The sequence below is a fragment of the Tympanuchus pallidicinctus genome, unplaced genomic scaffold (genome assembly GCF_026119805.1).
Source record: "Tympanuchus pallidicinctus isolate F22 unplaced genomic scaffold, pur_lepc_1.0 scaffold3, whole genome shotgun sequence".
In the NCBI taxonomy this organism is placed as follows: domain Eukaryota; kingdom Metazoa; phylum Chordata; class Aves; order Galliformes; family Phasianidae; genus Tympanuchus; species Tympanuchus pallidicinctus.
In genome coordinates, this window is record NW_026294747.1 from 9,974,404 (window position 1) to 10,118,582 (window position 144,179).

The 144,179-nt window shown below is 37.3% G+C and overlaps 1 protein-coding gene across 7 annotated transcripts; it reads left to right on the forward strand.

The window, feature by feature from the left end:
- Window positions 1-482: 482 nt before the first annotated feature.
- INSC (INSC spindle orientation adaptor protein) lies at window positions 483-120,894 on the forward strand. 7 transcript variants are annotated; one of them, XM_052694949.1, is made up of 15 exons: window positions 5,288-5,424; window positions 22,496-22,645; window positions 36,273-36,363; window positions 62,502-62,847; window positions 63,297-63,349; window positions 64,923-65,046; window positions 67,559-67,672; window positions 73,842-73,967; window positions 98,098-98,269; window positions 99,523-99,701; window positions 110,482-110,548; window positions 114,293-114,448; window positions 115,117-115,193; window positions 116,932-117,062; window positions 118,389-120,894. In XM_052694949.1, exons 1-14 carry the CDS (start codon window positions 5,421-5,423, stop codon window positions 117,058-117,060), a joined length of 1,788 nt encoding a protein of 595 aa, XP_052550909.1. In that variant the 5' UTR covers window positions 5,288-5,420; the 3' UTR covers window positions 117,061-117,062; window positions 118,389-120,894. The 7 variants fall into 7 exon arrangements, with proteins under 7 accessions (XP_052550913.1, XP_052550910.1, XP_052550909.1 ...); XM_052694948.1 differs by having other exon boundaries at window positions 116,932-120,894; XM_052694954.1 differs by lacking the exon at window positions 5,288-5,424 and adding an exon at window positions 25,118-25,220 and having other exon boundaries at window positions 22,556-22,645; window positions 116,932-120,894.
- Window positions 120,895-144,179: the final 23,285 nt, after the last annotated feature.

Here is a 144,179-nt window from a genome sequence, read left to right on the forward strand (position 1 = left end):
AGAGGGAAACATCATTTCCAAGGTCCTTCCATACTTTAGAGAATCAGAGGCTTATAGGGTTTGTTTTGTCAGCAACGGGCAAGATGCAAAGTACATCTAAGGAAACACCTGTGTTGAATAAAAAGAGTAACACGTCAGGCATAGCACGGATGGTAAAACAAATGTTTAGCTTCCTATGTAAAATCATTAACTTTTTAAAACTCAAACTGTTTCATTAAAAAAAGGCAAGCCTGTGTGTTTAACCACAAATCTGTTGTTATTTCACTGCTCCTGACAACAGTGCTAATGAAAGCAGTTTTTCACAGCTTTCTTCCAGTAAACCACATCTGGATTTTTAACCTCACTGGAAGTTTTTATTGTGCTTCTGTACCAGACTGTAATGTAATGCAATTGTTATTTATCTCCAAATTTTCCAGTTCCTCTCTCGTGGACAGTTTTCTGCTTAACAGAGTCTTTAATTAAATTCCTCTTGCAGCTTACCACTACAAAAATTGAAATCCTTACCACAGATCTGTAGAAATGTTTCCACTTGCACTGGGAGACAGAAATAGAAGAATTCCATGTCTTTTTGGACAGATGCCTAGCTGAAACTATGCAGGGTTTGACTGACAAGAGGATGTAGTCTTTGCTGAGAGCGCTTTCTTTAAGGTCCCTTTTAGTCTTTGGGAACACTTAAGTAGATGAATGAAGAGAGCATTTATGTGAGTTTCCCTTCATTCTTGTTCACTTTGCCTGTTTGGTTTTTTTGGGTTTTTTTTTTTTGATAACTTTTGTCTCCTGCAACAAAATCTCTTCAGCTCTTTGGGCTTACTGCATACGTAATCACAAACTGGTAAGTAGTAACTTCAGGAGTTTTGTTTTGAAATGGCACTCTGTTCTTCTGTGTACAGCTGTGGTAGAGAAATAAAACCCCTTTGTGTGGCTGAGTATAAGAATTATTTAAATGCACAGTATTTGCCAGGGTTATAACTGCAAAGTATGGTCTTTCGGTGGTGAATAAACGCGTTTAACACACAGCTCAGCCTGTGAATGCAGCGGGGAGACTTTACATGAGTAAGTTCTGAATTATTTTGCATCCGAGCGAGCTCTCCCCACTGTGCTGCACAGCACATTATCCGTTTCCTGGGGAGTGCGGACGGGAGCTTGCAAAGCACAGAAGGTAATTGGCTGCTTCAGCTGAAAAAGCAGAAAAAGCATATTTGTTGGTACATGCAGAAGGAAAATGAGAACAATACTAATTACTGTCAGGTGACAATATGTGTTTGTAGCCTCCAAGCTGTCTGTGAGATTAGATCTGTACTGACACTCTGCGCTGGCACTGAGAGTGTTAATGCAGTTTGGGCAGCTGAGAAACTTTTTTTCCTGACAATGCATTTTGAAACTAGAATTTTTGTGTGTTCTGAATGTAAAAAAGGAGGTGAGTGTGTAAATAGCAACATGCTTTTTCAGAATGCTTCTTTCAGCTGTTTGAGGCTTGTGTTTCTGTGTATCTCTATTTTATTTGGAAGCCTATCTTCACCATATGTAAGCTGTCCTGTCTCTGAAGTTCGGTGGGAAGCGAACGTAACTCAAGCATAGGCACTTATTTCTGTATTTCTGAAATTTGCTTATACTGATGCAAATATTTCCTCTTGGAAAGGAAAAGCTGTTACTGGGATGGATGCTTTTTCCCTGTTGTACATGTGGCAGTTTCTACACACTGCCTGAAGAAAGCTGTAACTTTATATCTGTGCTTTTTGTTTAAAGTGGTTGACATCCAGGTGAGGTGTGGAAGCGTGCTGGGGCTGTAAGGCAGTTGTACCAGGCTCCTCCTAAAATAGGTCCGTTTTCATGAAGATATTTTTGTGCTGCTTTTTCTTTCCTCTGGCTCTTTAACTAAATGAAGCATGTGGTTTCAAGCCAAATCTGACACGTGCTTGAGTAAGATAGACTTTATTTTTCATGATATAAATACAGTGGGTATCAATAGCCATATCTGGGGTAATATATTCTGAAGATGCGTCGTATGGTTAAATTGTAAGATGAGTCCCACTGGAAATGTTTGACATAGCAGTACAATATTCACAGGAAACATCCTTGCAGTTCATGTTGCAATATTCCAGTCCTTTTTGACTTTGTTTTTAAGTTTTTTTCTGAAATTCTACCAAGAAACCTATGCAAGTGTTGGAGTTGAAATTGTGCTGCACGTGTAGGGGGCGACAAAAATGGCATATTTTATGGATTTGGAAGGCCAGTGTGATTGTATCTAGGGAGAATATTTAACGGGATGAAGAACATTATAAATTTTGAATGCTTTAATATTCTCACTAGCTTTTTTTTCTCTTCTTTGGCAAAAGTGAAATAATTTTTATTTTTTTTCTTTTATACACTCGTGTTGTCTTTGAGGTCACTTTAAATCTCTGTTCACGTATACAAGGTAAAATGCATAATAAAACACTGAAGGAAATGGGGTTAAGACATGCAATGTCTAATGAAGAATATTAGTATTTATTAGCAATCAACTTTTGGGCTACAATTTTTTTCCCCAGAAGCTAGTGAGAGCTCTCTGCTCTCGTTGCAACTGTCACTTCACGTGCTGATTTATTTTTTTTTCCCCATTCACATGGTTAATTTTTTGTGTGCTGAATACATAACGTCATTTCTGACTGAAAGGTATGGTGATGAAAGGGAAAATACAATGGGCTTGAACAAAATTGCTGGGGAGGCCCTTAAAGGATTGTACTGCCACAGAAAAGTCATTTCTGGTTCTGCATACAAGTCTTCATACTGACCTAACGAACTCAGGAGAAAACACATATTTTTCTTGAGCTCAGGAAGCAAATGTGTTCTAGAAAGTCAAGGTTTAGTACAAGTGTAATCAGCTAGAGTAGTGTGAGCAGCTGTGTGCCAACTTTCTTTTGCCTCCTGTGTACCTGCCCTAATTAACTCCATTCTTCACTCTTCAGTCATCTCCACATGTGGCAATTTGGTCTTAATGGGCTATAGAACGGGTGGCACTGGTCCATTTGGAAATGCCTTGTGCTGTAGAGCAGCTTGTGTAGTCCTGCATAGGGGTCTCTGACAGCATACTAGGTGGGACTGCTATCTAAAAGGAAATGTGTCTGGTGAGTATCTGTTCTCTCTTTGTGATTTCTGAAAGGCTGTCTTTGAATTATACATAGATCATCAGATAAAAGCTAGATTGCTTTGGCACAGGAGCACCTGACTGACTGAACTGTTAGGCATTAAGGAAAACATACAGTGGAATAAGTTCAGCTGAGCTTAGATGCTGTAGTCCTTATCCCTTCAGAAAGATTTCTTCTGCACCTCTCCCTTCCTCCTTCACCTCCAAGCAGTGATTAATCATAACTTTGGTTAATTGGACTTCCAAACTGAAGCTGCAAGTCAAATGTTCAGCTGTTTCCCCGCTGTTCTACCTTGTATTTTCTGGATGCTTTGTCTAAATCTGGCAAGGCTGATGGGGTGGGAGAGGAGGATGTAGATGGGCTGCTGAAAAGTGCCACTCTACAGATGTCAGAGCCCAGAAAAACCAAAACCATAACAACAACAAAAAGCCACAGGAAGGCCTGAGCTTCTGCATGTTAAGCAGGAAGGAAAAGCACCTTGTGCTGTGTACCTGGCATAGAGAGGGAAACCTGCAGGTTTAAGGTAAGCTAATACTTGAAAATGCATTGAAAACCTTTTTGTAGGCTTGTGACCTTTAAAAGAGATTAGAGCCAGAGCCAGTTATTCATTCGTTTATATCTCTGTGTGTTTACTTGAATAGGTGCTCTGCAGTAAGTAAGAATAGCATGCAATTATCTTTTCTCTCCAGGATTTCATAAAAATTGTTCAGAGGCAAGTCATGTGTTTGATTACACCTACCTGTTCCTTGGAGTCCTACATGGAGTTGTGCTGAAGCTCGGGATGTTATCCAGAGTGTTACGATTGAAACTGAAGTAGGAAATATGAGAAGATCTGGGACTCTGCAAAACTTCATGGCTAAGCCAAACTTCTCAGATCTCATCTTTGCTATGTGCATATTTCTGAGCTTACCTTTGACCCCGGTATTCCTGTATTGGTCTTATTAGCATAGCAAAGTGGTGCTGCCAAACCAAAAAGTGATAGTTTGGCTAAAGCATCTCAGAACCGTTAGGAGTGGTTTGAAGAGCAAGCGTTCATCTCTCTTCAGTTAGTCACGTATAGGGAGAGTTAAAACTTTTGAGTGCAAGGCTGAGTTTTTCTTATTGTTTACTTTAAAAAGTAAAGGGTCATCCCTTGTTAACTCTCCTCCCCATGTAAGTAAAAAGTGATGCATGATGCCTCAACATGAATATTACATGAGTTGTCTTTGACGCTGTGTAAGTCAGGCAGATACATGGCACAAAACCATGCACCCACAGCATCCTTCCTGCAGGTGGGAGATAATGGCCAGAAGGGAGCCAGGTCTAAAACAAACTGAAATTCAGAAAGTGGCCTGGAAATATTTTTACATTTTGCAGGTGCTCTATTTCCAATCAGCAAGGGCCATGTAAGTAACAAATTTCTGTTCGCTGATTTCTGTCCTTAAGGGAAAGCTGCTTGCTTCCTCTCTTCATTTAATTCCTTTGCTTCTTTGACCTTCACCTGTGTGACTTGCTCGCTGAAATCCTCTTGGGAGGATCAGTGTCAGCTCTAATAAGCCAGCTGTCACTTTACACCAAACAGAAAGTAAATGTTTCATTTGTTAAAAGGGCCGGTGGAAAACACTGCCTTTTTCTACTGTCTTTGGTTTCCTTCTGGGGGAAAAGGTTTTACCTTTATGTGACTGAAAGTGAGTAAAATGGATTTGGTGCTGCAGATTTCAGTGTCTTGAATGAAGACTATTATGTAAGGCTTTTCTCTTTTTTATCGTACTAGAATATGATGGGAGCTACAGCATAGAGCCTGACGGCAAGGAATTTTCTTACCTTCCCAGTAAGGGGTAGCCTATATAAAAAGTACACTGGGAATTCCTTTTCTTTAGGAAGCTGCATAGGAAAGCGTAGGAAAAGTAAGATCATTGCTTAGAATTTTATTTACTGACACAGGGTGCAGCAATGCCTCTTGTTAGGAGCTTTGCAATCAACTCAACTGCAAGCAGGACAGCTTTTCTCTGCCACAGCCTGTGTTGGGTTTATTTACTGCTCCTCTTACTCTGCTCTTTGTGCTGATGAGCACAACCTGTGCTCTCTACGAGCTCACACATGTGGATTAATTCTTCACTAATAAGCTTGGAAAGCATTTAAGAGTGAGCGTTCACATAAAAACTGCTATTTTGGGGGGTTGATTTCAGCAGCACTGCTTTTTGAACGGTGTTCAAAAGGAGTGAAATCAGTACACAGCACAGACCAACTGCCTTCTGTGGAGAGCAGTCTGAAAGAGGAATATAAGACACTGGCTTTTCTTTATGAACCTGAAGGATGCGTAAGTACTACTGCTTCTGTTGTTTTGACTCTATTTCTTTTAGATTAAACCAAGTTAATATTAAGTTAGAACAGAAAAGTATCTGTGAGCCCTGTGTGCTCCAGCACCATCTGGCTGTGACATCACACCCACCTCACTTGTACAGTAAGGCCCCGTGGCAATGCCCGTGGGGGGTACTGGGCTCAAGTCTCAGGGTAGCTGAGGCATTTCTAGTTCAACATGCTTTGAAGGATTCTCTGCACTAGTATCTCATTTTTCCTCGTGCACAATCCCCTCTATTGTACTGGAGGAACCTTTTCCAGCAAAGGCTAAGGCTTTTACTGTCATTTACATGTGGTAGCTCCAGCCTTTTGCTGAGGATCAGCCTTCTCACTGGTTGCAGAGGTAGGAGGAGCAGTTTGTGTACAAAGGAAAAACAAACAAACAAACCACAAGGAACCTACCCCCCAAGCAAATATCAGCACTTGTGGCAATAGCTGAACTTCAATCCAGGCAAGTAGTCTGCGGCTGCTAAGCCATGCAACTTTGAGTAGGTGACATTCTCTACAGCTCAGGTCTGGGTCGTATCAGGTAAGCAGGCCAGTAGTCTACAGCGTACTTCATCCATTTAACCTAGTGCCCATGTAGAAAACACTGCTACGGTCATGAGTCACAGCTTCGTGTAACAGAAGAAAAATGAATGGTTAAATTGTTAGGAGATTAGGATTTATTTAAACAAATAGGATTTGTTTAAATAAATGTGTATGTTTAAGTGAAAGACTCCATTAAATATATATATATATTTACAAAATATATACAAATATATACTTGTACATACAAAAATATACATACAAAAAACAAAAACAAAGCCACTGATAATCAGCATGTACAAAAACAATAAGCATCTTTTAGCTTATACTACTCCCAAGTTAATTTAGGGAAGCTTAGGACCTTCTCTTATGGTAAGACAGTGTAGTGGTGAAGTTAAATAATTGATACATTTGCCAATAAGTAATGTAAAAGATGGTTCAAAGTCTATCTTTGATAAAGTTTATGTTACTGTCCATGGACGTGAGCACGGCCACCAGTTAAGAAATTCCTATTGGTACAAGGCATCTGATTGAGGTTTCGAGTACAGTTTATTTTGTGTGCTCTAAGGATACAGAAACTAGATAACTGAATGCTTCTTCTTTAAGTCAGTTATTGTTTGCACACTATTTTGCAGGAATTTGTCCTAAATAGAAGGATTTTGTTTTATATTCTTCCTATATAAAATATTCAATCTCTCTCCACTTTTTACTTTTTATTTCAAATAAAATCCTCTTGGTGCTTTTTGATCTAGATATGGGTTTAGGGCCTTATTTTGGATGTTATTAAAATGACTGAAGGAGCAGATGTAAAACATCAGCGTCCTTTATCCTCTAATGATCCTCTAATCATTCATAGTAGGCTTTGTATGATCAGCAGTGATAAACCTTTCCTGGCTGGAGAAGTGCTTTGCTCTGCTTTAGGGCTGAGGACTAACTTGAATATGAACTTTGACTGTGTTTCCTTCGCTTTCTGTGTTCCTTGGGAGTAAAATGCCATTAAGCACCCAGAGCAGTCTCTAAATACGGTACTGCCTGAGCTGGTGCAGTGGTATCACCTGCATGAAAAGGTAGGATTGCTGAGGGATAAGTTACTGTAAATTGAAAAAGAAAACTTGCCTGAACAGTCAACCTCAGACCATGGGGCAAGAAAAGTAAGTCAGTGCTTACTTAGCTTAAAGAATGATTTTGAAATTACTCATGTCTCTGAAACAAAAAGAAACTTCAAACACATTCTGCTTAACTTTCAAAGTTTACCTCAGTAGGTGGTTGTGATTATATTATAATTCTTTATAGTAAAGAATTATTTGTGCTGGTGCATTCCTTTCTGTACTTTGGAAGATTGGGAATTGCCATGTGAGTGGAAGTCATGTTTCCAATATTTGCTGGGGTTTATACAGCCAGTAGTGGTTAAAGCTTGCACTGTTTTCTGTTAAAAAGCAGATTCCTTGGATAAGAACCCACTAAATTCCCAGGTCTTCTTTCTCTTTCTTACCCTTTCCTGTCACAAGAATCTCACTGCCTACCAATCTAAAATGTTGTGCATCTTTCCATTGAGGTCTTTAGAATAAATGCCTGCAGGGAAAATGATTGCATATTTAATCTGAAGAGCCATTTCATGCTGGATCTGTTTACTTCTAGCAAAAGTAAGGATTTTTACAGTTATCTTTGTAATCACATAATAGAATCATAGCATCAATTAGATCTGAAGAGACCTTCAAATCCAATCCTCAACCTGGACTATTGAGTCCCATCACTGAACTTAATGTCATGTCCACCAGGGATGCAGACTCAAACACTTCCCTGGGCAGCCTGTTCCAATGCTTGATGACTCTGTTCATGAAGAAGCTCTTCCTGATAGCCCATTTAAACTGTTACTGGCACAAATTGAGACTGATAATCTGTGGTACCCAATTCATCTTGCAGAAACGATGACAGTGAAACAGGCCTGTGTACTAAGAATGGGTCAAAAATGATGTAACAGTAAATTGTAGTGCTGATAAGTGTGTTGATGGTATTGAGAAGTGTCAATGTTATCCCCCCCCCCCCCCAAAATTGTTGTAGTTGGAGTGTTGTGGTGGTTTTATACTGATGTGTAAGCAAAGAGGATATATGCTATGAATTGCCTGGACAATTAATTAGCTCTTTGCAAATGTATGAGTTATCCTGCTGAAATGAGCAGGGTAAGGATCCTGATTTGGTTCAGTGAAATAGAACAGAAAGAAGCATGGTAGTTGTTGTATTGGAGACATGAATTACAGTCCAAAATAATGCCAAAGTTGAAAGGATATTCCCTCTATGTGAAGGATTTGGGGCTTTTCTATGTTACAAGTGGACAGAAGAGAGGAGTTTGCATTCTTTGTAGAACATAGTTTAATTGTTTTTCAGTAATTTTTTTTAAAAGTAAACAAATAAGCCTTGTTTTAAGATGGAAAATAATACTGTGATTTCAGACTCGTAAGTCCAGTTATAAAAATGATCCTACTCATAAACTTCATAAGGTACATATTATTTTGTCTTTTCTCCTATTGGTGCTTTTATGGGAATAGCAGACACCCACCCTGAAGTGCTGAAGTGTGGAGCCAGATCTCATGGACAAGTGCTCTGCTGTTCTTCCATTGATTGCAAAGATGTGCTGAGAAATGGCCTCGTAACAGGACACGATCTAGATAATATTGTTCAACTTAAGAACGTTCTTTTTCCTCTTGGCTTCTTGAGGGTTTCCGTGGATAAACACACTGCCTTGACCAAGTACTTATAAAATGTGCGTTTTCTTAGGCTAAAGTTATTTCACAAATACCTGTAAATTATTTCTGCAGGGCAGTTGGCATGTCTGCCTAAAAGAGGGATATGGTAACAGTTTCTGATTATTCAAACTCTATACCTCGTGTTCTCATAGCTTTTGCCTTTTGCTCTTGGTTGGCAGACCTTGCACCAGCTGGTTATATGAAATAATTTCAGTTTTGCTCTCAAATCTTGCAGTTGTTTTTCGTTTGTTTCTTTCTTCCTTTCTTTAGATGCTTAGAGATGAAATTATTCATTTCAGGCTAGTTGTTTGTTTCTATTTTCAACAGAATTTCATTTACGGTTGTCAAAAGCTGAACACAAAAACTACGTCACAAAATAATAGTAAATAAATGTATGATAAACAAAACAAAAACATTGTTTAGCATTGTGAATCTCAGTACGGTTTGCCAAAGGCAGACGCGCTTTAATGGGCTTTGAAAATAGAAACATTAATCAGATCTATTTCCATGGAAAATAAATGAGGCGGCGCTTATCGCATGAATAAATTGTTCGCTTAAAGTATCTTTTCTGTACCATGATTACTTCAAGTACCACTTATGTAATCTCCTAATGAAAGGCCTTTGTAACAGCCTGCACACAGGTATGGAATGCCTCAAAATTCCCATTTCCTTTCGAAATCAAATGCAGTACCTCAGAACAGAGAGGAAAAAGGAGGGGAACAGAAAGGAGCTAGAATTCATTTCTTTGAATAATAGGAACAGTGAGCTAGCCAGGTGAGAGAAGCCTTTTATAAGGGTAATATGTAAAGAGTTTATCACATTGCCTCAAGTTTTCTTTCTTGAAAGTATATTAAGCAATTTAGAAGATATTTTTCCAATTTAAAATGCTTTCTCTTGTTCTGTCTCCTTTCTAGCAGCCCTGACACCTCAGAACTGAATTTGCAGGAATAGGTGCAGGGCAATAGTCTTGATGAAAGTGAGATATGCGTGCTAAGGAGGGAATAAAGCAGCTCAAAGGGTGGAACTGACACATCGCGCTGCTATGGAGGTATTCTTGTAGCTTTCAGATGTTGTTTAATTGGGCCCAGGTCTGGGGCCCCCAACTCAGAAGAGATCTGGAGAAGGGACAGGGAGATGACCAGAGGGCTGGAGCACATCTCCTGTGAAGACAGGCTGAGGGAGCTGGGCTTGTTCAGCCTGGGGAGACCACACTGTGGCCTTCTGGTACTTAAAGGGAGGTTATGAACACGGAGGTAATCAACTTTTTACACACGTAGATAATGACTGGGAAATAGGAATGGTTTTAAACTTAAGAAGGGAAGATTTTGATTACATGTTGGGGGGGAAGTTTTTTACAGTGGAGATGGTGAGGCACTGGCACAGGCTGCCTGGAAAAGCTGAGGATGCCCCATCCACAGAGGTGTTCAAGGCCAGGTTGGATGGGCCACGGGCAGCCTGAGCTGATGTTTGATATGGCAGTTGGCAACCCTGCCTGCAGCAGAGGGTTGGAAGTAGGTGATCTAAGCCAATCTGTGTTTCTATGAACTAGCATTTAGAATAGTTGGAGGTCACTGCAAACTATCACTTCACCAAGTTTAACATTGCTGTTTCTCAGGGCTCGCTGTTATCTGAGACACCAGAACCGTGTCTGTACTCAGAAAGAGGAAATACCTGTGGTGTGAGGAATGACATCTGAATTTGCAAAGCCAAATAATCATAAGTGACTAAGGGCAGAATTTCTTTCACTGCACACTTCATATCAACTGTTAATTTTTAAATGTCTTACACGCATGAGAATGTCAGGTGAATTTCAGCAAAAATAAGTCCTGGAATATCTAGGTTCTCATTAGTCATAGGCACAGATGAAGACGGTCCAGATGTCAAAAAGTGTGAATAACTTATTTTAAGTAGGCCACAGTCTCAAACATTGAAGTTAAAGCAGATGTGCCATGAGAGCGCTTCCCATAGGAAGCAGCAGATTGCCAGTGCCAGACTAGGAGAAGCTGAGCTCTGTTGATATTTGTTTGTTCTAGTTTGCCCTTCAGCCTTCTGGAATTTGTGGAGTTCAAACTCAAATATGTGGTGCCTAAAAGCAAAGCAAAAGTAAATCCCTGCTTTACCTTTTTGTCAGGGACTTGCTATTTATTCTCCCAGGCAATACGCAATCTGCATATGACGCACTGCAAGTGGGAAGACAGATTTTGTCATTGCCTGATGTCCGATACGCTCGGTTCTTGATGGCTTCAGCCTTGTGGAAACTGAGAGATATTTACCGATGGACTTGGATGTGTAAGATCTGTGGTAAATATAGATGCAGTTTTAACATGACATTACGCAAGAGGTTTATAAATTCTTTGACCTTGTAACAGTGAATAAGTAGGGGTGCTGAAAAGTCAATCTCCATTGCCAGAAGCTATGGAGGAAAACTATGGCACAGCCTCTTAAGTCTCACTGTTCTCTTCTTTTGCAGAGCTAATCAGTCGAGCTCATTTCTTTAGTAAGAGATGACCTTTGCATAAGGATGTTGATTAATAGGTTGTTATGCAAACATAGTTTTGCAAATCTCTGATAGTTTGATGCACTTGAATGGCCAAAGACTTCTGCTTTTTTTCTTGTTTTATCACGGGAGGCCTTTCATGGCTTTGGGGCAGCTAATAAAAACTTGCTCTGTTCTCAGTAAAGTGTGGAATCAGTCTTAAATGAAGTAGTATTGATTTGGGGAAAGAAATATCTAAGGAAATCAAACTCTGAAGCCCTTCTGTGAACATTATTTGACAGCCAGTCTAATGCAGGGAGTCTCATCTCATCCTTGAAGTCTTTTGCAGTTCAGATGTCTGTCTTAGGTTCAGTATGCTTGCCTGTGTCTGCAATGTTTTCTTGATCTATTCACATTTTTCCAGGTCTGTTCAGTGGCTTTGCTGGCTGTTGCATCTCTCTGGGTGACAGAGAGGCTGTGGGTCCTTCTTGCAGCAGCGCCACTGCTGAGACTTCCTTTCCCAAGGACCACACACAGGGTTTTACATTGCTTCTGATGTCGTAAATCAAATAAAGCAGCCAACCCTGCTGAACTTGTAAGAGCTGACAAGGGAATTTGTCTCGGTGGCTATGTTAGCAGTGTGCTCTTACTGTGTGCCTGTCTAATATTAATGAGAGTAAAACGGGGCTTGGTTTAAAACTTGTATTTTATAATAATGCATTGCTCCTTTGGAAGATGGGGAAGATTTGAATGAGTCGCTGTGCTAATTCATTTGCACAGTTAATCATGTTTATATGAAAAATAGTTCAGTTTTAAGCAGTTCCTTCATACGCTGATGAAAAAATCAGTGAGTGACCTGCTAATAGGAACATTATTCTATCAATAATCTGAAGGTTGAATAGTAGGAATCTGTTACTTCTAAGTGAAGGAATATTTGGTTGTGTAAAAATGTCTGTGATTTCTTTAATTCTCATGGATGCCTAAAGCCTTTGTTAGAGCTATTGGAAATCTTCCATGGACTGTCAACTTCAAGGGGATAGGAGGTCCCCCTCCTAGTCTATCTGTTATACAGTAAGTCTGCTGGTTTTGGAAGGAGATTGCACTATCACAAACCTATGAGGTGTTGCTAATTTAGTTACTACCTCTTAGCACAAGTATGCAGTGTTCAAGAAACAAGTAAAGCCCCCTCTGTCTCCACTCTCTTTGTGAAGTTTGCTGAGCAAGGCAGGGTGCTACCTGTGTTCAGCCAAAAAAGTAGCTTAGCCCATTCTCATACCACTTTCCCAAATCAGTTAAGTGCTATTCTGGAGTAATGAAAGTCAAAAGTGATGGAGAAGGCTGTGAGGCTGTTCAAAGGTTGAGTAGTTGACAAAACTTAAGTGTGTCAGCTCTTTGTAATTTTCTTCAGTTAGTGCTAATCAAAATTTATATTATGCTTCGGTCTTTGCTTACAGCATGGAAATAAAAGGTAACATCAAAAGGAAACTGAAGATATTGCTATAAATGCTGCTAGGCCTTGCTGAATATAGCTGTACACTATTTAGCTCTAGTGCAGAAGAGTAAAGCCTAGAGTCCAAATTGCTGCTAGAAACTGTAGGCAATAATAAAAGTAAATGTAAGGTATGGTTTTCTTATATTGCAGTATCAAAATAATATCTTTGGTCCTATGAACCTTTGGCATTGGAAAACAAGTGATTATGCTGGCTGGAATTCAATAGGTCACTTGATTAAATAAGGCTCATGTTGCATTTATTCTGGAGAGCCCTTATCACACCTTTGGGATGAGAGCGTGGGATGAAGTTCTCTTTGAGCACTGTTGTGCTGGTTGCTGCAGTGGAAATGCTACCCTTCGTTCAAAGCCTCTGTGCTTTCTAGTGACATGAAAGACGTTTCTTTTTAGGTGGATAAATGAATCATAGAATATCCTCAGCTGGAAGTGTCCCACAAAGATCTCTGAGTCTCACTCTGAATGAGATTAATATATGCCAGTTTAGGACTTCATGATCATCTGTACTTATCCATGCTGTCCTGTATGCATTCAGGAAACTTGAAGCTCACAGAGAGTAAAGTCTGCAGCATTTAACTGTCGTGACAGTCTCTGCAGCAAGTCCACTTTTCTTATGAAGTGCTAGAGTTATTGTATGTATGATAGGATTGTGCTTAGACTGTTTCCCTATGTGGCGCATGAGCAACAATGTTTGATTGGCTCATATTAATAGACTCGCTATGTTTTGTGATTTAATTGTATCTCCGGATTAATGAAAGGAATCCTCAAAAGTTCTGTGCATGAGAGCTTTGAAATGATAAAGAGGTATTCCTTCTTTATTCACAGGACATTTACTACATCGATTTTTCTTTTCTGCTGCAAGGTGATGAAGAATAGGTGTGATAGTTTTGATTCTAGAACCAGAAGTTTCTGATGGTGAACTTCAGTAAGCCAGTGTCCCAGCTACACTGCATGCAGGCAAGGCGTATGCCAAACTGTGGTTATTTCAATTATATGAATGGTTGGGGACAGTCTTAGACACTCCCCCCTCCTTTTTTTTTTTTCTTTTTTTTTTTTTTCCTTATCACGTTGCTTTCTGCTTATAGTAGGAGTTATTTTTATGTTTGGTGGTAGCCATGTTTGTGCAAATAATTCCCAATATTTCTGGGGATTGGAAGGCTGAATATTGAGAAGGCAGATGCTTGTCAGCCCCTGTGCTTTGTCGCCTTGCTATGCTGAGAACCTGTATCCTATGTTAGAATGTTATCCCCATGACAGCCCTATCATTGTTACTGCTCCTCCCTACCAAAGATGGCAGACTACATAAAGGCACTGGGGTATTTGTGAAGAAGCTTTAATTTGCTACCTCCTTTTTCCTTTTTTTCCTAAGTGGTTAATTAGTTTTCATTTGAGATTGAGTTGTAACATTACTGCCCTGTACTCAGCTTTTCATTCACAAGGTCATCACCACAGAATCAGAGAATTGTAGAGGTTGGAAGGGACTTCCAAAGATCATAGCGTCCAACTCCCCTGCCAAAGCAGGTTCCCTACAGCAGGTTGCACAGGTAGGCAACCAGGCAGGTCTTGAACATCTCCAGCGAAGGAGACTCCACAACCCCCCTGGGCAGCCTGTTCCAGTGCTCCATCACCTCACTGTAAAGAAGTTCTTGTGCATATTTGTGTGTAACTTCCTATGCTGCAGAACTTGCTTCGTTTTGTTTTTTTTTTTTTTTTTTTTACTTGTGTGGATTCATTGTTCTAGTTGTCAGACCATTGTTTGCCTGAAACCATGTATTTTGGGTATTATTCCTAACTCAATACCCATCTAAAGACTTGGTTGTTACGTGCTGTGATCTTAGCATGAAAGCAGGGTAAGTCTGTACAGCACGTTGAAGTCTTGTATTTTATCATTTGCAACAGATTGCCGGCTGCATTCTGCATACTTAATTTGTTTAAAAAATTGCTTTGGCCAAATTTTCACATCCTAGAGTTATTCAATTTACTCTAATGGTCTTTATCTGAGAGTTATGTTCACGCAATGGCAGATAAAATGGACAGTTTTTCATTTCTGTGTAGTTTATTGACTAAATAAGCAAGACAAAGGCAGTGGAAAGGGAAGAATAGCCCTTTGCTATTTAATATTTTTTCCTTTTGTAGAAGGTAAACGATTTAGCCTAGCAAAACAGTCATTCTTCCTCAAAGAGCATGCACAAGTCTCAATGAAATAAACTGGCCTGAAGCACGTTCTCCATAAATTCCAGACTGGGCATGCATTTTGCTGAGTCAAGAAGGACATAAGTGACTCACTGGGCTGTGTGGGAACCAGGACCAGAATCCAACTGGTGCACTAACCAGACAACCACATCAGCCCAGAGAAACGCCTCAGTTTCAAATGAGCCACCAGGAGCAGCTGCTGCCTAATGGCACTTCAGGTAGGCATGCTGTGCAGCTATTCCTATGAGGTGGTACAAGGGGGACGTGTTCTTTTCCTTATTGTCTTCCTAAAAGCCTCTAAACTAGGTTTCTCTGTGGTTTCATCAAGAGCTGTGTCAAAATGCATGGTAACTACTTTTTGCTCCATGCATTGTAATGAAAAAACAGCAGCTGTGCCAAGTCTGGTGTGGAGTGGCCTATGCTCTGAGCCACAGGGTGGTTGGCGAGGTTATGAGCAGGGAGTGAAGATCAATGCAACTAATTTCAGTGAAGTGTAACAAGCAGTGCCGAGGTTGCTGGCCTTGAAGTAACAAAGCAGGTGTCAGGTTTTAAACATTCTCATTATTTTGCTTATCAACGTTCTTAAGTACTTTGCTGGGCTGGGATCCTGGTAGAACAGAAGTCCTGGGTGTTTTCGCACATTAAGTAGTGTAAGCTGCTTTGGATTTACAACTTTTCATTAGGTTATCTAAGACGGGTGTGTTGTTTGTTTTGTTTGGTTGCTTTTACTTCTTTTTTTGTGCTTGTATACTGGTTCTCTCATTTCAGATTCTGCTATTAGATTGCTCTGGATGTGTGTCTAAAGTGTGTCTAAAGGGCTTCAGAGGTGGGGGAAAGAACCAAAAACAACCATATAGAAACGCCATAAAAACCACAATATACCCTTCCAGAGCTTTGTAGTTCTTTTTATGAACAGCCTATATCTTGTTGAATAAGTCAGAATAGAGAAGGAATCATTTGTATTCTGATCTGCAAGAGAGATGAGCCTGAGGGCTGCTGTATTTGCACTTTAGACTTTATCTGTGGTTTCATGCTATCTAGAAACAACTGATATTCTTGCATTTCCTTCAAAAAAAAAAGCAAGAATAAAAAATTGTGCAGGTAAAAACTTGAAGCTAAGAACAAACCACCCTAACTGATGTATGAGTTATACTAGAAACCAAGCACTGTAGAGCTTCATTCTGCTCACATTTCATTATTGCATTACACGTTCCTCTATCTTTGGTGATGATACCTTTCCATTTTGTCAAGTTTCTTAATGCCATTTTTGTATGTTATTGAAGAAGAAATTGAGGGGCTGGATGCAGTGAATTTTTTTAAAGCTGTTGTTAGCATAAACTGGTTGAATTAAGTGCAAATGAATAGTCCTTCTGGCTGCTAAAAAGAAAGCTGAATCAAAACAGGGAGCTGTAACAAGGCAGACAGTGGGAGCTGAACTGTGCTTGTGCTGTTGTAGCTGTTCTGGAAAAAGATTTTTACAAGTTCATTGAGAGTCTGAGAATGCAGCTGTTCGTCCATAGAGAAGCAAACTTTAGGCAGGGGAGTTTTGTTCCAGCTTTAGAAACTCTGTCTTCCCCAGCTAATGGGTTTGTCTGAGTTAGATGGCCTTCAGCTTCCAGTACCAAAAACTGAGCCAAGAAAGAAACCAGAGAAGATATGATTGTAGAAAAAATTATAATTATACTTTAAATAAATAAGCAACCAAATGCTGATCTTTTGGAAATGATCATCAGACGGACCTGACTATTTGAAGATTTTCAAAGGGGATGAATTGGCCACTTCTCCTCTGGAAACTCTTTTTGGTAATGAAACAAGAGCTCAGCTTCCTTGCTTGCTCCAGCAGAAGTAAAGGGAATTGAGTCTGCTTTCGACATTATGCCAACTGCTGATTAAGACTTTGGATTAATCTCTGTCTTCCAGTGGGGCCCAAACTAGTAGGCAGGACAGTGTTAACAAAGGAATACAGTTGGCAGAGCTTTGTATGTTGTGAAATTCAAAATGGTTTCCTTGATTTATTCAAAGTCAGGTACTGAATGAACAATTGCAGACACTTAGAAAGCCAGTGTGAAGGCTGCGCAGCAGCTGCTCTTTGCCTTTGGTGTTGGGAGGAAGCCACGAGGGAGAGATGAGCTGGAAGGAAGCATGTTGCCAAAGATGCAGCAGTATTCTTGTTCTCCAGATCACTGTCTCCACACGTGGTTTAAGAAAAGTGGAAGGAAGCTGTAACAGATGTGGCTATATGCTGCCAGCACTAGGGACCAGGTAGACTACTAGCTTAAAATCATCTGAAAGAGCATAGTTGAGAATTAGGGCCAATCTGTGAATGTAAGCGTAGTCCTTTTCCACTTCAGGGCAGAAATGAGGCCTTGATGATCCTAACAGTCAACTAACACCTTTGAAAATTCTTGTTTAGTAACTTCCTGTTTCCTTCAACAACAACAAATACACCAGAAACAACCCCCCTTTCATTTGCCACCAAACAGAGCCTATTTCAATTAATTATATGTGACTGAATAATAGCAAAGTGACACAAAACTAAATCATCAACTCACTTGTCCTATGACATTACATACCAGCAGCGTGTGCATGGAACTCACACCTAATGCCTTTCCTCAGAGTTATAAAGGTGAGGGAAAAATCGGAAGTTGTTTTATGTATTTTTAAACAAGGTGTAACAGCATTCATTTCCTTCTTGATGAACCTATTAATTCAGCTGTGTTCAATGTTTCTTGGAGTAATTTGACCATAGGTCTGCTGATAGACCAGGCAGTTTACCTCTCTTTTCCTTCTCTCCACTCTGCAGTGGGCAGAAATGCACTCCGAAGTCAGAGTAGGAAATATCTCAGTTGCTGGCTGGAAATGAGCACTGCCTTCCTCTGTAGTGATAAGAATATCTATTTCATTTTCTTCAGACTATTTTAACTATTGCAGTAATTAATAGAGTATTTTACCAATAAGGATTTATTGGTTGGATGCTTTGAGTGATCAAAGTTCTGTATTGTATGCAACTTATAGTAGCTAGTTCCTAAAAGCTATAGAGTGGCAAAACTTCAGGGAGAGCAACTGAATATGCTTCTGATTTTGCAACATCCCTCCAAATTCTTTTGCTGTTTAAATTACTCTCCATACCCCCTAGCTAATTGTGAGAACCAAGTGACTTTTATTTATTGTTTTTCCTGGCTGATTGTTTCTGTAGTATTAAAAAGTAAATCCTGAATAGAACTTCAGAAATGATTTCTGTAGGATCAGAGCACAGGCTAAAGTCATCAACTAGACAAGATAAGACATGAGTGTATAGGCAGAAAGCAGCCTATAGTATTTGCAACATGGGTTGAATTTTCTGTGCACAGAAGTGGTGTTCAGAGAGGTTGTTTTCCACAGCGATGGCTCATTGTATCACATATTCCAAACTTCTGTTAGGTCAGTGCCTACTTCAGGACAGAGCAAGAGAAGATCAGAAGTGCACATTGGTAAACCTGGGTTATCGCGTGCTGTTCTTAGATTGTAGCTCTCTACGGCAAGGTGAGCCGTATTTTCAGGTGGTATAAACAAGCTCTGCTCCATGATTGCTATCTTTTGCTGGGATCCATACTGTCCTCTGGTAAAACAGAAGCTGTTATATGCTTAAAGTTATGTTCCTAATGGATTTGTATTAAAAAATGACATAATCGCAGATGTACTTTTCCATTATCCTGGAAATGTTATTTGATCCTAAAAATCAGTGTGCATTAAATTTAGCATTTCTGGTGTTTTTTTGCTTTGTTTTCTTTATTTTAAAGTCTGATCCTTGAATCTGATCTGATTCTTTGAAATGGTTCTTAAATATCTGTTTCACAAGATCTGCTTTTGTTTGGAGAAAGAACTTACATGAAAACTTGTTTGCTTGAAATGGAAGGACCTGCTGATCTTTAGCTGTGTTAAGATTGCAGCTGGAGTCCCAATGGAAAATTTAACAGGTATAAATACATATATCAGAATTTTTTTGAGTTATCAGAAAGCAACCATTAGGAAATGTAAAAATACTGTTGGGAGCAATCTTCCAAGGCTGGCTGGACTCTGTTTTCCCAGGCGCTGCAGCTGACAAAGCCAACCTATTCAGAGAGGCAAGCACAGGAGGAATTTAAACTAGGTCAACTTGTTCTCAAAGATCAGGATCTGAGTAACTTGAATATTTTTTTTACCCCCCTCCCACACTGCCAAGCTTATGGGTTTTAGACATGTCTATCCTAAATGCAACGGAGTTTAAATGCATTGATTGTGCCAATAGTGGACTGATCTTTGGGTTTTTCATTTGTTCCAAATTTTGTTTGTTACAGGCCAGGTGAGATGTGTCAGGATGGATGGCTATATTCTGTAGGTAGTATTTATTATGTGTCAAAAAAAATCACTGTTACTGTGCAATGGAGCAAGCAGCTGTAATGGTTGATGTCAGGCCATGAGGCACATCAGTGGCAGACTGAAACATCTGTGCCTGTTCCTTAGACTTCTCTTTTTCAATTTAATGTATCAATCTGCATACTATTAGGGCAGGCAAAAGCTCTGCTCCTGGGACACTGTAGCCTCAGTATCAGGGATAATTGTTACCCATTGCATGAAGTCCCACCAGGAAAGATTGGAATGGTGGAGAATCTCTATATTGAAAGAAGACAGACAGAAAGCAAGCTTGGGAAGATATCCCACTGCTTTTTGCATATTCAATTTCCTGTGTCTTAAGAAACATGCTTACCTTTGATTTATTTTGGTCTGATATCTATCCCTTGTGGTTTCTCCTCCCTCTCTCCCCACTCATACAAATACTCTGCCAAATCCAGAATAATGTGAAAAAAGAAAATATACTAGCTATGTCTATACCGAGGAAGTGGTTTCCTTAGAAATGGTAACCATATGAAAGCCATAAATGCTGATACCAAAACTACAGTTGAATACATACGGATGTATGCTATGAATACGGATGTGGGCTCTGGAAAAAAGGAAATGGAATCTGTTTGCTAGCTAAAAGGAAAATCTTGTTGTTGCCTAGGATTTTTGCCAAAGCACAACTGAAGTAAGGTTACTTTTGGTGTGTTGTGTGGCTGCTTTTTTCCTCTTGATTTCTGTACAAGATGCTCTTAGAAACCTGAGCATGGGCGAAGAAGTCTGATTTGATTTCATATTTTCAAGGATTCACTACAAGGAGAGATGGTTGTATGCTCTAGAAATACAAAAGCATGGCTATGCTGCATGGAGCTGTTAAGACACTGCTTTATAGCAAGTGAGGGGCACAGATTTACCCTCCTGTCAGGTACTACAGCAGCCATGGCTTGGATAAAACACCATGTTAATTAGTCTTGCACCTCAGCTAAGTGTTTCAGAATGGTATCTGTAGGGTTATGCTGTCTGATGTTTGGAAGATAGGTTGGTCACTGCCAGTTTGGAGCTTCTACATACATTGCTTTGTATGACAGTCCTCCACTGGTAGAAGGCTTTTGGAATAAACATCCCCTAAACTGTGCTTCAGTCAGTTTTGAACAACAATGAAATTTCCCTTTAAAAGGTCTGCTATCCTTCTACTTTGTGAGGTATAAACATTGGTGTCTTATTTATTCTGCCAGGATTCCCATTTTGATGCAAGTTACAAAGTTACAAAGGGTTAATAGATTTCTTTTAAAACAGTGAGGAGGAATGAATATACAGCAGTCACAAAAATGCACTGGAGGTTGCCAGCTAATAGGACTGACACAGAAAGCAGAACTGATTAGAACTACAGAAAATGGGGGTATTTACTTGTAAGAAATTGAGCCCCTATGCAAGGTTTTGTAACTTCTCCAAATATGTTTTTAAATATGATTTTAAGCACTTCTGGAAAAATTATTAAATGAAGAGAAAGTTATAGGTTTAAAAAAAAATTATCATGTTGATTTTCAAGAGAAAAATGGATTTTCCTTGTTTAAGGATGAGTAATGTACTGCATATTACTGTCTGAAATGTGCTCTTACCATTGATGAAACACTGCTCTGTACCAGGGACTTACAGTCTCCAACAGACTGACACTTAAATCTGGAAGCTTTTGGTGCAAGGAGACTTGTGTGTCACTTTTTTTTTTTTTTAATATATAAATAAAGTCATGGTTGTTTTCAATGCAAGTACCTCCCCAGAGCAGATTTTTCTTTCATATCTGCTTTCTTGCATCCTTTTGTTTGACTATTCCTGCTTGTCTTCTCATTCCTCTCCCCTAAGCATACGACAGAGGTGAATGTTCATAGGACTTTTGAGGAGAAGGTGACCCCTGGCTGCTGAAGAGGAAAAAAAATTATTATTATTTTTTTTAATTTAGAAAGAAGAAAAAGCTAGCTTTCTGCTTTCACAGATGTACTAAGCAGCTCCTGACATTGTGGGAGTCCTGGAAAACATCAGGGAGTTGTTCTATTTCATGCTCGGTGCTATTAAAAATGCTGTGTCTATACTTTAGATAAACATGTATGAATTATGAAATGAGGGAGAGGGAAGATTATGGGATGGCATACCCAATGCCTTATGGAAACGTTGTCTGTTCCTTTGTTTAGTTAATATTACTCTAGCTGAAAACAATGTCAAGGGGTTTGAGAAAAAACCTCTCAAAGCTTGATGTTATGGGAGCAGGCTTAGGCTCACTAAGCATCATGTCATTTTCTAGCTGATGTGTGTACCTGACCCTTAATGTCTGTTAATTGTAATATGAATGAGAATGCAGGGCACCTGCATAAGGTGGAGAGAAACTGCGTTTTGCTATGATTGTACAGCAAGGGGTGTCCGAGTGTTTTGGAAATGCTGCTTGTGAATCCAATCTATTTGGAGCCATTAATGTATTAGTTTTGGTGAAACTTCTGCTGTGTGATTGAGACAGCAAGGAATGGCAGAAAATGAGATGGGAACACAGGAGCTGCAATTCCCTGTGCCACAACATTCCTCTCTGTGCCATCTGAAAGAGTGATGTCAAGTCCTAGGCTAAGTCGTTCCTTCTGCAAGTTACACTTAGATTTTCTTGGCAACCACACCAGCTCCATTCTTGGGTTACACTCCCTCCAAATGCAGGGACCTCTGCTCCCCATGACAGCCTGCTTCTGGGGAAGGGCCTGTCTGCAAAGAACCAGGGGGAAAAACTGATTCCTCCAGCCCTCTCCACCTCATTTCTTCTGGCTGTGGTCACTCAAAGCAGTCTATGCTGAACAACTGTTCAGAAATATGTATGCTATTTTGTACACTCAATATTTCATTTTTAATCCTGCTCAGCGCAACAGTGATGGGTAGCAGCTTTATTGGCAATGTACCTTGAATGTCTCAGTTGCTCTGGGCTTGCTATGAGGCTGTCCAGGGGACTTCAGAACTATAGAAGTGTTTTAAAATTTTAATTCACGAACATAGACAACTTCCCTTCACCATAATAAAATGTGGATCCAAGTTCACATTATTTTTTGTTCTTTGTTTATCTGTTTTTGTTTGTTTGTTTGTTTTGTTTTCTTTCTGGGCAATTTCAAGGGCTATGCTATCTTTTTACTACTCTGAATTTCTTAGTAGCTGAAGAATTTGGCTTGCAATCTGGCTTAACTCAGTGACTTTCCGACAGGTAATTTTTCAGCCAGAAGTAATTGTGGAACTTTTCAGAGGATCATCACATACTTGAAGAATGCAAGCCTGGGCCACTTGTGCAAAGGAGGAATGTCAGCAGATGTAACTCTGTTTAGTCTGAGAGCAGGAGGGGGAGCAGGAAACACGTGTAAGTAAAGCAGAGTTGACCACTGAAGGGCAAGAGTACAATTTGCTGAGGCCTAGAATTTTTACTAAACTAATTTGTATTACAACATCCCTTAAAAACTCCTTCAAATAGAGAGGAATTCTCAGTTTTTGTGAGTAATGGAATAGGTGTGCTTGGTATGAACTGATACAGAATCTGTTGTTTAAAGCCACTAAAGGTTTCAACTAATAGTTGATTAAAATATATTTTGCTCTGAAGGAGCTGGGACTTAAAAAGTGATAAATACTTCATAAGAAGGGGAAAGTAGCTAATAAAATAAGTATCAAATTGCAGACAATAGTCCCTGGGGCCACTGAAAAGCAGACCTTTCTCAGGAATTCAAGAACTGTGTGTAGGAGGTCTTCTGAAAAATCTGGCCAGTGCTTTTGCATAGGTGGTACCAAACATCAGCTAAATTCCCAGTAGTCTAGTGGCAGTAAACAGTCTGTGCCTAAGCCCCTTGCCTTTGCCAGGCTGGAACCCTTTTCCCCTGGAGAAGCATGTAAATACATACGAAGAGCAGGAGGCATTACATTGTGCCAGCAGTTTCAGAGGCAGTGAAGCAAAGGAAAGCTAAGTAGTCAATTCTGTAGCCATTCAAATATGTACTTTGAATCTAAAAAGCTGGCTACAGTTGTATTTTCTATAGTGCGATGCTCACAGTCCCTGGGGCAAACTTCACTTGCTGGCATAGGCAAGTGTAACTTCCATTAAAATTAGTAGGAATGTGTCTGCTGAATTTGGCCCTCTGCCTAAGGAAAATTAAATGCATTGGCAAGTTAGCCAATGTTCTTCTATTTGGGGTGCCTGGTACTTATTCTGCAGTGGTCCAGATTCACATGAGATAAACTCCAAAAATCAGTGAGCTAGGAGGGCTCAGGTGCGATGCCAGTTCACTTCCCCCCTCTCTTTTAAATGCTAGCAATGTGGGAGCTGTGCAAACATGGTCGCTGGCAGCCTTGAGGCACAGGAGCCTTACTTATGCCTTGGACTTTGTTCTCATACCCACAATAAGGAGAATTCCTCCTTTAACAGTCATGTCCTTTATTTAATTAATTTTCTGAATCCCTTTCCTTATTTTGTGAGGGAGCTGAGCTGTACTTTCACTGTAATCCAGGGAAGAATAAATTATCCCTCTGCCCAGACATCTTAGGAGATTCAGACCTCTCTCTGAAAGTAAGGTAGACACTTAGCAGCATTAATCCCATTACAATTAATTGAGAGTCAGGACTGCAGATTCCCCAGATTATTATTATTATTACTATTTTTAAAAATAAATTTGGTTTCCTAGGTGCCAGGTGGCATGTGTTTAAAGAAAGAGAAATCTCATTGTGTGCAATTTGAAATTGCACTTGCAAAGAAAGCAGTTGTACAAGATGCTGCCTAACGACACTCCTTGTGTGGTGTGATGAGTGACTTCTGAAGTGGGCAGAATTGTATTATCTGAAGTTGCAAAATCAGTGTCTCTTAGAATGTTTACAATAACATCATGACGGTGATGAGTATTGCAGAGTGCATTTTCTTGCTGTGGATTAAACAATTGATTCTGAAAGATTAAAATGCCCCACCTGCCTTCTTGCACACTTCTGTTTTGCCATGTCAAACAATATAAAATGAATGCTGCACTTCCCTCTATCTAATTGAATAATTTACTGTAAATAGCTGTCATTTACTTTAGAGCAGTAGGGGATCATTAGCCAAATGGATGTGAGTAAGTCATGCCTTTAATGCGTTAGAGGGGCCTAAAATGGAATCATCTAAATGGGACCATCAATACAGCATGCTGAATTAAGTCAGAGGCACTTAAAGCTTTAAGTCCTCTTTCTTGTAAATTACATGCTCCCTTGGCAGAAAGGTAATCAAGGACTTGCATAAAATATGGCATCTTTGTTTCAAAGCTTTATTTTTAGTGGAGAAAATAGTACGATTTAGATGACATGATTGGTAGGTACAACTGTGTTTTGGATTTCCCTCATTTTAATTACATTCCTTTCTTACTGATTGAAGACTTCTTGCTTGCAAATAGCTACTTGTGCTGACTAACATTGTCTCTATTCTGTAAATAAGATGAAGAAGTAATAAAATAGCTTCTCTTGACTTTTATGAGTATGTGACCTGATAATTATTTGCAGAAATTTGTTTTGTACATGCAATTTTAGCAAGATCTTAACCCCTAAATATACCACCTGTTTTGGATTTATTTCACTACTGATATTACTGTTAGGGCTATTGGGTATTTCAATATGTTTGTCTTTCTTACTGATTTCTCCTGGCCTAAAGCTTACCTCTAGTTCTTCTGCTCTGTTCTCTGACATCCTGGAAGAGGTTGGTCTTCATCTAGAATCAGAACATCTAATTTCAATCCTATATGAAGAGGATGCATCCATGTAGGTAGCAACTGTCCTGAGGTACAAGACGATGATGTTTGTTTGTTTGTTTGTTTTTTTAAATTAGGGGTAACTTTAACTTCTGTTACTAAGGAGTGTGTTCCTTTGTGCAGTTTGCTGACATGGCTTCTAATGTCATCCATTCTGTGCTTACTGCTTTCTGAGTTAAGGTGAGTGCATGGGAACAAGTGGCACTTCCCTTCTGAGATTTGACTTTTCTCTCTTTTATTGTCATCTTATATGTTACCACCAAAGTTGGTGACAAGCCTTATTGTAGAAAGCAGGATGACTTCCTTATTTTCATTCCTTAGCTGTAACCACTGTCCTCTGCTTCCTGTAAATGATTTTTTTTTTCCTTTTTATTGAAATGGTTTATTTAAAGGTATATTTGTCTTGTGCTTTGAAACTTTTCAGATTCTGCTTATGAACTGCTTTCACTTATATTGGATGAGTCATGAGTCAAAAGCTCCATCCTGTAGATCCACTATGAGTAATGCTCGGCATTTTCTTGAGTTCCCTTTTAGAAGACTATAAAATTAAAAGAAGCATCTGTTTTGATATCTTAATGGACAATTAGGTGGCTGGATCTCAGAACTGATTTACATTTAACACTGCAATAATTTAAACTTTTTTTCTCCAGTTCACTGATGTCCCTTTTCTTGCTTGTATGTACATGTTGCTGGCTGTAGCTATTGAACCTTAAGAAATAATTTTCAGTATTTGGGACTGGTATGGGGGCATTGATTGAACTTCTGGGGAGGGTTTTTCACTGAGGTATGTGATGGCAGAAGCTGTCAAAGCTGGTCCATCCACGCCAGTTTCAAATTGATATGTGGCATTAAAGCCATGGTAGTGAATGTAGAGAGCACATAGTTTCAAAAATCTTCTTTCATATAGGCCCTGACTGAAACGTCACACACAGTGCCTCTGAAGCTTCTGTCTTGAGTCTTGCCCAAATAACTTGTATTTAAATGTAAACTGATATGTTCATTATCTACTGCTGATGGGGACTGAATTGCCTCCTAGACTATTCAGACAGCAGATCCTCCCTCTTCTTGGATGCCATGATATTAGCACAAGAGGAAATGCCTATTGGCAATACTCAGTGAGTTACTTCACATTCCTGGCCCTCAGATATGTACTGGCATAATGTAAGAGTAATTTGGTGCAGGCAGTTTTGAGGTCCAGATGATGTAAATGTGGATTTGTTGATAGATTCTTTAAGCTTTATGAACACTGGAAAAAACATAACAGACGTATTAGTGGATGGAATATATGCTCTATCCTCATGAAGGGTTAGGAACATATCAATTTTATTGATGAGACTGATTATTGGTATGGGTAGTGGTAGGAGATGATGGGTTTTTGGAAGTGAGTAGAGTTGTCTGGGGGGACTTATCATGAAAAATGGGGGCATAAAACTTATAAAGTCTCTATTGTAGGTGAGCAGGGTAGCGTTGGTGAAATGACGTCTCTGGAGAGATTTTGGAGTTTGCTTTGCAATGCTTGTCTTCTTCTTGTAAGTGGGAGGTAGTCTGCTCCCATATATTGCATGTAACAATAGAAATGAGACTGAAGACTGAAGTTTTAGATCAATGGATTAGTCTCGGCTAAGTTTTGTTCTGTTTCCACTGAAATGGTCAACACCAGACTTCTGGAAATGGATATTCAGGAAGAATTTTCATGCTTAAAAGTGTTCCTGGCCTTTTAACTCCCCTCTGTGGAGGGTTAGTAGTTTACAGACTCCCAATGGAAGGGAATGACCAGGCTGTTTTGAAGATGACGCTACTGTGCATCTTTTTGACTTTCAGTGAAGTATTAGTAAGGAAATTCTGCGGCATAGCCATAAGGAATAGCAAGGCTCAAGCCAAAATTGTGGATAAAAGTTCAAGGTTATGGTGATGTTTTTCTATGAGAAGGAAAAATAGTCTGAGATCTGAACACTTTTAAGCTTAATAATTAGGAATTTCTTGAATTTGGCTGCTTACAGCAAAAGCTTGGCTCTGAAACTTTTACTTCCTGCTAATTCTGCTGTATGTTTCTCTACTTGTTTCACCACAAGCTTTTAAAAACTCATGATGATAAGAAGACATTTACCAAAATATTAGTTATCTTTTGCAATGAGACTTGTACAGCTTGAAAGAAAAAAATAAATTTTTTAATATCACTTTTTAGAAAATGGTGAAATCATATGATACGGCCATCCTGGAACAGTGATGAAGCATTTTATCTTGTTCTCAAAACTTGCTTGCCAGTTCCTTTATGTAATAAGCCAGTGATCACCAACTGAGCAGCAGTGTCAATTTCTGTAGTTGTGCTGATATGTAAGTTGCTGGAGTCTAGCAACTTCATACGTATTTGGGAGTTACAAATGAGATAGAAGATATAGGCCATAATTTGTACGCCTTCCAAATTCAAAGCAGTGCTTCTACGCAATCACCTTTAAAATCAAAACGTACAAAACTCTACTAACTTATATACTCTTCCTTGACCCTTCATTTTAGAAACTCAGGTTTTAGAATAGGAGGAGGAAAGAAAAGGAAAACAAAAAACATGAGACAACACCATCTGAACTCTGTCAGTTCCCCTAGAACTCAACAGTGTTTGAGTTTGACAGAGGCTGAATGCAGCACATTGGTTTGAAGTACGTTTTGCACTTTTCTCTCCAAGCTTTTCCCAAAACAAGGCTTGATCTCTAGCATAAGTCTAATGTGTACAGGGCAAGTCCCCCTGAGCCTTTTGATCAGATAATCAGGAAGATAGGGCCTTCCTGATGTGGTCTGAACACATTATACCTGTCCTGGAGACGCTGAATATGGGAGCAATCCTACGGAGCAATTCATTATACCTCTAGTACTTCTGGGGATTCCCCACCTGCATTGTTGTTGTAAGTTTTTGTCCCTTCACATCACTCTTTGTGAAAGATGCAGGGAGAAAATATCTAACTGGATGCTTTTGATAGTGGTTCAGAAATATAAAGGCAGCAGTTTCTAATTTAGTAAAAGAAGAAAAGAAAAATCCCACTGCTGCTTTGTTACTTGACTTCTGTGTAGAATTACAATGGATAGGCTACAGACTTCTGCTGGCATACTGTCTGGGGGAGGTAATTGGAGATATTGGAGGAAAAAACCCCAAAACAATATTTAAACCTTGCTGTGCTAAAACAGTTGTGGTTTTTGTATACAGGAACAAGCTTACTGCTTCTTTTTTCAGCTTGTAGGAAGTTTGTGTTACTCGAGTGGATTTGTCTCTTAGAGAAGAGATTCTTTAAGGCAGTTAGCATGAAGACTGGTACAGTTTCACACACTTGTCGCTAAGCTGGCTTCTCTGGTTCAGTATTCTGTTAAAGTAACTCTGATTGTTTTTCTTCCCTATTAACTTTTCTATAGATCTCTAATGTCCTTTTTTTTCTCTTACCCAATATGTAGAAGAAAACAGGATGGTAAATTTTAGTGATAGAAGTAAGGAGTTTGTTGATAATTAAAATAGAGACTGCTCAATAACTAAAGAGAGGTGGTATTAGATTTCAGCTTTTAACTTTTAAGTAAATGAGCACTTATTGGACTAAAGTTGGTCTTAAGATTTTCATAGTTGTGTCAACAAAAGCAATTAAATATTAACTCTGCAAAATGGAGAAAATTAATGTTGCTGGCAAATATTGTGGAAATACCACCATTGTTTACCATGTAATGCCTTGTAATACTTCCAATAAAGACTCTGGAAGTCTGGGCTGTGACCTGAATTAATAATATTGTTTTGCTCATCTCTGTTTAAAATGTCAGATATTATATATATATTTTTTTCTGTAGGAGAATATCAATATAAGTAAAAAAATGTCTTTCAGACTTCCTGTCTGACAGAAAATGGATTGTTACAGAAAATGGATTGTAGACAGAGATGTGCAGGTGTTATTGTCCTCTTTCCTTGCAGCAGGCAAGTCACTTTTACATGTCCTTATTCTTTTCCATTTATTGAAGCTGTTAAATACTAGGTTATCATATTCTCCTGGTAAAAAACTACAAGATTGGATTGTGTAACATTTGTCTTCAATTAAGTCACTTAATTTCTGTCTCTTCATTTCCTACCTGAAGAGAGAGATGGCTTTATTTTCTCTCTTCTCATTTCAAGCTTAATTGGGACTCTTTGTGTTCGTGGGGGGAATAGCCCTCTACCTAAAAGCCCATGTACCATGCTTACAAATAACAGTAAAACTGCTGTACTCTGTAGACATTTCTTCTGAGAAGCAAAGCCGGCACATGGAAGTGGAACTTTGCTTGAGTGAGATGAGGCCATGGAGTAAGTAGAGTCCTTGTCCAAGTCTGACACATTCACTAGGAGAATCAAAGGAACTTGATGAAAAAACATCAGTTTAAAGAAAAAAAACAGTAAGGTTTATGAACTAGAGTTTCAATTTTAAAGTAACATAACAGAAGTGTAAGAAGGGAGGGGTGAATAAATGCCCTTCCCACTTAAAGCAGCATCTAAGAACTTCCTTGCCTGAGGATCTATTGAAAAATCATGGAGGAGATGTACAAAGACATCTTTCACTGTGGTTTTCTTTAGATGTTAGTTCTTTTGCAGCTCACCTTTTGTCTTGTGCCACATACCTGCGCCACAAGCTTGCCTGAGGTTTAGTTCAGCATTCCCTGTTGCTGTCAGCTGTCCTACGAGGCGCTGAGCCCAGCTGCAGGCTGCTTGCTCATGTACAGATCCCCCTTTGAAATCTGTTTGCAGTCTGCTGCTCTAATGGCAGATTGTTCTTCTCTTGCCGCTGGTAAGGCTGTGCATATATCCCCTCTGATTGCAATCTGTGCTCTATGCAGTGGTGTTCTGACACAATAGCCCTTTTATTTCTGCCCTTTCCATGAGGATCGACTGGGGAGGAGACGAGGTCCCGTCTCCAGGAGAATGGGAGAGGTGAGATGAGAAGGCCTTTATGCTGGGATGCGTTTGCATGTGACTGCTGTCAAGGGTAAAAGCGCGGGAATTCCACTTGTTCACACTGACAATGCAAATCCCTCGGGCCTGTAACTCAGGTGTTGGGAAAAGGGTGGGAACTCCCTGGCCAGTGACCTGTGGTGATGGTGCAGACTCGGCGTCCTGTGCATCCACCAGACATGGAATTTACAGCTGGTGATTCTACAGCTTACATCTAGTCATGCAGGAGGAAAAAAAAAAAAAAAGAAAACTGAAAAAGGTTATCCTTTGTCTGATGGTAGCTGGACACCTGAGGGAACACCATCAAGTAGTGGCTGAGGGGTAGGAGGGAGAGGGGGGGGGGGGGGGTGCAGGTGTTGTCATGGTGATCCATTGGGGGAGCAATCTGGGCCACCGAACTGAGCATCTATTTTCAGAAAAATCTTGGAAGCCAAGAGACCTTTGCCAAGCAGGGATGCCTCTACTGTGAGTGCTTGGATTGAGGTTTGCTTTGATGCAGGTGATATCAAGCAGGTTTTCCCCTTGGTTAAAACAGGAAGGGAAACTCACAGTCTGCCAAAAAGCAAGGGAAACGTGAATGCAGTGGATCTGTACCTCTCAGCATTTTATGGCAGTGGATCTGTACCTCTCAGCATTTTATGGCAGTAAGCAGCATTAATGCTGCCTTTAGAACCGATAAACATTTTTATGTGGTGATTATTCTGCATTCCATAAAAGATAAATATAGCTCTGGAGTGCACCAACTTGCCACCTATTATTCAGTTTCTGAACCTCAAAAGCAGATTCTTTTCCAGCCAAACTGCCTCTAAAATGCAAATTGCTAGGAATGTGACCGCTAATCAGTTTGCTCCCATAATACTGCCATGTATATAAATTGGTGTGCCACTTACAGAATGGGAGGTTTTAAAGACTTTCACTGAGAAGATTTAAAAAAAAAAAAAAGGAAAAGCCAACTAAATGATTAGCTCAGTGGCTTTTTGTCCAAAATAACTTTTGGTGGGGAGGGGCAGGTAAGAAGGCAATTGAGAATCAGTTACACCCTTCTCTATCTCCTTATTTGAAATATTTTATAATGCAGTACACAGTGATGTAGACTCCATCTTTCTTGAGATTTTGTACCTAAGTGGGAAAATTTGTGAAAGATGTGTTGTAAGAAAAAAACATGCTTTGGTGAAAGAGCTAACAGTATTGGAGATCCCTCCCATTCCTGATCTCTGGTTATGTGAATACTTGGTCATGGATAGTGCTGAATTATCTGGGTAACATGGGACTCTGCTTTCCCTCCCAGTGCAATCATATCTTCTGGTTGTATTGCAGGTATCCCACTTAGTGGATTTCCACACAATTCACTTGCTAAAATATAGATATTGAATGAACAAGCTCATATCTCTTGCTTTGAAAGCAGATTTTTGCATTGTGGTGATTGTATGTGCAAGGAGAACATTCTGCAGGTTCAAAAACCAGGATGTGAATGAAGGAATTTCAAACGTTATGTGAAGACGAATGAAACTCAATCCTAGGAGACAAGCTTGTTTTTTTTTTTCTTTTTTTTTTTTTTCTTCTTTCTTTTGATTCTTGACAGTTAGCAGTGTTGCACTTTGGCTAACTTATGATCTCCAAAATGAGGTAACCTTTCTGTAATTTTCAGGGTTATCTTTAACATGGGTAGATTCTGTCCACCTCTCTTTTCCTGTTGTTTTGAGGTTCTAAGGTGTATCTGCCTACAGTCAGGCTAAGATGAGAAATCCAAAACAGAAAACCCACACAGATTTCAGTTTGAGTTATTATTTATATGCACAGTGGATCCTGTCAAAGATGAACATAATTGTTTGAAATGAGATCTTCTCTGTAAAACAATAGGAAGATGGGAAACATAAAACATTAACTACTCAACACTGTTTCACATTTGGTTGTTGGTTCTGCAAGAACAGTTAAAGTGAAGGAATGCTGCACGTAACACTTGCTAACCCTCCTTCTTACTCTTCTTACTCTGGTTTGAACTTTGCTCTCTGGAAGTGTGGTACGTACAATTGTATATATGGTCCCTTGCTAATAGAACCCAATTTAATGCACAGTTAGAAGGACTCTTCATTACTCCTTGCTTTTGATTTTATGGCTTCTTAGATTTGTGACACCCGGTTTAATATTGAGTTGACTTTTATAATTCATGCCAGTAAAAATCTGTTAAAATGCAAAATTACCACAGGATCCTGAGACCTCAAATGGCCAGTATGAAAAGCTTCAGATGGACCAGGCATGTTGCTGAAGGGCACGGTGTATGTGTTTACTTTCCAGCTGATCACATAAATATTGTCAAAACTATGCTCTTAATTTGATTTGTGACATTCCATTAACAGTTACTCCGTGTACCAGAATAATAATAATAACTAATGATTCCCAGACTCCCAGAATTGTAAAATAAGGACAGGCTCTGTTTGGCAGAACAGATACCGTGCTTTAATATGGACAGGAACTGTTAATATTAATCAAATGAGGTATAGTCTAAAATGACTTCTGGCTAATGACTTGTTCTCGGGCTGACCGTGCTACTTGCAGGTAACACACTGTTCTAATTGTGATGATTACTAATAATTGCCTGCTAGATACATGGTTTTCTGTCTCTCAGAAAGAGAAATGATCTTCTTCATTGTCCTTACTTTAAGACGTTACTGTTGAAACTGTGATGTTAGGCTGTTAGATGTGGGATGGCAAAAGTTCATGGATTTGCCTTCTGATTTAAGCTTTTACAAGGATGGACGTGTGAGCAGTGAATGAGTTCAAAATGTGAATTTAATTGTGTGACAGCCAGAACTTAATTATTCAGAGCATCATTCTGTGATGAAGAGCTTCCTGAAGGCCACCAGTAGTAGGAGTTTATAAGTCACACTTATTTCACCTTGAATATGTGCTGTTACTGTGATGTTTTCACACAAATTTATTTAAGAGAAACAGAATTAAGATCCTCCCTATTTCTTAATTAATTCCACAAGTTACACTGAGGGATGGAGAAATAAGTTAAATTGGAAGATATGGCAAGATTGATTCTGTTTTCCCAGAGGAAATAACGTTTTTCTTGGGGTGCTAAAAGCTGTCTTGTGCTTCAGAAGCTGCTCTCATACTAAAAGGGAGGAAGAAGAGACTCCCAGAAGGGAATTCCTGTAATGCAGAAAGAATCCGGTCTTCTGGAACCAGCAGCTTGATGCATAGCTGTGTTAGGAAGGCCTGGTTTCTGTTGGGTTGAGTCTCCTCCTTTAACGTATAGGTAGGCTAAACAGTGAGCTTTAAGTTGTAGCACCAAGGTATGATGCACATATATGAGCAAGTTACCTCTTAGTTTTTTTTTTTTTTTTTTTTTTTTTTTTTTGCCATGAATGTAGTTTTCTACTCTCACTGTTCTTTCTGTAAGCAGTCCTTATATGCTGTTGCAGGGTGAGGTTTTGTTTTCTGAAAGAAGCTTTCTATTTTTTTTTCTTGTAGTTTTCTGAAAGAAGATTTTTGGCTGTCTTCAGTGGGGATAATATGTGGTTTGTGGTCTTATCTACATCTAATTAAATGTAAGGAAATAACGTTTTAAAAACTAATTCAGTGTTGACAGGACAAAGAGAAAGATGAAGGACATGAAGAGAGTCTGCCTTGAATACACACTGCTATCTACCTGGATAATTAAACATGATCATAACTTATTTATGATGATGATGCAAGCGTATATAGAGGCATTTATGTAAAATCCTATGGAAGTTATTAAAAGTTGGCCTTATTTAAGTCCATGAATAAGTTTTTTTTATTATTTCAGCACAAGGGTGCTACTCAAACTTGTACCAAAATGACCAGTATTGCAAATCAGAGGCAGTGTTATTTTTGGTACGTTTGCCTAGGCAGCATGTCTGGCCAGCTGCAGGCCTGATCCAGCATTCAGTGAAAGCTGACGAAAAAAGACATAGCTTCTGCTAATGCTTCCCGTGAGTATCTACAAAGTAGATAATTTATTCTTATGAGTGCATGTTATACATATATGCAATGTGTGTAACATTTATGTACACTCCAGCTTGGGCTGAAAATCTTGAGCTGAATTCTAATCATAATTTTGAGATAGGTTAAGATATGGGTAAGGTATTTTGTTGTTTCTGGAACATGAATGACCTCTAAGTAGGAGTTGGTTATGTTTTTAGTCTATTAGCTGTAATATTTATACGTGTTTTGTAGACAGCCAACATTAAAAAGCAAGAAAAAGCTGCATTTTTCTCATGTTTCTGATTTACACAGAACGATGAGATGCAGTAATCTAATTCATGTCTATGGTGTCATGTTTGTAAGTAATAGAATACATCAGATGCTCTGATGTGTATGTGTGGATATCCTACGCATCCTATCCTATCCTACAGCTGGTGAAACAGCTTCAGCTTGTTGAGGAGCTGTTCATTTTGTAGAAGATGGTGAGTCTTGCACCTGGTGCTGAACAGGAGATCAGAGTCCATTAAGCCCATTTCTGCAGACTGAAAGAAACTTCTCTCTTTACATGGTAGGAAAATTCATCCCAGAGATTAAGATTTTGTACGGATATATTTATCTTTGATTGTTCTGTCCCCATGTGGAGATAGTGCCCATCAGCTATTTGCAGTAAAACTGATTCTATGGTTATTTGCATTTGATATTCTGAAGTCTATTTGACAAAGACTAAAAAAATTCATGTATATTTTATCAAATATTGTACACTTGTAATTAAAAAAATATAGAGTTTTTCATTACTGAAATTGCCCTTTAAAAAAAGCAGAGCGCATTTTTCTCATGTGCACCTATTTAAAAGACTGTACTGATGTATGTGTTAGAATTGTTTTTGTACTTCTGGGAAGATTTGAAGTGGTAGGACAGAGACAACATTGCTCAAGTAATTTGGAGCTAGTAGTGAGCTGAGCATGTAGCACATAGAACACATTATTTTGGTTCTAATAACCCTAAGTATTAGGGACATGCATTAGCAATAAGATCAAGTGGGTAGGAAGGATGCTGAGGACTTATCTCGGCATCCATTAGGAGCAATTTGGAGTGGCAAAATTCTTGAATACTGACTGACTCAGCTTGCAGGAAGTAGACAATACAAAATGGCAGAATTTCACAAGTGATTGCATCAAAAAACCATTCTCCCTTAGTTGGTGACAGATACAGCATTAACTTCTTCAAGTATTTTCTCTGAGTGAGATCTATTTATCTCAGGCTTTTCTTCAAATCTAAGAAAGCATTGTTTTGTCCACTCTTCCTGCCTCCTCCAAATTTTTAATCTCCTCATTCTTCTTGAGTCATGGATTAATCTCTTCCTTAAAATGTTTTACATTAGCTGTTCCTTCATCCATGTGGATAAGTGGGAATTACTGCATTATTTCTGTAGACCAAAGCATCTGGTTCCTGTTCAAAATATTCATTGTTTTATAATGGATAATGCCCTAATGTAAGGTGTATGTGTGTGTTTTTTCTTCTCTCTTAGAAGAGGATTGTGGGAGGGAGATGGTTTCCACTTCCTTGGTACTTTCTTACTTTGTCCTGTACAATGCTATTTGGAGGATTCTTCTCAGGCAAAACATTGAGAAAGATGTGTATAGCATTTTGAGCTACTAGGAAAACAAAATTACTTAATGTAGAAGGTTCTTTTTTTAACTGTTGGACTTCATGATTTTGAAGGTCTTTTCCAACCTGAGCAATTCTGTGATTCTATGATCTAATACTTGTATTACTTGGACAACAGTAATTTTTCTGTAAATACAATATTATAAGATTTCAAAATCATGTGACAGCGCACTTGCTTTAACTTATAAGCTCTCTTTCTCATGATAGCCTGAAGAATTAATCTTGCACTGAGAAGAAATTTGTTTAGTTAATGCAACATGGCTTAAAAACGAGGCTAAGTAATAGCTGTACTGACTCAGCAAATCGTTCAGCCCAGATGCCTCTGACCTGCATAGTAGTCCAAGAGGTTTCTTAATGTACAGAACCCTGTATTTTTTATGCAGTGAAATCATTGAATGGCTTGGGTTAGAAAGGTCATCTAATTCCAATGCCCTGCTGCAGGCAGGATTGCCATCCACTAGATCAGCCACTAGATTGGGAAGCCCAGTGCCTAATGTACTTACTGGCTCTGGTTATTTGCTGGAGTTGTGCGGTATCCTGAGGAAAAAAGTCTTTTGAATTTTTTCTAATGCGTTAACTCCACAAATTAGTAGAGAATACCATCCATGTTGGGCTGAAGAGGCCTGAGTTTTCTGAGGTTTACTAAACAACTTTTTTCTTTCTAGATTGTGACCTATGGAGAAGAATACATAAGGGGATAAATATGGCTTTTAAGGGTGAGGACCACTTAGATTCCCTTCCTTTACCTGTTCAGCGGTAAGTGGTACTCTTCTCATGCAGACTTAAGTGACTAAATGCACCCAAAGCTACTTTGTTATTTAGGATCCAAAGGTGAATAAAAAAGTCATTTTTAAACACCTTTCTTGAATTTGCTTACATTCTCAGTGGTAAATCATGACAGTAAATGCGTAGTGACTGTTTTAAATGGGTGAGCTGGCTTGTGGTACAGCAATGATAGTTTAATGGATTGGTTGTCATGATGGAAATCTCTAGCACTCCCTCTACTCTGAAGACTATTGGAAATTATAAATATAAATTTACTGAACCTCATTCACTGCCTCTACTTGTAGCTGTGGTACTAATATTAAAGTTTCAGTAGAATCTTGCCTGTCCCCACGGGGAGCTGGAAGTACTGGTTGCTCTATTAATCAGTTGAGGTTTTAGAATCTGGCTCCAGATTGGCAGCTAGTATCTGTAGCGTAGTTTCACATCTGTGATAATGGAGGCTTCATGGAAAGGGAAAAATGGATAATGAATACAATCATTCTATGTTTTCATTGAGCTACGGTCTTGATATGTAGCATAATTGATTTTATGGGCTGCTGAATGCAGGGGTAAAATCAGAAGCAGGAAGGATTTAAATTTCATTATTTTTCTTAGTTGTCGTTAGGCAAAATCTTCTTTCCTGCAGTCAACTGGCTGCTGACATGCATTCTCAGAATATGGGGCTTTTCTTCTCAACGAGTTTTGGTATTTCTCAGTTTTTCACTATCTGAATCTTTTAGCAGATATTTTGATAACACCACTGGGCTTTCAGTTGCAGAAAGACAATTTGGGCACACTGTCTTCTGTAAGGAATGTTAGGTGGAGGAAAGTAGTTTGGGGATCCCAGATGCGAAGTAAATGAGGACCATATATTGGATTCTGTGTATTGGAAACCAGCAAGTCCTAGAAATCCTAGGTAACCAGGTGTGAACTGGACTGGAATAAACAGGGATGAGGTATACTGTCACTCATTAGTTTTAATTTTTATTCCATGGGATGAAGCTGTGGAATATTGCATCAGTGGTGCACAGCAGTGCCATCAGATTAATGACTTGCACTTGAAAATGCTCTGATCAGATAAGGTGCTAGATATCTGCATTAATTTCTTAGTAATAACTAATTACTTCTGGAAACTGAATTGTAGTTTAATAGTAGACCAACTACTGTGCAAAAACTTCCATTGCAAAATGGGTCAGTGAAGCCTCTTGCAGAAAAATAGATACAAGTGGGACCAAAGGCAGTAAGACCCATGGATGGCAAGGGCTGATCCAAGTTGATGGTGGCAAACTTTTCTTGCAAGCAAATGAGGATGTCAGCTGCAGACTGCCCATGTTAGTGATTGGAAATGTGGAGAAATAACAATGCATACGATGCTCACATGCAACAGCACAGAACTGAAAAGTTCTGAAAGTTCTGAATCTGTAGGCTAGAAACTGCTAAAAAGGGAACCTGCCTGCAAGTCAGTTCTGCTGTGTGCAGGGAGGCAGGAGGACTCCACTACACTATGTTTAAGAAAATATGCACCTTGCATTGACTCTTCACTGTATCTTATTGCAAGTTATGTGAGAAAAGTTTTGTACAGTGGCAAGTGCTATGCTCTGGGGAAGTGCGTGGCCCAGCAGGACAACTGTATGTAATGAGATCATAAAATAAGTAAATACTCTTTCTTGCCCCCAGCTGTTTCAGTATAGCTTCTGAAAATAGACTCTTTACAAATGTCTTTCCTGTTGGAATTGCTTTTCTCATATTTCTGGTGAGTTTTCCAGGTGGGAAAGCTAATGTAAAAGAAATGGTCTTTCTCTTAGGTCCCTGTCCTCCATTTCTTTGTAATAAAAGTTCATCAGCATTTTCGTTTGCTTTCAATTAAAACAATGTACCCATTTTTTTTCATGGTAGTCATGGTTTCTTGCACTTTCCATATTGCATAGTAAACAAAAATTAGCAGTTAGAGTACTCAGTCAGAAGCCATTCAGCTAAACAAAGATGCTCATAATAAAGAGCGAAATAGGATGCTGCTTTTGTTTTCCTGGATTATATGTTCAGCTCACTCTCATAACTGAGAGAAATTCAGTACAATTAGTACTTAAACTACAAAAACAACAAAACCCATAAATACACCACTTCTTAAACACAGCAGGATTCTCCATGGAAATTAGGAATGTAAAAGTGAAGCAAAGATAATCAGCAATTATCTTGCTGAAAAATGTTGAAATTTGCACTATGAATCTGGGAGGCACTCTTGAAAGTGAAGTGATAGCAGTGGTAGAGCTAGTCTTTCTTCCTGAGCCTCAGAAATGTAATACTGCTAAACTGTTCAATACATACTCTGAACATCCTTACAGTTTTAAAAATGAAAGATAATCCTCTGGGTTATAACTTCAGCTTGCATAGGAGCAAAGGCAATGTTAAATATTTAAAAGCTTGTTTTTTTTTTTTTTTTTCTTTTAAAGTGAATGCTCTGAGGACCAAAAAGATGAGCCTTACTAGGTGATAAATTTAGAAATTTTTTAATACTATTATTTTTTCTTACAGAATTTTATGCCACTGATATATATGAGAGCGTTTTTTTCTTAATCACTGTGCTTCAGATGAAGGTGAGGCAGAGAAATCAGACAAGTCTTTGAACTCTAGGTACATGTAGTTAAGATCTCTGAAAATCACTTCCTTGTCTTGATCCACCTGAAATCAGAATGGTTTGCCATAAAGGGCTTCTAATTTTGGCTCTGCCACAGAATCCAGGTTTCCTGTCTCCCAGTTCTTAACCAAAAGTCAGTTCTTCCTCCTTTTGTTACGTTCTTCCTTTTTCTGTTCTCTAAGGACCTGAGATCTATGAAAGAACAATATGAATGAGGTCACTCCATGCATATTTATAGCCTTGCTCTGCTCTTTAAACTGTGCCATGTATCTGCAGGTGTCCTGATAACTTCTCTAAAGTATCTACTTAGGTGTCCCGTTACATAAATTAAGACTTTCGTGCTCCTTTTATGCCCTCACCTATTAAGCAATTGCTAAGGTGGCAATCAATTCTGGAGAGGTCTGGATTTCTTTCAGTATGCATTCTGGTGGTAGTGGTGGTTGTTTTTTTTTTTTACCCTAAATATTTTTTTTTCCTTTAACTTTAATTTCTCGCAATGTTATTTTCTATTTCTGTATGGTAGGTAATGGCAGCTGGAGAATTGCTCACTGCATGTGTCCCATCCCTAGAGGCATTCAAGGCCAGGCTGGATGTGGCTCTGGGCAGCCTGGTCTGGTGGTTGGTAACCCTGCACATAGCAGGGGGGGTTGAAACTACAGATGATCATTGTGGTCCTTTTCAATGCACCCCCTTTCTGTGACTCTATGAATACCATCTTGTTACAGGCTTCAGGATATTCTAGATTAATTCTTCACAGGCTTGCAGTAACCAAGTGGAAAAGAAACACTTCTGAGGCTATCTTCAAAATTCTAGGACCAAAGCATACCATCTATGAAGTGGTGGGAACCATGTCTTTCACGACTCTAAGTACTCTGCTGCTTGCCCAGTAAGCAAAGAGGTGTTGATCGAAATGATGCTAAAAAATTCTGGGAACTGGAAGAAAAAAAAATTGGACTGAATTGCTAATTTAACAGAATATTTGTCAAAAGTTGAAAATTGAAACTTGCAGCAAGAGAGGTGTGTGGCTTTTTTTCTTTGTTTGTTTTACTCCAGAAACTGCAGTGATTCCACTTGGTTTTTCTCCTCAATCAAGATAAAAAACATGCAGGCTTTCATAGAATATAGAGGCATATTATGATGAAAAATATGGAAATTTATAGTGGATTTTTTTAATGGAAGGTACAACTTCAAATGAAAAAAAAAAAAAAAAGCACTTGGCAAAAAATTTCTAGTAAGAAAGAATTTCTACTATAGTAAGGAAGATAGTGTAATGATCTTTATAAAGCCAGATGCATTTTTACCTGCTCAGGGACTATATTTAAAGATCTATGTATTGGATTTTGCTTCTCGAACTTCATGTTACTTCTATACAACTGAAAAGAGTTGTTTTGATAACACTGCATTTGAGGTGCAAGACGCAATGATGAGTCTTTCAGCACGTGTCTAATATTGCATTCATATGTTGTGTTTTTAATAAATACAACCTCAAACATGACTTTGAGGAGCAGATTATATCAGCTTGTTAGACTTCTACCCTAAGTATCTAGAATTACCCCAGTACTGTGTGATTTAGTTCTTGGAGTTGAAGGCAGGGAAATAGTTCTATCTGGTCATATAAACAAATAATAATAATAATAATAATAGAACAGTTGGGCAAAATTGCACAGGTGTATTCCTTCTCATTCAGTTACCAAGGACCTCTTTCCACTTGTATTCTCTATGCAATGAGGATCTGTTTACTTTGTTGTGATCTGTTGATGTGACTTTAAGCTCTAGATGTCTTTTCTAGTGAATTTGGGACAGCAACTAGATTTGGTTGCATGGCAGTTTATTGAAATATTTCCTGTTTCATCTTTCTTCTTTCTTAAACATGAAACACCGGAGTGAGTGAGTCCTAGGGATGGGATTTCTGTGAATTAGCCTGTGTAAAACTATTCCTTTTTTACCTCCCTCATTCTAGTCTATTTTTCTAGCGCTACCAATTCTTATTAGCTGTTACATGACGCCTTTCTACTTGCTCTGTATCTGCATGCCTTCTATACTTTGTAGCCATTTCTATCATCAGTGCTGATCCTCATGAAACTTATCTGTCCATTTTTAATAGTATGTTGACTCTTCAAGAACCAACAACCCATTTGTAAGCATGCACAACTTGTAAGATTGTGCTCAAGTTCATCATCACAAAATCTTGCTTAACTACGAATGCTTTAAATGCTTTGTCTGATCAGTGATTTACATGTCCTTGTGCTTCTTAGACATCCTCTGTAAGTGCTCAGTTCTTTTTGTTCGATGGCTTCCTGTAGTATCTGCTGCTAATAATAAAGGGCTTGTTCTGCATTTTTGGCTTTTCCCACCTTCATCATGCAAAGTGAACTTCCTGCCTGATAAACACTCGTAGTGAAGTGAAAAATTTCTGTATTTTACAGGCTACTTTGTGTTGCAGACCCTGTCCTACTTAAATCCTACGTTCTCTACAATCAGTTTTTATTGGGATGACATCAGGAACTTGCATGTCAAGGCTCTCTACATTCAGACAAACACCTAAGAAAATCTGTAGAACGAATTCACGTTATCTATGATACAGATTGAGAGTTGAATATTCTTTATTGTTGTGCTTCTGAATTTCTGTTTTATGAATTTTGAAAATCCATTCAAGAATATAATGCTTTCGATGGAGTTGAAAACAGTTTTGGAAAACTTTTTTGTAGTAAGCTCCGTGAACAGCATGCTACAGAAGAGAGAAGAGTGCTCTGCCAATAAAGCTATAAATAATAAATTTAGCTGTAGCATAGTTCATGGCATTAATGATAACCTCATGCAGTGACCTTGTGTTCTTTTCATTTCACTTGGTTAACCCTATAGCAATTCAGTAAAGAATCATAGCTTAAGGAAGGGAGGTCTATCTTATCACAATGTAAGTATTTTTTGTTTTAGTGATTTATATTCCACCTGTAATAAAACTGAGAGTAAATTAGTTTGCTTTGTTGGTACAATTAGTTTGATTTGTTGGTAGAAGCTAAATCACAGCTGCTTTTGTGTACTCGTATGCTATTTCAGGGGAGGATTTTCAAATGTTGCTAGTTGACTGGATCCAAAGGATGATGTTAGCAAAGTAGTGCCTATTGATTTGCCATCATTTTGTAGCACTCAGGAGGAATATGAACTCAACAGGTTTTTTCTTTGAATACATGGGTAAAATATCTTTGTTCCTATATTCAGGATGTTAAAGTGTAGGTCAGCAGTTTAGCTCAGAGGCAATAAAAATAATTGCGTTTCACTTGTACTTTATGTATTTTGGGGGTGTGCGAGTCTGCCAGAATTCAAGATTTTCCCTAGGCTTTTCATTCTGATAGTTTTATCGCTATAGCTTTACATTAATTGTATATTATGCTGCAGAAACATGTTATATTACTTCCCAGAGATACGCTGCATAATATTTTATGTTGAACTCTAGAAGTCACAAAAGAATTCTGGCTTTTAACCTAAAGTAAGTTTGAGTTTATCCATTATAGTAATTGAGAAGTTGGAGTGACTTTAAACTGTGAACAAATAGACAAATCTAAACAATCTATTCAACTTGACTCACTAGACCTTTCTTCATTAAATGTTGGTATTTCATATTTGTGGATGGGTGTTAGTTGGGAACAGGTTTTTATTAAATGATGAAGCGTCATCTTTCATCTTTAATGATTAAGAATTCACCCTGAATCTTGTCAGGGTCAGGGACACATTTCAGAGTATGTGATGCATAGTACGCAGAGATCAAACTGCTAGTGTAGCCTTTATTGTATGGGAAGCTTAATTATTTTCAGAATGCATATTTTGAAATGTGGAATTCTGTAGAAAATACTTTTTTTAATATTAAGAAAAAAGACTCTATCTGCCTGATGAATATCTGAAGATAAAGAAAACAAAACAGCAACAACCAAAACAAAACAAGACAAAAATGAAGACATTAAAATGTTTAGTTTTGGGACCATCTTAAAGTATATAGGCATCTTACTCGTTTGACATATCTTGCTCATTTGCTGTAAAGGCTTGGGAAGAGCCTTCCTCATTAAATACCATAAACAAATAGCTCCTTTGAGATGTTGTTAAGCAGTAATGTTATGTTATACTATACTTACAGCCATGAATAGCTGAAGAGCCTCACTCTTGGCTTTGTGTTGTCTCTGAGCTTTCTGGCACCAAAAAATGCAAAGCCTGAACTGTGTCTGAACCTAGTACATTAGCAGTGGGGAAGGAACCTATCCCAGCAATTGTATGGCTAAGGAAGAGAAAGAAACACTGGTCTGCAGGTTCCAGACTGGTGTGATAACTTGATGCCTTGTGACATACAAGGTGAGGAAGAATGGAGGAACAGAGAGAGCCATGTATGTCCCAAAGCATGCAGTCCTGCAGCTCGCAGTCAGCCTGGTGCAGTCACTGAGCAGTGCTATGTGCCTGGCAGCGGTGCTGTGCTTGAGGGCTAAGGCTGATCTCAAGTTTGTTTTCCTGAGTGTAAGAAGGAGTGAGCCAGACGTGGTAATGCTGGCACTGGCCTCATTCTGAAGCACCTGGAGGGTGCTTGTCCCTATCCTGCTTCACAGGAGCACAGGAATGCTTTCCACCCTGCTTGCAAACTGCACCAGGGGATTCTCCTGACTATAGTTCTTGGTGTGTATCTTTAAAAAATTTGCTTTGCATTTGTTAGTCAGCAAGTCTTATCACATTTGGAAGAGCTTGCCAGTTATAATAGTCTTCAGGGAAGCAAAGTTATGTAGCATTAACTATAAACAATACAGTTTAAAAGGAAAATGGACCCTATAGTGTCTACTCTTTGATTACTTCTCAGGTTATTCTAACATTGACAGATTATAGTTAAGACTGTGTGTTCGTTTTCCCATTTACAGAACGGTATTGGAAGTCAGCTATTTTGAAAAACAGTTGTAAGGCTTGGACTTTCTAGGCAATTTTATGCACATAATGTGATCTGAAGTTACTATTCTGCTGGCAAGAAGAAAGATCCATGCTCTTGCCTCTCGTTTTAACAGTCAAGCTATATTGGTTTTATCAATTATGATTTAGCTGGGATTTTTCTTGCTAGTGCTGGATGGCATTTAAAGATGGACACTGACATCAGACTGAGACATCTTTCTCCTTTAAAATGCAAGCTTTGAAGCATTCTAGAGGCAGTCACTGAGCTTAACAAATGGGAGAAAAATGACTGAAAAAGAATGTAGTAGTTTTCTTTATAGGAATACATATTTTCATGCAACTCCAAAACAGATCAAAATAATGAAGACTTCCTAAAGCTCAAAAAACTCACTGAATTTGCTATTGTTTTATTTTAAGAAAGTGTTGCCATTGGTCTCTGGAAGGGCAGGAAGGTTTGTTGGAACTTTAGTTTTGGATTGAGCCTTATACGTTATTTGTCTTGGTTATACCTCTGATTAATTCCTTGACATAAGGCAAGCAACCTTCCTGCACCTTTCCTTCCTCCATCTCAGCTAGTGAAATGCAGTGGAAGTCCTTATTAACAGATCCCTGCCAGCTGCTGTTTTAATGATCCTTATGTGGAGCTCTGTGTGGTATGACCTCATGCACCTTGTGCTTGATACTGTGCATCATCCTATTGCAGGTTTGATAATGTTGGGTGCTATCTAGCAGCTGCATCTACTAAACATTAATACGTTTCTATTCACAAAAACTGGCTTGTTCTTTCTCTGTGCCATATCTTGCTGTCATTTTTATAGAGTTGTTGCCTGGCATGTAAGTTCACTCAACTCTCTTTTCATCAGTGGCTATAAAAGAGGACAATGATTAATCACCTGTTCCATGACATTTCTGAGGTGTTTTCTTCCAGTATGATTTTTAATAACTCCATTAAGGATATTTTAATGATCTTGCTATGACAAGCTGAGACATGACTTCTGAGTTATTTGCTGGAAATGCTAGTACCAGATTGTGTTAAATACAATATTTGTTGCTTCAGTCCATGTTTCCTGGGAATTTCTTCCTCGCTTAATTGCCTGGTCTCTCTCAATCTGGTTCACTGCTGCCTAGGGATGGTGGGAGGATCTTGTAATCACTTGTTCTCTAACCTGTAACGAGCAAATTTAGGAAGGGTAGCAGAACAATGCTACAACTTTGTAAATGGTATCTTGCCTTTTTCCCTTTCTGACAAACAGTGTAGTGATCTTAAGAAATACGCCAGCCTGACCCCATTTCTAGTCTCATTAAATTTGCTACTATCTGTGAATGGCTTGATTTCTGAGTTCACATTAACCCTGAGGGACTTGGAGTGATGGAGTGAGATGCATACAGGAGTTTAATATTGAGCTGAAAGGTGATTGTTAGCAGTGCTGGTTGATTCTTTTTGCCCCTTACAGTATTTCAATAGGTGTGATGAGGTGTATATATATGTTATTTTATTTAAGGCAATAAGCCTAAAGGAGTATAGGCATGCAATTTTTTCTTTGCTTTTTTTTTTTTTTTTTTTTTTTTTAAAGAAAATCTTTTTATTAAGTTGCTTGTGTAGAGACTATGCTTCAGGTATATGATTTCTATATCATTCTTTTTCTGGATACTTTATTGTAGAAGCTATTCCAGGAGTGCAATAGAAACAGAAAATATTCGTGTCAGGGAAATATATTCTGCCCAATTAAAGATGATGGAAATATCTTTCTACTATCATGAACGAATGTGAGATTTGAGCTCAGAATAAAAACTAAGTAGGGGTAAAACAAGGGAAAGCTGAGAACATAAAAATATAGAAGGAAAAAAGAGGAAAACCAGAAATGGTATCGGGGTAGACTGAGGTTATTCAGTGTATCACAAGATGGTTGAAAGCACCATTTTGGGAAGTACTGGAGAGCAAAAGTACCCTTGTCCAGTAACAACTGTAATGTCAAATTATTGTGAATGTTAACAGCTTTGCATTTTGAAATGAACTTTGTAGGTGAAATCTGAAATGCATGTGAGGGAAATAAGAGAATTTGTTTCTGTAGCAGTGATCATATTTTTGATCTTCTGTATTCAGACAGAAGTTCACTTGTCTTATCTGTAGTTTAAGAGATAAACAGATTAAAAGGTAGTGGATATTACATAGTTATGAATACATGATTTCTAGCTAGTCAGGAAGCAGATGTTTCCAGTAGAAAATTATCATCCCTTCTTCCATTTATTGAAAGAACACTCTGAGTTCAGAACACAAATTACATAGCTAACCAGGAGGACTAACTGGTAATTTAACTACATCTGTTTTCTCCCAGCCCTGCTGGCAGAAGTTACTGCTTGAGTGACTTGTTTGCTAATTCACCTTAGATCTCACATTCGAATAAATCTTAGAATTGAGGAATAATTCACCTGGAAATATAATTCTGTCTCCTGCTCTTTTTTTTCAGGCTCTTTTTTTTTTTTTCTTTTTTCCTTATGCTGCTCTCTCTCATGTATTTGTAGATTGCTTTTTCCCAACTTTGGTAAATCTAATTTTTGATGTAGCACAAGTTATCCAATTCATTTGAAGGATAAATGTGGAAAGAAAAAAGAAAAGACTGGGGAAGCAGTAAATTCAGCTAATTTCAGTAAATTTCAGTAAATTCAGCGATTACCTGTTCAGATGGCTTTTTCTATATTTCAAGACCTGAAGTATAGCAACTGTTGTTCTCTGCACTGGCTTATGCACAGGGTTTGGATTCTGGCACAGTGACTTCAGTGAGAGATGATTAGATCAGAGATTTGTTTTTTGCTATAGATGAAAAATGAAGCTTCCTTTTAAAAAAACAAAACAAAACAAACTTTTTAAAAAAGCCACTTTTGAAACTAATTTACTTAAAACCAATTACTAAGGATAACATTTTCAGTAAAAGGTGAAGGTGGTTGTGCTGACCTCTCTTCTAGGCTTAGAGGATGAGACTATGACAGAGTGAATAGTATCCTACCTGCAATAACCAGGAGTTCTCCACTCACAAATGTTGGGTTCACAATCCTGAGCATTTCACTGAAGTTTTCAGTCTTCCACATTTCTAAAGTCAATGCTGGTATGCTACTATTCTTTATCATTTCATTTTAGTCCAGTGTACATATCAGGATGGAAAAATATGTCTAGGCAATACCTTTTCACATCCATTTTTCTAATGTTCCCTTAATAGAAACTTCCAACACTAATAGTTGAGGCCAGTCTCGCCTTCTATACCCCCTCTATCATTTAAAAACAAATTTGTCTTAAGTCTGCCAGAAATTCCTGTAGCACAGTCCTGATGTGGAAGGAGAAGGGATTGTGCTTATGTTGTGAGTGGATAGAGAACCTGATGCTGTATTGCTCTTGGCTAAATTACCAGGAACACCCTGGCCAAAAGTCAGTGCACAGCTGCCAGGGAAAACAAGTTTTGTTTTCCCCCCCCCCCAAAGCATGGTGATCTGTTCAAAACTGGAGTTGCACTGAATGTTCTCTGTGGCTCAGCTGATTGGTGAGTGGCTGACCTCAGTCATTCTGAAAAATTATCTTATGGGCAAGTATGAAGACAGTCTGAGTGAGCTGCTATGCAGTATCCCTGCTGTAAAAAGGGGGTGGTGGTGGTGATGAGAAAAGATTATACTTCATCATGTGCATTGGATTCAACTTTGCTTCAATGTAGGTCAGGCTGTTCCAAAAGCATGTCCCTTAGCAAATGCCCAAATTAAACATTTTTTCAATGTCAATTTGCATACCTCATCAGTTAATCCTGCAACCCAAAAATTTGAATTTGGATCCTTAATTTAAATAAGTGCAGCTCTGTAGTTTGGTTGGCATGGGTCAATCCTTCCTGGTACACAACAGGCCTTTAAGCCAGTCAAGCAGCAGCCTTGAAAGACTATAAAGAGCAGGGTGACATCTGAGAGGAGATGTGCCAGAAGACCACATGTGGAGGAAACTTGCAAGAGCACAGCATCACCAGTACTTTTTGTGTGCTACAAGGACCTGTGGTAGCAGGGGTAAAAACTAAGGCTGGCTGACAGCTGCTTTAGGGTCTCAGCCTTTACTTGTGCCAAGTAGGATGCATCAGGCCCTGTGCTTCTCTGAGGTGAGAAATGGGAACATAAAGCTTTGTTACTTTCATTGTAATGGTAGACATGTGTTCAAGATGTTTCTCCTATTAACTTTGTGAACTTTCCAGCAGCTGAAATACTACTCAGCTTACAAATGAAATTGGAATGTGTGTGTGCACGTAGGGCAAACAACAAACGTCTTTAGAAAGTTCTGATGTTTTTGGTTTTTTTTCAGTTGAGATTTAGGAGAGGATTTAGCTCTCTGTGCTTCTTAATTCAACACCGTGTAGGGGTATGTATGAATTATATGTATAGTGCTGTAGCACAGGAAACTTGATTTCAGCTTATTCTAGCAAATCCTTGCAGGATCTTGTTTCCATAAAGTTGCTTGAACCTGCATGTGGAAGAAATAAAAGGGATCCTTATATTCCAATACTTTATTGCTACTCTGTTTATCCTCCTTTATCTTTAGTGGGCATTTGAGCAATTAATTCCCCTTTATGGTTATGACTTTTTATAGATATCTATCTCTCCTGCTGTCCCTGTGTTTCAAGGCAAGGCTTTACCTTGCAGCTATTTTCATTTTGTGCACCTGATGCTTTTGCCACAAATACCTGAGCTGAGAATTTTCTGAGAATTTCTTACTGAGGTTACACAGCAAAACCAGAACTGTGAGGGGAGGTTGCTCATCTGATTGTATTAGCTTGGTATAAACCTGCTGAATTGAGACCTCTTCTCCTACTCTGTTTCAGCCAGACTCATCTCACTGTATGTCTGCAAACGAACCCTTGCCCATGTTACTGTACAGGAAAGGTGCTGAGGAGAACTTCATGTGGTTACCAGTTTCACACTTCAAAGAAATGCATTTGAAAACATGTCACTTGGGCATTAGATAATTCAGGAAAGATTGAAGTGATAGATTAGAGCAGACATAACATTCCACAAACATAATGCAGGAATCATACATGCTTTCTACAGGTATAGTAAGATTAGGGTTTTTTTTTGTACCTATATATAGTTTTCAGTCATTCTTGTGCTGGAGTATAGCAGCACTGCTGCTCAAATTAGCTCCTTAAGTCATTTGTAACCAGAAGGGAGCTTAGTTATATTTTATGTCTCAAAGAGCTTTAACTGTGAAAACATCCTATTATCATCAGAGGTCTGTGTATATTTCTGCAGCTTGTTAGGACAAGTTTTCCTACTTCGATAAATTTGGTGCGGATTATCTAATTTACTGTGGTTACATAAGAACCGTTAGGATTTTAGGCACTCTTTTATGTCAGAAATAGTGTAACTTTTTGCTAATAGGCGGCAAAGTCCTGCTGATATTTGTCATCTTGTCATCATGCTGTTCTGCAGACCTTTTATTTTCCTGGGTGCCTGTGAAGCTGGGGGAACCAAAAATGCTGTCCCTCTTGGGCACCTGTGCCAGCAATAGGCAGGGGCTTTGTGTGCTTAAAGAGTATTCTAGCTGCTAATGGAGTAAACCAGAGATTATAACTTTTTTTTTTTTTTTTTTTTTTACCATTATCTTTGTGGATAAATTGAAGTGAAATGAGGCGCTGTAAGACTTCATCAGATCTCCATTTGTTTTTCTGAAAGCTCAGACTTTGTGTTGAATTAACAAGAATTCTGAGTGTGGTTGGGTGAAAACTGTATCTTCTACTTGAGTATTTAAGATTTCAAATGTATTTGTTTTACTTGGGTTTATTTCACTCACTCAAGCTGCAGAAGCTATCCTTTCTCCTAGATACTTTTTTTTAATTGGAAAATATAAGCTACTGACATGGAAACTTCATGCTAAGTTCATAAATACCTTAGTATCTCTCTGGATAAATATATATATACACACACACATAAATAGACAAATGATTATTGCAGAGTCTATTGCATAGGCTTGTTTTAAAAAACAAAAAGCTAAAAGACAGAGTGATGCAGTTGAAATATATTCAAGGATCCATTTCCTTGTTTGCCTTGGGAGATATTTGATGTGTTATTAACTCTACCTGTGATGTACCTAGTGAGCCCTTCATTAGCATAGGTTATATGTGTCTATGCTTATAATTATGAGCACAAATTCTGTTTGGTATGTGAACAATGATCTAGCTAAATAAAACTCCAACAACCCTAAAACAATAAAAACAAAATGGAAAACCCATACAAAATTACTAGAAACCCCAAAGAAGCTCCCCCCAAATGGCAACCAAATTAAGAAAATCCAGGAAAAAAAAATAGAGCACCTTCAAAAGCAAAACTTGAACCTAGCTAACCAATAAACCAGACCTTCAGAAAATGACCAGGGATGATGAAAAATCTAGCCACATTTAGTAGATAGGAGTGAGACAAAGATTTCATTCCCTGAAATCAGGAAGATGATGATGTTCTATCCTTCCCCAGTCTCTGGACGATCAATGACACTTGTATCAGTATTGTTCTTCAAAGACTTGTTCTGTTGCATTTTTGGGTTGAGTAGTGCAGCCTGGATTATTTGAAGTCTTCAAAACTTGTGAGATCTTGTCAGATGTCAAGGAGGGTTTAGGTGATGGGAAAAGGTGGGGAGGGAAGAGAGAAAAGCCAAGATACAAGCCAGCTATGTTTGTTGTCAGTACATATCTGGAAAAATACAGATAGAAGATATTTAATGCTGTTTTTGCTGATTCAGTTATAGAATAAAATTGCAGTATGTAATATTGATTTTTTTCAATTTTTTTTTTTTTTTTTTTTTTTTTTTTTTTTACTCCTCCTGCAACAGGAATAGAATACAATTTAAAATAAATCTTGATCAACAATTACTGTTTTGCATGGGATTTCTATTACACTGCTACTTATCCGTGGGGTATTTTATTGGCTTTTAGTGTGTTCATTGATGCCTGGTTTCTGTTGTCCAGTAGAACTAGATTTCTTTACTTATTTTATGTAGCAGTGAGAAGGAGGGAAGTCTTGTCTCCTTCTTGGTTGTTTAGCTTTTTTAATGTCTGATTTATTGGTAACAGAACACAAGTATCTGTCTTTGCCTTTTAAAGAATGTCTGTTTAAATAATTCCTGGAATATTTCTAAGTAAAATATAATCTTTTCCAAAATGAGAATTGTGTAATTTCTTCTCTGCTTGTACTTAGAGGATAAAGGTTCAATCTTTTCAGGTTTTCTTGAAATGGGTAATTTTTCATTATAGCCCAGCTTAGTAATGAGTTTAGAGAAATGGAACTTATTTGGGAAGGGGATGCTGGAGAGAGGAAAAATCTCTCTTAAAGTTGTGCCCCAAGTGCACAGTTCTGATCAAATTGTTTCAAATCTAGGATCTGGATTTGCGGGCTTTGAGTCCTTCCAGGAACAGCAGTCAGAGAGAAAGCTGGAACCTGAATTCCACATCCTTTTCCTTGCACTTAGTGATGAGCCAAGTTATCTCAGCAATTCCAGTCCGATTTGTCTCAACAGTAGTTACAGAATCAAAGCATACCCAACTTGACAACTGATAGGCTTTGAGAAACCATTTAGCAGATGCTGTGAAAATTTTATGGAGTGTCAAAAGTCATTTAATGAATCAATATAGATTTATTCTTGCACGCTGGAAAACAGCAATACAAAGATAACTCACAGAACTCTGGATCTATTTACATTTACTTCTCTCTACAGTGAAGTTACCTTATTTTCTGCATGTGTTCTAGCATCATGGAGGATTGTTAATCAGACATTTGACAAATATGCAATTTTTTCCTTCCTCTGAAAACCCTGCTCTTATAATAGGAATGGCAAAGGGAAAGTGAGAGAATATTAAGTGAATAAGACCTTTATTTTTTTGGTGTGAATCAGTCATGAAGTGCTGTCAACTCAGTAAATTTATGTGAAGAAAATTTTAGCTAAGACTGACATCTGTAAGGAACATCATAATATGGGATATTTCCTTGCTTGCAGTTCTGGTATGTTTCACTTTAAATCTTCTTGCTCCACTACGAGGAAATGTACGATATATTATAAAGCATATATAAAGAAATACATTATAAAGCATTAAAGCAGACAGTAACTTGGTTATACTTACCCTTTATTTGTTTTCAATACAAAATAGTGTACTTGCATAAAATATCAATTTATATTTGATGTGACGGAATAATTCACTGAACCAGGGATGTATTACTGCAAAACACTAACATCAAACCTATGCTCACATTTGCTACACTTTTACCTCTTGTTAGCTTTTTCCTATGTTCCTTTTGTTGCTGATTAGAGTTTATTAAGGCTAAATAAATAATTAAGGAGGGATAATTGACTTATTTTTGCGCAGTAATACTGTAATGATGCTTTTTTTTTCTAGAAAATATCATTGTTTTGTCTTAATGCACTGCAGAACATAGAGCCTGTATACCCATATGAATCATGGCTACCTCATTTGTGCCAGAGATTCACTGCCAGTGACCCAAAGTCCGCTGTCACTAAATGAAGAACAAATGGATCGGTTGTTTCATCCTACTCACTTAGAGAGAGGGAGAAGACACTTTTTCAACCTTCCTTTTGTCAATATTTGTAACATTTTTCTCCCAGCTTGTAAAAGCCACCTGGCTCTGTCCTCCATGCTACGTAATTTCTTTCATCTGCTCCCTTCTGAAGAAGAAGATTGACACCAGTGCGGTGGTGCTCTTGTTCAGCACACTTTGCTCTCTCCCTTCCTCCCCTTCAGCATCTGAGATTACCAGAGCTGCTGTGAACAGCAGCAAGGTGAAAAGTCCTCACTAATGAATTACTTCCAAGGAATGAACAATCTATAGGATTCTTACCCTTCTAATCTATACTTTTATGAGGAAATCAGCCTGTAGCTTCTTCCTCACCTCATTCAGCATTTTGAAGAACCCTGTGGAACTCTTGTCTTTTTCATGTGTTGGAATCCAGTTGCTATGGATTTTAGAATTTAATGAGACTGTTCCAGCTCAGGCATTCTTCTCTTTAGCTATTGTCCTTCATTCAAAGGTCCCTTTCTGGTGGTAAAATAAATAAATAAATAAATAAATAAAAAATAACCACCAATTTCCTTTCTCCTTTTGCCACATAGCCTTCAGGAACTCCTCTCGGGATTGCTTTGAAAATCGTAGTTTTTGCCTGCTTCTCTTACATGTTGTGGTAGCACCTGTACACTGCAGCCAAGATCAAAATGCTAGGCACAACTTTCAAGTGCTAAAGCAAGGAAGTGTCTCATCCTCTATAAGCTACGCAGGGGAGAGCCAGTCTGGCAGAAGGCAAACTGGCAGAAGGCTGGGATATTAGTAGAAAAGCAAAGAGTGGAGCCCAAATTTTGCAATTGCTATTCAAGCAGTTTATCCACTAGATCACTTTGTTCTTCTGAGTAAATTTATTGTGGCTGGAGAGTAACACAAGCTTTAAGTAAATCAAAAAATACAAATCTGGCCTTGTACAGAAAATGGAGTGCAGATATTTCATTCTTTTGCTTGGCTCACTGGTCTCTCTCTGGCAACTGGGCAGCAAGAAAGAGGTAAGAGATCTGGGTAAGCAGAAAGAGGATGATAGTAGAGGAAGGGCGAAGTAGAGTAGGCAAGGGGGAAAGAAGTCAGAACTTGAAACACGTTTGAAAAAAAAAAGTGAAGCAGGGTGTTTTAGCTTTATGCCAGAAATTAAACAATCTATTTTTTGGGGGAAAGAGGCAATATGTACAGAAGGAAAGTATGCCATGCAAACTCCTGAGCTTACACATGCACAGTTAATTGGTTTTATTGTGGCCTGGACTTGAGCAGTAGGCTGCGTCCTTGTGGGAAGGCTAAGCAGAAGGTTTAGGTTTGCTAAATAACCTTTTAAGAGGAGATTTGACAGACTAGGACTCCTGTATATTCTGTCTGTGTTTTGCAATGAGATTTTTGAGAAAAGCCATTTAATATATATGAATTATATGAATTCAATAAACACAGATTAAAAGAGAAGAAGGTAAGGAATGTGTGCTTCATACACGTAACTAGTAAGGAGTAGATACTAAAAATGGGGGAAAAGTACCCTGACTAAATGAAGACCCATCTATCAGCGGCAATAGGAACATTAACCATCTAGCTTCAACTGCCAAAGGCATAGAAAATAAATAAATGTATCTGGGAAAAGGAAAGCACAATTCAATCCATGGAAAGCAAGAGCTATATAGGTGCTGAAGTAGCTAGCAAAATTTTGTATCGACTCCAAGTGGAAAGCAGATAAAAATGGTGCTTATATCTAGGGAACAAGGAAGGGTAGGACAAAAGGCAACTGGAAGGGAAAAGAGGAGAAATTTAGGAAAGAAGCTCTAAGAGAGTAGCTAAAAATTTGAGATTAAAAAGGAAATAGGGGAATGTGAACCTGCTGAAAATGGAATGCACTGAATAACCTTTTATTCTGTTATGACGTAATCTTGTTTTCCTATTTTCCTTCAAAAAAAAGGTAAATCAGTGGAGACTGCACAAGGTAATTTACTGGTAAATACAGAAAGACATAACTATCAGGCAAAGAGTAAAATGGGAAAGGACAACCACAAGAGTTGCTTTTGAAAGAAGATAATTAATAGTAGACTTCAGCTATTTCTCTCCATACTTGTTTTTATTAAAATGTTTCATTTCATAAGTGGTACAACTTGCTGTGACTTAAATTTTGGAGCACTGCTAGCAAAATAATCTTGAGGCAATGAGTAATAGGAAAGAAAAGAGTAGTTGAAATCTCAAGGGTCTCAACAAGAAGATTTGCAACAATTTGTAGCTCATTCAATGGAAAGGGAAAAGTGGCCTGTGTAGACTAGTTCATAATGAGATGGTGTGTAATGGTAAGATCAGCCCAAGGTGTGAGAAGAATATATTTCTAGTGGAGATGTGGGTGTACTAATGCCACTATGCAAGTTAGTTTGAGACTTGATTTGATATTAAACATGTAAGAAACAGATTTTGCAGCAGCCACCAGAATATTTGGTGCAAGGGGAGTAAAGAGGAGAAGAGCTGTTAAAGGCATCCCAAAGAGTTTTGCTTGTTAATTTTTTATGAATCAGAAGCTGAGAAGGCTGTGTTCTCTTTCTAAAAATGTATTAAAAGATAAGTTCTTCTGTGACGTGGAACTTGAAACCAAATGGGAATGAAATAATTACTAAGAAATTTAGATGAGAAATAAGATGTTACCGACAGAGCACTGAGGTTCTAGTCTAGCTGCTTAAAAGAGCACTTATGAACCCACAATGAACTATTTTCAGTTCATTTTTAAGCCATTTTTGAACATATTGTCTGATGCTATCAAATGAGTGCATTTCGTGGCTTCAGGTTTGATTTTCAGTTCTCTGTTTCCACAGAAGCATATAAACATGCTTAAATGTTGGGTTCCTTCGGTAAGAAAATGTTTTCTTTGAATGAGAAGGTTTAATTAAGGTATTTCTAACAACTTATTCCCATTATTTATGACGTTGTTGCTAGTTTTCATCTTTTTAAGTTGTCTGTTGAAGGGTTAGTAATCTAATGCGATTCTAGGATAGCATGCTGTTGGCTTTTTTTAGCTAGAGTTGCTGTGAAAAGATGTGACTGAGTCCCCAAGTTTCTGTACTGTCCTGAGTAATACTGATCTCATAACTCTCTGTAAAATGATTGTTGCTTTCTTCATTAAGTAAAACAGGCTTTATTTAATCAGTAGGGTTAGGACCTTATGTGAGTAAATAGCAAGAGGTGAAAAGCTAATGGTGCTGCTCATAATGCATGTCATAATTCCTTTGAAAAAGGCACAGAAATCTGTACTGTTTGTTATTAAGCTACAAATTAAGGCACATTTGGAAAAAAATATATGTTCAACAAGAGGCTGGCTCTACCTTCCTGAACTCTCCTATTAGTCTTCAAACTAGCCCTTTCTTGCAATTGTTTCTGAGCATTTCCGTGATCTGTGACCCTAGATTATTTCCTGTGTTGTTTCCCTCCTTCGTATTTCTATTTCTCTATCCCTGCTAGGTGTTTACAAGGATTCCTTTTAGACTATGTTGTTCTTAAAAAGTAGTGAGGAACACTGCCCTCTGTGATTACAAGCTTAGCTTGAGCATCAGGGAACAATGAACAGGGATGAACAACCTGAGCACACTTTCTCCTGCTGTTGGCCTTGTTGGCATTTCTCCCATTACATGTTTCAGGAACCTCAGAGCTATTTATGAGAGCTAGAACTCTGGTATTTGGGCAATAAGTAGAAATTTAAATGTATGGTGGCAACAATGTCCCTTTGAGATTATCAGAGTGCTTTCAGGACTTAATGTCCTGAAACCAGATGTACGAATGTTCTGAGTAGGGTCATCTTGTGATATTCCATCAGGATATGCTGTTCTGTGTTTATTGAGCTACATACAGTCCAACTCAGGTAGGACTCAGGTACTTCATACAAAGCAAAGACCTCTCAGCTCTACTATTACCTTTATTCTGAAAAAAATGTAACGTGTGTTTTTTTCAAGGCACAGAATGTCATATGTACAAGAAAGAAAGTGGCAGAATCTTGCCACGTCAGTACTGCTTTTGTCTCTGCAGTAAGACAATAGCTCCTTATTTCAGAACCTCACCTCAAGATATAAGGGATGACTACTTCATCCAGCTCATCAAAGAACAATTTGCTTGTGAATGAAGGGAATCCATTTAAGGCAGGACAAGTGATCGAGTAGCATGCTGAACAAAAGACACAAATGTTGGCCAGATGGCCAGAATTGTACATATTCTGTAAATACTAAAAATTGAGGCAGGCTGATCCAGGAGTGACATTGCAAATATCAGTGTTATAGCAAATGGAAAATCATCAGTTATCTCTCTAGTTGGAGATCATTGTGACAACACTGGCATACTGTTTGTTCAGCTTTGCCTGCAAGCAAGCCAAGCAGAGCTTTACACTATCGTTAATTTGCTGCTGGCAGAGTTTACTTTGCATTTCTATCCATATTCTGCTAGGAAATGCTTTTCTCTTTTATGGCTGTCTTAAGTCACTGAGTTCACAGCTAGAATGTGCTTGTAGATAGCTGTTGTCTTAACAATGAAATGTACTAGGCACAAAGTGAGAATCCACAAAACTAGGCTGAACTAGTTCTTCTGTCTTCTGTCTATCTCTTCAGATGACAGAGGCTGGAAAGGACCTGGCCCTACTTAAGAAAATTAATATCTGTGAAGCTTACCTAAATTTTACACAAGCTAATTGCCAAACTGAATTGGTCTGTGATTCTATATTATGTCTTATGTTCTACAATATGCCAGTAATTCTAGGACAGTATAATATTTTCAGACATTTTTAGGGGGACAACTTACAGTGAGGATTTCTCAGAAAAGCATAAAGATCTGAGAAGAACACTGGTGTAGCATTTAATGCTAAATGATTTATGTGGCCTTTTAATTAGGTTCAATGAAGTTATAGTTAATTTACATACTGTATCTTATCTATTAAAAATGTTTACTGTTGTTCAGTGTTTTTACTTTCCTTATAATTCAGGCTTTAATGTAACCTGTTACCTTTTTTTTGAAGGCATGGAAATACTTTTCTTTCCATTAATGTTTTCTGAAGTCTTAATTCATAACAATGGCTTGGGTTGGAATGGACCCCAAGTTACATCATCAAGTTCCAACCTCTCTGCCACATGCAGGGCCATCAATCTCCAGATCTCATACTAGAACGGGTTGCCCAGGGCCCCATCCAACCTGGTCTTGAATACCTCATTGGACAGAGCATCCACAGCCTCTCTGGGCAGCCTGTCAAACACTAAACTCTTCTTTTGTCTTTGAGGTTGGGTTACTGATATACTAGAAAAGAAAGTCAAATCGAGGAGAAGGGTGAACACTGCAAATCGTTCAACTAATGCTTTAGTTTGCCACATCAATTAAAATGCTAAATATTCATAGACCCGATTACTCTGAGTGGTCTTCAAAGTAAGTGTGTACAGTTAAAAATCAGCTACCCTACAGGTACTCTATATCATTTAAGCTACTTCCCTAGATATGCTAAATTTTTGCTAAAATTAGTGCAAGTATATCACAGATCCGCAAGGCTTTTACAAGCAATTAATAGTGTTAAATGACTTGAGTATAAATAAGAGCCTTCTCTAAGGCTCTTCACTAAATTCTTCTGCTGATAGTTGAGTTCTGCTGTCTATTATATTAATGTAGAAACTGGCCCTGGGAATATTGGGTACCTATGAATAATTTGGAATAGATGTATTAGAAAAAAATTAGAGATGAGTTATGTTCAGAGAGGGGGCTAAATCCATTTGAGAAGTTGTTTGTTGCCAATTAATTACCTGCTGCTAATTAGAATAATAAATTTGAGCATAGTTGTAAGTCTTGGCAACAACTTTCACTGTAGGCTTATCTGGAAGCCTCACTAAATGTTATCATTAGGATTGTGATAAATCTGTCATAACAGGTGAAAATGAGTAAAAAGACTAAGAAGCCTCAAAAAACCCATAATTCTACTCAGCAGAAGTCTTTACACTTTATAAATGTGATGGCCCCTGGGAGTATTCATGTGAATTGATTAGCTCAGTCTTTCACATGCTGTTATAAAACACAAAACTTCTGTACTTATTGAAATTCAGTATAAAAAACGGAGGCATAATTCTTTTTTATGATAACACTTGCAATTTAAAAAAGTATGTATTTCTGCCAGTAAAACTGTAGTAGAGAGGTCCAAGCTGGAAGCTGTAAATATGATCTAGTTATTATTTCTTCACTTTTGTACTTCTGTATTCATATTGCACCAATGTGAGAGACGGAGGATTGCTATCTAAAAGGTTGCTTGGTCTGTCCTAAGGATCACGTGATTCATTAGCCTACTACTTATTAAAAAAAGAAGAAAAGAGCTGGTAACTCACAAAATGATGTACGTATTAGAAACATAAGATGATCATGTTTTTCCCATGAGTCCTTTTCCATGATGAAATTGGCGTCAAAGCGTTATGTAGTGTGGAAATGCTCGTATGGAACAAGGTCTTAGCATCTGTTGAAGAAACGTACTCCCAACATGTTGTTGCCCTAAGTTGGTTTCAGCCAGATGATTATGTCAGAATACAATCTTTAAACAGACATTTGGCAGCACACTAGAATTCAGTGTATTTGAATTGCTAGTTACTGAAATTCAACTGAATGATCTTAAAAACTGCAGCTGTTATACAACCTCATTTAAAATAGGATGACATTAAAGAAATGGTTTCTTTTGAATTTTTATTTTGTATTGAATTACTTCTAATTTTACATGAAATGCTGCTTTTTTTGGTGCGCAGTCTTCATAAATTGCTGTCTTGTCAGTATGCCAAGGCATACTAAATTAAAAAAAGTTAAACTAGTGGAGAGTTAACTTTATACACGAAGGTCTCTGCCAGTTAACTATCTAATGGATTTTAATGAAACAGATCTGGACAAAATCGCACCATTAAGATCTTTTATCCTTGAACCAATAATGCTCAGTGTGTTTGTTAACTGCCTGAAAAATAGTTATAACAGCAGGATAACAACACTTCCAGACGATGTGAAATTGATCAGGTTAATTCAAAGTAACTGCAACCACGCAATCACTGAAGTACCTGTCAATACTGAGTCACTGAAACAGTAAGATATCTGATTAAATTAATTGTTAATGAACATAGTTGGAAATGTGAGAAGGAGCCAGAAACTGAAGAACCACCTTACATCACTGGACAACTAACTCTAAACTATGTTATCACTTATATATCCATTTTGAAATAAAAGTAGTTAGGCTTTCTGGAAGATAAACATGGAATAGCTCTTCAAAGCACTTAAGTAAATAAAAGTAATTTAGGGTATTCTTGGAAAATGGAGATGTACAGAAAATATAATCCAAATATATATTTATATGATGCATCTGAATTTTGGATATGGTGCGCTCTTCCTGCATCTCATCTTGGAAGGCCATAGGAGAACTAGAAATGTTTTTAAGAAACGTGGGGAAGGGTAATCAGATGATCAGAGGTGAGAGATCACTTTTGTATGCTGACAGATTGGATAAGCACAGTTTTGATGTCTTGAAAATGAGCTAAATCAAAGGAAATCAGGCACAGTGAATAAGCTGGTGAATTGTACAAATGCGGCCAGAATGGAGCTCTCTTCAAAATCTCTTGCCATACAAGAACTGCAGAGCTTGTATTAATATCTCAAGGCAGTAAGTTTAAAATAAGCTATAAGAAATAGTTGTTCATACGAACCATAATCAAAGTGTAAGCCATCGTCTCTAGATGTTGTAAAGGCCAAAAGTTTAACTGAGTTCAAAAAGGGATTAATGGCAATCTTTTGTTTCATGAATTGTGAAAACATCCTTCACAGATGTGTATTTTGGCTTAGGAAGTTCATAAGCCACTAATTGACAGAAGATGGGAAGGAGGGGTTGCTCAGCTCCTACAGTGCCTCTCTCAAATGTTCCTTATGCATCTGCTAATGGCCGTGTTGGGAACAGGATAATGGGCTAGACAGGTTTTTAGTCTGTCCCATAATGGGTGTTTTTATTTTGTAGGTGTGGTAATTTTTTATTTTTTTTTTCAGTAATGGGTGACAAGATGGAAATTATCAACTTGTTTTGAGACATCATTAAATGCTGTCTGGAATATGATTTTTAAAAGTTAATTAGGGATGATTGTACTTGGCTTTCCTTATTTTAATATGCAAAAGATAATCTGCAAATTCATGCCTTGAATGTTCAGAAGATTTTGTCTATTTAGATGTGAGATGTGAGAAGTGAATGAAAGTGAACTCATATTTCTTCACTTTACTGATCATGAGTTTAGTTTAAAGCATAATGTAGCAGAAAAGTTGATGTAGTGAACAAGGGAGGTTTTCAGTGGTCCTTTGGTTCTGAGATAAGGTAAATGGTATTTCTGCCAGTGGAATTAAAGGATATTAAATTTCAGATGACAAAGATTTCTATGTTACACAACTGTTCTTTGGTCAATTACTTTAGTAGGAACTGAGACAAATGAGAATCTTTAAAGTCTTTTGTGTGCAATTTCGTAATTTTTTTTTCTTTTTGGAGTGAAGATTTCTATTTGAGAATAGAGGAAATGAGCTATTTCTTGTTTTATCCAACTAACCTTATATTTGAGTATTTCTCTCCATGTGAATGTATAATATAAGAGTTTATTTGTACTTGCTAAACAGAGATTTAATCAATTATCATAGTGCACTTTGGAAATGAAAAATACATTACTCTGTCAAATGAGTTTATCCTTTACTGCACGCAAACTGTGCATGTCATTATAAATCATGATCTCAAACTTCTGGAGTTGTTATTTTTGTCTATTAGGAAACCTTGCTTCACATCCAAAAAAGCAATAAGGAGACTACACATAGTGAGAAGAAAGTGAGTCACAATCAATCATAAAATACAATTACACAGTCCTCAATGCTGAGTAAAATAAAGACCTTAAATAGCAGCAGCTTGAGAAGTTTAAAATTGAAAGAAGTTTCACTGTATTTGCTGAAAAGGGAAAACTGATCAATGAAACTGATCCTTTGTCTCTTGTCTGCTGTTGATTTATGTAAAATTATACTTGAGGTGAGCCTCCTGCATATGTCAAAATTTGGTAATTTGTGCAGCATTATCTCTGTGGTCTGGAAGGGAATTCAAGCAGTGCTGAGCTCAAGACTTGAAAGGTCCTTCCCCATCACTGTCCACATGTTGGCTAATGCAATCACAGAGTTTGCTCTAACAGGCAGGCTTTGGTGTAACAGCTCAGGACATTGGACTGGATGATCTTAGAGCTCTTTTCCAACCTTGCTGATTCTATGTGTTAACAGCTGTGCTTCTGTCAGTGTGCAAGGGCTCAAAAGGCAGGCTCATTGCCATTGCGCCCTTGCTGGTCAAGGAGTTTCTTGCAGCCTCACTTGTTTATAGTTTGATCGCTGTAGTGCAAAAATGTGCTCTGGAAGTCAGATGTGCAAATTTTATAGAAACATGAGAGAAGGCGAAGTTATCATCAGAAAGAAGAATCCAGCTGAGGTGTATGGGGATTGTGATGTGGGAGAAATTGATATTGCTGACAGTACCGTTAGTTGTCTTGGTTTGGCTGTCCCAGAGTGGATGTAAGGGCTTTGGAGAGATGTTGCAAGGTAAAACTTGTCCTCTGCAGAGACTGACAGGCGAAGTGTAGTCCTATAAACAGCAAGCAAACACATAACTTTGTTACTTTGTCCCATCAAATGCGAAGGACTGCAGGACTGTTTTCCCCCAAAACTGCAGCTTAAAATTCTGTTCAGTCATCCCCAAACTCTACTGATTTTTCTCTGATTTTTGTAGTATGCTTTTTGTAGTAATTCTGTAGAGCAAAAGTGATCAGAAACCCAGAACTTGTCACTGGAATAGAAAGGAAAGCGTGGTTCTCGATGAATACTACAAGCAAAATGTTTGTTCAGTCTGTTACCTTTTGACAATGAGTGGCAGCTTGGTGGTTAGATATAACAGTGTTTTATTGCTGATGGTTATTCTAAGATCTCTTTGCCTCATCTTGTTTTTCCTTCTTTCCCTGCCTCTTAGCATGCATTTAATGCAGGTGGACTCTGTTCAGCGGTGGATGGAAGATTTGAAGTTGATGACAGACTGTGAATGCATGTGTATTCTCCAGTCCAAACCGATCAGTGCTGAGAAGGATGAACAAAGTGAACTCATTCTTTCCTCTCAGTATAACACAAGTGATAATTTACAGTTGCTATTAAAAAGAGCTTGGATAATAAGCACAGAGTTGACCAGGATTGCTCAGAAGTTGGAGAAGAATAGATGGCAAAGAGTCCACAGCATGACAGTAAGAGTCAATTGCCATGTACGTTCCATGATAAATGAATACAATGCATTTACCAGGAGTTCGTCGGAAGAAATGAATCAGGTAGGAATGCTTCATTTGATGTCTTTTATCTTTTGTTTTTGGTAATAATTACAATTTTATACAATCTCATTTTTTCTTATTATATAATTTCTTTTCAGTTGTAAAACCATTTTGGAGTCAATGTAGATCTTATTTTATCATAGGCCTGATTGTCAAAGCTGGTCATGTTGACCAATTAGATTGTAAAAAATTTAGTTTTTGTGAACACTGCAATGAAATATCAGTGAGTTTCTTTGCATTTAAGATCTAGATGCTATGTTTTTATTAATCTTATTTTTATCTCTACTTGTTTTATTTAGAAGAGTAGAAAAAAAAAAAAACATAAAGAAATAGTGCTTATATGACATAATAGATCTGGAGTTTTTTACCTGATTAACATGAGCAAGCATGTATTTTAAAGAGCAAACACATATGGATACTAAAAATCACCTTTTCCTTCTATCGCCCAGATGGAAAACCTTTTAATAGACAAGTGTTCAGAATTCACATCATTTACAGAAAGGTAATTTAAATTTTTGGATTGAAATATTCGTTTTGCTGTTTTATTATGTTGTAGAGTTTGTGATGAGAAGTGCAAATCCACTACCATTCTCAAATGTTTGAACTAGGCCCCTGCAGCTCTGAAAGGCTTTCCGAATGTTAGCCCCAGTGGATGAAGTGAATTGCTTTTATCTAAACTGCATCTTAATAAAAGATGGGATCCGCTGTTGCACAAAGAGCCTGGCGTAGATACGGAAGATCATTTTTCATAGCTTTTAGGTATCAAGGGAGAAAGTCGGATTCTAATGGTGTAGGTGACAAAACTTTCACAGAGTTTCCCTGTGGAAAGCCAAGATTTCAGCTTCTGTGGAAAACTTTCATATTGTTTCTTTATAGACATAGTCATAGTTGGCATTCCTCTGAGTATCCACATATTAGAGAACTAAACCCAAATAAATATGTACTCTTTTAATTTCATATGTAGGTTTAATTAGCGCCATGCACTCTAGAATGCTGAGAATACAAAATAAGAATTTCTGTGTAATCCTTCTCATGATATTTACCCTACCTTATGTACATTATCCTGTTTCTTCCATTGCAATTCAGTTGTTTTTTCTCTACTTCAAATGCCACACCAGTCATTCTTCTCAGAGAATCATGAGGGGAAAAGATGGCTTGTAATGATCAGGAAGGAATACCCCTTGAGCACTAATGCTGTTTGCCAAACTTGCACAACTCAAACTTTACTTTTTTATTCTACTATGGGGCATGCTGATTTAACAAGATCTTGTAGTGATTCTCTCTCTCTTTTTCTGTTTGACAAAAACTTGTTAAATGAAAGACAGGTACTTCTGAAAAGGGAACATGATATGTAGGTGGAAACCCTGATCAACAAAACCGTATCTTCCATTGCAGCAGCTTGATGAGGTGGAATAATTTTTGACAAATTAAAATAATGCATTTCTGTGCAGCAGTACCAGTTATTTCATTTGAATAATTCATCTGTATCTGAATGCATGAATGTATCATCTGTAGAATGTATGATGAATCTTTATCTTTGCAACCAGTTGCACCTGGTTACGGGATGGTTACACCAACTCTATAAAGCTGCTCTGTGTAATCATTCTTCACAGAGGGCTTTATTTCACTTTTGAGTATGTTGCTTAAATGATCTTTATTCATTTGGACAGATTCAGATTGTTCCCTTGTCCTGCTTTTATTAAACTATGATAAAGAAAATAAATGAAAATTATTGAGAACACTTAGTATGTCCCTCTGTGTTTCACAACCAGAGCTGCAGCTGAAATGCAGGCATCCTCGAGTGACTGTAACTATAAGCATAAGAGAAAAGTAGAGTTCTGCTGGTATAAACACAAAATTTGCAGCAAAATTAGGTCTGCAGTGTATGAAGCAGATTGTGATCCCCAAAGTATTTATTATTGTCTATTGTTGTCCTTTGGTGTTATGCTTACTATGTGCAAACAAAGCTTTGATACTCTGGTGTAGAGCTCACCTGTGGCAATCATGATGATAAACAATTGGGAGTCTATTGCATCTTGTTTTCCTTCATTGCTTCCCTCTCTCTTTTATTTTAGGTGCATACAAGTAGAAGATGAACAGACGCTGAAGTCTATGAAATCTTGTATTAATGAAACGCTCACTTCTGTTGCTCAGTATTTTGGCCAGTTGATAGAGCTGGTTTTAACACATGAGGTGCAGGTTAGTCTGTGGTATAAAAAGAAAAGTAATAATAACAATAAACATCTTTACCGATGTGAAGTCTTGAAGGAGAATGTTGATTAAGAGAAGGGTGATATTTATATCTCTTTTCAGCAAATCGGTGATCAGTAATTCAAAAATCTTGCAAAGAGATCTAAATGTGTTTTTTCACCTGATTTGTTTCCTAAGCAGAATGATCTTGTGGATTACAGTGTTAATTACCATTCCTGATACATATTTTTTCAGTACAAGGAAGTCAATCTCTGGATAATGTCGTCTTAACAAGACCTTTGTACACATTTTTTCTCTCTGTATAGGCACTGCCTTTTTTTAGAAACTTCAAAGTTTCTCCTGCTCTCAACAGCTCCTATTGAAAGCTAAAATTTCTAGAAGACATACATATAATATATATATTATTACAGCACACATTTTACCTAGAGCATATCTTAGACTCTGGGAAGTCGTGATTAAAATAACAACCTTTGTACAGGCTATGTGTGACTATCAGTATTGTGTTTGCACCAAAACAGCAAATAACCCTTTGCATGGGCTTATCATAACCACCACTGGTTTTGGAATACTTCCCTCCTCCATAGTGTGAGGACTGATGAGAGCAAAACTTTCTGTGTGTGTGCATAGAGCATTCCAGAAATACTGCTGTATCACTACAGGCATGACATGTAATTTCCAGTGGTGATTAAAAGTTGATAAAACACAGAGTAATCTGAGATTATAGATGCATTATACTTTGTCCATTAAACCATTCTTGAGGTAATAACTTGAAAGTCTAAGCAATCTATCTTATGCTAGTTTCTTTCTTGAGATCTCATTAACTGTCTCTTTGCACCCTTTAATCTTGCTCAAAAAACCCCAACAAATGTAATTAAGCTCAATTAATTTGTCCATATTTCAGAAGTGATGTTATATTGAATTTTTTTTTTATCCTATCAGGAGAATGAGAGGCTTGAAGAAGTAATTGTTAAACAGTATTTACTACTGTACTAAAACAAAATACTGAATGGTATTGGTTAAATTCTTTTGTACCTTGATGCTTTAAATTAGCAAAAGTTGAATCATCTTCTGTAGTTGCTAGAAAGCGTCAAGAATATATTTTCAGAATTATAACAAGCTACAAGGTAACAAGCTACTGACTAACGCACTTTGGCTAGAATTTATAAGAATAACATGAAAGGTGGTGTATGAACTTTAGTGCATAAATAACTGCATGTTGCAATTTCAGTGAGTAGGCAGTCATTCTTCTGATGTTTGTTCTCTTGAATTTGAAGAGAAGTCCTATATTGCTAATAGTTCTGCCTCTGGATACTTTGATATTTGCTGACACATTAAATCCTAGACCCTATATGTTTTAAGAAAGCAAGATTAATTACTCTGCACTATCCCATAAGCATTTGCATTGCTGAGTTCTTGGAGAAGAGGTTGTTAATAAAAAACATGAAAGTAATATTTCTCAGAATCATCCAGCCATGTTGTGCACCCAGTTCTGCCTTAAAGGTTCTGCCTTCTGTGGGTAGTTTGCCCTGGAGAAGACAAAGCATCTGAAAGAGAGGCCATGATGGTTGGTTACTAAAGAGATTTCTTTTCAGATCAGTGTATAAGGAATTATTGATGAAAAGGATTAATATTAAAGTGGGAACTGATTATTTAAGGGAGACACTAAGAGTGGGAGAAAGCAACTTTTAAAGGGAAGATACATGAATTTTCTGTCAGTAACAGTGTAAAATATAATAAGGGATATTTCTTTCAAAGCCGCATTAAATACATAAACACTTGCCTTCCTCCTTCTAATAAATACAGTTAGTTCTTTTTCTTGTGATTGCATGAACTTTCAAAGAATAAAATTAAGCTTTGTATTTTCTAACAGCTATGTTTACCTGTGCAACTGCAATGGCACACATGAAGATGTAAGATAACTACTTACAAATATAAAAATATTTTACCTACTTCATGTATCTGAGAAACAAATGCATGAAACATATTTCTCCTAGTAATTCCTGTTATTAGCCAGTATCACCTTTCAGTTTTATGCCTAAACTGACAATAATGATGATCCTAGAGACAGAAAGTTATATTAGAAAGGGTATAGCAATATTACATATGAATAATGCAGAATATTTACACAACCTGTGATACAGTTTCTGCATGGAGGCTGTTTCCTTCTTAAGTTTGTAGTTCAATTCTAGGTCAAATACAAGAATAATTTACTAAATAACTTGAGCTCTTTTTTTAACGTTTTCAAACACATTCCTCTTTTCTATTCATGCTTAATTTTTCCTGATGCTGTTCTTAGTTATGTCTATTCAAATGTGATATTGAATGTGTTATAATATTACTGTTTTGACTCTTGCCCTTGTTATTATTTTTGCTTGGGCTGGGTGAGAAGAAAAAATATCAAATAGAGTAAATGGGCTTGACTTCCTACTGTATTTCATCTTAAATACAATAGTGTTTATCACTGGAAGTAACTGGTTTTTAATTACCTTACGTCATACAGAACCTGCTGAGACAAATAGAATCTTCGGATAGTGTGTACATCACTGAGTCAGCAATTAACAGCTTATTCAGCCTCACCCAGGAAGGTACTCATCTGTGCCGTATCATAGCTAAGGTAAGGGGGTAAATACATGGATTAATTCAAAGTAAAATTAGTAATCTGAGTAGGTTATTTTACTGTTCACCCTAGTGGTGGTGAGTTTTCAAAAGTAGAGTAGTACAACATGAAATCCTGTGTCTTAGGAGATGTGATGTAAATTGAAGAATGCCAGAAACTTACTCTAAAGAACTTTTTCCTTTTGTTGCTTTCAAAATAAATTGAAGGTGTGAAAGAGAAAAGGAAGTAGACAAGAAGACTCATGTCAGTTGATGTCTCTTCATGATGTAGCTATTTCAAAGCATTCAGTTGGCTATTCTCTTGTTTCAATTTGTGTCATTTTTTAAAGTTCCTCGTGCCAGTTACTTCTACATAGGGCCCTGACTATGTTGTCTTGATAGCATCCTCTCAACTGGAAGGCTGCTGTTATTTTATTCTGCCTATGTTCCTCCTATCCTCTCCCAAAATTCCTGCTTTATAATGTGCTCTTATAACATAAATAGCATAATTTAATTAATTACCCCAAATGAAGTGAAATGGAAGGAAATTCTCAGTAGTTTCAAGTGCCCAATTAATGTTGATGATTCTTTACATTGCAGGCGAGCAATTCAGACAAAAGTTGTATGGGGAAGCAGAGGAATGGAAACCTGTAGATGTGTTTTCTGTCTTTCTGATACAGCTTTCTTAAGCCTTTCAGATGTTATTGCTACACTTTGCTATGCTTGAAGTCAAATTTTGCTCTGGACTGAAATTTTCAGTTGTCAATTTGAGTTCAAATGAAACATGCATCCCGAAATTAGTTTAATCTGTTGAAACTAAACTTAAAAACATAAATATTAGAGGAATACGTACTGAAAAGGTAGTACCCAAGGAGAAGTAACTTCTTAAAAGCAGCCCAATGCTTTTGCGTGAAAAACCTTTATTTTAGCATTTCAGCACCTTATCTCAATTATGGATTTGTAAATACCAAAATAGAGGAGTTATAGTGCCAAGGGCAGGGAGAAAGAAAGCCAGCTGCCCTGACTTCTATCTCACCTTCATGTTTAAGCTCTAAACAGCATCACTAGTAACAAGTATCTGTCATAGGTAGTTTGTTGGCATTTCTCTCCAAAGGTTGTTCTTCATTAAAGTTCAAGGCCTCTACAGGCAACTGGAGTAGGATAAGCTCCAGCTGGCTCCTGGGTACTGATTCAACTGCAGTTGTCTGTATCATCAGGTATACTGCTGCTCCTTTCAGCACTTTGGGTATCTTTTTAGTGTCTCAGCAGATGGTAGTTCTAAGTATCAGCCATGTAAGCAGAGAAACTTTGCAATTGATTATGTGTATAGCTACTGAGTACACAGAGAAACAGAAAAACTCTTCAGCTATTTGTACTGAGGATGATAGAGATATTATTAAAGATGTAATTTTAGAAATACTTTGCAGAAGGATATCATCACAGCATAGGTACTTCATGCAGTGTGTTCTCATTTACTGATGAACTGATGAATTTGCTGATAACACTGGATTTAAACCCATTGCTCTGCTGAGATTCATAATTCTATCAATCACTGCAAAGTCTATACCTTTGATACTTGGATTTTGAAAAAGTGAGAAAGGAAAGGCATTTTGTGAGGTCAAGCATAGAATAATCTCATCTTCAGTGTACATAGAGGGAAATATCTTTTCCCGAATTTCTCAAGCTTCTGTTTGTAGAGAGAACATGCCAACCAGTTGTCCTGCTCAGAGATGAAGTTAAATAGAACTATCTAATTAGTTTTATCTCTATCTATATTTATAGATGTTTGCATAGCAAAAGATGCCACTGAAGGCTCTGAATGAAGCAGAATCAAATGTGTAGTGGATTCTGGCAACTGCATGAGGGGTTTAATTTTTTCTGAATTGGTATTTGAGCTCCACTCAGTGGTATCCAAAACAATTTTAAAATGTTGAATATTGAGGAAGTGCAGGACTAACAAATTGAGGAAAATTGTCTTGTGCTTTTTGTCATTGTGAGAATTCCACAGACAGTTCCATTTAGCAGAAGTGAAGTCTGACCTTCAATAAAATCACTAAATTAATTTATTACTAATATTACACGGATGTGTCACAGGATGCGCTAAATGATCTCCAAGTGAGGAAATGCATGCTCTTATGCAAAGAACCCTATGTGGTGTTTGGTTGCCAAACTACAGTGGTGATTGTGTCGCTTGTCATGCACATCTGTTTCCTCTATGCACTGAAATGTAATTGTCCAGACTCACCTTCATCTTCTGTGTTGTATCAGTTACCTGCATCACTGAGCATGGGGGCAGAGGAAATGTGATGGACGAGAATTTTGTATTCCATCACTCGAATAGGTTGCTATGACAGGGAAAGTGCAAGGTGATTTAAACAAAACAAAACAATAATCTGGCACTGCACCAGCTCATTACAAGGGCAAGAATGGATTTTGCAAAGATCTCAAAACTTCTTGTGGACACAGAAGTTCCTTTGAGAACACTCTTACTGTTGAAAAAACTGGACAGAGAAGTGGAATAATTCAGAGAAATATGTGAAATGCATTTAGTGGTTTTTGTGTTAAGCTATCAATTATGGCTCTGTGATACATCAAAATTTTGAGTATAAAATCAAGAATGACATAAATTTTGGAAAGCTGCCTGAAATTGATCTATTGTTTTCATTTGGGTAAGGTTTTCAATCACTACACTCTCTTCCTTATTTTCCCTTGCTAATACTGTTATCAAAATCAAAGTCTTTGAAAGGCAAAAATCCTCTTCTACAAAGCCACCTACGATTTTATTTCACTTGGAAATTGTTTTGAGTGTTGAGGTTAAAGTTAAAATGAGTTCAATATCTTTTTTCTTTTTGGAAATGTAACTGTAATGTTCTGTGAAGCTCATGTTGCTGTATCACCCATTGCTGCTCAGTGTTCTCCACATGAAATGTAAAGACTGAGATCGCTAACATAAACGAGTAGCAGTAAGCACAGGATAAGAAATGGAGAAATCTTAAAATTAAATAATAATAGTGATCATAACAATCCTTGAATTTTGAGCTAATATAGAAATAAATGCTATGCTGAGGATTTTGAATTAGATGCCACATTCATCTACTGTCAATGCTGAAGGGGCAAGAAAGGAAACTCCACCATTGAGCTTAAAAGCAAAAAGAGAAAGTGAGGACAGGAAGAGTCAGGTGCAGAATCTGTTGCAAAAGCTCGTTTCAGTCAAGTTTTTGTCAGTGGATCAGTTTCTTACCTTTGGATCTGAATGTTGCTAATATCCTCTTCATCTGTCATATCTCATGTACATGACATGTACTTAGGCATAAAATAGCATGACTTAATTATATCATTGTCTGTGGCTGCATCCTTTACAGGAGTGTATTCACAATCTTTTTCATAATAGAGTCTATTAGATTTTGATCTTCAAATCTTTCTTATTAAAACCCACAAATTAGTATCTTTGTTGTTGAACCTCTACCATCATGTTCCAAGATCACATAGAGTTTTTAAAAAACAAAAATTAAATGCTTTGAGTGAATTTGAGCACCTGTCAAAAACTCTAGCATTGCTTAAGTAGACTGTCTCTAAATTGATTCAGGATTGTGACAAGCAGAAGAATCCATAGCAATCAGTTCCAAAATTAAAATTAATACATAGTGGGACATCAAGTAACACAGAAAATGTTTTAAAAGAAATTCACTGTGAAATTCACTCTTCACTGAACTCCTTGTGCAGTGTGGCTTTTTATTCTCATGACATCCTTCATCACATACTTGTGATTGTATTTCAGGTGATTTCTTTTTTATCTAGTGTTAGGCCTTCTGAATATCAGGGAATTCTCTAGGAAATTGAATTCCTGCTAATCCAGTATAGGAGAAAAGCAGATCATCAAGCAGTAAAGCAAGTTGCCCTATCATTGCAGAGTATGTGAAGCCTGTCCCAAATGAAACCTGAATTACAGCAAGAACAGTGCTTCTTGTGGTGTTCTTTTGGTTCCAGTTATCGACCAAAAGTCTACAGAGGATAAATAGAAAGATGAAAGCATGGTTACATATATCAGGAGCTTTAGCAAAGGTATAGAGCTGGCTGATTTCCAAACCAAGAAAAATTTTGTGCTGCTAGGATTCTTTGAGTGGTAAATAAGTATAAAGTACAAGAATAAATGTGACCAAATTATACTTAGCCCTGTGAGATGGAGTAACTCAGTTATTGTGCCATCATCAGAGAGACAGATTCAGAAAAAGGTGAACTACTTCTCGAGAATGCTGAGATACCAATAAAGCTTTGGGCACCTGAGTGCTTTTGACAAGCCATAGAATCAGGCTCACTATTTCCTACTTGCTCTATATTTCACTTACAGCTCTTGAGATTCATTACTTATGGTCAACATTTTACAACTTGGTAATGGTATACGGTGCACATAATAAACAATTTGGATCTTCTCCCAACAAACACAGTGATAAATCACTTCCTGTCCCTCAGAGACAAGAGCAAGGCACCCATTTGTCAAAGAAAGCTTGAAGCCAACGTGCAGTTGTCATTATTGTCATTCACAAAGTTCTGCTTATTATAATCAAATTAGAGAACCAGATTTCTCTGATCCCACAGAACTGTGAGTACTTTCATACTGACAATAGGACCAAAGAAATCCCAGTTACCTCAGATATGAGGACAGCACTGTACTCATTTTTATGCTTATCAATAGATACTTCAATTACTGCAAGGGGGAAATACCAATATCCTTTTATGGATGGAAGAATCACGGTAGGAATTTTTCTTGTTAGTGTTCTGCCTTTTATTTTAAAGGCTGTGAAATGTCTTTGTGCAGTAAGCTGAATATAGCCACCGTAGATATAAAATAACTCAAAGATATACATGCACTTCTTACAATTCCACAAATAAATTTTACTCTGAAGAAACCTTGTTAAGCCTTCTCTTTTCACTGATTTCATTGAAATGGCACAAATGTCTGTAAAGATACTATAAAAAATTTGAATCCTGAAATTATGTTGAGATGTTAATTTTTGTCTAATTTAATTTGAAGACAGTATCTATTTTTTGCCAGGCTGAATGGACACATTATCTTACTCTATTATTCTCTGCTAAATTCCAGCAGAACTAGCACAAAAATGTGAAAGAATTCTGAATTGTATTCTGGACATTTTTTGTTAGAATAACCTGTTGAGATTTCAAATACTGTAACTGGAGGAAGAGAAGAAGATGATAAGTAAATCTGAAAGATATTTTTTTTAGAGGCTACTTAAGTAGGCTTAGTCTGAACAATCTACACTAAACTTGGTCCATCATTCCAATTAATTTTAACTCATACCTGTAGTATCAGTACTTACTTTAGACCAAGGTTTTTCATTTGTGAATAACGTTTAAAATTCTTTCTTCACTGTGTGGCTACTTTTACATGGAAAAAAAAAATATCAATTAAAGCTTCTGTAGTTTGCCTGGCAAGCATAACGTTTAGAAACAACACAGTCCAAGAAAAACCTGAAGTGCATATATTGTTTGTATCTGTACCTTTCCATTTATTATGTAACTTTTGCTACTATTTATGTTTATGCACTTTGCAGGAAATGAAGGGCAGCTACTAGAGGGATTTTTATATACTCAATTATTTTTTGTTATGTTCCGTATCTGAAGAAAAATGCGTAGGAATGCAAATTTTATGTGCTAGAAGAGAAATATATGGATTGTATCATTGTAGAATTTGTCACCTTTGACATTTTCGACAGCTCTTCAACCTGCGACCTTCTCTTTCATATTTTATTAATGTAAAATTATGGTATGGATATCAGAAACATAGAGGAATGTGAAATATTTGCTAACAAATCTGTTTTTAATTGATAGCATGTAGTTGAACTGTCAATTAAATATCACTCCAGTTGCAGCCTATTGATAATTCTTTGTCATTTTCATATGGATGTCAAGTTTAATTTAATTTGGTCTTATTGGTAAAAGTCGACTGCTTAAGCACACCTCCTACTGAGGCTGTATTACTTTTTCATCACTTTCTGTATAAGCGTTAATCAACTTGAGTTATCTGTGCAAGTTTAACATCCTTGTTGTTTTGATGATAGCTAATTTGGATATATTAATAAAGGACTCTGCCCTTCCCTCTGTCCCAATCTCAATCATGTTGTAGAAAAAAGTTTAGTGCTATTTTTCTAATTTCTGCTTTTCATCTGCAGGAAGGAGGTGTCGTTGCTCTCTTTAAGATCTGCCGCCAGGATTATTTCAGGTGCCTTTATCCCCAGACATTGAGAACATTGGCATCCATTTGTTGTGTTGAGGAAGGGATGCACCAGCTGGAAAAGGTAGGCATTTCTGTGCTTTTTATTGACTGCATCATAAAAAGAGAAATCCCATGTTTAATCTCTTCTAGAAACCGTTAACTTTATGGCATTTGAGACTGTGTTCTGTTGAATGCTTCCTTTTTCAGTGCTGAACACATCTTCAATCTTTGCAAAATTAGTCGTAACAAAAAAGCATCCAATTAGTTATTTACACAAGTAAGCTTCCTAAGTGGGGATAATTTTCGTTAAGCAGCCAAATACATTAGTGACTACGTCAAAAAGAAAAAAAAAAAAAGATAATTTCTGGACTCTCTAAAGCACATATTTAGAAACTCTAATACTTCAAATAACCTTAGAACGTAGAAAGCTTTATACCTCTTTAAATCTTTCTCCTGACACTTATGTAGGGCATGTACTTGAGTTAGCTTGTGAGAGTTGTAATTGCAGAGAAAGAAGCGCAACAGATATAGCAGCCAACCAGTAAAAAGTGTCTGCTAATCAGTAACAAGTTTTCTAAAAGCCAATTTTAAGTAAGATAGAGAACATCAAAACAGTATGCACTATCAACTGTTTAGGCTTCATGCCTTTTTCACCCTTGCTATACACTGCTGTTTTGGAAAATGAACACTTCTCCTAGTCGCTAAATCATGATCTCATCCTTTTGTATTTCATAAAACAGCCATCTTCCAGAGCTGAATAATGGCCTCTTCAAGTTAATGATAAATGATATCACTGCCGCTTTACATTGACGTATCTTGTAATTTACTGCCACAGAATTCAAGCAAACTATGACAGAATATCTGCTGCAAAAATGAAGTCTCTGAGCTTACAGTAAATGACTTACCTTTTTTTTTTTTTTTTTTTTGACATAATGCTAGTTCAGATTGACACCAAAATCAGTCTAAAAGGATCTCTCATTATGTTGATAAGAATAGCAGAATTTATAAAGTTAGAGATGGAAAGAACTGATTAAGCTCACCTGGTCCAGTAACATTTAACAGATTTTTAATAGAACTACTTAACACTGATTTCAGTAGCTCATTTTCTTCTGACCCTTCAACTCCCAAAATCACACCTTGGTGAAAATGTAGAATTAATGTCTAGCCCTTCTTTTCTGAACAGAAGAAGGTTTATAACTGAACTGTTTGGGTAATCACTTTGTCAACTTTTTTGCCTAAAATTGTGTCACTGAGGATCTATGTGTTGTGTGGGTCCAGTACATTTTTGGAGTTCTCAGGAGGAGAATAGGATATTTCATCAAAAGAAACAAAGATCTTTTCTTTGAAAGAGGTTAATGCCTCTCTGAGTACTGGATGTTGAACGTGAAAGGCCAGTACAGTGCTATTTCATATGTAAAAATATTTCAGCTGGTGATAGCCCAGCTTTGTGATTGTAGAGATGAAGGAAGGATAACACGTGAGAAACTTTTACCACCATGTAACCACCGTTCATTTACATCTATCTGAAAGTAAAACAGTGTTGGTCACCTGGGAATTAATGGAAGGTGCACTAGATCAGAAGACCAATATTTTGATGTGAACACCACACTCATTTTTAATATTGTTGTCTTTGAGAAAGAATGAATTATTTTTCCTTTTAAAATTTGAAATGCTCTTGCAAAGACATAAAGGAGGGTTAATAATAATAACGTTCCTGAAATTATCACTGAACTTCTATCTGCCAGAAAGAGCTGTTTCTGTTACCCAGCTAAGCACTGGGGGTGGTTGTGAAGCATTTAATTTGCTCTTATGTGAATATCATTATGATTAACTGCTACAGAAATCATCTACTATTTTGCCTATTTTAAGCAGGTACACTTTCCCCAACTTTTAAAGAATAATTATTTTTCTTTCCAGCCATGCATCTTTAAAGATGTGTATCTGCACTCTGTTCTCTTAAAGCACACTTGAAAAATAATCTTGATAAACAGTTACCATGGCCACATTGTTGCAATGATTAGCTTTACTCTTGCAGGTGAATCTAGTTGGCCATACTTACAATAATAAAAAATCTGTTGCTTGGAGTGCCAATTTATTATAGTTATTTAACTTGCAAGTGCTTTCCTGATTTTTAAAAATATGCTGTTACTTTGTGGTACATGTAGGTTCTGGGTTCCAGGAACTCAACAGTATCAAATTAAGCTTTTAATGTAGAAAGAGAGTGAAGAAGTCACCTCATTTTAGCTGACGTTTGCATGTAAATAAATCGAGCTCTGTGTAACCTGTGCTTCACAAGTGGGTAGTGAGTGCTTCAAGCTGCTTATGGATTTCCACTTGTTCAGTACACTTTATCTTCATAATCCACTGTGACACCAGTGGACCCATTCAGAGGAGTAGAGAGGTCCTGAAAAAGTGTTCACAGTTTCCATCCTTTGTGTTATTCCTGTAGCTGCCTATCCCTGTACACAAGAGAGCTTTGTCATTCGTCTTGTGGCCCTTGAGCATGCAAACTTGTTAGGAGAAAGCCCTAAAAGTATGATTATTTTTAGTCTAGGCATTCTGGAATTTAAGCAAAGAGGTAGCACATAGTACAGATAGATGCTTCAGGCAGATGAACTGCAGATAATGATAATATATACTGTTGATAACCCTACATTAATAAATAATACAGAAAACTTCTAAAAACAAAATAACAGAGAGGAATTTGAGTGAGGTGAGTAAAAGCAGAAACTGAAGAACAGTTTTACTTTTATACATGCAGACCTATTTGCGTATACAGCATCAGGGATCTTTCAGACAAAAATAGAATTATTTAGTAGGAGATCTGACAAATGTCTCTAATATGAAGTAGTCTGTGTGTAAAAAGGGTTTCTATTTGAATACAAGCCTACAGCTCAGCACATCATTTGCCCACAGCAGTTCTTCAACCCTTTCACTTTCCAAGGGTGCACTGAGTTTCTGTTTTGCAGTGCTTTCTCAATAAGTCTTCTGTGTGTGTACTGACATGCAGCCTTATTAAAGCCTGATGTCTGTGGTAGTTTCTCTGCTTCACATCTGTCCACACAGTGCTTCTAGCTGACTGGTGTTAGAAGGCATGGCTTTCTAATTTTTGCCTTGTGATGGAGTTCAGTTATATGATTTTTACTAACTTTCCTGCTGCAATAAAGGAACCGCAGAGACACTTCAGCAATAAATATCAGACAGAGCAATGTACTGCCATTTTTATTCACGTGGAACATTATTTTGTTAAAAACCTGCAACTCAGCTGAGACTTAGATCAAGGCCCGACTGCCACCAAAGAAATGATTTGTGCAAACATTAAGCAGCTAAATATCAACATTGTGCAGTATGTATTTACTTGCAGAAACTAGTTCAATAACTAGTAACAATTGTTACATTAATAAAACCTTCTTTTTTAATAAATGACATGGCAGAAAGATTGTCTAAATCTAAGTTATAAATTCTTTTGAATCCTTCATTTCAAGCGCATTGAATCAAATGACTTATCTCCAGAAAAAAGAATCTAAAGAAAGGGGAAGTTTAAAATTTTTGTGTCTGGGAAACTAAACATTTCTTGAATATTTCTTAAAGAGAAATTGTCTAAAAATTGTCTGTTGTTTGATGTGGATGCAGCCTACTTTTTAAGAACCATGATCTTACAGTAAATAATTTCCGCCTGTCCATCATGACAAACAAGTTTTTTCTCAGTGAGCTCTTATTGGGAGTTAAGTGAAGTGTTTATTACAGAACTTGCAGATAAAACTTGTTCATGACTCTTGATTGAACATGGGCTAATGCAATGAGTTTGAAATGGAGTTACTCTGGTTTTGACAGAAGTTAACATCTGAAACTGAAAACTCAGGGTGGTTAAGATGAATAAAGGAGTATGTATTAATTCTCAGCTGCTAGAATCACTGAGGTTTGTGTAGCTATAGGCTGAGATAGAAGCAAGAGTCAGGGAGAGCATCTGGATTACGAAAGCATAAGTAACTTGGGTAGGACAGTACAATAACAGCTTAAAAATTAGCACTGCGTTAATTTCTTTTTTTATCTGATTAATGTGTATGTATAAAAAAAAATCTCCTATGATCTCTTTTGGTATTTTCATAGCTTGTTAGTTTCTGGACAAGGAATTTGATGGCCCCGTAAGATGATAGAGATTACATAGATACTGTATTTTCAAATAAGCTGAACTCAGGAGCTTAAAAGATCAAGGTGTCTTTTATTATTTTAGGTAAAAAAATCAAGAAAATAAAAATTTAATAATGTATTTTTAATCCACAGCAAGTCTTATTTCACATTGTCTTATCTCCTCTAGGAGACAGGACAAGGTGGGGCATGAAAAGAAAAATTAAGGACTCCTAGAAATCGTTTGAAGAGGAGAGGTTGAGGGACCCTTCTCTTGTTTCTCTCCCACAAAAACATAACACAGGAGGTTATACTCCTTTCTCACTTTTTCGAGGCTCACACTGACAAGTGCAATCTCAGCACTTCTGTGAAGAGAAGATCATTCTTGTTTGTTGTCCAGGGTGGAGATTTTTATTGCAGGAAAAATGTTGGTCTTCCTGGATGGGATGAGACTTTCTGCATGCTTAAAACCACAACACTGGCTTACATGCTAAGAGCATGTGAAATGATTTAGATGAAAAGAGTTCAAGGATGCATTCCTCTTTCATCTCTGTCTGAAAAGCCACCTCTTCTGTTTTGAAGGATGCATTTTTTTGTATCCAACAGCATTGTTTTCGCTCATTTTCCTTGGCCATTTGTAGGCTGGCTTTGGAGCTGTGCTTGTGAAATAGCAAACAAAAGCCAGGAATGGATAAAGTTCTCTTCTGATTCTTTATGGAGGAGCATAACTTTTAAAGACTAATACAAGTAACTTCTGACACATGGTGCAGAGCATGGTGACACTTCATGTTAGCAATAAAGCTGGGAACTGTCTTACTGTAGTTGCTGGGCAATTGTGCAGGTGTAGGCTGTAGGAGAATCAGGAGCTACATTGAGAAAGAAGTACGTCAGCCTTAAGGAACGGAGTAGGAAACAACATTTTCAGAAGTTGCTTTTCACATAGATATGCCTGGTTATCAAAGAGGCTATTTCAGTATCTGAGTTCGTAGCACAATTAGATAATGTGAAGTTCTAGGCTTGCAGTTCCTTAATTTACTGGACACTTCTCGGTAAAGCTGTTTAATTAATTGGCAGAGAAAAATGTGCTGGGTTTGGCAAATTACATTTCTGTCAAAGCCCCTGCAAGATTCATTAAATCATATCTGGAAGTGCAGGAACTGCCCTTTCTCACTGCTGGTTTCGTATATATTAGGTGGTGTTTAGGTTAGGTTGCAAGAGTAGCAAGTCTTAGGTCTTTACAGAATCTGACCATTCCTGAAAAAACTGACGGCAGCCTCTTGCACTTCTAGGGCAAAGCATTCTGGAAGTCGTGGAAAGGACAAGTTTCTGTATATTGAAAAAACAGTGTGAAAATATGATGATCAAGAATACTTGCAGATTTCACTGCAGTATCTTTTTATTCTGTTAAAAACCTGCCAAACATGCAGCAAATTGAAATTTGTTTACTTAATGGTAATACCCGTTTTCTCAGGAAGGGAGAAAATCAGAAAAGCAAGGTGGCTTTTTTCTTCTGACAGACTAATTCAAGAGATGTGGAATTGAATCATGACAGACATGTTAGTGCAGGATTATGGGCAATGGCAGATCTCTCTAGGAAAAAAAAAAAAAACTCACAGAATGCTTTGGCTGAGGTCACTGCCATTATTCCAATTCTGTTAAAATGGCAAATTAAATTATAGTAGTTGTATTGTTGTAGCCTCGATGGTCTAAGGGGATCTGTATCTGTTGTTCAAATAAAAGATATTACCTCTTCTTACAAACCTTGCCTCACTTTAATCATGTTATAGGTTTCAGAAGAGGGAGAAAGGAGCCAGAGAGCATACCATGGGAGATAAACATTTTGATAATACTACTAAAGTCAGGCAGCGTGAGACTTAGCTATGGAGTTGGTGAATAGATGTTGTTTAGAGGATAGATTCTGTTCATTGGTAAATCATCATTTAGATATCAGTTGTGGTGCAAGCGTTTACACGTGTGCTTAGCCTTCGCATGTAATTTCACTGAAAGGAAGAAGACCACTATCTGTTTAAAATATCAAGAGTTACACATCTGCAAGTGTGTTCAGACTTCAATAAATCTTGCAGAATAAATATTCCTTTGTTATGCTAAGGAGCATAGTAAGACTTTGAGTCAGTTCAAACAGGTGCAAGAGCATTTTGAGACACCTCTGCCTTTTCAATAGAGATGCAACTGACTGTATATATATACGTATATATATATATAGGCTTTATATACAAAGCCATTTATAAATTAAAAAAAATAAACTGGCAGGATGTCTTCTAACCCAAGAATGAATATTTTAAGGAATTATTATTGATTTTTTTTTTTTTTTTGGCTTTCATAAGAATCCTCACCCACAAAATTATGTTTTTTTTTACCTTTTTCTCCTAGTGGAATATTTTTTAAGCACAGATGTATGATAACGCATCCACATGCAAAAATTTCACTGTAGTCAAGCAGCTCTATTAGATTCTGCTTTTGTGGTGTCTTTTGTAAGAGTTGGTAGGGAGAAGGCATTTTAGTGATATTCAAGTACTAACAGTGATGGTTTCAGAACAAATGTGATGTGCCGTCTTGTCCCTGTTCCAGAGGTAGCGCTCATGCAGAGTGTGAGCTGATCAAACCAGATGTACTCTAGCCTTCAGAGGAACAATCTCTCTTCTCATCTACACCTCAATTCATCTGTTTATATACCTGTAATGTTTTAGCTCTGGTACGGAAGATTAAGTCTTCAGATTTTTTTTCTTTGTGTTCTAAAAAGATACATTTCATTGAAATGGGTTCTGAAAATTGAAAAGAAAAATCCCCAGACTATGCCAATTTACTGAGGTGTACTCTTCACCGTGCAAGATCAAATTGGAGTAGTGCCTGTAGATTGCCATTCCCAACAAATTCCTTTTGAAGATTTGAGCTGGTGCCAGGTTCCCACTCTGCACTTGTTTGGCTCCCATATAATTTAAGCATCATTTTTGCAGTCAGTTATGTTAGTATTTTATACTAACTATTGATTTTATATTTCGCTAAGTATTTTATTTAAAGCTCTCCAAATAGCTCTGGATTTATGTTTCAAAAGTCACGGTGTTAAGAGAATTTTATAAATGAAAAATAATTTGGAAATTACCAGATGATGGTTTTTCTGTAAGGATTTAAAATAATCCTTAACCAGTGACAATGACGAGAGCAGCAAATGATCCATGAGTGACGTCTGAAGTAACAGAAGCCAACACATCTAATGACAGGTGGGTTTTCCCTACCTAATAATAATAATAATAATCTATCAAGCAAATTTAATTTTAAGATGAAAGAAGCAGCTTACTCAGCTCCTAAACTGAAGGCAGAGATTAATGAGAATCAATTGAAGCATTTTAAAAAAGTGGAAGCAGAGAGCTATTTTGGACCTCAAATATTCCTTCCGTTCCTGACAGAGGCAGAAAAGAAACCAGAAAGATGCAGCCTTACAGAATGGCCTATCAAAGGAGCAGCTTTCACAATCTTTCTTTTCCCACTCAGCAGGAAATTGTTGCATTGCTTATCTGCATTTGTGATGATAACGCACCTGTAAACACATACTGAATGTGCTTAGGTCCTACATGTTAAATAGTTTAAATGGAGCCACAATAAAGTGTGAGGGAGGAGAGATAGGGGTGAGAATACTTATTTAAGAAGATAGACACACTAGCCTTCCCCTCACAAAATCTCTCCTGAAATTATATATACGAGTCAAACTGACCCATCCTGCTGCAGGCTTCATGACTCAGCATTGCTCATGATTATTGTGACTCATTAGAGAAGTCTAGAGAGAGCTTACTGCTCAGAGCCTCTGCATTTCGTTTGGCTGACTTTTGAGCTTGCCTAAAACTTCAGTGATTTCAGAAGACTCTGAAAGAAGTAACTGAAGAAACTGAAGAAAAATGTACTGATGTGGATTTGGTTGCAGAACAGGGATTTGAGTATCTCTGGAACCTGCAAATTCATTACTTTTTCTGTTTCTTCCACACTTATTTTCCTTCCTGAACTCAATAATAACTCTTGGAGTTTTCTAGTGTTCTACCTTGTTTCTTGGTCATCTATTCTTGCTTGCATAATTATGACTTTCAAATTTTTTTTCATACAATATTTGAAGCATGGAACATTCACCGATGCATATTACTAAAAAGCAAAAAGGGAAGAAAATAATTTCCTCATTCTTCTAACTACAGCTTCACTAAACTACGCAGAATTTCTCACATTTCTTTATACGCTACAGAAATCTTGAATGACTAACTCCCCACCCTCAACCAAATAAACTAAGTCTCCTGGTTCCAGCTGACTTACTTTTCTTTTGTGTGGACCATGCCAGTGGGAACATACTGAGCTATCTGTTACCATCTGCTGGAGTTTTTAACTCATTTGTAGATGAGCTGGTTATCATACGTGAGGATAACGTGATGGAAGCTGCCAAAGTGTCTGGCTTATGTTGATCTTATGTTGATCTGATAATAAATACTGATCATCTATTAGGATGAGTCAGGGAGTGAAAACTGCAGAAAGTTGTTGAACAGATTCTGAGTTCACTTCTCAGCATTGCTACCTCCTTGACTTGTTTTTTTAGCAGTAGCTGAAGCTGTAAAACATAGCAACTTCAGCTTATGCTCAGCCTAGAACTTTTTTTTTTTCTCTTTCCAAAATCACTTCTGTAATTTTTGTACTTCCATGAGCCTTTCCACACCTCCTTGGGTTCCAATGGAGTTAAGAATCCTGCTCAGTGAGGAGTCCTCCTGTGGTGTTGTGTAAACTAGGGACCTTTTGTAGCTTTTGAGCAGGATCCTTTGCAAATAATGCCTCAGTAGCTCTCCCAAAATGGAAACTTTGGATCTTCATATTTAGAAAAAAAAAGTTGGAAATTCACCTTTTCTGAAATCTCATTTTATACATGCACATTTGCTTGAGGTTTTTTTTTTCCCCTTGTTTTTACTTAATAATTCCCAAAATTAGTTTCAAAATAGGCGGTTAAAAATCTCTCTTTTTTTTTTTTTTTCCTCCTATTTCTATTATTGCAACAATGTGAGAAAGTGCTTTACAGAATAGAAAAATAGTACATAGAAGAAGCTTTTATGATAACAGCTTCAATCAGTTATGGCCAGAAGATTTTCTCAGCTTAAATAATGAGTACTTCGCATTTTATTTTTCTCACTAAAATGATAATATACAAATGCAAACTGATCTCATGGTTTATCTGTCAGTATCACTGTATTCTGACTCTGTCTTGTTAATTCTTACTGCAAGCTAAGGTTTTTCCCAGACATAGTTTGATTCCCTCCAGTACTCTTTTACAACTCAGCCTCAGCTAATTGGCTATCTGAAACTCAGCAACCGTTCTTAGTGACATACATTTGATGTCAGGGCTGGAAGCATTGAATCACTTAGGTAAAGCACCCTGCATGTGCTCCCAACAAAAACAAAATAAGTTAATTGTATAACTTGTTTCTTACCTCATATTTCCAATGAGCTAAGAGCTAGCACGTGGCTTAGCTGAAGCTCACCCATGATACCTATGAATCTCCTCATATCTGTTAAAACAGTGAAGGTTAAATAATAATTAATGGCAGGTGGTGTAGAGGCCTGTTTGTGTGTCAGTGTATTTTTTTTTTTTTTACTTAGGCTTGTTTGCAGGAAACCACTTACATCTGGCATTCTGCCTGATTTATACTAAAACTTTCATGTTTCATAAAGCATCTTCTAAAACCTAATGAGCTGTCATAAAAACAGTCTCATCTCTTTAAGATATACTCATGTTTTTGAAAAGCTAAGCATCTAACAGCATCGTTCATATATCGACTGATTCTTACCTCTCATCTGTTGTTTAAGTCCCATACAGCAGCTCTTTCACTGACTGTTCCTTCCCTTTCTAGTACTGTTTAGAGCTTTACAGAGGACTGTAGCATTTGTTCTTTTGCTGCTGTTGGTAATAGATGAGTAAGCTTTTTATTGATCAGGGCATACTGTTGTGCTAAATCACTCTTGATTTTCAGAGATGCATTGCTGCACGTTGTATAATAGCAGGTTTCCTTCTTCAACCGACATTCTGGTAGGTAGCGGCAGTCCAGAGTTTCATCAGGGCTGACGTAAACCTGAACTGGTATCTTTTGTGTTTAGCCAGTTCGATTTAACTCTATCAGCTTTTACACTTTGACCTGACAATGATCATAAGGAGGAAAGAATCTCTGTCAGACCAGCAGATCTTTTGTCCGCAGATGCCATCACTAAGAAGGTAGAAGTCTCACCATTTTTGAAGGTTCATCTTATTACTTTGTTCTCCTAGAGAAGATGTGAGAGAAGGTTGCCTCATAAAATTTTCTGTGACCTTGCTGAAGAAGAAAACAATTATGCCATAGCTAAGCTGTCCTAAAACAAGATAGCAACTACTAACAGGCAGAGAAGGGCAGCTTGTTGACTTCAGGGGCTGTAAACAGTGATATTTTTGTAAAGCAGAATCTGTTTTATTAGTCCCTATGCTATTGTTGTCTGTTAATAAGACGCAAGTCATAAGTGTTGCCTCTGTTCTTCAGAACTCTAGATCTTCTCCTACCAACCTCTGAACAGTGAATGGCAGCCTCAGTCTGAATGAGGGTGATGTAGAGTTGGATGCTTGTGGACCTGAAGCTTGTGTCCTGTGCTACTGGAGACATTGCCACATGAACAGGTGTTGTGAGAGCCATTCAAGACCTACATATGATGGATCCTTTTGGTGACATCATCACCTGGTCATTCGGTTATCTACAAATCTTCGTCTGTATGGGGTAATGCTACAGTCTGCCACGTTTTCCTTGGATCAAATTAACTTAGGCCTCATGGCCTAAATTAATGAAAATCACAGTAGTCAGAGAAAGAAAATAGGTAAAACAAGAGACAGCAATACTGAGGTTCAAGTCTAGCCACTGCTCTGAAGGCTGAATAAAACCCCTTTGGAATGTATTTTAGGTAGCTTGGTATTAGTAGTTTCTCTAGACCCTGGAAGGCAGAAAAGAACACCTACATTCTAGATCCCTGGAATTAGGACTGTCATGTTCTCCTACTGTTTTGAAGAGGCCATTTCAGATAAGCTGTTATTGGAAAGACGGGGATTTTCCAGCTTTGTTATAGCATTAATTGATTTATAAAGCTGATCTTCCTCTCTGTGACGTTTTCTTTACGTCCACACACGTATGCAGTAGCCACATATCAATATAAAGAGCAGGTAGAAATTGTTTTATCTTACTGCTGTTTTTAATGTGATTTGATAAGTAGGCATAATGGGAACAGCTATGTGGGTAATAGTTATTCCTATAGAGTTTGCCATATCTGATGAACCACAGCCTGTGCACTGACAAGGGAACGCTAGCAAGGCTAGGATTTGCAGCTACTTCTTTTTCTTACCTCGTGTGAGTGTTTTGAACAGAGTTTGCCTTTCTAAATTAACTACTGTTTCTCTGTGACCTAAGCCTGATGCTTGTGTGTTTCTCAGTGGTGCAGGAACGGCCAGTATTCAGGGCACTGGGCTTGTTCAAAACCTCCAGAACTGCATGACAGAGGTTTGCAGGAAAACCTCTCAGAATCTGGCAGAACTCTAGAAATCCTTTTGGATTTCTTCTGGAAGAAGACTGAGATCCTTTCAAATATCAATGGTTATAGAAAATTCTGTACTTGACAATATCATCAACCGTTTGTCTATCAGAAAAGGCTGCTGAGGAGTGAGAGGAAAGACCAGAAGTTTATAAAGCAGGCTTCATAAACAGAGACATTGCTTTCTTTGTCTTCAGCAACTTGAAACAGTTGTGGTTATATCTGTTCAACCTAATGGTTAGAGTGAGAAATGATTCTACTATGAAAAGACAGCATAACTTTTCCTTGTAACCTCCTTTCACCTTAAAGAATTTTTCATTTTAGTGTAAATTCTCAGTGTCTTTCATTAAGAAAGACAGAAAACTAAGTCTTACTATTTGTTTATCAGAGGTCTGGGGAAAGGAAACAGCAGAATCTGAGAGCTGGGATGCTGCCAAGCAGGCAACCTAAAGGTGACTACAGTGATACATAATAATAAACGTTTCAGTATTTTTGATTCCAGCATACCTGAAAGAAATGTGATATTTAAAAAGTGATGGGTATACACAAAACATCAAATGGAAATTGTATCTATTCCATAAAATTGATACTTAATTGTTATTAAATTTAAAGGTAGACCAGTACTGTATCTTCAGCGCTATCATCATCTCTTCATGTGCATTCACAACTGGAGAACACTCACTAAACATGTGTAGTTAGGGTCACTTACAGATTTTGGTAAAGATTTACTCTCGTGATAGTGATAAATGAAAGCACTCCAGAAGGCAGTAGGTAGCCATCAGCTAACTTTCAGAGACTAAACAAATAGTTCAGCGTAGGGCACTAAGCTGATTGTCAGCCAGCATGGAGGAGCAGCTCTGGTCACAGCACTGGGAGGCTTTTTAAAGTACAAATAAGGAAAGAATCTGAGCTACTATGCATTTGAGCATTGTACCTGCAGAGTTCTATGAGTAATGAAATCCTACCTGAATTTATTTCTAAAAGACTTATTCTGTGGGATTTTAGGGACGTAAAATGAGCGACAACTGAATATATCTTGAAAACTTCACTGAATATATCTTGAAAACGTCACTCAAGAAATGTGACTCATGCAACATAATTCACACGTTGTGTTATACAACAGTGGCACCCAGTGGAGGCTGGAATTATGGCAAAGTTTCTGTTGCTGGGTTCCCGGTAAGGGTTGTGCAGATCTATCTCGAGTTTAAGGCTGCGGGCACTGATTTGGAAAGGTAGGTGTATGCAGACCAAAGCTATCTGCAACCTGAGCATTCTACCAATTTAAGCACTCTTATCTATAAACTGGACTTCTCATTTTAATGATTTAGAATATCAGAACATTTATATATCGACTAACAGCAAACTCTAATAGCTTCACTGAGTGCAAAACTAGCATTGTTAAAAGACCCTTGACTCCCAAAAATGAAGTGTTAATGTACTCAAAATATTGCAGGTAAAATAACTTTTAAATTAAAATCAATTAAATTTAGATTTTTTGATCCCATTAAGTTACCAGAACTTACTACTGATTAGGTTACTATTCAGTGTAAGATATACCCTCCTGTATGACTAAATGACTAAATGACTGCTTGTTTTAATAATAATAGGTAGCACTGTTATAACGGTATTTATCCAAGAATTATGTAGAGGTAGATAAGTAGATTTTATCTTTATTTTATAGCGTAGGGTGCAGGAGCAAAACTAAATTGCTTAGGAATAAGTTGCCTCAAGTGTATGAAATAAACTTCATGGCAGATCCATAATGTTGCACCACCTTCTAGATTGAGGAAAGAGTTATGTAAGCTCTGTGCCTTTACTGTGCTGGCTTTGCCTTCTCGATTGAACTGCAAAAGATGCTACTGTGACTTAGAGTAGGAAATCTGTGAGTTGTTTCCCTTCAGTTCATCTTTCCTCGCAACAGGGAAGCCTCGAGCACCTTTAAATGTGAAATGATGCACTTCCATGTCATTTTTAGCACAGTTTTACTACTTCTTTGCTAGAGAGCTTTCTCATTTGTGCAAAGCAGTTAAAAGACTTTTCAAAAATGTTGTGGGGAGAAGATATAGCATTCAGATCCTAGGGCACTGAAAAGAGTATTAGGACAGAGAAATTCAAGTAAACAGATGAAGACTATTATATTGAAAAAGGGCAGGTAATTGGAACACACATAATTACAATGTATTTTTTCTCAGGAAAAGAAAAGAAAAAAAGAAACAAAGTATGGCAGTTGCTAAAAGCGGTAATGGAAAAGGAGGAGATGACACTGCTCTCTTCTTCCCATTTTTCTCTTAGTTTTCAAAGTAAACTGTGGGTGCTGACTTCTAATCTTAAATATAAGCCAGTCAGGGTAAGCTTATCCTAACAGAAGGTATTTCAGTGAACCAGAAGAGAGAAAAACATGGATAGATAGGAAAGGATGCAACAATCCTTTTCAGTAAAGTGGATTAACTTTTACAATTGAATTAAGAAAGATCAGTTGTACAAGCTCATTGAAAGATGTCTGATTAGACTGGATTTTTAAGCCGATTGGTTTATGGTCAGCTGTTCTGTACAGAAACGTGATTGCACTCAGCCTTAAAAAACCTCCCTGCTTGGCACAGGTACTGTCTTGTGTTTGCTGCGTCTGTTCACCTTCGTTTGTAATGACTTTTGTATTTTAATGCTGGTTAATGGTGTTCTTCAGTAAGACAACCAAGGATCTAAGCCATAAATGTCAATCTGTCCATTAAACTGTGGCACTTCTTGTACATTCCACCTGAACTTTTGGGATTGAATAGATTTTGCTTTCAGTTAACAAAATTCATGTTACTGTGACAAACTTATGCTCATAGTTTTTCAGAAAGAAATCTTAGGTGAGGAGAGAAATCATTTAATTAAATTCTTCATCAGCGTTGTTGCTGTCTTTGCTATTGACAATACAGAAATTATTTTGTAGTGCAACTGTATGGTAACTAACACTTTTGGTATTTGACTTAGGCTGTAGGAAAAAGAACAGTTGGATACCAAGAATCTGTGATGCTAAGTATTTCACGCACACATGCATGCACGGAGTCCTTTGCAAAAAAGTGACCATTACATAAATATTTAGAAAATAAAGCTCCAATTATTTTGTGTAATAACTGTTGGCTATGTTATTAAACAAATTCATAGCAGACATTGTGAACAGAATATCTCCAGGTGTTCATACAATCTGAGATTACTTGGAAATGTTAAGACACAGTAAAATTTTGGACTACATGACATGAGGAAAAATTTTTAGTTAATTAAGTCGTCTTCCTCTGGAAGGAGTTTTATCATTGACTTCATTAGGGTACAATCTGACTTCTGGCTGTCAGAGAGTTAACGTACTTGAAATACAAGGAATACTATTCAGTATGGAACTAAGCCTGTAGCATAATATAGTGGGTTCAACAGTGGTCCTTGGTACACCACGGATTCGACTAAGCCAAAATTTTTGAATGACTTTTAGTCATCCTTTCTTCTGAAGTGAGTTATAAGTAAAGGTCAGTAGAGAATATATAAGAAATATTGGCCTGAAATATTTGTTTGAAGGCTTCCAGTATGGGGATAAAGAATAACAAGATGTGCAAGATTTATTTTTGGAGGCTATTTATAAAAAATATTTGCACTGACATATATTTTTTTTTCCCCACCAAGACCCTTGTTGACTTTCCATGTGGTACATCGTTTATATGGAGTCTTGCTTTGCGTTGCTTTCTGTCTCCATCAGACACTGTCAAAGACTGTACACCCAAAGTATGCTAAATTCACCTCTAATAAAAACAGTGAAATTGATATAAAACAATTTTTTTGTGCTGGTGCTCCCGTAGCAGTCACTTTTACTTACAATGCTAGCTCAGCCATATTGTGATGCTTTCCCAGGAGTGAGAAAGATGTGGGGAGAATGTTGCCACATACCTTCAATTTTTAGCAGAGTTTGAACTATTTGTAGAAGTTAGGTATACTTTGATCATGTTATGCTCTTTGGACACAGTATTGATTAGCCTCAGTGTCAGAATGACATGCTTATATGCCCTTTTTTCCAGTTGTCACCCGTTTCTGGTTTCTCCTTTAGATGCCTCACAATGTTGTCAGTGCTGCAGCAGTTCTTCTTGTGCTACTTGCAAACTGCGAGATGGCAGGATGAAGCCTGTTCACATGCAGTTTTTAGCTCAGATTTGTACTTTACAGATGTGAAGGATTAGGTTAGTTTGAAATGTGGAATCAGTTTTTACTGCCTATGGGAAGTAAAGCTTGAGTGCTATTAGGGGTTGTAATACTTACTACTTGCTAAATTATAGGTTCCTATTGTCACAACACCTCTTGTGAGTATTATCCTAACACTGATCATACTGGCTCACAGCTAAGGGATTATTAAAATCAATCAAACAAACAAAAAGGCCCCAAGCAGACATTGACTGGGTGGCAGAATCAAGGCAGTGTTTTGGGCTTTCTTCAACAACATACGTTTAGCTTCTTTGATGAAATCCAAGTTGACTTTTTTCCTTTTTCTTTTTGCCTTAACAAAACATTTCCATCCAAAATAACTTAAGAATGTCCTGGCCTATTGAACCTGGACTCTGCTCACTCAATAATTCAATTTCAAGTTCTGTTGTGGTTTTCTAATAGAATAGTTCAGTTCCATAAGGAACACAGAGTTTAACTACCTGATCAATTAAGCCCAACTAAACAGTTCCGGCATGTTGAGTGCATTATCCAGATGCCTCCTGAATGCTCCTGATGCACCTCATTTGGAAGCCTGTTAGAGAGTTTGACTACCCTGAGGCAAAGAACTTCCTTGTATCCAGTCTGAGTCTTCCCTGGCACAACTATATGCCATACCCACCCTTCCTGTTGTTGGAGGGGCAGGCACTTCTCTCTTTGCACAGAGAAAGATGTGATAATGGCCTATTAAAATAAGCCTGACTTGCAAATATGATTTTGAATGCAGATTGGGACTGTCCCAATGTCCAAGTGTTCCATTGTATTTATCTTTGCTTGTTCAAAACATAATCTCCATTGGAAATCTAACAAAATTTGTGTGATTCTTTGTTCTTCAGTGCAGCACTCAGATACTAGCTTAGCTTTAATTATGTTTGCTCTCCTTGATAATATGCTCCTTTATGTTGAGACCTGATAGGAGAGAAATCAACATTCTGGTGATAAAAAGATTCAAGTTTGTCAGCCCCTCAAGATTGCCCCTGTTTCTTCTATTACAGAATCAATACAGCAGCTATATTTGACTGTGCTGGGAGATGCTAATGGAGAGAAAAATGCTGAGATCATTTCATCTAGTGGTTCATTGTAGACCTCTGACTGCTAATAAGGATCCCATTAAACAGCTGATCCTAAACCCAAATTTCTTATACTTAAAGCAATTCTTAAATTTCTTTATTGACATTGCTGCCATAGAAATAAATCAGTATTTGTAGGAGACCCAAAAGATTTTCCTGTCCAGAGAGATATCTCAGGATGACATAGTTTGAGTCTGCTGCAGCCAGGAAAGTTCCATCAATTTTTACCAGATGAAAACTGCTACTTTTTTAGATTCTTTTTCTTTAATTCTTTTTCAAATAAATATAGCAATTTCCTCTGTTGTTATTACAACACGAATGGACTCTTATTGAGTTGCTCACTAGAAGTTTTATAGCTAAAGTGCTGAGAGTGTTTTCATTATAAATGGCTATCATAAAGCTCTATAACTTGCCTGTAAAATTTCTCTGCCAATGAAAATCTTGCATATACAAGGTCAATTCTGGAGCTAATTTATTTAAATTAATTTATTAAGAAATTTGAACAGCCATCGTGAAGTAATGAATGTTGCAAACAATTTTATTAATGCTTGATACCTCTTAAAAACAGTAAGTAGTTTCAGAGATGGCAATGTGAATAAAGCACAGTCCTTTATGGAAGTTACATGTATTTAGATGTTTTTGATTTTTAACAGGCTGCTGTATATATTTAGTGCATTCTATTAGGTAAGTGTCTTATAGCTACGGTGTACTTAATCAGTGTACATGTGATTCAAAAACTGCAGAGACCTTGTATCCTGTGGAGATTAGATATTTCTTAGGCTAAATTTAGAGACATCCCTGAAGTGAGGGATACTTGCAGGGAAAATTGTTTGCATAAGGGTCTCTGTTTCTGAATGAATTTGCAGAATCTCATATTTAAATTAGCAGTAAAGAAAGAAGCACCTTGTAATTTCCCATCTACTTTCTGCCCAGTCTAATACAGGTCTCTGCTCTCTGCCATGGCTTTTCATTGTCACCCCTGAGCACAGGATAGGTTTATGTTTCTTTCTAACTTCTTGGTACTGTATTCTACTGACCTGTCTGAGAATGTTAGTCTGATGGAAGAAGTATGTGAAGTTACAGCAGTAATTATTTTATTAATGTCTAATGTCTAAGCATATCATGTTAAGATTTAAAATTTGGGCTTAGACGTCTACATTTCTAGCAGAAATACTGTCAGGACCTTTTTGCTGAGAGAAGAAAGACACAGTGGAGAGTTAGATTCGTTGATAATGACAGATTCTCTGGCTGTGACCTCCATGCTGCATTTTTTGGATAGCAGCACTTCCTCATTATTGTAATAGATGAAGAGGGTCCTCTAAAAAACATGGCTTGCGTGTGGTTTGCTTTTTTGCTCATGAAGAGGTGCGCTAACAAACACTTCTTAAAAATGAAATGCACAGTGTCGCCAAAAATAAGCAATGCAATGTAATCAAATGTGTTGAAAGAGCATTCTTGTTTTTAAATGCCAGACACCGGGTGTTTGAGAATATGTCCTCATGCCATGCAGTGTCTGTGACATTATTTATTTAAAACTAGATGGGCCGAGCATGTTTTTTTCAGTGAGCATATCTCATTTTCTGGAGTGCCTTGCTATGCAAAACCCTGGAGCCCCTGTTTGGTTATAGGAATAAGATGTTTTTTGTTTTTGTGTTTTTTTGTTTTTCCTACTCAGACTGTGATCCCCCAGGGTAAATAAAAATGAGGGCTATGTTAACACTACTTACATACGGTCCTTCCCTCATTCAGACTTCAGTTCCCAGAATCTTGTTCAGCATTATTATATAACTCATGACACTTCCTCTCATCTTCTTGCTGAGTTCTTTTTGTGCCTGTGTTGCTTCATTTTAATGAAATTCAGACCCCAAAGTATAATACATAAAGCCTTATCCATTATTTAAAAGAAGCAAACTTATGCTTTCTGGAATTTATGAAGCAGATATCAAGAAATTCCTACAAATAGGAATAGATTCTTGCAACTTTAAAACAAGCCAGCATATCCAACCCACCAAAATGCAGGGCAAGAAAATGATGAGATACTTGGCTTCTGTCACATGTCATGGAGCTTACAGAAATTCATCTCTATCTTATGTAAACAGAAATATTTCTCCCCTATTCTTGTATACTCCTGAGATTTCAGATAGGTCATTATTGTGATTCTTCCAGCTATGACAGAGGAGAAGAAATAATTTAACAAATGCTGAGTACTAAGACTATTACAAACCCCTTCCTTTTTCATGTCACTGCAGTAATTTATGCACGGTGGTTTCTCCTCTGCTTTCTCAGGATATACTAATTCAACACGTATAAACATCAATATTGAGTAGAAGGATCTGTACTGTAGATGACATCTACATAACTGAGAGAGAATTCCTTCTCAGTCTCTTCTCCTGCGCTTTGTAGCCACTCAGCAGCTATCCTACAGAACTGAAGGCATAGGAGGAAGTAGATTGGGAAAGTTGGATGTATCTTTGGGTGGCAGCTGGTAGTTTGAAGCAATGTGACCTGGGCAGATATGAACTGCTAGGCTAATAGTAGCGTAGTTTCTTTTTTAAAAAGATATCGAAATAATAATTTAAAAGTATTATTTAGTCCCTAACCATGCTTATTGATCCTCAGACTTGAGGGATTTCAAAGCCATTTGTTCCCTCATTCTTAAAACGGAGACAAAGATGTCTGGGTGTTGCCTTACTGATGTTGTCCATCCTTTCTACACAAAAAATTTGCTTTCTTTTAGCTCCAGTTTCTTATGTGCAGCAAGATTAGATCATCTCCAAATGCCATAGTACATTCACTGTGAGGTGATTGCTTTTCCTGGGCTTAAAGGAGATAAAAGTGTGTATAAGATTTATCATATTCACTCCTCTATAGCCCAGAAGAAGGAACTCATTTAATCTTCCTACAACATGGCTGCACAGTTGCTACTTAGGCATTGCTATTTTAATGCAAACCTGAGGCTGAAATGCTAAACTCTTGTTTTTTTAAATGCATCTGATAATACTTCCTGTATAGATCGGATCATCTTCACATTGACCCCTGATCGTTAAGCACCAGGAAGAGCAAATACCTTTCTGAAGGATGGAAGTTTAATACTATTAGTTGAAGTTGCCATGAACCCACTCAAAGTCACTTTAAATGCATAACTAAGACAACTGCCAGTTTTAATGCTTCTGAGTTGGTAACCATTCAGCCTTTACTCAGCTCTGTACTATTCTGTTGAGTATGAAAGAAGGGCTTATATTTGTAAGGTCCCATGGCCCCTGTACAACAATCATTACAAAAATCCTTTGTGTTTTCTTCATTGCTCAATGCTGTTGCCTTGGAATTTCTGCAGTAGCCTTGATTACTTGAAATCACATTTCTGGACATTTTAATGGCACCACTCTACTGATATATCATCACACTTTAAAAATAGGTGAATATAACTTCATCTGGTATAAATCAGCATATTTCTCAGTGGAGCAAAGGCAGTTTTTATCTGCAAAGCACTTTGCAGAACATCTGATCACTGGCTCAAGTTTGCCTCACTGTGGAAAGCAGAGAGTTAAGACTTGTCTTGAGTGTAATATTTCAAACTGGAAAGCCAATAATGCAATTCATTGCAAGTTCTGTATTGATATTTTTATGAATTGCCAGCATTTAACTCAAGACAGTTCAAGCATGTTTACAGATGTCTAGCTTTACTTAATTTTCAGGAGAAGGAACAGGTGTGCTTCCTAAGAAGGAAGAGGGCTGCCCTAGAATTCGTTCCTGTTGCAGAGAAAATAAATGATTTCCTTTCAGAAGACTTTATCTATGCAGTAAAGTGGTCAAGTATTTATTTTTGTCACTTGGATGAAGTTTATGTAACAGAGCAATGCTTATAAGGATGTAAGTTCCTGGCATTTTTCCATTTATCAATTTTGAAACTGTAGTGATCAAGCATTTACTGAACACCATTCCTCAAATGCAGGGTCTCCACAGCATCTTATTGCATTCATGGAATTCATTTGTTTGCGTTATCTGGCTAACTGGTCCTTTTGTATTGCCAGGGTGATGAACAGATTTGACATTTAGCTGATTACTCCACCAAAATTAAAAGGAAAACAGGGCAGTCATCCAAAGTTCCTTTCAGTGTGAAAGCTAATTATAAAAATGCTTTGAGCAGCAATTTCTTTTTGGATGTTAAAGTGCTTTTATTAGATTGTTCCCCTGTCATTTTAAAATTTATTGCTAGACACTTATAAATGGGGTGGCCTGCTAGGGCAGAATTATTTTATTTTAACTTCTGTAGTTAAGGTAGGAGCCAAAAGGGTACAGAATGTATTTTAGGCAGAATTTGTAAGTTTTTTTTTATCATATTTTGAATTGAAAGGAGGAAACTTAACCAGTGCTGGCTTTTATGGATTTAAGAAATAAATTCTTTATTTATTATTAAGAAAATAATAAATCCACTTATATTTACAATTAAGCAACTTCCCACTTCCAAACACAATTACTTAGTAAATATGAAAAATCAGATATGTAATTTAAAAGTTGAATACAGACCTTGTTTTCTTGGTGGCTTGTGTTTTGTAGTGTATATATAAGCAATCAGTGCTGTTGGAAAAATCCGATCCTGTGCTTGTACTTCTTTCAGAAGCCAATACCTGTTCTCAAATAGCAGGAAACTACTCCAAGGTCATTTTGCTGAAGTCATTGAAAAAAAGTTGGCCAAGTGAATTTCAACCAGTAAATTTGGGGCTAAGTAGTGCTTTATCCTGTTACCAAATCTTATAAGTAGCTTCTTCTGAAATATATATATTTTTTTATTGCCTTGGAATCTCTTTAAATTTTCATACTGACTGTTGTTGTTAGTATCCTTCAGGCCCCAGACAAGGTGTGACCTGGGGAAGTTTCAAGGTGACAAAATTGGGTGTTTTTGCATATGATATTGTCTAGCACACATTGGCTACTGAATCATCTTGTGAGGACATATATTAATTCTTGACACTGAGATCTATTAATATACTGTGAAGCCAGGAGAATGATGTGAATCTGCTGTTTCAAACTGTAGAATTCTGCCATAACTAGGAGGAAATATTTTGCTATAGGTAGATTAATGTTGAAAGCTTGTCAAGGAAAAGTTTAATGTCGAAAATTTATTCTTCCTCTTCTTGCCAGTGCTTCAGGTTCTCTACTGAAAACCATTTGTAATCTACAAGAAAAAATAGGTTTCTTTTTTATTTATCTGTTTTAGAGTTCCAATGATATAGTCAACTGCCTATTAAAAAGTGCATCCCAGTGAGATCTTCCAGAGGCTGATTTTTGCTCCCACCAACCTGAGATCTTTTCTTGTAAAATATATTAATTGATATTAATTGTTTGTGCTTAAAAAATAGTTTAATTCATGCTCATTGCAGGATATAACATTATGTATTAATATATAATAAAAACATGAGTTGGAAATTTGGTAAATATACTTTGTGGAGAAAATAAGGCTTAAGATGTATGTTTTGAGGAAGCTTTGAATAGACAGAGAATGAAGTCAGAATATGTGTAAGATGCTTTATGAGTTTTTTGTTTTGTTTGACTGTTAAAGTGTATTTCAGAGATAAGTTCTTGATAATTTCTCCTGGTATCTATGAAGTCCAAGTAGCTTATAAGGCAACTGACTCCATGCTCTTTCAGAACATCAAATAAGTAAAAAGATCAGTTTTTAAAACAGATACTCAATGAAGTTTGTAAACTGTCCCTATAGTTTATCCATATAAAGATTTTCGTTGGTGAATTTCTGCGAATTTGACATTACGTGCATCTTTTGGGATGGACTCGATGATCTCAAGAGGTCCCTTCCAACCCCTGTAATTCTGTGATTCTCTCATTCATGCTCTATTTGTTCCCTTTACACATGCTTGAATAGTATGATGTATGATTCAGGAACATGTAAAAGTGGGGTAGAAGCAAAATCCTGTTACTTTGTAAGTTCTTAGATTGTCTCCTTGTACACAGAGGACCTTCCTTTGCTGGCTTCAAATGTTAACAAGTAACACATCTGTGCAGTTTAAGCATCTTGTTGGCTCCACTCTGGTCCACCCTTTCATTGTGTCGATGAATCTCCAGTAATTCAGACCAGTGTGTGCATATGTGATGTATTCAGCTAATCTACATAAACAATGAGTTTAGAACACATCAGACATTCTAAAAGCATAAATCTGTGTAACTTTCAACCATGTTTCTGTTCCTCTTCTGAATAAACAAAGGATAAATGGACCTAGCTCTAATACAAAACCCACGCATACTCATCTGTCATGGTTTATGGATCTGTCTGTAGTGGTACTTTCTGAACCTGCAACATGTTCAGAAAGTATTTGGCAAAAAATCTGCCCATGTATGTCTTTTTGCACACTTGAGCTCAGTTCTCTCGATGGGATACATTCAAAAGATTTTAAACAAGTCTGAGAAGAGCAGCAGTTAACAAATGCTTATCAGGGCTTATTTTTGGAGGAGTGCTTTATTGAGACTTCTGTCACACAGAATCACACACAATCACCCGGGTTGGAAGGGACCTCAAGGATCATGTAGTTCCAACCCCCCTGCCTAGCAGGGCCACCAAACATCCACATTCAGATCAGGTTGCCCAGGACCCCGTCCAACCTGGCCTTGAACACGTCCAAGGACGGGGCATCCACAACCTCCCTGGGCAGCCCGTTCCAGGGCCTAACCACTCAGAGAATAATATCTTTTTTCTTTTGACAAAAATAATGTCAGCAGAATGAGGGAAAATAGCTTTAAACTGGAAGAGGGAAGATTTAGACTAGATATTAGGAAGAAATTCTTTACTGTGAAGGTGATGAGACATTGGAATGGGTTGCCCGGGGAAGCTGAGCAACCTCCTCCCTGGAGACATTCAAGGCCAGGCTGGATGGGGTTTGAGCAGATTGGTCAAGAGGGAGGTGTCCATACCTATAGCAGGGGGCTGGATTTAGATGGTCTTAAAGGTCTCTTCTGACCCAAACCATGCTGTGATTACAGGAGAAGTAAACAAAAGGCTTTTTGTTGGTCAGCAAATTTTTGTGCTGAATTCAGTTTATTTTCTGAATTGAAACTTCTTATGCCACCAAATTTAAGTCATTCAAAATAAACTGAGTAGTTAATCCACAGCCCAGAAAAGATGACTGTAAAACCCCTCTGTGTTTGCAAAAATATTTATTGGAGTATTTCCAACCTCTACCTATTGTTTTTCCATAGGTCGATGGAATACTGTGCCTGGCTGACATTCTTACTGATAACACCCATTCAGAAGCCACTCATGCAGAAGCAGCGGCAGTAATTGCACAGATCACATCTCCACATCTCACATTCACTCAACATCTCAGCAGCTTTCTGGAAAACATGGAAGAAATTGTAACAGCGCTTGTTAGTAAGTTCTTCTGAGTCTTTCCAGTTAAAATTGCAGCTTAAGGCTGGGATCTGCCATTAACCGCATTCTGTAAAGAATGTTTGCTATTCTCTGCTTTCCAGATTAAGGAACTTGGCCATTTTTTAATTCTGAAGCTGGGCGTTCTGCACTTACATAATAGTTTTAACTCCTGTCCATTTTTGAGTAAAATGTATGCGTATTTATGAAAATAATATCCATGTGCTATGCTACCATTAGAACCTCCAAATGAACTGAGCCAAGGATCTTCCTGTCTCATATTTGTCTCTAAAAGGGTCTTTTCTAATTGTTCCTTTATGACTGTTGTGTTTTCTATATTTGCTGTAAGTAGACTGCTAGAGGCATCTGAGCAGACTTTAGATGTATTTAGCAGTTATTGCAATGCACTATAGTCGAAGTACTACCTTAATAAGCCATCTAGAAGGGATTAGCAGGAGAAGAACTTCTCTGATTGTCAGTGCTCCAGTTTCACTTCAATTTTAGTAATATAAACTCTGCTCAGGAAATGTGAGCATTAAAAATAAACCATGTGTAACTTTGGGAGAGCTGTTTCAATAATCACACACCAGTATCCTTTCAATATTTATAGCTCAGTAATCGAATTACTGTAATATGTTTAATTTTTAAAACAGTCTGGAGTGTTATTGCCAGGTGATTCAGATCTTACTTAGAATATATGTGTGCAAGGAATTAAAAGATAACCATGAATTCAGCACTTCTTATCGAAAATGGAAAATACGCAGGATGACTACAAAGTAATAGGCTTAGAGATGGGCAAAATGTATGCAGTTTGTTCTAAAGAGCAGGATATATGGGTGAAATATTCTCTTATGGATCAATTGCTGTCAGCCTTCTGCCTGTAGTATTTCATCTCATTTATATCAAGGTGTTGAACAACATTCAGTGGAATATTCTTTGTAGAATGATATACTAGGTAGATATTCTCATTACTTAGATGAATGCTCAGGAAACAATTGCTTTTAGTGTTCAGAAGCACAAACGAAGATGTCTAATGTTATTAATGTTTATAAAGCACCCTCAAAATGTGACGTAGTATATAATTTCCAACTTAAGATTTTTTTTTATTTTGTTTTGTTTCTGCTTCTGTCTTGAGCATTACAAACTTGGCTAAGGATTACTAATGCAAACTGCAGACAGTTAAATACTGCTTTGAAACAAATGTGTTTTTGCAGCGAGAGGATGATTTTTATTCAATTTATTCTCTGCATTCCTAGAGCTGTGCCAAGAAGCCTCATCTGGTGAAGTTTTCCTGCTGGCTTCAGCAGCTCTTGCCAATATTACTTTCTTTGATACTATGGCTTGTGAAATGTTGCTTCAGCTAAATGCTATGAAGATTCTTCTAGCAGCATGTTCAGACAAACACATAGTGGATACTCCATATTCCAGAGATCAGGTGAGTGACTTCTCAGCAAGATACTATGAGCACATTTATGCAAAAATCAGTTGGCTTCAGCACCTTGTCTGTCTTGATGTAGGCAAAACTAATTTGATTTCCTATCTTCACTTTCGTTCATCCTAACATGTGGCTTTTTCTTATCTGTGCCCATTCTTTTGCATTCTGAAGTCTGAATGTGGTTTTATGAGGAAAAAAAGCCACTTCCCATATTTGTAAGATACGGGGATTTATTTTTTTCCACTGTGAAGCTGGTCAAGCACTGACACAGTGAACTAGAGAGGTTGTGGAATCTCTCTTTGAAGGTATTCAAGACTTGGCTGGACAAAGCTCTGACACCGTTAAACTATATAGATATATCAAGGCCTATGTAAACTATTTGAAGTTCATTGATGAATTAGCTCCAAGAGCCGAATAAGAATCTGATCCTCAGCCCATTGACATTGGTGGGCTTTGGATCAAGTCCTAATTACTGTCCTTCCTGTGCTGCTGTATTGGTGCAAACAAGACCTCAGTTGTGGTGTGGTTCTAGACATGGCTTTATACTGTTAATTCATATATATAATTCTTCTTGACTTTCTGTCTTTGTTCTTCATATATTCTCACAATTTGAATTCCTTATTTCATTATGCCTTCACCTTTGTTCTGAGTGAGATGGCAGTCTGCTCCGTGGTGAGCCCTTTCTTCAAATTAGGAAGGCAGACATCTAAAGAAATGTTTATGACTTTATTAGGTAACAGATGAGTTAGAGGCCTTCTGAAGATTTGTTGGTTACAAGACATCTTATTATCTATCTAGATTAAGAAAAAACTTTGGAATGGCTAGTGATTTCCTCTCAAGCAACACCTTCCATTCCTTCCTGGAATAAAAAAGTAGATAAAAAAGTTGTGATGGCATCTGTGGTTTGTCACAGTAAGTTCCTGAGCTGACTCCTACTTATTTCTGCAGTGATGGACCTGTGATATGGTGGGTTGCTCCATTACTGAGCACTGGCTGCTCAGGTGGAACTTGAGTGCTGCTCTGCTTGACTTTAAGAGCTGTTGGCATTACTGGTCAAGCAGATCTGATAAGGCAACAGCCTTTGGAGAATTCTTCCTTCCAAGTCCTGAACAAATATGTGTTTGAGTGGATTGTTTACCTTTCAAAAGCATAGTTGTTTTAGTGTTCTATTAAAGGGCAGATTCTGTCAATTATCTTAGCTCTAAGGAATACCTTGCATTTTAATTTTCTCTGGCTAGTTGTTGCAGTGGGGATAACAGAGACCTGGCTAGGGAGAAAAATAACAGTACATTTGTTTTCAAAGGGTATTCTAAATTGCTGTTTTGACTTTTGATAGAGATACTTTAATTCTGTTTATGTACATAGTACCTTTTTCATATACATTGTCTCATCTGCTGTACATTCACCTAAGGACATAAAGTTAATTAGGCTTGGAAATTCTTTATTCAAAAATTTACTTTGCAATGTGCTACCACTATGGATTACGCTTTTATGGGCAAATGTCCATTCTGAATGATCAGATCATCCAGTCTGCTGAAATAAATACAGCAGAATTAAACTATACTAACTGTTGAAGCAGTGAAAGAACAAAGAAAGAGCATTCATAGAAAATACAGCAAAATACAATCTAATAATGTTAAAATGTGATAAAGGAGCACATGAAACTTAGAGCCCCATTTCTCACATAGGACTTAAAATAAAACATCGTACGCAAGTAAGGAAAAGTCAGTCTTCTGTTTTCATCTGTGCCATTTTCTGTCATCAGAAAGTCACAGGATGGCTTTCCATAAGCCTTTCTAAGGACAACTAGCACTGATTAGTTGACAGCCTCCACGGTAGCATGAATAGCACTTCACTCAGGAGCTGAATGTCAAATGCATTCTTTGTTGCCTGCAGAAAGTAGTTTTCTGCTTGTGCTCCTCTAGAAATGTTTTGTCTTTTGATTTCTGAGAAGCTGTTTTATGCAAATGATAAACTTCCTGCCTTCACTGTCTGAAAACTGACTCCCTCTTTCACTTTCCAGATAGTGTTAGCTTAGATGAGGTTAGAAACCAAAAATCGCATTGTTGGACTTAATGACAACATAATAATTGACCATGTAATAGCAGCAGCAGGCATTGTTTCTGTAACCAGAAGTATTACAGTGGAATTGCTTATTTTTATAACAGAATGCTTTGCATAAGAGATGTCAGATGAAGCCTTAATTTCCAGACAGCTTAACCTCTAGTTTTCTGTCAAAATGGATGCAAGTGTGTTCTCTGTTATTTTTCTTAATGTGGATACTTTTTTTTCTTTTTTCCCCTGCATAGCAGGTTTGCACTTTAAAGGCACATCTTTCAGACAGATTCCTGCTTATGTTCATGTAACACGTATGTGTTTAATGTGTGTGTGTATATACATATAATGTCAGATGTCTTAATGGAGAGAAAGCATTGTCAGAAAAATGGTTCTAACAAAAATCCTTGTCATTTAGGGCCCCTTTCATTTTAACCACCTCTACATAGAAAAATATGAAATATGTGTGTTTGTGCAAGGCACATTTATATAAAAGATTTTTTTTTCTCTCTGCATTCCCACTTGTCTCCTCAGTGTTGCTAGTATTCTCACCTCACCTGTGAAGCTGTGGAGGTAAAGTCTAACATCTTCTGATCTTCTGTTATTCAAGCGGACAAAGAATTAACGTGCAGTGAACACACTGATTTTAAAGTGCTTACTTCTAGGTCTAAAGTCAGTGAGTTATTTTTTGAAAAAGTTTTAAGTGGAGAAAAGCTTTAAGCTAGAAGGTGAAAATCAATATAGTTACTGCTTTGTTTTTGCTCTCTTTTTCTTCCCTCTCCTAAATTCTTCCCATTTTCCTTGGCATTTGGGAGATGCTGCAGGCTCTGAAGCTGAGATCTTCTTTCTCAGTTAAGGTTGGAATCTCTTAACATTTTTTCCCTTGCATGGATGACTGCAGGGTCAAAAAGTGAGCAGAGACAGATATTATTTGAAAGTCAAGAAGTTTAGATGTTTAAATGATGCCTAGCTCTCAGTGAAAGACTTTGGAAACATTCTTTTTAAAGAGAAGAATACTGAGAGGACCTGTAGACATCTTATGAAAATTCCTGCCAGGTTGCAATACTACCTCTCAACCTGTCTTTCTTGAATGCTGAGGAACTTATAACTCCTTGTCAATTTCTTTTTGTTTTTGCTTGTCATCATGAGGACTGTTAGACTCCTGACTCCATTTTGTTAAACGGCTGTCCAGATTTTCCCTTATGTTTGGAAGTCAGTATGGTCTGAGGAGAACTTGGGGCTCAGAATGGAATTTGAGCAATGAAGTCTGTGTAAGATGCCATTTTCCCTGCACCTGACAGAAGTAGGAGATAAAATCATTGCTGGTGAGGAAGGCAGTTAGTGGAGTCTTTCTTGCTTCGGTTTTCTAAGTTCTAGGAGCAAAAGAATAATGTGGGAGGCTGCCTCTCCTGCTTAGTCAGGAGAGGAATATCCCTTCTGCTGCTGAACCATCAACTAACTATTCTTTCATAGGGAATAAATATGTGTGATACCCTGGGACTTTGTGTCCTATGGCATGTTACACAAGCAGCCAGGGACAGAGCAAAGGTTGGTGATCAGACTATTGGGTCTGGCTGCAAACTGTGTTTGATAAACTGTGCACCAAAATTGTGCAATCTATTCTAATGTTTACTGCATCATGCTGAGAAAACATGTTTTCAGCTAATGCAGTTAGAAATGGAGGTGATACGTTACATAATTAAGTTTTTAAACAATATATTTAAGAAATTAAGCAAGAAACAAGACAACCACTAAGATGCAGAAATGAAAACAAGGCCCAAAGTCACATGTCCTTATATGAACTTTATGCCATTATATCACAGATATCTCAATTAATTTCCTCTGTAAGTCTGCAATTGTTTTCCCAGTGTCCCTTATTATTATTATTATTTTTTTTAAGAAAAATAATCTCTTAAACACAAAATGTTTTTGAGACAAAATGTCTGTTTAGTTATAATTCTGCCCTGCATATTCAGTTTAGATGCAGAAAATGCAACATCCAGCAATATGCAAAACAAGAGGCACAGTTGAAAGAGTGAAATTCTCATGTCAGCTGAAGAACTCTTTGCTGTTCTTTGCTAGTGGCTAGGGTTTTATTCCTGGGATCAATTCCCAATATTGTTCCTACTCTGATTTTGAAGTAGTAATTTAACTTCTCAGCATTTCTGTTTAATCATCTGTAAAGTTGGGCAGACAGCGCGCTTACTCAGTGTAAAGCCTCTCTGGAGGAAACATGTTGTGTCAGCACAATTCATTGCAGTTTTTATTCTCAACCCTTGCCTGCCAGGTTCACAGTACAATCAGGCTGGTGCAGGAGTAGAGCTAGTTCCAGCAGAATCTAAACAGGAGACTAACAATCATAAAGCTGCAAGTCTGAGCTGGTTGTGTATGTATTTTGCTACTTTTGTCTTCTTGGCTTCATTATAAAACGTGACAGCAGACCTCTAAAAGTCTCTTTTTCCACTCATCATTTTTTTCCAAAAGAGTTATCACTACCGAGCTGAAGGCTGCAATTTCAGTCTCAGTTCTAAGCAGGTGAGCTCATATCAGCATTTCTACATACTGTGATTCCTTTTCTTCTGTTTGCTTCTCAGATAGCTAACTGATACTTTCTAGGATAAGCACCAGAATTGACTTCCCGACCACTGTGCTTGAGTTAGTAGCAGCTGAACTAGATCCTGTGCTCTTTCTCACTTCTAAAGTGGGAGTGATTAACTTTTCTCTTACAGACTCAAACCATGATTCCGAGTAGACAAAATAAAATTGTTTCCTACAACTGTGCAGAAGCTTAGGCCAAATTGTTCTCTGCTATGGGGAGACCAGGTGTCTTGCATTGACTGAATCAGTTCCACAATCTAAGAAACTTTCTAATAACACAAATAATATCTTAGGGATGATCTTTTTTCCCCAGGTTTTCATCTGAAACAAAGGAAACTGTGGCCCAGAAGCAAGAAAAGAGACAGGGTCAATCTCCACCACCAGCTCAGAGCTATATTGCCTGGTTTATGGAACATTCCTATTAACTGTGCGAGCCATGCAGGATGCATTTCCCATATGCTTCTTCAAAACAAAAAAAATGTGAGAATTCTGCCCACTCCTTGGCTACTTTAGTTAGCACTACAAAATAAAATAGATAAAAAGGTAGTAAAGACATCCTTCCTACCACGGGGAAAGATTCATCTAGTCCTAGCCTCTGATACTCTGCCTTAGCATTCCAAGACTGCGGTTCCCTGACACAGTCTCGGAGTAGACGTAGAGTTCACAGGAGATCCTGTCTCTAACTGCTATTATTTTTCCATGGGAATATTTGCCTCTCCCAATGAGATGGCAGAAAGACCCTATTTGTGTAGGTATATTTTTTTCCTCTGTTTTCAGGAAGAAAACCGAATTCCCAATCAGAGAAATGGGTAGTCGATCCACTGGGAGTTACGTTTTTCACTTCAAGTGATATCATGTGCCAGAGAAAATTTCTAGAGATTTCTTAACAAGGTTTTTCTTCCCAATAGTATCCTGAAAGGTCCTTCTACCTCAACATGATGTGATGCCTGTACCTGAACCATGCTGTGTATACTCTTTTGCTATCCCCCTATGGGCTGATCTCAAATTGTGAAGTTTAAATGTTTTTAATTTACATTCAGACACAAAGACTCTCTTCCCTCTTATTAGTTATCAGATGTCCCTTTCTTCCTAAAGATGGTATCTGGAATTTTGTAGACAAATCTGATTTATCCTCATATCATTAATTTGAATTAATTACCAAATACAATATGTAGCAAAAATTAATTTTACTTAGTGATGAATCAGCCTTAAAGGAGTAATTATCTAAGAAGATTAGCATTTCTATATTGATCTATTTTGCCACTCTATTAAATTACTCAGTAATTCTTATTTTGAGCTTGTGACTTTCTATTTATGTTGGGACTATCCATAAAAGGATGCCGGACAGTGTACCTTTGCTATCAACAACAGCATATTAGCATCACACTTTTCACCTCTATAGATCTCTCCCCACAAATGAGGTAAGTGACCCTCAAATGTGGAAGATATTGGCCCTTTAACAAGCTGAAATGTGTGCTTTCATCTTTCAAATCCTACTGCATTTTTCTTCCTGAGTAGCTGGTTTCACACTAATGAGAAACACTTTAAGATCATCTTATATCTCCCATTAAGGGTGAGTTATCTCAAGCAGTAAAGAAGCCTTCTGTTTTCTATGTGTTCTTTAGGTTTAAACCTCTTTGTCACTTAAAGCATTTGAGTTTTACACTCACAGCATATGCATCTGTATTTATAAAAACATTTTCAGCTCGTTTTCATTTTTGTTACAAATGGCCAGTACCTTTATTCACCAGTTAATGAACATTAGTCACCATTACCTGCTCAGAAAGAGAAGCGTTATGATGTTACATGGTTTTAGTAAGAAACTCTCCAGGTTGACTGATGCTCCAGAATTTTTAGACAAAACCATTTTAAAGATTCTTAACCCTAGTTTCTCAAATTTCTATTCCTCTTGACAACTGTAATTCCTAAAGCTCACTGCAAAGTAGGCCACAGAAATAAAAAGAAAGGTTCGTCGTACCAGGACGTGTGAAAGGCTGGGTGGGGGGAAGGAAACTGTGTGGAACTAAAAATGTTTTGATTGATTTTTGTTTTAGTTTATTAGAGTAAACAACAGTATAAACATTGCCAATTATAATAAGTTTCATTGTCACTAGAGAGGGATGTATCTGTGTTTACTATTCATTCCATTCATAGAAGTATACAGATATTTAGTCAGATTTTTAATTAATTTCCAGAGCAACTTTACAATAATATGATGCTGTACTGACTTCTGAAAAGCCTGAAACGTTTCTATTATTTTTAAGTGCATTTATTAAATAGGGAACATTTGCATGGATCTGAACTGGAGCCCCCTTGCTCCAGAATTTTTCTGAGCATTTAAGGGCAGAAAACAAACTCTTTAGTCTCATTTTACCTTGTAATAAGTCACATTAGTGGGACTATCTGCATGTTAATATTTTGATAAATTGCCACCTTTTCATGGGGTGCTAAAATACAAGCACATCTGACAGTTCTCCTGCTGGCATTTTGTGTTTTACTGCTTCACTACCTGGCATGTGTAGGTGGGCAGTGCATAGCACATATTAGCAGCTGGGTGGTGAATGCAGAGATAAACCCCAGAGGCCTATTCCACTGGTTACTAGTAGTGCAGTTCATGCAACACTGACTGGAATTATTCAGCTTTCATCTGGATGCACACAAATGTCTTAGACAGTTTTATATTTGTACACTGTGTCCATTTTGCACGATGTTCATTACTTCAGCATTTGAGAATTATAATTCTTCAGAGTTCCCTCATGAGTTACCCCTGGTATTGCAAATTCTTTTGGACAAATGATTTTTCAAAATAGATATAAGCTAACTGAGAAACTAGCAATAAAGAGTCTCAGAAATAATTGTGTTGAAATGCTTGAATTTTATAGAACTAAAGAGCTTAGGCAGCTTAAATTTCTTAAAAGATTGAGAAGTAATTCTCTAAGCCCCAAACTGGTGCATAAGCCAAGTTCTTGACTGGACAGAGAAGGAATGAAAAAGAGCTATAAAACCAAGACCAAAAAAGCCCACAAAACACTGCTTATTCTGCTCTAACCACTTTTGCGATTGGGATCCACATCCAGGAATTCTGTCAACATGCAGTTACATTTTTACTTTTCAGCTGGTCCAAAACTGTCATAAATGTTTCTTTACCTTGAAATATAGCACATTATTGTCTTCTGAGAGAGAGAATGAATCAGAAATGCATGGTTTCAACCACAGTATGACTAGCATGGCTTTAGACTAATGACTGAACACGGAAAGATCTGAACTGTATGGACAGTCAGCTTAGCTTCTCTGAACAGGACCCAAAAAATATGTCTGTCCTTCCATATAAGACTACTAAACAGTTCAGTGACAAGCACACTTTTCAAAAAGTATGTCCTTCTCTTCCTGTACTTCATGTTGCCCTGTTGACAGCTAATCTAATAGAGTTTATGGATTTTTATTTCTTTTGTACTTATAATTATTTTGTACAAAGCTGCAGCCACCAGATTTATGTAAGTACTCCTGTCAGAGATGAGCACTTGAAAGTTTTGGCTGGTCTCTATAACTGAGCCCACAGTGAACTTAGCTTGGGTTAGTCTATTGGAGAGATCTGCTAGAGATACAAAGATGGAAGGGTCAGGATCTAGCTCCAGAGCAGATCTGCTCACTACACATAGAGACACTGAGGTGGTGAACTGCTGCTGGATGGGATTAGTGTTTGCAGTATATGGTTTCTATGGCAGTACATTAAGAATCTTGCCTCAGGTCTGGCAGTAGATTCTGAGAACAGATATTTTGCCAAGAATTCTCCAAATGATGAAGCAATTGTATCTGTGTTTTTGGTTTGTTGTTGCTTTATCCCCTGGAAAATAAAATCTGATAATCTTTGCTTAGTAGGATGTATGCAAACTCTACACTTCAGTAAATTGCAAAGGTTGGTGGAATTTGCAGGCCTCAGTATAGGCTTTCCAGATGCTTCTGGAAAAGTTCTTATTGGTTTGCAGTCAAGTGTAAATCCTAAGGAAATCTTGCTACATTAATACCAGTGCTGGTAGGAGTGTTCTTCTTCAAAGCAATTTGAGTCTACATACAAGTCTGTTTTCCTCTAGAGACTTTTTCCTTAAAATTACACACCCTTGAACTTTGGTCTGTATTATAGAGGAAGATTTTATGTAGGTCGCATGTATAGTGAATTGTAAAAGAGGCAAATATAGCAGAAATACAAAATTTTAAGTCAACTCCTTGTTCAGCTTGCCTGTTACGTGTTCACGTGTGTTATGTGTTATGCTCTGTCACATTTAATTGTTAACATGATGCTTCTGGAAAAGAAAATCTATCCATATGAGTCAGTTAACTGCAGTTTAACTGCCTTTAGAGTTCTAAAAGACGACTTAGGTAAAACCTAATACTTATTGAGGGGAAGATTTAAACATTTTTGCAAGAGGTTATGTATAAAACCTTTTGGCAGTAAATGCACTGCAAAATAAAGGGGCTATGTAATCAATACAAAGGAGTCTGAAGTACAGATGTAAGCACCGTGCAAATAATTTTTTATGTGAAAAGATATACACAAAATATTTTTACATATGAAAATACTTATTAGACAAAATAACTTGAAGCAGTGGAATAATTGGCACATATTCAAATTATGGTTAATTGAATTCTTCATCTGTGGCTCAGAGAGCCACATGGGGTACAGACTGTGCATAGAGGAAGTAATTTTCATTAACAGGATATAATTTAGAATGGGAAAACATATACACTCTGCCTGAAACACTGTTAATAATTAATATGGAATAAATACATAGACATGTACTGTGTTACCATATTTCTACCTGTCACTCTAGAGTTTCAGCAACTCATTTGCATCCTAAGTAAGTATATTTATTCAGAGAGATGACACTGTAACACTACCTTTGAAAGTGGAAGACCTTTATGTCACAGCACCGAAAATGACTCATCCTTTTTACTGAGATGGCAAAGTGAAATTAGAATCATGATTTGATCTACTTACATCTTTCAAAGAAGTTTGCATGTCTCTGAACAAACACTGTACAGCTTCTCAAAAATGATAAACAGTTCTCAAACTGATCATTACTTTTGAGACTGTATTTCCCAGCTACAACAGAGACAAAAGGAATCTTTTAAAAAACACACTACTTCAATTTCGTGTTCTAATTATATATAATATTTATTATTTTGTCTCTTATACATTTTGTTAATATTGAGATATATTTGCATATATGAAGCAAGTTATTTGAAGAATAAAGTATAAAAAAACTATTATGCCTGATGAATGAAGAAAGTATATGATATCAGTGAAGGGAAGGGATGAATGAAAGCCAAAATGTCTATTTGATTCAAGCTCTGTCAATGGCTCAGTGCATAAATTTTAAGCAATCTGCGTTGCACTTAATCCTGAAAACGATTGATGTTATTTTGGATAGAAAAATCTGTAAATCAGGATCTCTTGGGCTTCTCTTAGTACAAAACTTGATTTTGGTCTTAGCTCAGGAAAAGTGTAAACATGCTTAAGACCAGCTCCATTTGAGACAGAGCTCTAACATGCACGTAATCTATGGCTTCAATAAAAGTGAAAAGTGTCCCTAGGATAATACTTTGAATCATGTTGAAGATTCCTCGACATTTCAGCTGACCCCTGAAGCAGAAGGGTAGCGAGAGCCTTGAAAGTACGCGACCTTAGTAGACCTTAACCTGCCCTGTGACCTCTGCCTGAGAAGGAAGGTGATGGCAGACATCTGAGGGAGGGCAGTTACTAGATGAACCCTTGTAGGTCCTCCAGGCATTTTAGTTGGTTGTTTTTATAAATGTTTCTTTCTCTTTCTTCTAATTTGAGCAAACAATTGTTCTGCTGCATAGATTTTCATGACATGCTTTTATGCATGAGTATAGTAGTGCAAGGAAAAGATTCTTTATTTCTCTTGTCTGGATTTCAATTATCAGCCATATGGTAAAGAACCTCGAGAGATGAGAAGTGGGAACAGACTGTTAATCTACAAGAATGCTTTTTAATTCTACTCATTTTGTCATATTTCTGCCATACTTATTTTATACACTACAGTCCTATTTAGTCTTTCTGAATTGTAAGGCTGTACTTAGCATTTCCTTTTCTTTATAACAACAGGTGGTAACAATATTGGCAAACATGTCTGTCTTAGACCAATGTGCTTCAGAAATCGTTCAAGGAAATGGTATGTATTTTAACTGAATTATATTCTGCATGTGTCTGTGGACAATATTTGAAAGGAAAGGAATAATTACTAGTTAAAGGAGAAAGGCTTCAGAACTAATACTTCACTTTGCATCCCCTTTCTGCTGGATATTGCATATTGCTGCAGGGTGCAAAGTGAGTCCTTGGGATGGTTCCATGCAATGGAAATTAATTACCACTGCTTTAGAAAACTTTGTGTATAAGGCAGTAAACTGATTGTGTGTGTGTTAACTTATTTGTAGACAGAATGCAAGGTGTTGGTTCAACAACTGTTATTCTTGAAGTCACATTGTGTAAGGTGGCAATTCTTACACATTGAAATATATTGTGTCACTTATATTATTATTATATATTATTGTTTCAAATATATTGAACCCCTTACTGTTTTTGTTTGACTTTGCTCACGAGTATTCAGAGACACAAATTTTGAAGCACTGTTTATATTACTGTGCAGCGCTTGCCAGTTTTTTTCCACACTTCTTTAAATATCACATTGTGAGAAATTCATGATACCAAAAAGAATTAAGTCCACCAGAAGAAAGCTTACAGGTTAGGTTAATAACTGTATGAATGAGAACACAGGAAGACCTAATTGCCTTACTAATACATCTCTCAGCATCTTCGTGGCTAAGGTAAACTGTAAGCTTTTTTTTTTTCCTGTACTCTCTAGTGAGAGATATTCAATAACTGTTTTACATACGTTGCCTTTTCTGTCCTAGAAATATCCCTTCCACAATTTTTTAAAATTAATGTTTGATAGGAATGGCTTGGTTTTGGATCCATTTGAATCTCAAACATGGATGGAGGTGGGAAAAAGTATGTAGAAATAGATCTTGAGATAGAACTGGTCTGCTCCAAAGTATGTAGCTCTCTCTGAAAATAATGCCTTCTATTTCCTTCCATGGATAGGAAACAGGTACAAAGACCAGAATAACACTATTTGATAGTGCAAATTTTCAGCTCCAAAATATTGATTTTCAATGCTGTCACCACCATAGCTATTCCTTTTCACTGATGAACAAGAGCCTGCATGCCATGCTCATAATAATCTGCACTAGAGGAGATGACCCACTGTTTCACAGCTGCTATGATGGAGCTGTCGCTAGGAAAATGTTGCTCATGCGGTCTATCTTTCATTGGCCTGTACAGATGGAGGTCAGAAGGAGCCAACCAAATCTGAACTAAACGGTGAATGTGGTAGGACGTTCCAGCCAAGATTGGCAATGTGCTCCAGGGTCTTCAAATTGGTACGCGGCCTGGCTTTATCATGGTGCAGGAGAAAGGTTGTCTTCTTCTCTATCCTGACTGTGGAAGTTCAGGGCTTTGGCTTAATCAGTATCATAGAAGTCAGAATTGATAGTTTGTCTGGCTTCCAGGAAATCTAAAAGGATCATCAAAATACAGTGCTGATGTCTGTGTCTTTAACCTCTTCTTTAAAGGGAATTCATGTGTTGCCATTGCATAGTCTACTGTTTTGACTCTGGCTTGTAGGGGTGATATCATGTCTCTTCGCCATTAATGGTGTATTCCAGGAAACTTCCACCACTGGTCTCATATTAATATGTCCTGACAAACTTGCATATAGTGTTCTTTCTGTTTCTCTGCAAGCATTTGTGGGACTCACCTGGTGCAAACTTTGTGACAAACCAATATTGCCACCATCATTTCCAATGCATTGAAGCCAACACTCAACTTCATACACACTGGTTTAATTCACCAGTTTGCCCAGATGAACTAACTGAGATGCTTTTCATGATGTGACAGCTGTGCATGGCTGTTTGCAGCGTGGGTTGTCTTTCGCATTACTGTCACTACTGCTGAAAAGCATCATCCACAGCCTCACTGTGCTAACATTCACTGTTTGTTCTCCATAAACATTCAGCAAGAACCAGTGAATGTCAGTGTGTGCAATTTTTTTCCGCATGGAGCAATCCAATTCCACACCTTTGTTTCATCAGGACTTTTGTGTCAGACGCCATTTTGTCAGACTGCCCTTCTGCTGCCATCAATCACAAAGCAACAAAATGATGGGAAGGTTCAGCCTCTACTGCCACACCACCAATATTTTCCTGTGATGTTGTGAGCCAACATAATAAAATAGGAGGCACTGCTTTCAGCTGCCCTTGCAATACTGGATTTAGCTGTTTCTTGTATTTCAGTGCAAAATTTGTGTTCTGAGCACATAAATATGACTGACAAGGTTCAGACACAACTAATTTGCTTGTTGGGATCCATGTTTACAGAGAAGTAACATGCATGGAAAATTTTGCACGCCTTGGAGATAAGCAGATTGATTATTTAATTTGGGTATCTGTTTCCTTGAGCACACCAGAAACTGTTTTGTTCTTGGGAAAGGTGTTTGATCATGTTTCCACAAGTGCACAAAGATCATAAAAAGACAGTCAAGCATGAAGTGCTTTGTAGCACAGGGACATTGCTTTGAAAGAACTCCAGCAAGTTGTTGCATACTCATTATAAACTGTACTAGATTTATGTGTGTTCACACCACTAGTGAACTGTGACTAGAAGTAATAAAAAATAAACACACAATACCAAATAGCCCTTTCTCTTTCCTAAAAGAATACAGAAGTGTTTTCTCTAATCCACCCTCAGTGAAACATGTAATTAATGAAAGTGTGTATGTGATAAAGTTTGTGTATACACACCTTAATGGAAATTCATACAGAAGCATTTGCCCCCTGGCTTTTCAGAAGTTGGCACTCAGCTTGTGTATAATAGCTTATTGTATTTGCCTAATACGATGATAATTAGATGCTGGTTGAAAGCCATACTTACACATGCACTAGTGAGAAGGACTTTAAGATCTTGTAGAGTCTGGATGGATTTTCTTCCCAACTTTGACTTATTTTGTATGTCAATTGATCATTATCTCGTTGTGTGATTCTGGTGCTAATTCTCCTAATTATTTATGCAAATATTCTAATGGTTAAAATCCTCTGATGCTACCTAAAGTAATCTGAATTTCCTAATGGCGTATGGAGTCTAATAGCACATAATTGTCCTTACAGTTAAAATAACTTAGAAAATATAAATCAGCACAGTCTCTGGTTTTCTCCTGCTACAATGTGAGTATCTATTCCTACAGGTAAAAAAAAAAAAGTTGAGAAAACCATTTTACATTTTTTTACCATTTTACCATTTTTTTATTCTGAACTGAATAGTCATCACATGGACACAGAACTTCATAATTTCCCTCATTAAGGGGATGCAGATTACTGTAAGCAGTTTGAGATGGAAGATTTTAAAGGCTTGCTTGAAATTACATAAACTTGGAAAAAAACAACCACCACCACTTTTACTTTCTTTTAGTCAAAAGGAAAACCTGAAATATCTTCCTAATGTTTTTGAGGTTAGTGACAACCTTCAGGCTAAATGAATGTTTAAATGAAATTAAGGAATATTCATCTACTTTTCACAATTGTATTTGAGTCAGTATGTATTTGAGCTGTTTCCAAGCAGATTGAATGGAAGAGAAAAGAGTTAGTGCATTTTCTAGTTAAAAAATGTCTGCAGTTTCCTGGTGAAAACAAACATTCACTGATGGGCCAAAATACAGATGGCAAAATTGCAGCTCACATTTACGTATTCTTCCTGCCCTAATCCAGTAGTGATTATATTTACCTATCTTTCTATTCCCCATTACTATTATAAGGTGATATATCTTGTTGGAGAGAAATTAACAATGGCTCTTACATCCTTGTAGGTGTTCAGCTTTTAATGGAAATGCTCTTTGAGAGGTCATCTTCAGGAAATTCAGCAGAAGTTGCTGCTTGTGAGCGAGTTCAACAGAAATCTGCAGTTACACTGGCACGACTCAGCCGGGATCCTGAAGTGGCAGATGCAGCTGTAAAACTCAGCTGTAAGGATGTGTCACTGGGTTAATGGAAAACTGAAAAAGAGGGAGAAACTGTCAGCCAAGGAGAAGCTCTTTGCATTTTTTTAGCCTTACCTGGTACAGTTTGTGGGATAGGTTTCCCTATAAAATCTCTTCAGAAGGTGAGGAGGTTGTACTAAATGAACCTCTGGCTCAATTCCCAGAGGAACCTGAGGTACAGCTTCCTCTCAGCGCATAGCTGTGACAGACTGTGACAATCAACTCAAGACTACCTCCCACACTCCTTTATTTAAAGCCTAGTGCAGGATCCAACAGTGGTCATAAAACTCAGATTCCTGCAAGCTCAGATGTGATGAATCTGATGGGAAGCTACATATTCTTTTGGATGTAGATTTTTAAAGACACGTGGGAGAATTGATGGGGAAGAAAGAGAATCATGATTTTCGTTCTGAAAGAGCAACAAAGGGTAAAAACAATGCATTTCTTGTTTCTGATTTATGACAATCAATCATGAACTGCTAACTCCATGGAGAGTCCCTTAAGTATCTGCATAGCATTTTGCATTAGTAAACTTATCTGGTAGGAGAGATAAATATTAAAGTTTATAAGGGAGAAAGACCTTTTATCCTTATTATCTCAGAAGTAATTTGTGTTTCTAAAATATTTCTCCCAATACTCTTCTGTGCTTTCAGGTATTCCTCGCCTAATTAAACTTTGCAGATCACCAACTGAAAGAAATAACAGTGATTCTGTTTTAGTAGCATGTCTGGTAGGTACCTTTTTACCATCTTCTTGTGCTTATCCTGAAATATGGATAAAATGCAGCCCTTTCAATTTCAAAATGCATAAGCATTGCAAAAACATTCTAAATTCTTGCCAGGAATTTAAGTATAATACTTTACAGTGTCAATAATTTTTCTTCTGATTGAAGATTTAGACACGTATACGTGACTTCATATTACTGAGAAATTTCACTAGAACACTTTGTAATTTAAAGTTTCAATCACTCTTAAACTTCATTCTCTGATGATGCTGTCTTTGCTGAAGTAAGTCCTGTGATCACAGAGACAGTAGCCCTTTATCTAGGTGCATGAGCACACGTGTATGTGTGTGTGAAAATATTTAAGTAAAATAGCCAGAGTCTCTATGATCCATTTTTTTCTTCTTAAGACTCTCACACAATATAGAGCTCAGCCAAGGAGTGACCAGCAGAAGGTTAACACTGCTTAAGAGAAAAATCCTTGCTGCTTGTTGGCCCCACTTGGTTATTGTTGCTTTGGTTAACACACCTAGTTTGCACATGAAAAGTTTTGTTCATTTAAGCAGAACTTATTCAGGATGAAAAAGGTTTGTATTTGGGCGCAAGAAATTCCATGGTTATTCCACATATGAGCTGAGAAGAGTGGTTAATCTTGCATGGCTTGAGCAGAGGCCATAGAATGACAGCAGCAAACTAGACGATGACTTTCCTGCTGCTCTGTCTCACTGAAGTTCACAGAATCACAGAATTGCAGGTGTTGGAAGGGACCTCAAGATGTTCAAGTCCAAATCCCTTCTAAAGCAGGTATCTTACATTCACAAAACTTGTGCTGCACATTCCCTGAATTCATACCTATTTCTTGAGTTGTTACCTGCTTGTCTCAGCACTTCTGCTTCTCTTAGTGTTTTAGCAACTGCTGGATGACACTTTCTGTAAACAGGGCAAAATATTGTGCTTGAGACAGATACACTGCCTCAGGTTTGTAAGTATTGGCACTGAAATCTAAGGGCTTTCACTGTTTGGTATTTTTAGCTTGGTTCTTTACCTCCTGTGCATTTTGAAGCAGGTGATTAACTCTTGTGGTAATGTAGCACTGATAAACACTGTGAGGATAGCTGATCACAACTGTCAGACTTTACTAGCTTAAAGACAATTTTTGTTCTTGAAGAAAACCAGCCTCTGTTCAGTTGTTTCTATAGTGTTAGATTGCTAAAAGGTATGAAATTATATATTCTTATCTGCTGAGAAATACTAATCTCTTAGAAAAGGAGAGGTTATAGATAATAGTATGATCAAAGGAATTTGTTATATAGTCTCATAATACGAAAAATTAGCGGTGTTGTTTGTTTCCAAGTGGTTTGACATGTTTGGTTTCTTTCTATTACCCTTTTATCTAAAAGATCTTTATTCCAGACTTTGCTTACAACTATGGTGGGAGAAGCTTACAATCAAAATGCTCTGGCTGTCATTCTTTCCTTCAGTATCCCACTATCCCCGCTTCTCGTGTCCAGGAGTAATCTACCCACAAAGAATTGTTGTTTAGTGGCTGATTCTGAGGGGGAATAGTAGAGAACAGCAGTGAAAGTTTAGCTTGATAAAAGAGTCCATGTAACTGAGTTGATCTGTTTTGAGCCTTGGCTGCTACTTGGAGATTGTTGTAATGGATTCCTGCAATGAAGACTTTCTCAAAGCTTAAATGCATTAATTTTTTTTGTTTTGTTTTGTTTTGTTTTGTTTTGTTTTTTAGGCAGCGTTAAGAAGACTAGCAGTTATGAGTCCTGATCGACTTGAAGATTCAGATTTTCAGCAGTTAGTAAAGCCTAGGCTTGTGGATTCCTTCCTGCTGTGCACAAATATGGAAGAGAGCTTTGTATAAATGTGAGCCAAAAGCAAGATATTCTTTGAAAAACAATCAAGATAATACTTACATAATGAGATAGTACATACTCAGTTTTACTTAGATGTAGTCCTATTGTTATTTATGACTTATTTATTTTAAGACCATGACCATGTGGCTTGTGGACAAAAGAAATACAGTAAACAAAATTATTTCTGTGGTTTGTAAAGGTAAATTTAAAAAAAAAAAAAAAAAGCAAAACAGCACAAAAACTTCCTATAGTAAGGCATATTAGGAGATTTTATCATTGCAGCCTGACAATTATTGTCATATTTAGTAGAACTGAAAGAAGGTATAGAAGCCAAGAATTTGGTGCTCTTATTTTAAATGCTTGTAATGATGTCTCATTGCTGATATTTTTCTATAGTTGGAACATTTTTCAGTTTCTTTAGCAAATGCATTAATCTGTTGCATTTGTTGCATCAAAAGAGAAATGATCCTTAAGGCTGTAAATGCATTCTTTAAAACGAACGGGATGTCGCCGTCTAAGTCCTTATTGTTCTATCTTTTAATAGAGTTCTGAAGATTTGTAAATGAGATTTTTTCAGAAATTTTTCAAATATTGGCTTGGCATTATGTTAGAGGGCATTTCTTAGCTGTATGAAGATGTGCTTCATTAGAAGATATGTAAATACAGACAACTTTTATTTGCATGTAAAGAAACTAAAAGACTTATAGAAAAGTCTTCCTGAGATCAAACCTATCATAAGTGTGAGATTTAGGATCACTACACTTTAATAATCTTCCCTCCTTTCCAAGCCTTCCAAGAAGTGGAAGTGAGTACATACAGACGTGTTTTTAATACTCAGTTTACTACTTCTACAAAAAATTTTGCTTGCATACGCTAAATAATTAGAACAGGTAATTGCAACTTGAATTTCCATTTGCATTTTTTAAAGCTAGTCTTGTATTTATAAAGCTGTGAAACAGGACTTCCAAGAATTCTTGGAGTTGATACAAGGTGATTTTATGAGTAGAATACAAGAAAAAGAATAGAGTTGATTTTAAAAATAGATTCATCTTTTTCTTTTCATCAAGAAGCCATATGCATTTACAATTAGTCTACCGGCAGTATCCTGAGTGTTTTCTACCCCAGCTTCGCACAAAACGTTCTGTAAGTTATGAAAGTATATGTAATTTTTTCTTGATGACTTGCATCCATTGCTCTGGATCATTTTGTGATTGAAAACTTTATGGTGCTAGGACATATGCCAAATAAATAAGTACACTTCTTTACTGTACTTACTTCATAGATATCTTAAGCAACTTAATTCATTAAAGCTTATTTAGTATTATGCGGTTTTTAGATGACAGGCACCAGGAAATTGCTAAGCCGTGTTTGCCTTCCACATTTTCTTTGTCTGAGGAATCTCCCTTGCTTCAAGCAGTGACAAATGGTAACCACCTTTTCTTATATTCTAGAATATATGTTCTAAGAAGTCTTTGCCTTAATAGTTCTTCAAGGGAAGTTTTAAAAACATTAAAAGACACACAAGAATGTCTTAAGCAACTGTTCAAAGATAAACAGTGAATCAGATGTTTCACAGATGTGATTTCCTAGTAAGAGAAGAGATGAATTCTACTTTGTGTGCATACTTTGAGGCAACTCCTTAAGTTTACGACATTGAGACATATTGTACTGCACAGCTTTCAAATTATTACTCAAGTGACTGACAACATTTTCTTCACATAGCAGAAATGTGTGTATGCTTTGAACAGTAGAATCAATATTCTTCATGTAAAACAATGAACTCAAAACTCATAGTAGGACCTTATGTTCATTTCTTATGTTGATAATCTCTAACAGAACACAATCTGTCAAAACCTGTCGCTTAACGCTGTGCTGAACATCATTCTGTTAACTGCAGCTAACATCAGAAACTATTCATTTGTACACAGGGCAGTTTGTCCCATAATAGATGATGTTAAAATCTCATGAAAAAGAAAACAAATAATTGTGGGGCATATACATTCAGAAAAGGGCAGAGATGTTCTCATGATCATGGCAATGGAGTAGTATAGTAAAACTGGGAGCTCCAAATCCAATTTACACTGATATTACTCAGGAAAGTAGCAGTGGACTTTCGATAGTTAGTGCAAATGTAACAGTCTCTCTTATGGAAAGTACGAGCAGACTGTTGGACAGTTGTTGCTCATAGATCAGAATCATAAAACCAGGGAAATTTCAGTGCTTCCAAGGCAAAAGGCCTAATTCCTGGGCCTTCAGAAGTGCAGCTTAACTGTAAGATAGTAGCATGCTAGTGTCTGTATATATATATAGACGCAGCTACGTGTGTATGTATGCATTTATCCCTTAATCTCCTTTTTTTTAATAGAGGTTGTTATAAAAGTATTTTATATATGTGTTTATATACATAAAAATAATTTGAGAGCGCAATCAAATGTGGCAAAAAAAAAAAAAAAAAATTTGGCTGCAATTGGAATTCAGAACAGTGCTTTTCAGTATTCTTTTTCTTTCAGTAATGTCAGTCTTTGAAAACAGAAAAACAAAATGAATATGTTAGGCATGGGCACGGCATCAGTTCTCATGCCAATCCATCCTGCAGTCTGAGGCAAGGATGTAAAAGCTCTGTAACCACCTGTTTATTGCTCTTGTGAGACCTGACTTTTGCAGATGATAATAGTGAATATAATAGCACTGTTCTTGATTGTGCCTTACCTAGGCAGGAAGTGCTCATTCAATTGAAAGTTCAATTAGAAATTAATGAAAAGAAATAATCTCAGATAGTTTATTGCAATCTGTTCTGTAAAACTCTTCACAAGATATATTTCTGCAATCAAAAAGACGTTATATTTTCAGTATAGTATCAAGTAATTTAGTATCCACACATGTAAAGTAAATTCATGTAGCTATTAAGAATATGCCATTATGACCCATAACATTTTCAAGCCATTTCAAACTTGTCTCAAACAAATATTCAGTGAGCAGGCCAGTAGGAACAAAGAAGTTGACTTTGCTCTCAGGTACAACAATGTGAATCCAAATTAATTGACTTTACTACAAATACTCTCTGTCTGTAAGTATGTAGCCATAATTCTGAGCCCATACTGTCTGTTCATCTGTATTCATATTATAAATGTGGCTGTTTACAGAAAGAAAATACACTTGAATGAATCTCATATTTGTAGTTGCAAAATATGTAATGAAAGAGCCAGTTCAGAACCTCTGTCATTTAAGTGTCATTGAAACCATTTTTGCTACATCTGAATTTTTCATCTAAAGTTGTGCACTTTATTTTTATATATGCTAGAGTTTATGGTAAAACAGTCATCCTGCTTCCTTTCTTCTTCCTTCATTAAAAATTTAAAAGTCATTAAAAATTTGAAGTACAAAATATCCATTTCTTTGGCTGAGTTTTGGATCCCCAGTGTTTGCTTTGACTGTTATTTTCAGTTTTTTAATTTTTAAAATGAATATTTGAAGGCAGAATAAAAATGCTTAATGTCAATGTAGTATGAAACAAAATATTTCATTTCAAGAATTTCACTCAAGTACCCTGTCTGGTGTATGAAAATTAGGGCTCTGTATATATCTTTAATTAGCAGAGTAAGGTAGAAGGCATCAGTAACACCTGTATATATCCGTATGTTTGGACTCATTACTCTATAGAGAATGCATGTAAGTTAGATATTAGCTTAGTTATTCTGGAAACTGAATGTTATAATTGCTGGAATTGTTTCAATTTCATCTAAATTGTTCTGAAAATTTTAGTTTTTGTATGTTTCTAGAAATGTTGGACAAGTATGCAGTGGATTGCAGAATTCTTAGTAAATGATTTGTGTTCCAATGGCTTTGGACAGTGTGTTCAATTGCTGGCTTTAGTTTGAACTGTTTAAAGATATATGCAGCCCAGATATTTTATTTGTAGAACATTTTTCTCTCGGATTTTTTTTTTGTGTGTGTTTAATATATGATTCATTTATGTGGTACGTTACTTGTCTGACATTTCTGTTTAAAATAATATTTGTATCTACAAGAGGCAAGATGACATCTTGGTAAATTTGTTGACTTACCTATTTTCTAAGGTTGCCTATTAGTATTTGAAACAGGATTTGGTCTGCAGAGGGTCACATTGCCTAATGAGAAGACTGATTATCTATCTTGAACGACTTGTTCTAAATATCTAATCTTCAATATCATGCTTCTAAGCAATGGACAGCCAAAATCACAGAATTGCAGGGGTTGGAAAGGACCTCAAGGGATTGAGTCCACCCCATGCTAAAGCAGGTACCCTCCTGCTCAGGTCAGAGAGGAATGTGTCCAGATGGATCTTGAATATCTCTATAGAATGAAATTCCACAACCTCTCTGTGCAACCAGTTCCAGTGCTCTGTCACCCTTATAATAAGTAAGTTCTACATGTTAGTACAGAACATCCTATGTTCAACTTTTAGGTTGTTTCTCCTTGTCCTGTTGCTGCATAGCACTGAGAAGAGCCTGGCCTCATCCGTTTGCCTCCCATCTCCCTTTAGACATTTGTAAACTTTTATCTGATCCCCTCTCAGTCATCTTTACCCCAGACTGAACTGCCCCGGGTTTCTCAGCCTTTTCTCATAAGGGAGATGCTCCAGGCCCCTAACCATCTTTGCAGCCCTCTGCCCAACTCCTTCTAGGTGATCCTTGTCTTTTTGAACTAGTGAGCCCAGAACTGGACTCACTAGTCTAAATGTGGCCTCAGCAGGGCTGAGTAGAGGGGGAGATAACCTTCCTCAACCTGCAGGCCACACTTTTTAATTGCCTTTCTTGGCCACGAGGGCACGCTGATGGCTTATGGCCAACCTGTTGTGCACCAGGACCTCCAGGTCCTTCTCTGCAGCACTCCTCTCCAGTAGGTAAAATAACATTAGCTTCTTTAATCTTAGAAATCTATTCTGATTTTTCCGTTCAATTTTATGTTAAATTTAATATACTGAAAGTTACCCTCTACTCACTAACTGACTCACTACTATTCTTATTTTTAAAGGTAGCTAGGGAAATGGCATTGAGCACTGAAAGATAGATCTAGAGTGAACTTTTTCATCTGAGTTGGAAGTGCTTATCTGGTGGTGAGGTGGTTGAATAGTTTTAGAGAAATTATGTATAACAGTCTCCTTTGAAGTACTAGTACATTTACAAGAAGACTTTGTAACTAAGAGTTTGTGAATTGATCAGTCTCATGCCAAATCATCACTGAATTATAGTAATAAGGGAAAACTGGTAGCATAAGTACAAACAGAGCACTGTCTAGTCGAAGATTTTTTTTTTTTCCAACATCCAATGAGTAACTTTTCATTTTAATAATTAAAGTGAGCTAAAAGCCAAAGGGAACCAATAGGAAAGCAGGGAAAAATGAAATGTGAATTAGTTTACAGCGCCAATTTCTGTTAGAGATAAATTAAAATGAATCAGAAAAGCTTAAATGCCATGAAGATATCTAATGCAGTATCTTTTCTATTGCTGTTGTGATCATTCAGTTCACAAATGCCTAACTGAAATGCATAATGCTTGTACCATTTTCTTCAAGCTTTCTGGATATTACTGCTCTTTCAATTAGCTTGTCTCCACCTTTGAATTTTACCTTTTTTCCAATTCTCTTCCCAATCCATCTGGGGGAAAAACAGTCCGGTGTCAGCTGCCTTCTGGGCTAAATTAAAACAGACATTTTTCTCTTTAAGAATGAATGCCCAAGACAGAGAGTATACATAATGCCACTGAACTGCTTTTAATAGCGGCTATGGAAAAATCCTGATAATGTGTTTGGAGCAGATGTCTAAACATCTTGCATATAGGTATTAATTTAGGTCATGAGAGATGAATTCCAGACACAGACGGGAGGCAAAAGACACTTTTTCAGCAGGGATTTCACATTCTGTTTATGCATCAAATGCAATTCCTATCAAAACAGAAAAATTTGCAGCATTATACTCTCCCTTTGAAATTAGACATTATTTTCTTGTTTGTTATGCACCAAGTGATTTCTATTTGCCAGTGTTGTAAAACAAAGGACTACCTGGACGAACTCACTCTCATGTTATTATAGCTGATTAGATATTACTTATTACTTATCACACCCTACCCAGCGTTGCCTTGAATGCCTCCAGGGATGGAATATCCACCACTTCTCTGGGCAGCCTGCACCAGGGCCTTGCCACTCTCTGGGTAAAGAGTTTCTGTCTAACATCTAACCTAAATCTCCCCTCTTCTAGTTTAAAGGCATTCCTCCATGTATTGCCACTATTATACCATGTAAAAGTCAGTCTATTTTTAAGCTCCCCTCAAGTACTGGAAGGCTGTAGTGAGATCTCCCTGCAGCCTTCTACAAGCTAAGCAAGCCCAGCTCTCAACCTTACTTCATAGGAGATGTGCTCCTGCCCTCTAATTGTCCTTGTGGCACTCTTCTGGACCCCCTTCTACAGCTCCACATCTTCTTTGTGCTGGGTGCTCCAGGCCTGGAAACAGTACTCCAGATGGGGACACACGAAGGAAGAATGACGGGAACAATCACCTCCCTCTCCCTGCTGGCCACCCCTCCATTTGTGCTGCTCAGGATACAGTTGGCCTTCTGAGCTGCAAGAGGACACTGCTGGCTCATGTTTTGCTTTTTGTCCACAAAGACCACAAATCCAGGAGTTCTTCTCCCCATCGGTATTCATACCTGAGATTGTGTTGATCTGAGTGCAACAGCTTGCACTTGACTTTGTCAAACCTCATTAGGTAATGCGGTCTCACTTCTCAAGTCTGTCTAATTCCCTTTGGATGGTGTTCCTTCCTTCTACTGTATCCATTGCACCACTCAGTTTGGTGTCATTAGCAAACTTGCTGAGGGTGTGCTCAATCCCACTGATATGTCATTGATAAAGATACTGAAGAGCGCCAGTCCCAAGACAGACCCCTGGGGGACACCACACATGACCAGCCTCCACCTAATCGTAGAACCACTGATCACAACCCTTTGGCTATGATCATCCAAACAATTATTTATCCGCTAATTGGTCCAACTTTCAAATCCATCTCTCCAATTTAGAGATAAGGATGTGGTATGGGACCATCTCAAAGGCCTTGCACAAATCCGGATAGGCGACATCAGTTGCCTTTTCTTTTGTCCACCAATGCTCTCACTATCTCACAGAAGGCCACGAGTCTCCAACGTAAGTTATCCTGGGCAATATGTCAAATACCAGAGTTAATAAAAATCTGTACACATCAGGAAAGCTACTGTTTAGCAGGATAAAAAAAAAATAAAAGCAAACAAACAAAAAAACCCTCCTCCTATCCAGTATCCTTTATTTCCCAAAAGGTAATAAACTGAGCTGTGAGTAGAACAAAATCATCTTTGTTTTATAGTGATCTTGTATTGCTATTGTCCTTTCTCCATCTGGAAAACTGCCTGCTTTCCCTTCGTTAGTATGACAGATGTCATGATAATTACTGTTACAGTAATAAATATTTTTCCTTGAACTCAGAATGTTTATCTCTAAAGACAATATTAAATAATAAAAGATGAGAAAACTGAAAAATGGAAGCGAAATTAACAAGACTTAAAAAGGTTTCTTCTTAGAAATGCATTCCTGCAGAAAAATATATTAAAACAAGAGTCTGATTAAACAGCTTCTTAATGAGGGAGAAAACTGAAAAATTGTGTGAAGATGTTCCTCTTCAAAGTTATAAAAAATTTGTTATGGTGATAGACAAATCTGATATTATAGCTCTTAAAGGTCAAGAGAACTTCAGAAATGGTGTATTCAGGAGTTTTGCACTTAACTGTTTGAGATGATGAGGTGAGAATTTTATAAATTAGTAACACGAGAGTAATATATGTACATCTTAAAAGCAGAATCCGTTAAGGTGTGATTTCACAGATGCCATCGCTTTACTGCAGTGACAGAAGCTATTGGATGTACTTTTGCTGGACAGAATTACATTTCTTTACTCCTTTTTTTTTTTTTTGTGGTGTCAAATGGAAAAACAGCGTGGACAGTGAAAAGAGCATTTCAATAGTTACAAAGGACTTTGTCAAAATCTGTGCTTTGTGTTTCTGCACCTGACTAGAAAGCTATCGGTCTTGGACCATAGAACAGGAAGGAAGGAGCCTTCATGACACAGAGGTTGGGACCTCACCAGCATTGTGGGTAACATGCTTATTAGTGAGGACTTTTTCTAAGTGTCTCAGGCCATCTTATTGGAAGCCATACTGATATGTTATAAGCAATACTTTCTTAAATATCAAGAACATGCCTTCTATCAACACTGCAGATGGTAATATTTATATATATATTCTGCTTCACAGTTGTGCTTCTTTGTGATTGACTTTCTCTTTACCTTGCCACCTGATGTCAAAAATGAATTAACGCTTGCCTTTAGAGTGAATCAGGATTGCAAGGTATGGATGGACCAATAGCAGGAAAAACAAGTGAAAGATCAAATCCATCATCCGTGAACCCCAAGACTGTTTTACAATGTGTTTCCTGGTGCTTTCTCATTGCTCTATTACACCATCATCGAGGCATACTCCTCACCTAGCACTGTGTCCAGAAAGTTATATTTTCTCATTTGTACAATGAGAATATTGTACAAATATTTCTCCCTAAATACTCAAACCTTAATTATTTTTCCTTTGTGAAAACATTCTTTTTAGTTACCTGAACACTGGGCACTACACTCAGTTGAAATTTCTGGATTCTACTGCCGAAGTTCAGATGATTACATGAATTGTTTCTATTCTTTTGTATCTTTCTTTCCTATGTAGTCTAAAAACTATGGATGTGGTATTTTCTTTTCCATCTTTTTGTATAATTGTAGCTTCCCTAGCACCTCTCAGTTCTTTTGAGATCACCTAATGATAATACGTATAAAATTAATATTAATAAATAGAACAGCTCCATTGAATATACCAATATATTCTTTATGACTCTATGATATTCCTCATGTGTGAGTGTCTCTGTAGATTGTTATTCAGTTACTAATCTGACGTGGCTTAACTAAGATGGTTGCCTTTTGTCAGCTCAGCTTCATTCATCCTAACAAAAAAAAAAAGAAAAGATTCCAATTCAAACATTATTCCATAGATACACGTCTTGTTTGCAAGCTCATCCAAGTGCCCTTTCCATGTGACAATAATCTGTTTCTTCTCATATTCTCTTAAAGTACAGATTTCTTTATGTATCCACTGGTCACCTCAAATTATTTGCTGACTTTCCTCACTGTGCATATCCATAAAAATGTCTCAGATCAGAGGTGTTTTTCTGGTGACACAGTTACAGTTTGTGTTCATGGTAAAGACTATGTCTAAGGACAGTTTTGTTGCTAAGCATGTAAAAGATCTTTCCTGAAATCTACCCGCCATTTTCAGGAGCGCAGTTTAACCTTGCATTCTACTGGTTTATCTGAAATTGTGTAAATTAGAAATTTAAGGTTTTCTGTGTAGTGTCTGATGTCTTTCTAATTGGATTAGTTCTCTTTTACTCCATTACACTTTCTAGAGCAGATAAAATCATGGAGTTTTTTTTTTTGTTGTAACTGAACCTTCCCTTTTTTGTTGTACGCTGAACCTTCCTCTCCCCCTTTTTGTTAGTTTAGAACTTTGTTCTTTCAGTTGTCAGTGATTTCTTTTGAATGATCCGTGAGACATTAAATAGACCGTATATCAATGATACATTAGCAATAGTTTATCCTATTAGACATGAAAATAGAACATGTACACTGCAGTCGTGATGAGCGGAAGAAAGATACTAATGTGCTGTGAATTTCTTAATAATGGAGAGGAGAACAAGACAGTTACATTGCCAGGCAGGGAAAATGTTCCTGGTGATTGAAAAATACGTCCATCTTGGGGATGGGGCAGCAACAGAATATTAACATACCTGAAATACTGCCTGTGCAATTGCCTAATCAATAATATCTCTAATTTTATTTGGAGAATGGCAACTATCAATTAATTTTGCTCCCAACCAGAGGAAAAACAAAACAAAACAGAAAAACAATTGTCGTTATTTTATTTTTGAGTTAGGGGTTATGAGTTGGTTAGGGGAAGATAATAATTGAAACGGCTTCTGAAAATTAAATAATTGAATCAAATATTTTTCAAGTAGAGTATCTTTCACTGCAGAAGTAGAGAATTTTTTTTTCTTAATTGGGCTATGTTTTTAATGAAAGGAAGTTAAAACAGTATGAATATCTTTCACCATAGTGAAAGATGGTTTTGTTTTAGCTGTATATCGTAATTAAAAATCTTTCTATTGAAATAAATGTACATGGACCCAGATTCTGATTTCAAAAAGCTAATCAAAAGATTAAAAAAATATATTTATTTTGGAGAAAAGCCAGGATACAAATCAGCAAAGAATTCTTTAACCATTGCTTTGTTATCTAGGGTCTTGCTGCATATGAAAAAATACACCAGGTCATTCTCTGGTGAGTGTCAGTGAACAAAGTAAATTTCACTAAGATTCTGAGGTTACTTTTTCTAATGTACAGACGTTTTTAATATACGTCTATATTATTTCTAATATATGTCCACTTCAGCTGTAAAGAGTAGAATAAAATATGGCTGATGGTGAAAGGAAATTTTAAGAGTATGAAGTATCTCTGATCAGTTATAAACTGTCCCAAGGTCCTGATACAACCTTCAGTATCCAATGTCAGCAGTTCTAGATACTCTATTTGCCTTTGCGTAACATTTTACCAAACAGAGTTTTGTATTTTGTTTTCTTTCAGAACGTTTCACAGAAGTTGTGCATGCCTTGTTATCTTGTGTCCAGGCACTCCAGTGTCAATGGGCAAAAGAAAATCCAGTTTCATTTACTTTTGCAGTCACAGGCAAGTGAAGGGACCTCCCAGGATTTTATTTGCAGCAGTTCTAAAATCCTTTCCTCCAAAGTGAAGGTCTGCTTCATGTGTAAGGTCAGTAGATAGAAAACACCTGAACTACAACAGGAGTAAAGATCTCACTGATAGTGCTTTCTCCAGTTGAAGATTCAACGAAGTTGTCCTCACTTGGAGAATGCTCCCATGGCACCTAATAAATTTGGGCACCTATTGCCTTCATTCAGACTCCCATGGACTTGCTTACTTTTTCCAAAGATTTTGGCAAAATACCTCCTCTTCATTCGCATCAGGACAGCTGAGAGCTGCAGCACTGTGGATAATTCTGATTTTATCTGCATACCTCTTTTTTTCCGCTTTATTTGTTACTCTTGCCTGTTGAAGAGCAAACATTTGTTTGCTTATGATAAGCTCCTTGAAATCTAGGAAATGGTTACTAAACTCAGTACCTACCTAATATTTTTCAGTTAGTGTTGTTTTAACAACACTAGAATTTTTTTTCTGGCTTCCTTAATGTTAATAATAAACCAGTTTTTGTTAAGGATAATTGTACATTGTTCTCCTGCAGTCAGAATCTTTTAGTTAAGTTAATAAGCTTATTTTAACAGTTCAAATAAAACACCTTTTTAAATTTTAACCTAATTTTAAAACAAAGAAGCAATATTAAAAGCTTAAATGTTAAGCTTAATAATTCAAAAGAATCTTGTGAAAAAAAGATCAATCTTCACATAGCAAAAGCCTTTCAAAGATGTATTTTTTATTGAGAAGTACAATTGTGCTATTGTTCATTTTCTTGTTAGTTCTGGTTGCTATTCTGCAAATCCCACGGACAATACAGCAATCTAGAGGCCCCTTTACAGCTGGCTAGGAGAGGATTTGAAACAATAATGTTTAAAATATCCTTTAACAGTGCTTGACAGTTCTTAACCCATTCAAGTGACACGGTCAGATCAACAAGGACGCTTTTAAAAGTCTTAGTGACACATTCAAATCCTATTGCCCCATTTAAAGCATTTTGGAACCAGTTTCCCTTACATTTGTAACATTATTACTCAGTTTGGCTATATAACTCTGGGTGAAATCTGAGTAAGACATTTACATATCACAAATGAACCCTCCTAAAATCTTGAAAACACTGTTGAATTAACAGAAATATATGATAATTACATAGTGTTAATTATCCAAATTCTGAAGGGATGTGTATAGTCAGAAAGCTAACTTCTCCTGGGGCCACCTGTCATAAGAAAAGAGTGACACAGAATATAGTATGAGAGTTGTTAAGGATTAATTTTGTCTTCCAATGTTTTCTTAACAATAAATGTAATATTTGTCTCTGTATCAAAGGAATATTCTGAAATTATCCAGAAAATGAGGTTTACACTACAGAATTCCGTAGTGGGATAAGATTTTCCTAGAGTGGCTTTACATAGTCTTCTATATATACATATATATACATATTCAGATTTAAATATATGTTCTGTGGATTTGAGCAGAATAAGTGATTTTTTGATTTATTCCATGATGCAGATAAATAAAAAGTGATGAAAAGTTATCCATTTTATAGAAAACAATGAAAGATGCTACAGCTGTCAGATGCATGGAGTGAAGGTCAGTATAAGCAAAGTGATATCCATTGATTTTATGTAACCTTCACTAGAGATGCAAATTTTTGCTAGTTTAATCTGCTATTCATTAAATAATATATGTTCTCATGAAGGCTTAGTGTGCAAGTGGGGAGGAAAAAGTACAAAGTATCTCAGTCTGAATGTACAGAATATGCACAAGCCCTCTTCTGTAAGGTGGGAGGTTTAGGACTCATGGGCCTCTTGTTCCCAAAGGGAATGAAGAAAAATGTAACCATGAGAGCCATGAAAACTTAATCAGGTAGCATTTTCATAGCATTTTCATGAGATGGGAAGATAGCAAGTGAAAGTAGAAAAGAATTGAACAAATTTTGAGGAAGGAGACACTACTGGGTCTCATTTAAACTTGGTTAATTAAAGGGAAAAAAATGCTTCATGGATTGTATATGAGGAGTATAGCTGGAAAACTCATCATAATCATAATATAATCATAATTAATGCATTGTTGAAAATGTTGCAATTTATCAAGTATCTAACAACACGGGAAAAATTAATGCAACACTAAATGTTTTTGTATTAGTGACTATGTCACTTTCTTTGCAACTGATAACAGATTTGCATATGGTTTATTTTACGGTAGTGGCATCAGTTCTATATCCTCATTAATTCATTGAAACAGATTAGGAAAACACAGATTTTTTTTTTTTTTTGGTTAAAACACATAGATATAACTCAAAGCAAAATGAGTCTCACAGCTTTCTTATGTCATGATAGAGTACAGACTCAGCTTTTAAAAGCCTCTTATAGATGTACAAAAGGACTTGCTGGGGGAGAAGTGGTGACATCTACTGGAATTTGAAAGCAGTTCATCAAGTTTCCACGGCTGCAAAGAGACATATTTGGTTTAGGTTGAGAGCTGGATGAATAATGCAGAAACAACTTCTACTGATATTTGAGCAAATTTAGAATCAGACCTTCAGCCATCCTTGTGTTGCTTTTGGTGTCATTTCCTGCATGTGCTCACGCAGTTCTTATACTTTAATTGTATGACTGTTGGCAGAAAACAAATGTTAAGCTCACACTCGAATACACGAAAAGTGAATTTCAAATGTGCTTCCTGGGAGTCTATGTATCATAGAGCTGATTCTTTGAGTTTTCATTAGACTGGAGGATGGAAACAATATCAAGTGATTTGTGGGACCAATTGTAGTAGAACAGTGAGTTGTTGGAGTAGCAATCCCTTACTTTACAAGAAATTAGTAAATTCAATGAGTTATTTTGAAAGAGGAAGGAATATGTGAAGCAAATTGCATCCTGCTCACCAAATTTCATGGAAAGAAGGAAGGAAACTCATCCATCATTAAATATATTCATTAAAAATTATTCACTCCATTCCATTTAAAACATGTTCTAACTTTAATCTCTTGATTTCTTCAGGCTAGATCATGATATGTACTGCATATCCAATAAGAGAGTGAAGGCTTTTCTTGCATTCTGATATAGGTTTCTTGGACTTGGGTCTGAGCATACAGGAGCCGTAGAGTTATACATCTGCTGCTACTCTCTTCCCTCGGAGAGAATCTGCAGAGGGGAGGAAAGGGCGTGTGGGAAGGTGAAGCAGTTCCTGTAAGCACAAAAAATGCTGTCTGATTTGCTGGGATGGGCTGTGCAGAGTCAAACATCTAAAATTTTTACTTCTATGAACCAGTAACAAATTCCCTCTGGGACAGTGAAGAATGAAGGCAATAAATTCGCCCTTGAGATGTGCCTTCAAGCATGTTTTCCAACATTATATTTGTGCTGTAGCAATTTACCTCTCTCCTCCCTTTCAGTCTGTGCCTAATGGTACTGTTTAAACCTTAAAATCCAAAAGACTTCATGACTATCCAAAGTTTACGACCTAACTGTATGATGTGATTGCACCATACAATTTAAAATCTTAGAAAGTGAGGGTTAGGAAGCTTCCTGCTTGCCTTAAACTAAAAGACAAATTCCCAGTGTCTAAAGTAATTTCGCTCACTTGCTGATTCTCTTCTACCTGGCAAAAAAATGCTTTGCTTTTTCAGTCTTTCCACACAATGTACTCACTTTGGTGGTTTTTTTGTTTGTTTTGTTTATTTTGTATGTGTGTTTGGTTTTCTTGCTTGCTTGTTTTGCCCTTTGTATTATTTTTGACAAGAATTATCTAATGTGTGGGAAACTTTTGGTAAAGCTTCCCATGAATCTCTCTTTAAGGATTTTCTACTGTCAGAATTTATTGCTATGCTATAACAGAAGGAAACCACCTGCTGTCATTCATCAATCTGCCACCGGTCTTATGTCTGAGTCTGAGCATAGCAGATGTGTGTTGACATTTCTACCTGTGAACATGCAACTTTTTGTAATATCTGTTTCTTGAAGCCTTCAGTTGAGTCCTGTGAGGAAAGTAGATGGCCAACCACAGTGGCTGCTCTAGAAATGAGGGTTGTTTTATTTCATCATTGTGCCATGGTCAAGATACTGGTAAAAGGACTGGAAGAGCGGTAATAACTTAACCGCTAAACTGGAACGGTTTGGCTGTCAGCATTACAGTGGAAGACTCAGGCCTGATAGTTTTCTGACTTTTTAATAAGTTTTAATCTGTCTCACTAATTTTGTTAGTTCATCCTGACTTTCCCACATTGTGTCTGATTTGCTAGACTGATGGGTTGCTATCAATCCACCAATCTTACTTAGACGCTCCCAAGCTTCTCAAGATTTATCATGACTCCAATAATGCATTTTTAGTTTAATAGAGGTTTCTCAAGTCTCTACTCATATCCATGTCCATTTCTAATAATTTTCATTGATAAAGCTGCTCTTACTCCAGACCTTTGAATACTCATGATCTTTACATTTTCAGCCAGTACTTGTCATTAATTACTCTTTGCAGAATCAGGTTGGGATGCTCAATCTAGTAAGGAATTACACCTGTATAAGTAAGAAATGTAAGAAAATGTCTGTACTAGGAAGCTGGCACACCATATGGTGAAAGTTTATATAACTTAATGCTATGCTGGCTTACACAAACTGCAAATCTGGCTGGAGATATTATGGCTACAGTACTGTATGCTAAACTAACAAAACAATAAATGATTTGGGGTGCTAGTATTAAAATCTCCCCCAGACAATAGCCTATAATATCCAATTAATGGTTAAGGTAAATCTGTCTGAAATATATTCCTTGTCATTTGTGGCAAGGCTTGCTTTCAATCAGAGATTACAGAGAACATTTAAATTAGCAGTGAGAATTAGCCTCAGTAACAATCTTGTTATTTATTATATTTGCATTTTCATAAGCTTGTTAGTATCACTGTCTGGTTAGATTTGGTGGCTCCTTTTCTATTCTTTCTGTATAAAAGCCCAGCTACGGAACATTTCTGAAAGCAACAATTGTGATTTTATAATGAACCACAAGAGGGGGAAGAATGAACGTAAATGAAAGACCTCGATTTTGATGAAGAATTGTTATGTTCAGGACAATGCAGTGTTAATGCTGAATTAAGAATGTTGTCCAGGTGCTGTCTGTGGAATGAAGAATTTGAATTAATGGTGAGATGCGGTTCCTAATATTCATCTTCTCAGGTCTGTGAGTTAATTAGTGAGCTTCACTTAAAGCTGTGGGCAAACCACATTTCCAAAGTTGAAAATACCATGCTGAGCATATTCATCTCTTTCTTTATTGCCTGGATCAAACAGAAACACATGCTAATAGAATGAAAAAAATAGTGATCTCTGCAACCTAAATAATCAATTTTAAAACTTTCCGCTCTGCCTTTTATTTTTTCCCAGTTATTTAAAGGAATTTTCTACCTCAAATAATCAGATGAGATTTTGGCTCCTGTATGAAAACGAAATCGCTTCACTGTTGTGACTGTGAACTGACCCAGAGCTGCTGAAATCCCATGAGTGTTTGCAGGCAGCTTAAGAAAAATTTCATAGTTCCCCACAACTCATATACAGAAGAAGCTATAATGACATCAATGATGGGGATGCCTAGAGATGGCTTTGGGTAGCTGAGAACACAGCCCTCTACAGCTGCATCAGCTCCTGGGAGAGCACACACACGCCAGGCAACTTTGGCAAGCTATCAGCTTTCTAACCCAAGGACTCTGTGGGCTTGATGGTAGTTCCTATAGCCAGCTGGAGGACAAGGATGGAAAACATTTCAAGCCACCCACTCTACTTTACCCTTTCTCTTATTTCAAAGTGGACACGAGGGGTGGGCAACTTTTCCCATTGTTATTCTTCAGTATCTCATGTTCTGTGTTCCTCCTGGCCTAGGTCATCAGTCCCCTGGGAGAGGGAAAGGAGAGAAAATGCATCTTTCTTTCTCTTGGACTAAGAAGCAAAGCAACAATTAGAACAGTAATATGAGGATAGTATTGCAGCAGGTGTTTGCAGCATGGCAAAAAAATAGTAGTGTAGGCAAAAACCTCGTTTCCCTCCGCAAGTCGTTGCAAGTAGCCCAGTAGACTATAACTCTAAGAGAATATCATATAATGTTATTAAGCAAAATTATAATGTCCTTAATTTCATGCTAAGGAGCTGAATGATGCTGAAGGAGGCTTGCAGAAAGAAATTAGTAAGATAGTTATACTAGAAGAAGGCAGAATGTTGATTACCAGCAGTGAGGTTTCCAGATTTGACTAATGGCACAGTTATTGTATGCATAAGCCCTAATGGTGTTTAAGTGGTTGCTAGAATGAGTGCAATTAATGTAATTTATTTGTCAGCATCCAAATACTATTATACTTTGAATAAGATGGGAGGTCCCTTGCCTAGCATATAGCCCTAGGATTTTTTTCTACATCTCTTTTCACAAGTAATCATTCATCTTCCTACAGCCAAAATTAGTAACTTTTTTTTTTTTTTTTTTTTTTTTTTAATGTATTCCCCTCATTTTTAAGGGTTGTCATCTACATCAGCTCTATTGGTTAAAACTGTTTTTTATTCTTGTTTTGTGTCATGGATTATGGAGGGCTATTTTGGGATAATGTAGTCTAGCTTGCTATATGAAGGCAAATAGTGAGCTTGAAGCTATAGTATAGGTCCTCTGTGAGTATACATTTTTAGTCAGAGACCATGCCAGTTTGACTGGAAATCTTGAACTGCCATAGAGTTAACAACAAATTGATTGCTTTCTTGAATTGGTCTAGGGCTTAATGATCATCTATGTTTGAAAAAGAAGAGGAAAAAGAGTGCATTTCTAATGATTTTCTTTTAACTGAAAGCTGAAGTTAATCTTCAGCTATGGGATCTTGTCATGCCACTTCAAAGAATTTTTTCTTCATGGAGACTTTTCCTTTCTCTATGTAAGTATGACTGGGATGTAATAAGACTTTTAAACTACACAGATACAATGAGAAATATGAGAAGTTTTATGATTGTTGCTCTTAATTTCACATTTTTATAACTTTGTGAACATGTCAAATTTTATTATTTTATTGTTAGGTCTTGAGACTTCACAAACATCGTAAGTGTGGACAGAAACATCCTAGAGCTCTTGCTGGATATTCCCCTGCTTACACAGGGAGTCATGGCCTTAGAATCTTGTTCAGAGCTACTCCTTGTAGCTCTTTCAGATTTACATAGGTAAATCACAGCTTTGATCCTGAAAAGTACGGTTAGATATCATCCAGAAGCCTCACTCCCCTGAAATCAGTTGAACACAGGACTTACTGTTTTTGAAATCTGGATTACTTATTGATGTTTAAGTCAGCTTAGTTTATCAGGTGTTCCAGACTGCTGTGTAAACCAACTGTTTAAATTGTATTACTTAGTACCCCACTACTTGCACCACTGTGCAAGCACTACCAGCTCTGGCATCGCATTCCTAGATAAATCAGAGGGAAGGCAGATTTGTTGTTTTTGAACAAATGAAAATTGACAAATATATCAGGGTTAATAACAAAACTTTATCAATGTGCATTTTAATCTTAAATGTTAACAGACTTTCTAAGTTCCTGCTGCTCACTGCATTAAGAACTAACATTGCAGGACTGTGCTGAGATATATTTGACTTTCAGTGTGGATTCAGATCAATTGCCTTATTGTGAAGCCACCAAGCAAACTGTGGCTGGTCTACATATCAAAGTTCAACACAATTAGCATCTGTCAAAACTATCAGATTAATGTTCATTAATCATTTTGTTTAAGCTGGAGAACCCTTACAAATCAAAGCACGAAAAACATGAAACTGATGTTTACAGTACTGAATGTGAGCTTTGGTGAGAGGTTATAGATTTCTCTAATGTTTGTTATTTACATGCTAAATCATTTTTTACTGACTTTTAAATTTAAAAAAAATATCATAAAAGAGTAACAAATGTAGTTTCATTGTAAAAAGTCGAGTTGTACCAGAGGTATGACTGCTATTTGTTCACCCCATCTTAACGTGTCTTTAAGGCAGTGTCATGTTTAGATATTTTAAAAGAGCATATAGTATTTCTCTTAAGACACATAACTACAGATGGGAGGTTTTCCTTTTTTTTGTTTTTGATTAGCAAGATGTAAGAATCCTAGTTAATAAGGAAACTCCAAGTAACAGAACAATAGACAGTTAAAAGTAGAAGTCTTGTGAAACAATGAAAGAAAAAGATGATTGAATTCTACTGTGCATTATTTCTTGTACGTGCAATCTATACAATGACAAACACAAGGTGCTTGACTTTTATTTCAAATAATCACAACTAGAAAGCCACAAATGGACTTTTCATTTTTCCCGTGAAAGTTCAATAAAACCTAAGGTAAATCTTCCTGCCAAATTGCATTTATGGGAACCTCGCTTTCCTGTTCACTGGTTTTACTCCAATTAATTAAAAGCAGCGCTCCTGCCCTTAGCTCTGGTTTCCAAGGTATTCACAGAAGAGCTCATGCCCCATCCAAAGTCCTGAGTGAGACCAAATCAGAAGTTCTTCATGGATTCATACCCTAGGGTTCCTCACCTGGAGATTTGAGGTATGTTTTTTTTGTGAAGTTTTCTTCTTTGTAAGATGGAAACCCCACAATGCTGAAAACAGACCTTATGGAATTTAATACAGAGCTACAGCGATGAAGACAAGCTTACTCTGTGCTGATTCATTTGCTTGTTTGTTTCAAATAGGAACAATTATTTTGATGCCTCTATACGAGGACAAGGTGAGATGTTTAAATTTCTTTTTTTTCCTAATATTTTTATTTTCACAAATATTCCTGACTGAAAAAGGTCCTTAAGCATTCTGCACTCTCCTTGCTTTCCAATTAAGTTTTCTGGGCTTTCTAATGTGGTCCTCTGAGTGCTGGAAAGTAACAGAAACAAGAATGCATTTAATACCTGGCCTGGTGTCTTGGCAGCAAAGCTTAGCACTCTGGAGTGGGAGTAGCAGGTTCAGGACCAACCCCAGGAGTCTTACTACTTGGACTGGCAGAGAGCTAGTGTAATGCACAGACAGTGAGCTCATTCTGCAGGTGGAGTGTTCAGCTGCATTGATCTTATGGCAAACCCAGCCTGCTAAGGTTTTGGAGAAACATTGGCTCTGATCTGAAAGGAAATTGTGCTGCCTTTCCCTGTCTTTCCACTAGTTTAGCTTGCAAGCTCTAATAATATTAAAACATACTTTAAACAAGAAGGCTGACAAAGCCAGAGAGACACAAAATAATTTCCTAGAAGTACTAAATACAATAAGTAAAACTCTATAATCTCTCATTAGGTAATTGTATTTTCATGGGGTCAGCCAGCCTCCCTGGCTAGGTTGAGGTCAATTCTAAAATATGTGCATTATATACATTAAGCATCTGTTAATGAAGCATAAATTTCATCAGCAATCCAGGTGCCAAAATCAACTCATTTGGGTACATGGTTTGCATCTGCAGTGGTGTCTTATGGGTCTGCTCCTTAGCTTGACAAGCAAGATTGCATAGATGCAACGAATGGCAGATAATAAGGAAAGAAAGCAACACCAGGAGGGTTTTCAAGAAGCATAAATTCTCTAAATTTTCACTAGAGGAAATTCAGAGTTCAGAGAACTCTGAGATGGCAGTAAGTAAAGAGTAAGAAAAGATCATGTTACCTGATTCAAGAATATCTGGTCAGTGCTAAGAATTATTTCCCTATGAAAATATGAAACAGTAGTAGATAAGTATGAATCACATCATCTATTTTTGAGCACTCTTTGTTGGCTAGGGGGAACTGAGTGGGGCTTCAGTTTAAAAATTCACCATTACTTTGCTCAGATCCATGACAGAGGCCCTGGAAGAGCAGCATGAAGACACTACTCTCTTAGCAGTTAAGAAAGGAGCCCTTGTGCTACTCACTTTTCCTGTCAGGCCAAGGTGTTAAATGTAGGATTTTTTCCCAATAATGACAGACCTAGAAATGAAAGCAAGTTCAAAAATCCTAATGGCAAACCTTACAAAGTCATGGTATAACAACCATCTTCTTCTGCAAGAACCACAGGCACAAATGCTATTTTGCTTTGGAAGTGAAATGAGGTTATGCTCCTTCTCATCGTGTAGGCTGGAATACTGCTTTGTTTTATTTAAGCACCACGGGGTCTACGGACAGCAATGATTTTGGTCATTTTTAATAGCCCGTTAAAGTGGCAGAAGTGTTTGAGAGTAGTAGCCAATGTAAAAAAGTATATTTAAAAAAAAAATTCTTCAGAGTTCAGAAACAGTCCCCTTTCAATCCTTAAGTTTCCATAGCTGAGCACAGGACTGCTGTGTGCTTTGGCAGTGAAAAATAATATAACATTTTTGACAGAGCAAACTTCACCAGTAGCATATGTTGGAGCAATACTATAGGCTCCAAGTTGTATTAAGCCAACTATAAGTTTGACAGCAGAAATATCTCTGTCTCCTTGAACAAATAGTCTGAGGGATATATGTAGATCCATACGAGCTGTTCTCTTAGTTTCAACTCATGTGAGGTAAAGGTGAGATTTTAGTAAGCAACAGCATAAGCAAATCGTTATGAAAAAGAATTCATGATGCTATGAATTTTCTCATAAGACATTGAATCCCAATAAGAAATGATCAACAAGTGTACAGGGAAAAAGAGGATCTCCTAACTAACTCTTCAACCCTCTTCCATTGCCACGTGAGGAGAGGATGGGTAAGTAAAGGCAAGTCAGTTTTTACTTCTTCATATCCAAACTTCAGGGGACAAGGAACTGAGTAAGGAATATGGAGAAAAGGATGATATATCACAATGTTTGTATATGAATAAGAGATACAGCCTCCTGTCTAATCTATGTCACCGTCTGATCCTAAATATTTGTAAATGTATTTAAAACCTCAGTTTTGCAATACTAAGTAAATAAACCATACAGTTGGGAAAAAAAAAAAAAAAAAAGATTAATTAAGAAGTAGTAAACATTACTTGTTAGCAAGTGTCAAATTTTATATATGTACCCTTTCCACACAAAAAATATGTATTTTCTTCCTTGCAGATACAGTTATGTCCTTTTGTTTTCTTAAATTGTAAGCAGGAAAACTGAGTTGAAGGGACACATTTCAATGATCCTATTAATTGAAATAATAAAATATATCTTGAGGTTAACTTTTGAAATGTTATGTAGGTATGCAGTTACAGAACTCCACACAGATTTTGTTTCCCATTTGAGAAATACATCTTCTTTCTGCTCTTTCAGAAAATAACATCATATGGAGTTTGATAAGCTCATTCCTTGGTGAAGTCCACCTTTCCACGGACAGGGATGGCTAAATATCCATTTCCTTTAGACTTTCTTCAACTGTGCCATTTGCTGTCAATAATCATGCCCTTTTGTTCACACAAATTGGTGGCTCAAATGAGTAGGAAGGTACAACAATGACTGGTGTCATACAGTAAGTAAAATGTACAGAAAGATACTAAAGACAGCATAGCATACTTTTGATGTCTTATATGCTTATATGGTACAGTGTGAAGTATCCAGTGGCTAGTTACTCTGCTGTGCCTTTGTATGTTATATTTTTAATTCTGTAAGTACTGAGTTTTGCTGTACTTCTCTGAGTGAGAGTTTCTGCAGCACAACCAAGAGGGCTGACTGCAGTAAAAAATGACAGCAGATAACAGTGAACAAAGTTTTGGAAAAGCACAATTAGTGGCTGAGTAGGTTATACAGTTCAGATATAAAATGGGAGATTTTTTAGATGTCAAGATATGCATAAGTATATTAAGGCATGATCCTTAAAACCAGTCATCATTCATACAAACCAATAGTTCTTCATGAGAAGAAGTGAGAAATGCAATGTCTTCTCTATGTGTCCATAGCTTGTTGTAAAACCTAGTAAGACCTACAGAAATCTTTCCATTGATTTCAGTGGGTTTTAAGACAGAGCTGTAATTACTCCTTGGAATGACGTTACAAGGCACCTACCTTCAGAGGCTGATGGTCTTAATTCTGCTTCAGGTAATAGTGTTACAGCCTAGATGAGGAGGCTTTTTATGCATACCAGTCGAAAAGAAGCAGTTCCTTATTGCTTCTGCAAAAGAAAGCAGTGACTAAGACAGCTTAGGTTTTTAATACTGTTAGCTTGCTAGTTAGAAAGGACTGAATCTCTTTTTGAAAATCTCTATACTGTTGAAATCAGTGCAAACATTATGAATTTCTTGGAGAAAAAAATCAGAGACACATTTCCCTCTTTATCCTTCTTGCCCTGAAGAATGTAATGATGCTGAATATGCTGGCTTTTGTAAGAGATGTAAAACAGATTCTGTGATCGTTTGCGGTCATTAAGAATCGCTCTTTTTTCTTTTTCTTTTATTTTTATTTTTATTTTTTTTTCATGAATAGAGGTGTTAGTGAAGGTGTTCTGGCCTAATTCCAGCCCTGGTAATTTGATTTTTTTTTTTTTTTCTGCCTACACACATTCTTTCAGCAGTTTCATTTGGCTATGTATGTTGGTCTCAATTCAATGTTGCCCCATGATGCCTCTTGGATCAGTTGGACTGGTGCAAATGGGTACAAAGACAACTGTATACCCATTTTTCCCTGCTTATATAGCCCTTTGTTTCAAGAGCAACTTTAATTCTTGAGACAGCTGCATCAGATGTGTTTTCAGTGATATATCTATACCACCCCTCCATCAGTGGATGGCACTGGGGCATTTGCATATGGAAGTAACTCAGAAGGGACCCAAAAAGGGAATGGACTAAATATTAGAGATAGAGTAGGAGCTGGAGGCTGAAGCATTCTTCTAACAATGACTTTCAGCCCCGCAGTGACACACAGGAACATAGTAAAGTCAGCTTGCGGCAGGAGATTTAACCCCACTGTGTGCTGCACAGTTGAATTTGTAGTGATGGATGGTACCAACACTAGTTAAGGATAATTCTTTTTGTGCATGTAACCTGGGAAAATGCTTCCAAAATTTGTCAGGAAGAGAAGACATGAATGCTGAAGGAGAAAGGAAGAAACACATGAGGCTGGGGCAAGGATGTGGATCAAAATGGTACATCCTTTGCTCTGACAGATATAAAGATACACTGGAAAACAAGGTTGCTGTCTTTCTGTTGCAGTGTCAAACTGAGACAACATAGGACAAAGAAAGGTCAGATACAGTGCAAAACTCTCATCTTTCATCTAGATTTTGAATTGTTTCCAACATGATATCTGATACCAGTTTTAGTTCGTCTACCTTTTGTTATACAGGGGCTCTTCAGCAAGGCATGAGATACCCTAGGATGCCTGAACAGCCTGAGGGTGGCTGAGGCTTGATAAACTACAAGAAATCTGGTTTCATGGTCTCTCCACAGAGATCAGCAGGAGCTAATGTTGGGCCAAGGAACTAGTCAGATTTCCTCACAGACATTTCTTGTCTTAATGTAACTCCAGGCATGCTACAGTTTTAAATCCAGGGATAAACCCTTAACTCTACAACAGAATCACAAAATCATAGAACGGCTTGGGTTGCAAGGAATCTTAAAGATTATATAAGTCCAACCCCCATGCTTGGGCAGGGTTTCCAGCCACTAGATCAGGCTGCTTGGTATCCCATCCAATCTAGCCTTGAACACCTCCAGAGAAGGGTCATCCACAACCTCTTTGGGCAACCTGTTCCAGCACCCTCCAAGTAAAAAAATATTCTGCCAAACATTTAACTTCAATCTCCCCTCTTTAATGTAAAGCCATTCTTTCTTGTCCTATCACTATAAGACCATGCAAAAAGTCAGTCCTCCTCTTGCTTGCAAGCTCCGTTCAAGTACTGCAAGTACTTGTCATGTGCCCACTCTTTGAGCCTTTATAGGTCCCTCTGGATGGCATCCTTCTATTGTGTCAACTGCACCACTCAGCGTGGTGTCATCAGCAAACTTACCAAAGGTACTGTCTACATCATTGATAAAGGTGTTGAAGAGCACTGGCCCTAAGACAGATTGCTGGGTGATATCACTTGTGAACAGCCTCCACCTGGACATAGAGCTGCTGACAACAACTCTCTGGCTACAACCATCCAACCAATTCTTTATCCACCTTCAAATTAATCTCTCTCTAATTTAGAGATGAGGATGTTGTGCAGGACCATGTCAAAGACCTTGCACAAGTCCAAGTAGACAACATCAGTTGCTTTTCCTTTGTCCACCAGTGTTGTCACTCTATCATAGAAGGCCACCAGATTCACCAGGTATGATCTGTCTTAGATCAACTCACATGTGCCTAAAGATCTCTTCCGGGAGGATCTGGCACAGACGTGAGCCTCACAAGCTTGTAGTTTCCTGGGTCTTCCTCTCTCCTTTTCTTATCTGGAACTGATGTTTCTCTTTTTCCAGTCACTGGGGACTTTACCTGAGAGACATAATTTTTCAGATATGATGGAGAGCAGGTGGGCAAGCATATAAGCAACTTCCTTCGGAACCTTGGGATGAGGTAAAATAAGTCCTTTACCTCATGGAATTGTAATCAGGAATCACAATGTGTTTAACTAGTCTTGACCTTCCCAGAGTCCTCCTTGGAGTTGTTTGTTGTTTTTATTTTATTCTGTTGTTGTTTCAAAAAGGCTCCCAAATTAAAACAAGGAAAACTGTTATTTCACCTCAGGGGAGAGAGAGTGCTTCTGTCCCTGGATTGTGACCATCAGAAGAAATGGAGATCACAGGTATGCATTACAGAGAGGACATGCACACAAGTTAGACAGTAGCACTATATTTAAAAACAAATAATGCATGTATAGTACTAATATGTATTACTCTTTTCAGAAGTATTAGTGTGTTTGCTCTTGAAAATTTCACCATAGGCTATCAAGGGTTAAAGAAGCTTTTTTAAAATCAGCTTCTATTGGACTATTTTGTTTGGCCAATATCTGACATGGGTTGTACTGAGCACATTTTGCCACCTGGCCAATTTTTTTTCCTGCCAAGCTATTCATTCAGGCTTGCGGTGTGAAAAATAGATGTTTAATAGTCAATGAAGTACTATAGTGTGTAATAGTTTATAAATTTCCATGACTTATTATACTCAGCCTAAGTGACTGTTTATTAAGTGTATTTAAAGCCCCCCATCTCATTAACTTACAGTACTGATGATTCCCTCCTCCTGCCACTGCTGCTTCTAATGGAAAATATTCACCCATGCCTTTTGCCTAGGGCATGTGAAACAACTCAGTGGAAAAGAGACTGCCTGGATAAGAACAGGACATAACCCTTGGCTAGGTACAATATGTTTATCATTTTCGGAAGTCAAGTGAATCTGAAATATGAGATATATATGTTATGGACCGAAAATCTATAAATGTACTTTGTATAAATTACAGCTGCCAATATTCTAACCCTTTCTGCTTTAGATTTACAGTGAATGACACGGTCAGTTTTATCAATAAAATATGTCTCGTGTAAAAAAATATATATATTAAACCAGCAACTTAATTATGAAATACCACCTTTATTTTCTTAATGAAATTCCATAGTACTTCAGGGAAATATTACATACTAAGGTTAAATAAATTCTTTGTTAACAAAAAACAGGCCTAGTCTTAACTTTAGGGAATCTACTGTTAACTGTGCAAGGAGAAGGTCAGCTTCTGTAGCTGGGAGTATAAAGAACGTATTTTGTTCCCCTATATTAACCTCTACAATGAAAAAGGTCATTTGTTACTCCTGCTAAGTTGTGTGAAATTCATCAAAAGGATCCTACTGACATCAGTGAGATGAGTAGCCTTTTGCCATATAGAAAGTTTTACTATGCAACTAAAACTCCAGATTAATTTCTGAGGTAATCCTATCTAAGATACTGGGATCATAACACAGTTAAGTTTAGTCCTCTAACATTTGGCTTAGTGCCTCACATTCTTTACATCCATTTCCTGAAGGCCTCTTGGAAGCTGAAGTTAAGCATAAGATAATGGCACTGTGAAAACAGAAGAAATGATAAGTACTATGATAATGTGAAGATGTGGATCTAATAAAGGTAAAAGGCTAATATGCACAAAATCCCTACTGTTAAGGAACATCTGTAGATACAGCATTTCTAAACTGAGGTCTTAAGTTGGCACAGATGTCACGGAGCAGCCCATTCCACAGATGCCACGCACAGAAATGACCGCAGACATCATCACTTCAACCTGCACTGTGATAAGCGGAGCAAGAACGGGGGCACCTGTGCTGCACAGAACAAACCTGCCCTTCCCATTTGGCCTGCTCCCAGGTGTTTCCCCGCAGCAGATAGCAAAACACACGCAGCCCGGTGTCGAGGGGGTTAA

What these genes read in the sequence shown, in the direction of transcription:
- INSC (XM_052694948.1), top strand. An exon ending in AGGGGGAGCAGGAAACACGT is followed by an intron (nt 22,646 to 36,272) that starts GTAAGTAAAGCA and finishes TTTTCTTTCTAG; the next exon opens with ATTGTGACCTATGGAGAAGA. An exon ending in CTCCATATTCCAGAGATCAG is followed by an intron (nt 99,702 to 110,481) that starts GTGAGTGACTTC and finishes TTATAACAACAG; the next exon opens with GTGGTAACAATATTGGCAAA.